The sequence below is a fragment of the Manis pentadactyla genome, chromosome X (genome assembly GCF_030020395.1).
Source record: "Manis pentadactyla isolate mManPen7 chromosome X, mManPen7.hap1, whole genome shotgun sequence".
NCBI classification, from domain to species: Eukaryota; Metazoa; Chordata; class Mammalia; order Pholidota; family Manidae; genus Manis; species Manis pentadactyla.
Window position 1 is genome coordinate 40,207,023 of NC_080038.1, and position 144,179 is coordinate 40,351,201.

Genomic DNA, 144,179 nt, shown 5'->3' on the forward strand with positions numbered 1-144,179 from the left:
CTTTCAATTTTTCATTTTCTTTCTCTTCCTTTCTATTTTCCTTCCTTCCTCTCATCCTTCCTTACTTCTATCTTTTCTTCTTTATACTTGTCAACTAAAGGCTGAATACATGCACATAATGCATCTAAAAAAATAAAACCTTTGATGCTTGGTGAGTTAGTGTCAAATTAAGTATAGATTTAACCAAAATATATTTAGACAAGAGCTGTACATTCTCCACTAGATAAATTTAAATGTACTAAAAAAGCAAGGCAAATGATAATAAGTCAAATACTATGTACATACTCTGGTGAAATGGAATTTTCCTCCATTGGCAGCTGACTTAATTTATAATCCTAGCTGTGGTAATAAGAGAATAGCCTGAATCCTGTGGTCCTTTGCCACTTGGGACCAGTTAAGCATTCCTGCTTCATGACCATTTTCCAAATGATTTGGGGAAACTGAACCAGGCTGTGGCAGTGTGAAGGCCAGGGGTCCTCTGGGGTGGCTAAGGCTGTTACTGCCCACAGACCAGCTTAAACCTAGCTCCAGGTCCATACATGCCACTCCCAAAATTGACTATTTGAGGTCCAAAAAGAGGGCTTAAGGAAGTGGAGTAGGGATGTATGGTTAGCCTCAGGCTCTGGCTCCAAGATAAATTGCAGCCTGGAATGTTACCCAAGTTCTGAGCATGTCTAAAAAGCTTTCATCTTCACTATAATTCTAGGAGAGAGAGCCAGGATAAAGGAAAGGCACAACCACAGTGGGAACGGGGTTATTTAGAATTCAAATATTTCATGTTTATAGAAAGAGGAGGCTATTTTGTGTCCCTGTTAAATGGTCTTTAAAGATGTTGATTTGGTTAATATATTTTATTTGGTTGAAATACTATTTGTCTGCCAAATGATTGCCTAATCATATGTTATTTTGCCTTCTAAAATGGCCAAAAAGTTTTGCTTTGTTGCTTCTGTATTTGCTTTATATACCTGATCCTCAGCGGAGTGGGGGTTGTTTCAGGAACTAACATGAACAAGAAAAATGAGGAATTAACCCTTTGTTTCTTATTGCACTTTTCTCTCAGCTTTTTTTTTTTCATACGTCTTTTCATTTGATTATTTTTAAAGCAGAAACCTTTACTTTTTCGGTAATCAAGTTTATCAATGTTTAATATTACAGTTTCTGAACTTTGAAATTTAAAAGATCCTCTCCACTTTGAGGCTATCAGATAATTTCTCTATGTTTTGTTCTGGCACATATAGGGTTTCATCTGCATCTTTGCTCTATCTAGATTTACGCTGCTTGATGGTGTGAGATATAGATCCAAAGTTGTTGTTTTCCAGGCAGTTACCTAGTTTTTCCAAAACAATTTGCCAAATATCTATCTTTTCAGAACTGATCTGAGAGGCTACCTATATCATATATTAAGCTATTGTGTGTATTTAGGTCTACTTCTGTATTTTCTCTTCTGTTTCATTTGTCTGTTTTCATATTTATGCACTAACATCACATTGTTGAAGTTCTATAACATGTTTCTATGATTAGTAGAGATAGTTTTCCCCACTTCACCCTTCTTCTAAATTTTCCTGGTTTTTCTTGTTTCTTTTTCCCTATGAGCTTTAGAGTGACCTTGTCTTATTCCTACTCACATCACCAAAACTAAACAAGTAAACAAAATCTGCTGTGATTCATAATGCCACTGCACTGAATTTATGAATAAGCTTTTATGTCTTTTGCAAATGGAGTCTGTCCATCCAAGAATATGAGCTGCTTTTCCATTTGTCTCTCTTATGAATTTTAAAAGTGATTTAAATTATTCTTCTAAGCTTTTGATATTTCTTGGTAAAAATATCCTATGCTTTTTCAATGTTACTGTCCCTATTGTAAAGTTGGTCCTTTCCTTCATTATAAATTCTAACTAGTTTTTATCTAAGTAAAAAAAAATTTATGTGATAAGACCTTATGGCTTTCTCCAGATGGAAATTTCAGAGATATTGCAGGAGCTTGACTGTGATTGATACTTCAATTAACAAATTCCCAATAATGAAGTTTAATTTTAATATAGTATATTACACTAAAACAATTTTCTAGCAATATGGAAGTCTGTAAATGAAGTCAGAGCCCTTGGATTTATATATGCTTATGGGCTATAAAAATAGATATGATGGTATCAAGATTGGCTGGCTCTAGGTAGAAGAGATTGTGGAAAGGTTTACTTTTCCTTGTGTTCTCTTTCTTTGCATGTTTCTATTTTTTAAATATCAGACATGCATTAATTTTATAAAATAAATTTTATTTTTCAATAAAAATTCATCTTCATAAATCATAGAAAATATTCACACATGCACAGCCACATCACCAAAATCCCCTCATCCACTGCTTGGGTAGTAAATCCTGCACACAGGTAGCTCTGTTGAGTAGGAAAGAGAGGAGACTTTGGGAGCGAGCTGGGCCTGAGCTCTAATTCCAACTCTGCCACCTGCTAGCTTAGTGTCCCTGACAGGTTAATTAACCTCTTTGGACTTTGATATTGTTATCTATATGTTAAGTTATAGAAAATGTAAGTAACAAAATGTGAAGTACACATGGCTATTCAATACATACATTTTTGCTTCTCATTTCTTCTCCTCCCTTTATTAGAACCCCCTTCCTGCTATCAAAACAGGAAATTATATATTTACAACTCTTGATTAATTAGCTGAATGCAAACAGCATTCTCAAGTAAATATTTTTTTAAACATTTGTGTCATATTTGAGTCTGGTTCTGATAATTGCTTTCTTTCTGGATTGTGTTTTTCTTGATTTTTATTTTAATAATATAAACATTTATGTAAATATAAAATACTATTTTAATATTCAAGAAAATATTTTATCTTTTGTGTAAAATGAAAAAACTGTTCTCAGTGAAGGGAATTTCAGGCTAGAGTGATTTTGCCCCTCCACCATCCAGGATCAATATTTTATATTTTCCAGGACAATTTACATTGTATTAATTGGGTTTGAGTCACCTATGCATCATTTTTAATTTATTTTACTTTGATATGAATTATAGTCCTCACTGACACTATTAAGTCCATCTTCGTGCCTCCTGTATTAGTTCTCCCAAGAGTGGTAAAGTTTCTGTACAAAATATTTTCTGTCAGAATATTTTTTTTCTTAAATGTTAGAATATACTTTTTAAAAAATAAACATGTTGGAAAATACTTATGTTTAAAATTTACAGTGGAATGAAAGTAGTGCTTTAGTGGCACATTCTTATTTTTAATGTCCATAATTCAGGCTCACTTAGGTCTGTGTTATCCGGATATGTTATTAAGCCTCAACAAAAATACAGTGCAGGATCCCTAAATAGAAAGAAAATCAATCAATAAATAAAGGCAATTTAAGTGATATTTCAGCACAGTTAGGAGTTGGTTGCAGAGGCCCAATAATAAGGTCTCAGAAACCAGAAAAAAACAAGATTAAGGACGTAAAAAGACTGCTCCCTTCTAAGTGGGAAGACCAAAAAAGAAGGGAACATACTGTGCTAAATAAAGTTAATTTCAAAGATCTGGAGTCCTGTGGTCCTGGTATTGAGAGTGGTGATGCGAGTCACGCAGAAACATACAGTTCCAGGGTAAAGGCAGGGCGGGGCTGTCAGGAGAGCTAAGGCTGCTACAGGGAAAGACAGGTGCAGGCAGCTTTGTGCACAAGAAGCAGGTAGGCATGCGCAGATGGGAGGAAATGCCTACATGGCTGACGCCAAAGGCGAACCCACCCACGTTTACGTGGTAGGGGACGGATTTTAGGAGACAGGCATACCAAGGTTTTGCAGGTCAGGAAAGCCAGCTTTAGGAAGTGAATCAGTGGAGAGTGAGGCAAACACCCATAAACAAACCAAATTACCTTCTTTAAGGACATATCTGAGGCTTATGGGGCCTAGTGCAGCACTAGTGAGCAGTCAGCTTGTAAAAACTGCAGTATCAGCCTTTGTGCCTCAGTTTCCTCATAAGATGGAGATAATAAAATGACATGTATCTCATAGAGTCATAAACATGATTACAATGAGATAATCTATGAAAAATGCTCAGAAGAGAGCCTAGCATGTAGTAAATGTTGTAAGTGTTTGCTGTTATTATTCTGCCACTAACCCTGAGTTAAGTATAATGTGAGCCTTGTAAGGGTAGCCCCAGGGGCCTCTGTGGAGAACAAGACTGTGATCCAGCAGCAGGGCAGTGAGAGAGCCAGATTCCAGGACCACATAATACACAATTACTTCATTGCTTTGCGCCACATGAAGGAAGCTTCCAGCTTTCTGGTAAGTTTAGAATATTTGTGATGCTAGTGGTGGATGTTAGGAAGGGAAAACAGAGAAAGAAGGTGGTGGGAGGCAAATTGAGTTTTGTAAACCCAGTCTCATATAAACCCTATGTTAACTAAACTCTGTTAAAATTCAGTTTTCACAATTTTCTTCTTGCATGCAGTTTTCCCTTTTATTTCATTTCCCCATCATATGTAAAATTTAAAAAACAACATGTGGGTTTGACCACTTTCATGTTCTATTGGACATAGGTCATATAACAAGATGTACAGGTGCCAAGATGGATTCATGGGGCACTTACCGACCCCTTCAAAACAATTAAGAAGAAGGCACATGGCCTCCATGGACCAACAAGTCAATACTACTTTTCTTTTTTGAGATTGCTGAAACTCCCAGTGGAAGTTATTAACAATGAATATTTTTGCATCTCATTGAGCTGTAAATTGTAAATGCCTCTCCAAATCCCTACTGCTTTCCCACATTTACCTCCTTTGAGCACTATATCTAAAAGATCCAACTAGAACAAAGTCTGTGAGCATTATTAGTAACACTGTGCTTGCTAGAAAAATAAAGCAGTGTAATTTTAATCCATAATCCATAGCTAAGTATGTCTAAAATACTTAGCATTATAGCAATTAGCACTTACTCAAGATCATGAAATGTTTCCAGCCCTTCCTTCCTTCCTCCCTTCAGAAATAGCTTCTATGGGAATAGGTAGGATTAACATACTCTTATAAAATAAACTTTTTATTACAGCACTAAATTATGTTTTCTACCTTTATCTTGCATCTACCTACCACTTCAGCATTTTATTTTAAAAAAAAAAATAATAATAATAATAAGGGAGAAATGTGGGATTCACATATAAATCAAGTATAAAAATCAAACGAATAATCATATCTGACTTGATTGTTTATAGTTCATGATGCGTGATCAAAACCGAAAGTTTCTGTGATATGACTGCTCTTGCACTGTTCACCATGTAAGAACTTACTCACTATGTAAGAACTTGTTCACCATGTAAGAACTTGTTCGTTATGCTTCAGAAGATTGGAGACTGTTGAGAATTAGGCTTGGGGTTGATTAATGATTGTGCATTGAGTCCCCTATAAAGAATTTTATTGTTGTTATCAACCATTTGATCAATAAATATGAGAGATGCCCTCTCAAAAAAAAATAAAAATAAACTTTTTATTTTAGAATAGTTTTAGATTTACAGAATTATTGCAAACCCAGTTGTCCATATTATCAATATTTTACATTAGTATCATGCATTTGTCACAATAATGAAAGAATATATACATTAGAATTAAAGTCCATGCTTTATTCAGAGTATCTTAGCTTTTCACTAGTGTCCTTTTCCTATTCCAGAATCTATCCACGATGCTACATTACACTTAATTATCAGGTCTCCTTAGGCTCCCACTGGCTGTGACAATTCTCAGACTTTCCTTGTTTTCCATGACCTTGACAGTTGTGAGGAGGACTGGTCAGATATTTCATACATTGCCTATCAAATGGAATTTGTCTGATGTTTTGTTCCTGATTAGACTGGGGTTATGGGTTTTGAAAAGGAAGACCACAGAGGGGAAGAACCTTTCTCATCACATCATATCAAGGGTCCATACTGTCAACATGATTGATCACTGTTAATGTTGACCTTATCATCTGGATGAGGCAATGTTTATCAGGCTTCTCCGCTCTGAAGCTACTCTTTTATTCCTCCCTCTCCATACTGCACTCGTTGGAAGCAAGTCACTAGACTAGGTACAGCCCATACTCATGAGTTGTAGAGTTAAGCACCACCTCCATGAAGGAGAGTATCTATATAAACAATTTGGAATTCTTTTGTACAGGAACTTTGCCTTTTCTCCCCTATTGTTTATTCATTTATTTATATCACTATGCACTTATGGATGTTTATTTTATACTTTGGGTTATAATTCAATACTACTTCATTTATTTTGTTGCTCAAAATACCCTTTGGCCATTAATAATTCTTTCTGTCAGCTAGCTCCTGTATCCCTTTGACATATGCCAGTCATTATGCTTTGTCTGTTTGTTCTTCCTTACTTAGTGTACTATGAGATACTCCAGATTCATCTTGTATATTTCTTGCCCCCTTCCTAAAATCTGCCATTTCTCCAAAGGGTCTTGGCTCCTTTTTTTGGAGAAGAGTATTAGAAACCAAGATCTGGGTGCTAAGTAACCTCATTTCTACTGGGTATCATTGCTTCTAGGCCCTCTCAGTTGACAGAGCAAGATGATATGTGTGTATATACAAACCCATGTATATATACATATCCATAAACATTTCTACATGTAATTATTTATATCTGTATTACATTGATCATGAGTTTCTACTGATATCTCCAACTCTAATCCATTACCACATGGATCATTCTAGCATCTTCCCCTTGCTTATCTATAACATCTTACTCCTACAGTAAGAAACCTGGCTCCCACTACCCACCATCCATTATACTCAGTTATGTAATTACAGTGTACATGTATTCATACATGTATAGCAGTTTCAGAATTGTGACCTCATGCCACCATGGGAAAAAACTTTACTCATTGAAGTAGTGCTTATGTACAGTTCCTCTTGCCTTTAGTCTTACCAACTCTACTCACTTCCAAAATCACTGAGGTCAGCACCTTATGCCTCCACCCACTTCAGTGAGGTTATTGCATACATTTGTAATATAATTAGACTGTTTTGTCACATTCTGCACTCCACTCTGGGATGCCTCAACTTTCTAAATGATTTTTAAAATTTTGCTTATATTAAGGTTCACTCTTTGTATTGTAAAATTCGAAGGAGTTTGACAAATACTTAATGTCTTGTAATAACTATTACAGAATCATGCACAATGGATTTACTGACCTAAACAGTCCCCCATGCTTCACCTATACAGACCTCCCCCAACACCACAACCCTCAAGCAATTACTGATCTTTTTACTGTCTTTATTGCTTTTCCTTTTCCAAAGCATAATATAATTGAAATCATACAATATGTAACCTTTTCTGACTTCTTTCACTTAACAATTTGTATATAAGATTCATCCATTTTTTTATGGTTTTATAATTCATTTTGTTTTATCACTAAATAATAGTTTGTTATATAAATGTGTCATAGTTTGTTTATGCATTCACCTATTGAACGACATCTTGGTTGCTTCCAGTTTGGGTGATTATGAGTGAAGATGCCATCAGCACTGACATGCAAGTTTTTCTGTAACATAAGTTTTCAAATATGTTGGCTAAATACCTAGTAGCACAATTACTGATCACATGGAAATACTATGTTTACTTCTGTAAGAAACTGCCAAACTGTCTTCCAATGAGACTGTACCATTTTACAGCCCCATGAGCAATGAATGAAAGTTCCTGTTGCTTTTGCATCCTGGCCATAAATTAGTTTTGTCAGTTTTTGGATTTTAGCCTTTCTAATAGATATGTGGTTGCATTCCATTGTTGTTTTAATTTACAATTCCCTAATGGCAAATGATGTTGAGCATCTTTTTATAAGCTCATTTGCCTTTTGGATGAGGTGTCCATTCAGATCTTCTGCCCATTTTTAAATTGGGTTGTTCCTTTCCATATTGTTGAGTTTTCATAGTTCTTTATATATTTTGAATATACATCCTTTTTCATGTATGTGCTTTGCAAATATCTTCCCCCGTCTGTGACTTGCCTTTTCATTCTTTTAACATTGCCATTTGCAGAGCATAAAATTTTAATTTTAATAAAATCCAACATCAATTTTTTCTTTATTGGTGCATTTAAAAGCTCATCATCAAACCCAAGGTTATAATGGATTTTCTCCTATGCTTTCTTTAAGAAATTTTATAACTTTACATATTGCATTTAGATCTGTGATCCATTTTATCTTTTGTGTAAAGTCCATACATATGCTCATTTTTTTTGCATATGGATGTCCACTTGCTCCAATGCCATTTGTTGAAAAGACTATCCTTTCTCCTTTGAATTGTGTTTGCTCCTTCGTCGAAGATAAGTTGACTGTATTTGTGTGGGTCCATTTATGGTCTCTCCAGTCTGTTACATTTATCTATGTCTCTATTCTTTTGCTAACTTGATTCTGTCTTGATTACTTAAGACTTGTAATAAGTCTTTAGTAGGGTACTATGAGTTTTCCAACTTTGTTCTTCCTTTTCAGTGTTGCGCTGGCTATTGCTGGTTATTTGTCTTTCCATACAAACTTTAGAATTAGTATGTTGATATCTGCAAAACAGCTTGCTGGGGTTGTATTGGGACTATGTTAAATCTATTGATCAAGATGTAAAGTATTCACATCTTAATAACTGAGTCCTCTAATCCATGAACATTAGCTATTTATCTGTTTATTTAGATCTTCTTTGATTTTTTTTTATCAGTGTCTTGTAGTTATCTGCTACGAGTCCTGTACCTTCATTATATTTATCCCTAAGTGTTTAATTTTTTTTTTAATTGAAGGATAATTGACAACAGTATTACATTACATTAGTTTCAGGTGTACAACACAGCGATTCAACATTTATATACATGATAATTCTAGGTACCAGCTATCACCATACCAAGTTGTTACAATATTTTGACTATATTCCTTATGCTATACATTACATCCCGGTTACTTATTTATTTTACAATTGGAAGTGTGTTTATATATATATATATATATATATATTTTGTGAGGGCATCTCTCATATTTATTGATCAAATAGTTGTTAACCACAATAAATTTCTGTATAGGGGGGTCAATACTCAATGCACAATCATTAATCCACCCCAAGCCTAATTTTCGTCAGTCTCCAATCTTCTGATGCATAACGAACAAATTCTTACATGGAGTACAAATTCTTACATAGTGAATAAGTTACATGGTGAGCAGTGCAAGGGCAGTCATCACAGAAGCTTTCGGTTTTGTTCATGCATTATGAACTATACACAGTCAGTTCAAATATGAATATTCATTTGATTTTTAAACTTGATTTATATGTGGATACCACATTTCTCTATTATTATTATTTTTAATAAAATGCTGAAGTGGTAGGTAGATACGAGATAAAGGTAGAAAACAGAGTTTAGTGTTGTAAGAGAGCAAATGTAGATGATCAGGTGTGTGCCTGTAGACTATGTGTTAATCCGAGCTAGATGAGGGCAGTAAACATCCACGTATGCAGAAGATTTCTCTCAGAACATGAGGGGGGAGGTTCTAAGCCTCACCTCTGCTGATCCCCATTTTCTCACCAGCTGGCCCCCTGCGACTGTACCTGTCTTAGGTTGTTCCTCCCTTGAGGAATCTTACCCATCTCTGGCTAACCAGTCCTCTTCCGGGGCCATACAGGGAAATGTTAAGTTGGTAAGTGAGAGAGAAGCCTTATTGTTTGAAAAGGTTAGCTTTTTACTTCTTTGGATATTTATGCCCTGTGGCTTCTATGCCCAGCATTTGTCTTGAGGTGTCTTTACCACTTGGAAGAATTATGATACTCGGTAAATTCGACATGAGGCACGAGTTCTATTTAAAGGTTGTGATTAGGTAGGAAGAAGAAAAGCTATAGAAGTAGCAGGCAGAAGAAAACCTGGGAACATTGATTATTTCTTTGACATATCTTCTTGTAGAGTAACTTCAGCATGGATAGGTTTTAAACTACTAATTAAATTGTGCACACACATTAACATAATAGGAATATAGTTACCTACCAAAGCATACCTGTAATTACCAGCCATCTCCAGTGAAGCCAAGAAAACCAGTTAGGCACCTTAGGCATTTGTGAAAACTTATCTATGATATGGCGGATATTGTCCAACTGAACTTAAACAGTCTGAGAGAATTCAGATAAACTAGAACAACCCATTCCTGGGGACTGTTCATATCCCATATGTTCTTTTAACGATAAATAGTCTGTGGTTGTAAGATTTTGGAGTGCTACAATTTGCACTTCTCCTAATTCTTGGTTGAGTTCCAACAGTATAGATCCAGTCCAATTTTTTGTTTTACTGTATGCACAGGCCAGCTTAGATATCTCCTTCCTCATTCCCATGGCAAGTCGAGGAACTGGTGGGATGAGTGCATCTAAACCTGTGACAGTGCGTGGATCTTTGTTGGAGTTTTTTTTTTTTTTTTTCTGATCATCTTCTGTCATGAGTCTTCCCGAGAGTGCTGATGTTGGAAGTTCTTTTTCATATCGTATCTTAGTTCATTTTCGGGGTAGCCAAATTAGGCTTTGATCCTCTGTATAAACACAAACAGACCCTTTGCCTACACTTTTATATGCCCTTTATATCATTGTGTAGAACTCATTAGAGGTCACCACATAGGAACTGCTTTTTTTTTTTTAATCATTAATCTACACTTACATGACGAATACTTTGTTTACTAGGCTCTCCCCTATACCAGGTACCCCCTATATACTCCTTTACAGTCACTGTCCATCAGCGTAGCAAACTGTTGTAGAATCACTACTTGTCTTCTCTGTGTTGTACAGCCCTCCCCTTTCTCCCACCCCGCTATGGATGCTAATCTTAATACCCCTCTTTTTCTGCCCCCCCTTATCCCTCCCTACCCACCCATCCTCCCCAGTCCCTTTCCCTTTGGTACCTGTTAGTCCATTCTTGAGTTCTGTGATTCTGTTGCTGTTTTGTTCCTTCAGTTTTTCCTTTGTTCTTATATTCCACAGATGAGTGAAATAATTTGGTATTTCTCTTTCTCTGCTTGGCTTGTTTCACTGAGCATAATACCCTCCAACTCCATCCATGTTGCTGCAAATGGTTGGATTTGCCCTTTTCTTATGGCTGAGTAGTATTCCATTGTGTATATGTACCACCTCTTCTTTATCCATTCATCTATCGATGGACATTTAGGTTGCTTGCAATTCTTGGCTATTGTAAATAGTGCTGCGATAAACATAGGGGTACATTGGTCTTTCTCATACTTGATTGCTGCATTCTTAGGGTAAATTCCTATGAGTGCAATTCCTAGGTCAAATGGTATGTCTGTTTTGAGCATTTTGATGTACCTCCATACTGCTTTCCACACTGGTTGAACAAGTTTACATTCCCACCAGCAGTGTAGGAGGGTTCCCCTTTCTCCACAGCCTCGCCAACATTTGTTGTTGTTTGTCTTTTGGATGGCAGCCATCCTTACTGGTGTGAGGTGATACCTCATTGTAGTTTTAATTTGCATTTCTCTGATAATTAGCGATGTGGAGCATCTTTTCATGTGTCTGTTGGCCATCTGTATTTCTTTTTTGGAGAACCGTCTGTTCAGTTCCTTTGCCCATTTTTTAATTGGGTTATTTGTTTTTTGTTTGTTGAGGCGTGTGAGCTCTTTATATATTCTGGACGTCAAGCCTTTATTGGATGTGTCATTTTCAAATATATTCTCCCATACTGTAGGGTTCCTTTTTGTTCTATTGATGGTGTCTTTTGCTGTACAGAAGCTTTTCAGCTTAATATAGTCCCACTTGTTCATTTTTGCTGTTGTTTTCCTTGCCCAGGGAGATATGTTCAAGAAGAGGTCACTCATGTTTATGTCTAAGAGGTTTGTGCCTATGTTTTCTTCCAAGAGTTTAATGGTTTCGTGACTTACATTCAGGTCTTTGATCCATTTTGAGTTTACTTTTGTATATGGGGTTAGACAATGGTCCAGTTTCATTCTCCTACATGGAGCTGTCCAGTTTTGCCAGCACCATCTGTTGAAGAGACTGTCATTTCTCCATTGTATGTCCATGGCTCCTTTATCAAATATTAATTGACCATATATGTCTGGGTTAATGTCTGGATTGTCTAGTCTGTTCCATTGGTCTGTGGCTCTGTTCTTGTGCCAGTACCAAATTGTCTTGATTACTATGGCTTTATAATAGAGCTTGAAGTTGGGGAGTGAGATCCCCCCTACTTTATTCTTCTTTCTCAGGATTGCTTTGGCTATTCGGGGTCTTTGGTGTTTCCATATGAATTTTTGAATTATTTGTTCCAGTTCATTGAAGAATGTTGCTGGTAGTTTCATAGGGATTGCATCAAATCTGTATATTGCTTTGGGAAGGATGGCCATTTTGACGATATTAATTCTTCCTAGCCAGGGACATGGGATGCGTTTCCATCTGTTAGTGTCCCCTTTAATTTCTTTTAAGAGTGACTTGTAGTTTTCAGAATATAAGTCTTTCACTTCTTTGGTTAGGTTTATTCCTAGGTATTTTATTTTTTTTGATGCAATTGTGAATGGAGTTGTTTTCCTGATTTCTCTTTCTGTTGGTTCATTGTTGGTATATAGGAAAGCCACAGATTTCTGTGTGTTGATTTTGTATCCTGCAACTTTGCTGTATTCCAATATCAGTTCTAGTAGTTCTGGGGTGGAGTCTTTAGGGTTTTTTATGTACAGTATCATGTCATCTGCAAATAGTGACAGTTTGACTTCTTCTTTGCCAATCTGGATTCCTTGTATTTTTTTGTTTTGTCTGATTTCTGTGGCTAGGACCTCCAGTACTATGTTAAATAATAGTGGGGAGAGTGGGCATCCCTGTCTAGTTCCCGATCTCAGCGGAAATGCTTTCAGCTTCTCGCTATTCAATATAATGTTGGCTGTGGGTTTTTCATAGATGGCCTTTATCATGTTGAGGTACTTGCCCTCTATTCCCATTTTGCTGAGAGTTTTTATCATGAATGGATGTTGAACTTTGTCAAATGCTTTTTCAGCATCTATGTAGATGATCATGTGGTTTTTGTCTTTCTTTTTGTTGATGTGGTGGATGATATTGATGGACTTTCGAATGTTGTGCCATCCTTGCATCCCTGGGATGAATCCCACTTGGTCATGGTGTACGATGGTTTTGATGTATTTTTGAATTCGGTTTGCTAATATTTTGTTGAGTATTTTTGCGTCTACGTTCATCAGGGATATATTGGTCTGTAGTTTTCTTTTTTGGTGGTGTCTTTGCCTGGTTTTGGTATTAGGGTGATGTTAGCTTCATAGAATGAGTTTGGGAGTATCCCCTCCTCCTCTATTTTTTGGAAAACTCTAAGGAGAATGGGTATTATGTCTTCCCTGTATGTCTGATAAAATTCCGAGGTAAATCCGTCTGGCCTGGGGGTTTTATTCTTTGGTAGTTTTTTGATTACCGCTTCAATTTTGTTGCTGGTAATTGGTCTGTTTAGATTTTCTGTTTCTTTTTGGGTCAGTCTTGGACGGTTGTATTTTTCTAGGAAGTTGTCCATTTCTCCTAGGTTTCCCAGCTTGTTAGCATACAGGTTTTCATAATAGTCTCTAATAATTCTTTGTATTTCTGCGGGGTCCGTCGTGATTTTTCCTTTCTCGTTTCTGATACTGTTGATTTGTGTTGACTCTCTTTTCCTCTTAATAAGTCTGGCTAGAGGCTTATCTATTTTGTTAATTTTCTCGAAGAACCAGCTCTTGGTTTCATTGATTTTTACTATTGTTTTATTCTTCTCAATTTTATTTATTTCTTCTCTGATCTTTATTATGTCCCTCCTTCTGCTGACCTTAGGCCTCATTTGTTCTTCTTTTTCCAATTTCGATAGTTGTGACATTAGACCGTTCATTTGGGATTGCTCTTCCTTTTTTAAATATGCTTGGATTGCTATATACTTTCCTCTTAAGACTGCTTTTGCTGTGTCCCACAGAAGTTGGGGCTTAGTGTTGTTGTTGTCATTTGTTTCCATATATTGCTGGATCTCCATTTTGATTTCGTCATTGATCCATTGATTATTTCGGAGCGTGTTGTTTAGCCTCCATGTGTTTGTGAGCCTTTTTTGCTTTCTTTGAACAGTTTATTTCTAGTTTAATGCCTTTGTGGTCTGAAAAGTTGGTTGGTAGGGTTTCAATCTTTTGGAATTTACTGAGGCTCTTTTTGTGTCCTAGTATGTGGTCTATTCTGGAGAATGTTCCATGTGCACTTGAGAAGAATGTGTATCCTGTTGCTTTTGGATGTAGAGTTCTGTAGATGTCTATTAGGTTCATCTGTTCTAGTGTGTTGTTCAGTGCCTCTGTGTCCTTACTTATTTTCTGTCTGGTGGATCTGTCCTTTGGAATGAGTGGTGTGTTGAAGTCTCCTAGAATGAATGCGTTGCATTCTATTTCCTCCTTTAGTTCTATTAATATTTGTTTCAGGTATGTTGGTGCTCCTGTATTGGGTGCATATATATTTATAATGGTTATATCCTCTTGATGGACTGAGCCTTTTATTATTATGTAATGTCCTTCTTTGTCTTTTGTTACTTTCTTTATTTTGAAGTCTGTTTTGTCTGATACCAGAATTGCAACACCTGCTTTCTTCTCTCTGTTGTTTGCTTGAAATATCTTTTTCCATCCCTTGACTTTAAGTCTGTGCGCATCTTTGGGTTTGAGGTGAGTCTCTTGTAAGCAGCATATGGATGGATCTTGCTTTTTTATCCATTCTATTACTCTGTGTCTTTTGATTGGTGCATTCAGTCCATTTACATTTAGGGTGATTATTGAAAGGTATGAATTTATTGCCATTGCAGGCTTTAAGTTTGTGGTTACCAAAGGTTTAGGGTTAGCTTCTTTACTATCTTACTGTCTAACTTAACTCGCTTGTTGAGCTATTATAAACACTGTCTGATGATTCTTTATTTCTCTCCCTTCTTATTCCTCCTCCTCCCTTCTTCATATGTTGGATGTTTTGTTGTGTGCTCTTTTTAGGAGTGCTCCCATCTAGAGCAGTCCCTGTAGGATGCCCTATAGAGGTGGTTTGTGGGAGGCAAATTCCCTCAACTTTTGCTTGTCTGGGAATTGTTTAATCCCTCCTTCATATTTAAATGATATTCGTGCTGGATACAGTAGTCTTGGTTCGAGGCCCTTCTGTTTCATTGCATTAAGTATATCATGCCATTCTCTTCTGGCCTGTAGGGTTTCTGTTGAGATGTCTGATGATAGCCTGATGGGTTTTCCTTTGTAGGTAACCTTTTTTTTCTCTCTGGCTGCCTGTAATACTTTGTCCTTGTCTTTGATCTTTGCCATTTTAATTATTATGTGTCTTGGTGTTGCCCTCCTTGGATCCCTTGTCATGGGAGTTCTGTGTACCTCTGTGGTCTGAGAGGCCATTTCTTCCCCTAGTTTGGGGAAATTTTCAGCAATTATTTCTTCAAAGACATTTTCTATCCTCTTTTCTCTCTCTACTTCTTCTGGAATACCTATAATTCTTATATTGTTCCTTTTCGAATGGTCACTCAGCTCTCTTAAAATTCTTTCATTCCTGGAGATCCTTTTATCTCTCTCTGCATCAGCTTCTCTGCGTTCCTGTTCTCTGTTTTCTAGTCCATTAATGGTCTCTTGCATCTTGTCCATTCTGTTTTGAAGTCCTTCCAGAGCTTGTTTTATTTCTGAATTCTCCTTCCTTAGTTCTTGCATATTTCTCTGCAAGTCCATCAGCATGGTTATGACTTTTGTTTTGAATTCTTTTTCAGGAAGACTGGCTAAATCTATCTCCCCAGATTCCTTCTCAGGGGAAGATGTAGCAGATGCCGAAGCTGTCTGGGTTAGTCTTGTCTGGATCATATTTTTTTGCCTTTTCATGTTGACAGGTGCTATTGACTGTCAGCTGGGAGGGCCAAAATTTTCACTTGCTACTGGCCTTTCTTTACTGGGACAACTGTGACCCCTAGTGGCTTGTGTTGGGTAATTGCGTGTAGAGTGGGTCTTTGTGTCTTGCCCGGCCGGAAGGGATAAATTTCCCTTTCTGTGGGCAGAATTTGTCTCAGGCTGCTTCTCTGCTTTCGCAGCGCCCGGTGGGGTAATGGATAGGGGGGCTGCTTGACTGTTTGCCTCCGTGAGGGGTCTCAGAGCTGTTGCCCAGGGGGTTAGTGCACCCGGTTTTCCCTGTAATTTCCAGTTGCTGTACTATGACCTGGGTTGTTTCCGTCAAGCTGTTAAGTCCCTGTCCCTTTAAGACTTTCAAAAAGCCCCTGCTTTTCTTTGTCACAGGGGCATCAGCTTCGGCACCCACTCAGAGGTCTTACTCCCTGTTCCCCCAGTATCCAGGGCCCCCTGGGCACGTACTGTGTCTGCTCTCTGGCCCGGATGGCTGGGGCTGGGTGTTCGGCAGTCCTGGGCTCCGTCTCCCTCCCGCTCTGCCTATTCTTCTCCCGCCGGGAGCTGGGGGGAGGGGCGCTCGGGTCCCGCTGGGCCGGGGCTTGTATCTCACCCCTTTCACCAGTCGCTGTGTTCTCGCTGGTGTAGCTGCAGTCTGGCCACTGTCCTGCGTCTTCTGGTCTCTCTTTTAGGGCTAGTTGTGTTTGTTGTATTTTCAAAAGTATATATGTTTTTGGGAGGAGATTCCCACTGTCCTACTCACGCCGCCATGTTGGCTCCCCCTAAGTGTTTAATTTTTAGGTGCTATTATAAATGGTGTTTTTTTATATTCCAAATTCCATTTGTACATTGCTGGTATATAAGGAAAGCAATTGACTTTTGTATACTGCAAACTTGTGCTCATTTATTAGTTACAGGTGGTTTTTGTCAAATCTTTGGGTTTTTCTATATAGACAATTATGTCATCTGTGAGAAGAGAGTTTTATTTCCTCCTTTCTAGTCTGTATAGCTTTTATTTCCTTATCTTATTGCATTAGAATTGTGTTGAATAGGAGATGTGAGAGAGGACACTCTTGCTTTGTTCCCAATCTTTGGGGAAAGTGCCCAGTTTCTCACCATGTATGATATCAACAGCCACATGTAGATGTTCTTTAATTCCACTCTATTTCTAATTTGCTGAGACTTTTTATCATGAATTGGTATTGGATTTTGCCAACTGGTTTTTCTACATCAGTTGATATGATCGTATGATTTTTCTTCTTTAGACCAATGATGTAGATTATATTGATTGTGTTTTGAATGTTGAACCAGTCTTGCATACTTGTTATAAAATCTCACTTGATTGTGGTATACAATTCTTTATATATATTGCTGAATTTCATTTGTTAATATTTTGTTGAGGATATTTATTTCTTTGTTCATGAGGAATATCAGTACACAATTTTCCTTTCTTGTAATGTCTTTATCTGGTTTTACTATTAGGGTAATTCTGGTTTCATAGAAGAATGTATTAGGAAGTGTTTTTCTCTTCAAGAGATTGTAGAGAACTGGTTTCATTTCTTCTTTAAATATTTAGTATAACTCACTGGTAAAACCATCTGGGCCTATAGATTTCCATTTTGGAAGGTTATTAATGAAAAATTTCTTGTCACATTTTAAAAAGTAAAAAGAAACAAGTGAACTTAACTAGAGTAATATATTTATTTAATCTAATATTCCCAATTGTTATCATTTCAACATATAGTTAATATAAAAATATCAATGAGGTATTTTGTATTATTTTCTTATGCTAAGTCTTTGAAATATGATATGTATTTTATACTTAGTGCACATCTCAGTTTGAACTAGCCACATATCAAGTGCTCAACAGCCACATGTAGCTAATGGCTACCATATCAGACAGCATGCATCTAAAGTCTAACCCAAAGCTGTGGTTACTGTTGAATTTTAATAAAATGTATTTTATCTTTTCTCAGGGTATTAATGATGGAATATAGACTTATTATTTCTAGGAGGAAACATTTTAGTACTCTCCCTTAAGAGAGAATCATATTGACCACTATCATAAAATAAGCCTTGCAATGAAATGATAATATGTGTAATATTATTTCTCATGTAGTAAATTTAAATTAGATGGAATGTCACAAAATTTTCAAAGGGTAAATAAACCAGGCTGCAAACTGGTCACTGGAAAATTACCCTTTTCTGTGATAAAGTCCCTGTTAACAGTTTTAAATTGAGTTAGTATGTTCAGAGAATTAAAAAACCAAAGCCATCCAATAGCAAAGTGACTTAACCTTTTTTGCACTAAGCCATGCATTATGAGCATAAACTCACAATGCAGATATCTCACCTGAGGGGGGATTGCCCCCAAACAAGTTCACTCTGGATTCAGTAAGACCGAATAACAACAATGGAACATTCGGGGTTTATACCAAGCTTTACTCTCATGGTGGAAGGTCAAGTGCTGGAATCACCTCTGCCTCAGGCAAGTTCACAATCTGTATCTCTGCCTCTGGGCAGAACACTGGGTGGAGCTCTTTATATAGTAACACCAACAATAATGGTTCATTGCCAACAGGTGTGTAAGCATTGGCCTACACATTAGGCCAATTACATCATCAAGTAGATGAGGGTCAGGTGAGGATCCTGGCCATAGAAACTTTCATTTTCCCTACAGCTGACTAGTCATCAAATACTACAGATCAATTAGCTCTATTGAATATACATATATTGCTGTCTGATGTTGGTTGAGTGAGGCTTTTGCTCCTTCATTATATCAGCAGCTTTCCTCTTCCATGCCTGTCTCTATTGGTTCTCAGAAAGCTGAAATATTATGGGACCAATAGAGAGTTGACCAGTGGCTCCAATGTGCTGCCTTGGATTCAGCCAGTGTGGATAAAATGAAAGTTCCTGTGGCCAGGATTCTCACCTGGCACTGGTTGATAGCTCACTACACACTTGTGGGCAGCACATTGCTATTGACTCTATATAAAGCACTCTACCCAGTGTTCTGGGTGACACAGTGGCATGGCTGCAAGGCTGTAGGAGAGCAGAACAGAGGTTGGAGTCATGGCAGCACCAAGGACAGAGGCCCAGAGGATGGCTACGTGGGCAGAGGCCGAGACTGGATTGCTGCGTGCAGACTCACTCTAAGTGAATGGGATTTTAGTGAATGACCTGCCACCATAGAAATAAAGTTGGATATAACCCTTTCACCCCAAGAACGTTCTATTCTCATTTCTCTGGTCACATTGAGTCCATAGTGAACTTGCCCAGGGCTGAAACCCACTGGCAAGATAGCCAGGAAGGCAAAAAATGCAGGCAAGAGTAGCAGGAATCTGTTATTTCTGGCTCAGATGTCCTGCAGCTAAAAGGTGTCTTAGTATCCCAGAGGTTCCCAAAATCCTGGCAGCAATCAGGCAAAATCAGGAATGAGCTTCTAACCTTAAATCTAGAAGACTAGAGCACAGTATAAGTGGTTACTAACTAACAGTTGGCTAGATGCACAATGAACAAATGCATGCATGAATGAATGAAAATAAACTTCTGCCTTCTCAGAGAGATCTGCAGTCCTCCTACCTGCTTGAAGGGCAGGCTCCTGGCCAAATTCTGAAGTCAGAAGGTTTTGTCTTTAATTTCCTCTCATCTCCTTTCCTTGGTGCCATTATGTCCTCATAAATTCTAGCCTTAGTCCCACTCTCACATCATCTCTGTCTTGCCAGTGGGTTTCAGCCCAAGGCAAGTTCACTATGGATTCAGTGACCAAAGAGACAGTAGAATGTTCTTGGGGTGAAAGGGTTTATACCCAATTTTATTTCCACAGTGGCTGGTCAATCACTAGAATCCAGTTCACTCAGAGCAAGTCTGCATGCAGCAAGCCAGTCTCTGCCTCTGGGCCTCTCTGCCCACACAGCCATCCTCTGGGCCTCTGTCCTCGGCACTGCCACCACTCCAGCCTCTTCTCTGCTCTCCTGCAACCTTGAAGCCATGCCACCATGTCACCCAGAGCACTGGGCAGAGCTCTTTATATAGAGTCAGTAACAATGTATTGCCCACATGTGTGTAGTGAGCTAGCCAACCAGGGGCAGGTGAGAATCCTGGCCACAGAAACCTTCACTTTATCCACAATCTCCTAATCCTTTGTGATAGGATTGTTATCCCCATTTGGCAAATAGAAAAACAGGGGCACAGAGAGAAACAAGGTGAAGCTCTGAATGCTAATTTTGACTCTGACTTTATCCAACAAGGATGATCTTGAACATCTCTCTTCAATTGTGGGACTCATATTAAAGCTTTCTACTCCTACACAGCTTGGATAACTGCTATTCACCAGCTGTGTGAATTTGGGCAAATTACTTACCTTCTATTTGCCTCAGCTGCTTTATCTGTATGGTCTGAGTAAATACCTGATGGGTTGATTTACCTGATGGGCTGTTATAAAAAAAAGTAAATAGATCAAATGAGGCTCATAAACCACTTAGTATAATACCTAGCATGTAACAAATACTCAGCAAACATTAGCCATTATCATTTTTATTATCTCCCATCTGTCAAATGGTTGTCCTACCTATGCTTAAAAATAATAATACTGAAATAATAAATAATTAACATTTATTGAGCCAGGAAATGTGAAAAGTTATTTGCATATGTTATCACACTTAATTCTTTCATAATAACATCCTCATTTTACATGTGAAGAAACTAAAGCTCAAAAGTGTAAGTAACTTGCCTAAAGTCACAATTGCTAAGTGATAGAGCTAGGATCTGAAAGTGTATTTTTCTAATTTCAAAGCTTGTTCTCTTTCCATTATATTACAAGAACTCTTCTAGTTCCAAAAGTGTATGACTTCCAACTACTGTTTGATTTAGAAAAACTTGGTGAGTCAAAATAGTCTGTCAAAGGATTTTTAACATGTGCATGGCTGTATGTTAGGTGCTATGAAGGGCACAAAATGAATAGGACATGATCCATAGCCTCCCATATCATCTCATTTTGGCCAGTTTTCCTTAGGCCTCTTTTCTGATACAATTCTAGAATTGAGTAGTCATTTCTACAACTCTCTCACCTTTATAAACTGTCAGTTTAGAAAATGTGTTTCTAAAGAACCGCATTTGCTAAGTTAACAGTGCTAACAAAGGCTGATTATCTCATCACAGTAGATTGTCAGCATCTATGCTTAGGCTTTTTAATTAGCTTGAAATTATTATTACTAAGTGACCATTTATGTAACACAATAACAAACCATTTCAAAAACATTTGCTGCAATCTATAAGTTAGATGGTATAAAAAAAAAACCCCACAACACACCCTCAAAAGCCCACCCATGTTTAAGGATTTTTTTTGAAAAAACATTAACATTTATAGGGGATTCTCCTACTTTCCCATCTTTAAAAAGGTCTGTTCTGTGGAATGCCTGCTGTGATACATGGTGCTTGTTATATAAGTCAATATAAAGTATAGGGTGTGTGGTAGGAAGCTTTTTTTTCATTCTAAATCAATTGAGGTCATTGGTTTATAGCTTGGGGGATAAAAAGTCTGAGAAACTAAGCTAATTGACCCACAAATCCCTACTTTTTGTTTAGATGGAACACAATTTTTAAAAATCGCTTTTTATGCTAACAAATTTACTGCAGCGCTTCCTCTGTATATACCCTAAAACTGAAGACACACTGGCATAATAAAAAATAATTAGGCAATTTCTATTTAACTTATTCTCATTTCTTATGCTTCTGGCTCTTGTGGTTTCAGGTATCAGAAAATGAAAGGTTTAACATTGTTTTCACATTGATGAGGACAATAAGCTTTTATGTAGAAACTGCACCTGTCTACTTTCCTGCTCAGAGTAACTCCAAAATTTATATTTGAAGTCAGGGCAGAAGGTTTATTAATAAAAAGTGTTTTTCCATCTCAGAATCTTTCAAACACCAGGTCTTTCTAACTTGACCAAAACTTCTGCTCTTCACCTCCTCTCCCCATTATAACTTGCCATACCTCTCTCCACCAGGCAAATAAGTATTTCCCTGTTGCTTAGGTTATTTGAAGCCAAACATTCTCCTTAACAGAAAAGCACTAAATTGTTCAAAGATCAGTTAGGAGATGGATGAATGAAAGTTTCAGTTATGGCTGATACTCTGCTCAAACCAATTGTTGATATACTTGTAATGTAAAGTAAACTGCCTTTGTTAATAGCTGAGGACTCACAAATATTAATAAGCAGGGATCATGGCCACCACCTCAGTTTTCATCAACATTTCCACATCCAATTATTCTGAGATTGTAAAGTAACATCAAAGTTATGGGGGTTGGGGAGAGAGGGATCCCACTGACCTAATTCTGTGGGCTATCCTCTGTGGAAAACCAGGCCACCCTTTCTATATCTTCTTAGCTCTCATAGTAATTAATATCTTTGCAGTACAGCGATTTATAGTTCACAGACTAGACCATCCCATAGAGCACCCTACCCCTCTCCCTGGACCAAACTCTGCCCTTTTCCTACCTTATCCAACATTTTTCTCCATTCTTACTACATTTCAGGGTGACCAGATGGATAACTGGCATCCTAGGTAACAGAAGAATTGCAAGATCTTGAAAAGTTGGGTGATTGAGCTGAGTTGGAGGGAATAAAATGCAACAAGAATAAATGTAAGGGTCTCCAATCTGGTCTGAATAACCCAACTGCGCAGGCTTTGGGTGGAGGTGCCATGGGTTTGTAAGAATATGTGTAGCCGAAGATGTAGGGGTTAAGAGAAGGAGAGGGTCTAGTTTCTTTTCTTTTGCCTCTGATGCTCTGATGCTATTACTCTAGATTTATGCTGCTTTTGCAGTAGGTAGGTCTCTGTCTTGCTAGTGGGTTTCAGCCCTGTGCAAGTTCACTATGGATTCAGTGAGACCGAGGAATAACAATGGAACATTCTTGGGGTAAAAGGGTTTATCACCTGGCTTGTTCTCGCAGTGATAGGTTGAGCACTAGAATTACATCTGCATCCAACAGTCTGCAGGTCTGTAATCCCTCTTTGTCTCTGCCTCCACCCAGAGCACTGGGCAGAGCTCTTTATATAGTGATTCAGTCAATAATAGCTTATTGCCTATGGGTGTGGAAGCAGTAGCCTAGCAGCAGGCCAGTTCTAGTTCATGAAGTAGTTCAGGGTCAGGCAAGGATCCTGGCCATAAGAACTTCAATTTTCCTCACTGTCTCAGTTCCATATCTTAAAGTAGTCAAGAGAAGACAGAATAAGTTGAAAACTGAAGTTTATTACAATCTGGACATCAAGAAATGTAAGTATTTCATTTCTTATCCCTGAACTGAGATTTCATTTTGTGGGTCTCTGTGGATAAAGTGAAGTTTCCTGTGGCCAGGATTCTCACCTGGCCCTGTTGGCTAGCTCACTACACACGTGTGGGCAATGCGTTGTTATTGACTCTATGTAAAGAGCTCTGCCCTATGCTCTGGGCGACACAGTGGCACAGCTGCTGCATGGCTGCAGGGCTGTGTGGTGCAGGAGGGCAGAGACTGAAGTGGTGGCAGTACCAAGGACAGAGACTGAGATGGCTGTGGGGGTAGAGAGGCCCAGAGGCAGAGACCGGCTTGCTGCACGCAGACTCACTCTGAGTGGATGGGATTCTAGTGATTGACCTGCCACCGTGGGAATAAATTCGGGTATAAACCCTTTCACCCCAGGAACATTCCACTGTCATATTTTTCGGTCTCATTGAATCCGTAGTGAACTTGTCTGGGGCTGAAACCCATTGGCAAGGCAGTCTCATTAAATTATGTGATTCAAATCATTCATAGCAAATACTAGAGACCCTTAGCACATTTTAATGTCAATTTTAATGTCAAGATGTACTTGGCATTTGCTGAAGGACAGGGCAATTTTTCTGTTTTCAGAGAGGTTGGTTGTAGAGATTTGAGGCCTTATTGCTTTTATACAATGTTAGATTGAGAGGCAGCAGTTAGAAATTGTGGGAAAACACTGCCTTTCCCGAATGAGGCAAGTTTGGTGCTTTTTGAAGGATAGCCATACCTTCTTAGTTTTATGTTTTGTTTTAGATTTCATTTTTCCTACAAACGTTGTTGGCTATAAGAAAGATAATTTCTGTGTTTCTTAGGCATATGATACATTTACATATTAAGAGGTTTAAACAGCAAGATCGCTATCCATTACTTTTTGGGTGGCACCATGGCTCTCAGAAAGCTATCTTGAGTTAATGTAACCAGAAGCTTTATATTTCATACCATTTTTCCATAAAAATAAAAGACTCTTACCTATAGAAAGGCATTGAGGCTTTTCAGCTTTTCAAAATCATCCTATTGTTGAGCCAGTGGCTTTGTCCCTTAAGAGTAATGGATTGTTTGTTTCCTGGCATTTTCCAGGAAAAGCAAGGGGATAGCTTAAGATGTAGAGTTTAGAACCTTGTGGCCTCCCATTAGAATGCAAATTTCTTGCCAAGCATTTGCTCACTTCTGGAGAGTGTTAGCTACCTCCCCAGAGAAGAGCAGTTCAGCATCCCCTACCTAGAAACTAAAGGAAGGCTAAGAGTTTAGCAGAAGCAATGTACATTATCGGAGAAGTAAAGGACATTATCAGCTAGCTATGCTTCTATTATATGTAAAAACCTTGGACATCTAATACCCAGGAAATCAGCAAGACTTTTTTTACCTGTGCTAAATAAACCAACCTGCTGAATGTAGGGAAGTTGCTTGTATTAGAAAACTCAGCCCTTAATTTGGCTCTTTTATTTTCCTTCCACAGTAGAGAAACATTTCCAAAATGTGACGTGTACAAGACAGGAGGTATGGGAGGAAGGGACGGGTCTCACTGGAGGAACCCGATTCTAGCCATATAAGGAAGAGAATGGCCAATCTCACTCAAATGATTCAACCGAAGGTCCCTAGCTGCAGGTCTCGCCTAGAACACGCGTCGCAGTACTCTCTCCCCAGCAACCCAGCATGACCAATCATCAGTGATCATGACACCCACACTGGCCAATTAGTTCTGTCCACAATACCCTCAGAGCTCTCCCAGCCCCCTTGATAAGCCTGTCGCCCCTCCTGCTGGGGGTGACTTCCCCGGCCTGTGGATATGTGGACCGGTGAATCTCGCCTGGGATTGCGCTAATAAATTTTTTTGGCTCCTTTGTTCTGCTTGCCTGGTCTGGTTTCATGTACCTTACAAAGTGGTTCTGATTAGTGGTGAAATCAAAAAGCCTTCAGCTCCAATTAAAATGTGCTTCAAGTCATTTTGTGTAGTAATGGCTGCAGCATAAAAACAAGTTAAATTCTCTTGATGTTTGATCATAGGTTTGGCTCTTGAAAAATTCTTTTCACTACCAAATCCTGGCACAGATTTCTGGGCTGCCTGTAGAGGAGGTGTTCACAGGCTTCCCCATTAAGCTGCATGCCTATGGTGGAGTGACCCTCAGATCACAACATTGGAGCTTTGAATCCCAAGATACCTATATTATTGTCCTGAAAGTCAAACTTAAAATGATATAAAATGATTCCTGCTGTCTTTGAAAAGGCGATTTTTTTTCTTGTGAAGCAGTCCAGGGTAGATGTATATGTGGGGGAGTCATTGTGAAGCAATTTATTTATTAACAACTTTATAGAGGTATACTCTACATATCATAATATTCACGCACTTTAAATGTACAATTTGATGATTTTTAGTACAGTTAAAGAGTTGCGGTGGAGCCAAGATGGCGGCGTGAGTAGAGCAGCGGAAATCTCCTCGCAAAACCACATATATCTATGAAAATATAACAAAGACAACTCTTCCTAGAATAAAGACCAGAGGACACAGGACAACATCCAGACCACATACACACCTGCGAGAACCCAGCACCTCATGAAGGGGGGAGCACGGAGGCCCCTCACGGAGATAAATAGCCTCCTGGCCGCTCCCGCTCCAACGCAATTTCACCATTTTGGAGCAGCTGCCCGAGCCAGGCCACACACACAGCAACAGTGGAGATAAACTCCATAGCAGCTGGGCAGGAAGTAGAAGCCCTGTCTGCGTGTAGATACCCAGCACAAGCCACTACAGGTCGCTGATCTCCCAGGAGAGGAAGGCCACAAACCAACAAGAAGGGAAGTTCTTCCAGCCATCACTTGTCCCAGCTCTGCAAACTATTCCTATCACCATGAAAAGACAAAATTACAGGCAAACCAAGATCACAGAGACACCAGAGAAGGAGACAGACCTAACCAGTCTCCCTGACAAAGAATTCAAAATGAAAATCATAAACATGCTGACAGAGATGCAGAGAAATATGCAAGAGAAATGGGATGAAGTCTGGAGGGAGATCACAGATGCCAGGAAGGAGATTACAGAAATGAAACAAACTCTGGAAGGATTTATAAGCAGAATGGATAAGATGCAAGAGGCCATTGATGGAATAGAAACCAGAGAACAGGAACGCATAGAAGCTGACATAGAGAGAGAGAAAAGGATCTCCAGAAATAAATCAATATTAAGAGAACCGTGTGACCAATCCAAAAGGAACAATATCCATATTTTAGGGGTACCAGAAGAGGAAGAGAGAGGAAAAGGGATGGAAAGTATCTTGGAAGAAATAATTGCTGAAAACTTCCCCAAACTGGGGGAGGAAATAATCGAACAGACCACGGAAATACACAGAACCCCCAACAGAAAGGATCCAAGGAGGACAACACCAAGACACATAATAATTAAAATGGCAAAGATCAAGGACAAGGAAAGAGTTTTAAAGGTAGCTAGAGAGAAAAAGGCCAACTATAAAGGAAAACCCATCAGGCTAACATCAGACTTCTCGACAGAAACCCTACAGGCCAGAAGAGAATGGCATGATATATTTAATGCAATGAAACAGAAGGGCCTTGAACCAAGGATACTGTATCCAGCATGACTATCATTTAAATGTGATGGCGGGATTAAACAATTCCCAGACAAGCAAAAGCTGAGGGAATTTGCTTCCCACAAACCACCTCTACAGGGCATCCTACAGGGACTGCTCTAGATGGGAGCACTCCTAAAAAGATCACAGAACAAAACACCCAATATACGAAGAATGGACGAGGAGGAATAAGAAGGGAGAGAAGAAAAGAATCTCCAGACAGTGTATATAACAGCTCAATAAGCAAGCTAAGTTAGGCAGTAAGACACTAAAGAGGCTAACCATGAACCTTTGGTAAACACGAATCTAAAGCCTGCAATGGCAAAAAGTACATATCCTTCGATAGTCACCCTAAATGTAAATGGACTTAATGCACCAATCAAAAGACACAGAGTAATAGAATGGATAAAAAAAGCAAGACCCATCTATATGCTGCTTACAAGAAACTCACCTCAAACCCAAAGACATGCACAGACTAAAAGTCAAGGGATGGAAAAACATATTTCAGGCAAACAACAGCGAGGACAAAGCAGGGGTTGCAGTACTAATATCAGACAAAATAGACTTCAAAACAAAAAAAGTAACAAGTGATAAAGAAGGACACTACATAATGATAAAGGGCTCAGTCCAACAAGAGGATATAACCATTATTAATATATATGCACCCAACACAGGAGCAGCAGCATATGTGAAACAAATACTAACAGAACTAAAGGGGGAAATAGACTGCAATGCATTCATTTTAGGAGACTTCAACACACCACTCACCCCAAAGGATAGATCCACCGGGCAGAAAATAAGTAAGGACACAGAAGCTCTGAGCAACACAGTAGAGCAGATGGACCTAATAGACATCTATAGAACTCTACATCCAAAAGCAACAGGATACACATTCTTCTCAAGTGCACATGGAACATTCTCCAGAATAGACCACATACTAGCCCACAAAAAGAGCCTCAGCAAAATCCAAAATACAGAAATTCTACCAACCAATATTTCAGACCACAAAGGTATAAAACTAGAAATAAATTCTACAAAGAAAACAAAAAGGCTCACAAACACATGGAGGCTTAACAACATGCTCCTAAATAATCAATGGATCAACGAACAAATTAAAATAGAGATCAAGGAATATATAGAAACAAATGACAACAACAACACAAAGCCCCAACTTCTGTGGGACGCAGCAAAAGCAGTCTTAAGAGGAAAGTATATAGCAATCCAAGCATATTTAAAAAAGGAAGAGCAATCCCAAATGAATGGTCTAATGTCACAATTATCGAAATTGGAAAAAGAAGAACAAATGAGGCCTAAAGTCATCAGAAGGAGGGACATAATAAAGATCAGAGAAGAAATAAACAAAATTGAGAAGAATAAAACAATAGCAAAAATCAATGAAACCAAGAGCTGGTTCTTCGAGAAAATTAACAAAATAGATAAGCCTCTAGCCAGACTTATTAAGAGGAAAAGAGAATCAACACACATCAACAGAAACAGAAATGAGAAAGGAAAAATCAGGAAAGACTCCACAGAAATACAAAGAATTATTAAAGACTACTATGAAAACCTATACGCCAACAAGCTGGAAAACCTTGAAGAAATGGACAACTTCCTAGAAAAATACAACCTTCCAAGACTGACCAAGGAAGAAACACAAAAGTTAAACAAACCAATTACGAGCAAAGAAATTGAAACGGTAATCAAAAAACTACCCAAGAACAAAACCCCCGGGCCGGACAGATTTACCTCGGAATTTTATCAGACACACAGAGAAGACATAATACCCATTCTCCTTAAAGTTTTCCAACAAACAGAAGAGGAGGGAATATTCCCAAACTCATTCTATGAAGCCAACATCACCCTAATACCAAAACCAGGAAAAGACCCCACCAAAAAAGAAAATTACAAACCAATATCCCTGATGAATGTAGATGCAAAAATACTTAATAAAATATGAACAAACTGAATTCAAAAGTATATCAAAAGGATCATAGACCATAACCAAGTGGGATTCGTCCCAGGGATGCAAGGATGGTACAACATAAAAAAATCCATCAACATCATCCACCACATCAACAAAAAGAAAGACAAAAACCACACGATCATCTCCATAGATGCTGAAAAAGCATTTGACAAAATTCACCATCCATTCATGATAAAAACTCTCAGCAAAATGGGTATAGAGGGCAAGTACCTCAACATAATAAAGGCCATATATGACAAACCCACAGCCAACATCATACTGAAGAGCGAGAAGCTGAAAGCTTTTCCTCTGAGATCGGGAACTAGACAGGGATGCCCACTCTCCTCACTGCTATTTAACATAGTACTGGAGGTCCTAGCCACGGCAATCAGACAAAACAAAGAAATACAAGGAATCCAGATTGGTAAAGAGGAAGTTAAACTGTCACTATTTGCAGATGACATGATATTGTACATAAAAAACCCTAAAGACTCCACCCCAAAACTACTAGAACTGATATCGGAATACAGCAAAGTTGCAGGATACAAAATTAACACACAGAAATCTGTAGCTTTCCTATACACTGACAATGAGCCAATAGAAAGAGAAATCAGGAAAACAATTCCATTCACAATTGCATCAAAAAGAATAAAATACCTAGGAATAAATCTAACCAAAGAAGTGAATGACCTATACTCTGAAAACTACAAGTCATTCTTAAGAGAAATTAAAGGGGACACTAACAAATGGAAACTCACCCCATGCTCGTGGCTAGGAAGAATTAATATAGTCAAAATCGCCATCCTGCCCAAAGCAATATACGGATTTGATGCAATCCCTATCAAATTACCAGCAACAGTCTTCAATGAACTGGAACAAATAATTCAAAAATTCATATGGAACCACCAAAGACCCCGAATAGCCAAAGCAATCCTGAGAAAGAAGAATAAAGCAGGGGGGATCTCACTCCCCAACTTCAAGCTCTACTATAAAGCCATAGTAATCAAAAAAATTTGGTACTGGCACAAGAACAGAGCCACAGACCAGTGGAAAAGACTAGAGACTCCAGACATTAACCCAAACATATATGGTCAATTAATATTTGATAAAGGAGCCATGGACATACAATGGAGAAATGACAGTCTCTTCAACAGATGGTGCTGGCAAAACTGGACAGCTACATGTAGGAGAATGAAACTGGACCATTGTCTAACCCCATGTACAAAAGTAAATTCAAAATGGATCAAAGACCTGATTGTAAGTCATGAAACCATTAAACTGGTGGAAAAAAACATAGGCAAAAACCTCTTAGACATAAACATGAGTGACCTCTTCTTGAACATATCTCCCCGGGCAAGGAAAACAACAGCAAAAAAGAACAAGTGGGACTATATTAAGCTGAAAAGCTTCTGTACAGCAAAAGACACCATCAATAGAACAAAAAGGTACCCTACAGTATGGGAGAATATATTTGTAAGTGACAGATCTGATAAAGTCTTGACGTCCAAAATATATAAAAAGATCACATGCCTCAACAAACAAAAAACAAATAATGCAATTTAAAAATGGGCAGAGGAACTGAACAGACAGTTCTCCAAAAAAGAAATACAGATGGCCAACAGACACATGAAAAGATGCTCCACATCACTAATTATCAGAGAAATGCAAATTAAAAGTACATTGAGGTATCACCTCACACCAGTAAGGATGGCTGCCATCCAAAAGGCAAGCAACAACAAATGTTGGTGAGGCTGTGGAGAAAGGGGAACCCTCCTACACTGCTGGTGGGAATGTAAATTACTTCAACCATTGTGGAAAGCAGTATGGAGGTTCATCAAAATGCTCAAAACAGACTTACCATTTGACCCAGGAATTGCACTCCTAGGAATTTACCCTAAGAATGCAGCAATCAAGTTTGAGAAAGACAGATGCACCCTTGTGTTTATTGCAGCACTATTTACAATAGCCAAGAATTGGAAGCAACCTAAATGTCCATCAGTAGATGAATGGATACAGAAGATGTGGTACATATACACAATGGAATACTACTCAGCCATAAGAAGAGGGAAAATCCTACCATTTGCAGCAACATGGATGGAGCTGGAGGGTTTTATGCTCAGTGAAATAAGCCAGGCGGAGAAAGAGAAATACCAAATGATTTCACTCATCTGTGGAATATAAGAACAAAGGAAAAACTGAAGGAACAAAACAGCAGCGGAATCACAGAACCCAAGAATGGACTAACAGGTACCAAAGGGAAAGGGACTGGGGAGGATGGGATGGTAGGGAGGGATAAGGTGAGGGGAGAAGAAGGGGGGTATTAAGATTAGCATGCATGGGGGGGTGGGAGAAAGGGGAGGGCTGTACAACACAGAGAAGGCAAGTAGTGATTCTACAACATTTTGCTATGCTGATGGACAGTGACTGTAAAGGGGTTTATGGGGGGGACCTGGTATAGGGGAGAGCCTAGTAAACATAATATTCTTCATGTAAGTGTAGATTAAAGATAACAAAAAAAAGGAAGAAAAGGAGGATTACTCCCTGATAGGATAAAACTAACTGTAAATCAATGATTAATGTGTTCTTTAAATATCCTTAATTTTTATCACTTAAAGGGTGTCAGATGATTGGCTATGGATGTACACTTTTCAGATAATATTCCTTTCTCTTAAAAAAAAATGCAGTTTCTGTGTGGTGACCTCCAATGAGTTCTGCACAATTGTATAAAGGGCATATCAAAGTGTGGGCAAAGGGTCTGTTTGTGTTTATACAGAGGATCAAAGCCTAATTTGGCTACCCAGAAAATGAACTAAGATACGATATGAAGAAGAACTTCCAACATCAGCACTCTCTGGAAGAGTCATACCAGAAGATGATCATCAAAAAACCTCAACAAAGATCCAGGCGATGCTGCAGTTGTAGCTGCATTCATCCCGCCAGCTCCTGGACTTGCCATGGGAATGAAGAAGGAGATATCTAAGCTGGCCTGTGCATACAGTAAAACAACAAATTTGACTGGATCTACTGTTGGAACTCAACCAAGAATTAGGAGAAGTGCAAGTTGTAGCACTCCAAAATCTTGCGACTACAGACTATCTACTGTTAAAAGAACATATGGGATGTGAACAGTCCCCAAGAATGGGTTGTTTTAATTTGTCTGTTTTCTCTCAAACTGTTCAAGTTCAGTTGGACAATATCTACCATATCATAGATAAGTTTTCACAAATGCCTACAGTGCCTAACTGGTTTTTTTGCTTTCACTGGAGATGGCTGGTAATTATAGATCTGCTTTGGTTATGTAACTCTATTCCTATTATGTTAATGCGTGTACGCAATTTAATTAGTAGTTTAAAACCTATACATGCTGAAGTTACTCTACAAGAACATATGTCAAAGAAATAATCAATCTTCCCATGTTTCCTTCCATCTGCTACTCCTATAGCTTTTCTTCTTCCTTCCTAATTACAACCCTTAAATAGAACTAGTGCCTCAAATCTAATTTACCGAGTATCATAATTCTTCCAAGTGATAAAGATACCTCAAGATAAATGTTGGGCATAAAACCCACAGGGCATAAATCTGCAAAGAAGTAAAAAGCCAACCTTTTCAAACATTATTGCCTCTCTCTCACTTACCAACTTTACATTTCCCTGTATGGCCCTGGAAGATGACTGGTTAGCCAGAGACGGGTAAGATTCCTCAAGGGAGGAACAACCTAAGACACGCACAGTCGCAGGGGGGCCATCAGGTGAGAAATTGGGGATCAGCAGAGGTGAGGCTTAGAACCTCACCCCCCCTGTTTTGAAAGAAATCTTCTGCATCCGTGGATGTTTTGTTGCCCTTGTCTAGCTTGGATTAACACTTAGTCTACAGGCACACACCTGATCATCTACATTTGCTCTCTTACTGCACTAAACTATGTCTTCTACCTTTATCTTGCATCTACCTACCACTTCAGCATTTTATTAAAAAAATAATGATAATAATAATAAGGGAGAAATGTGGGATTCACATATAAATCAAGTATAAAAATCAAACAAATATTCATATTTGACCAGATTGTTTATAGTTCATAATGCGTGATCAAAACCGAAAGTTTCTGTGATGACTGCCCTTGTACTGTTCACCATGTAAGAACTTATTCACTATGTAAGAATTTGTTCACCATGTAAGAACTTGTTCGTTATGCTTCAGAAGATTGGAGACTGACGAGAATTAGGCTTGGGGTGGATTAATGATGGTGCTTTGAGCATTGAGTCCCCTATACAGAATTTTATTGTTGTTAACAACCATCTGATCAATAAATATGAGAGATGCCCTCTCAAAAAAAAAAAAAAAGAGTTGTGTGACCATCATAGCAATCCAATTTTGGAGCATTTCCATCACCCTAAAAAGAAACCAGTATCCATTAGCCATCACTCCCTACTCCCACACCCAGCCCTAGGCAACCACCAGTCTACTTTCTGTCCCTGTAGATTTGCCTTTTCTGGACATTTCATATAAATGGAATTGTGCAGTTCTGTGGGCCTATGTATCTGGCTTCTTTCACTTAGCATGTTTTCAAGGTTCATCCATGTCATAGCATATGTCAGTACTTCATTCCTTTTTAGGACTTGTGGGTAAAATTGTAACATTTCCAGAATATCTCACCTGGCTTTAGTGCATTTGTATATCCTCAGGGGTGGAGAGAAGTTCATCTCCATGTCAATCGGTAATTACCTGGGCAACTGAGGGCGTGTTTGAACCTGAGAGGTTAAGGGGAGGGGCTGACTTGCTTGCTTGCTGGCTTCTTCCAGAACAAAGGAGAAAGATGGCCCGGCACTGCAGTTTGTGAGCAATAAAAGGGTTTTAAACTTTATTTCTCCCTTTGACTGATTTCGGTTTTTAGAGGTATTTTGCACTGGGATTTCCTCTCCCCAGACTTACAGGACTAATATCCATTGTATGGGTACACCACAATTTTGTTTATCCACCCATCAATTTATGGACATGTGGGTTGTTTCCACATATAAGCTATTACAAATAATGCTGATGTAAACATTAACATACAATACTTTGTGTGGGCATCACAGTTCATATTAAACACCAAAAGCAGATTAAAACTCAATTCAGACCCTCATCTTTAGCCAGACCATTATTATTAGTGGAACTATGGGGGGCTGTGACATTTTCAGAGTAAATGGCAGTTACACAGAAGTTCTGATAGTCAGATACTAGTTAATATAAAAAATGTGTATAAATTTCCAAGGATTTTTTGAAAATGTGGAGTTTTATGAGAAGTTTTAGGTCATGCCTTTTCCATGTCCATTAGCAACAAGCTTACCTCTTTCCAGTGGCTATAGAGAATGTCAAGGATTTGAGTAGTTGCTGGCATGAATTGAGAGGTCTGGTCTAGGACTTAAGAATTCTGTCTGCCTTTTCTATAACCCTCTCTGTGCCCTGGGAAAATCTTACAATCACACTCCTCAGTTTCTTTATCTTTAAAATGGGGATAAATGATTCCCATACAGATTCCAAGGTGTTGATGAGTTTAAACATTTTCCAGGCATTAAAACACCTCAAATGAAAGGTAATACACCATATAAACATAAGATGAAAGGAAGGTTTAGTCAGTCTTTTGTTCTTTCTGGAAATCCTAGAAAATAGATAAAACCACAAGGTTTAATTTTGTGCATTTGAGCTGGCAAGAATGTGATATTCATTTCCTCAAGGGCAAAAATGTTCATGGTTCCAGTAATGTTAAGCCCTTGGTTGGAGGAAAGCTTTTCTGGGTTCCCAAAAGCTTATCCATCTATATTCTAAAATGAAATTCTTTTACCTTCTCATTTCAACACAGCAACTATTTGATTTAGAGCAGAAAAAGAAAAAAGTTCTATAGAAGGAAATTAATCCAAAAAGCAATTAACCAGCAAGTCCTCATTGAAGGAGACACAAGGTGTTTCTGGCCTTAAGGATTTTACTCTTCTGATGAAGTTCAAAGAGAATTAACAATACAGAAACTATGCCTTATTTTTATTTTGGTAGTGTATGTCTATTTCCATACTAAAGTGGTATCTGGCCTGTTGAAGATAATATTTTTTAAATGGTATAGTTTTGACTGTCATAGAGATATAAAAATGAACATATGTTAAAGATTTTATTTAACTCGTAATGAGAACCAGGCAGATGTTATAACCAATTCAAAAGGAATACAAAGAACAGACAAATGTATAGATCAGGATTATTCAAATGAATGTTCAAATGGAGGCTAAATGTGGCTTCTTCCACAGTGGCAAAGCGAAGCCAGTTAAACCTCTACCAGACAGCTCTCTAGAGTGTTCAGGAAATATTTTAAAAGTTAATGGACAAAAATCACACAATAAGGGCTATAAAATTCAGAGGTGGAAATTGATAAAGATCTGTAAGATTTTATGGAAGAGGAGGGCAGGAATTAAGCATTGAAGATATTTGGATAAGGTCAGGGTGTAGGGGAGGAGGGATAGGGCAGAGATAGGAGGTCTGTTGAAGGTCCAGGACAGTTGGAAGTGAAGACTTAGAATGACTCCAGGATAGGGATTAGAGGTAGGTCATTTATACACAAGGTACCAAAGAGCTGGCTGTGTCCCCAGTTGATTTGTAAGTATAGAATCAGCCCCTGAGAACTCCAAGTTACATAGTATTGTTTGAGGAGTCCTAAACTCTCCCCACAAAATATTTCATAGATTCACCAGATTGCACCAGTGTCTGAACTTCCCAACTCTAGTCACTCCTCTAGTTGCACAGTATAAAGGCAGCTGTTTAAATGCCAGTGGCATCTTTTTGGAAGATTAAGTTAGATAGTCATACTGGTCATCAACACCTCAGTTCCTATTAGCTGATCAATTTCCCCCAAACAGGAAATACTCCACCTAGAGGGAGCCCCCAGTCACCTTATATTTTGTCCAGTTTTGTTCTTGGCCACAAGATGCTTTGGGATATGGGGAAAGGATTTTTTTCACAGCATTCCCCATGCATAGACCTGTAGATGGTGGGCAGTACATGACGAGCTTTTGGATAGGACTCTACCTGACTTGGCTCTAGAAACTTAAAACCTTTTTCTTGAAATCATACCTCTATGAGTTCCTTTAAGTTTCTCTGTCCTTGGGCATATTTTTGTTTTGACTGGCTCTCAGGAAAGGCAAGGAGAAATCATGAGACCCTGTTTAACAGAAAGAACTGGTAGAGGCTATCCTACCAGGGTGGGGTCTCTTTTGCCAAATGGCTGTTCAAAGAAGAGAAAGGAATTGGTAGAGGAAAGAGCAACTTCCTGCAATACTGCTTCTCCCATTTCACTCCTCTTTCTACTCACTTCCACAGTCTGTAGTGCTCAGCACTCCGAGTTGATTCATATGTTTGGTGTACAGTTTGGGGTTACACTCTAGATGAATATTAAATTAGTTTACCAATAAGCACTGTGCTGGGCACTGCAGATGACAAATGGGTATGAGACTGGTCCCTGCCCTCAAGGTATGTACATGAGGAAGCAAGATACAAATACATGAAGATATCACTAAGAAGCATAACCAAGGTTTCCATCAACATTATGGGATGCCTGTATTTCAGAATTCACCAGAGAATTGAATCTTGAATAAAGATCATTTCAAAAGGTAAGAAAATAACATTTGAGAATGTTTAGTCATCCAAAGTTTTTGTACCAATTTATAGTCTCGCCAGCATTAAAAGTTACTTCTGTTCCACATTCTCACTAATATTTGGCACTGTCAACCTTTCTTCCTTTTAGGCATTCTGGGGGACTAAATTTTAAACACAAAGGTATCTTACTGTGGTTTTAATTTGTGTTTCCCTGATTAGTAATGACGTTGAATACTTTCCCATGAACTTATTGGCCATACGAATTTCCTCTTGTTAAGTATGCACTTAAATCTTTGCCCATTTTTCTATTGGGTTGTCTGTCCTCTTCCTATTGATTTGTGGGAGTTTTTCATTTATTCTGAATTCAAGCCCATCATCAGATATATATTTTGCAAACATCTCTTCTTTCACTATGGTTTGCCTTTATACTCTCTTAATGGTGTCTTTTGATGAATAAAGCTTAATGTAATCAGAATTATCCGGCTTTTTAGTGTCAATGTGATTCCACCATAGTAAAGAGAAGGTCATAAAGTGATATTCGCCAAGGACTATATGAATCAGAGTTATATTTAGTTATAGATAAAAAGAGCCCACATGATATTGGCATGTTTTTTAATCAAATGGGGTATAACACAAAGTTCTGATGAGAAAACTTTAATGGAACTCATTACACAGATGCACAGGCCACTGTTGATAAGGCACCAAGACCTGGAAATTAACCAACTATCTTGTCAATGGGTTTCGGCCCTGGGCAAGTTCACTATGGATTCAATATGATAAAAGAAATTGACAGCAGAACTGCAACTGGATTCCACAATAGCAAGAGAGGATAACAACAACTTAGAGATAATAAAAAATTAAGATACAGGTAACAACAATTATAATAATCCTCAATCCAGAGGAAGTTCCCAATCCACAAAGAATTTAGGGGCGATAAGACACATGTATAATGCCACCAACATAGGCAAATCTTGTCCAGCAGGTAGGATGCAAGCAAGAGAGTGGTCCTGTGATAGGACTGTAGCAGGAAGGGAGCCCTTCCAGGTCTAGTATGCCATACTTTTACTTCTTTATCCATGGGAGTTACTGAAGGGTCTGTATATAGTGCTACTGGAGGTGCATGCACTGGCCATAATGATAAAACAAAACTCCCTGGTAAGATGCTTCTACCTTCTGGCCATTCAGGATATACTACTGTGAATGTTGGGAGCCACTCTGCTGTTATTCCAGGAATACACAGGAGGCCAGCTTCCAGGCCTTGTGCCCAAGGTGCCAGGAGAGCCAGCCATTGGTGGTCCATGTGTCAAAAGACCCAAGGCCATGTCAACTCAATGGAATCTCTGGGGTTCAGTGCAGTTAGTGTGGGCAGCAAGAAGTTATTCTAGTGGAATAACTATCACTAGTTTCAGTGATTCTTCCTTGGTTTGCACTTGCAGTTGTATAGGGAAGGCAGCCATATGTGTTAACATGTCTATGGGGCTCAGGGCTCCCTTTTGGGGTCTCCTGTTCAAATTCCATAGCACGGTCCATAAACGGACTGACCATCCCCACAGATTATTGGTATCTGACTTTAGTCCGGATTTTAACAAGCCATTGTGCCTCTCTATCATGCCTGTTGTGGTAGGATTGCATGGCACATGAAGCTTCCACTTGATTCCCAGCTGTTGCACCAATTCTTGCAGTGTATGTCCAGTAAAATGGGTGCACTGATCATTCTCAATCACATGTGGTCAGCCATAGGCAGCAAAGAGATGCTCCAGGCCTCTTTTACTCCTCTGCTTGTCTGCACAACAGGTAGGAAAAGCCACCAGAAGTCCAGTAGCTGTGTCCACAAAAGTCATCGCATACCGATACCCTTCTGACACAGGTAGAGGCCCAATATAGTCTTTCTGCCCCCTGATGAGGGGTATAGGCCCCTTAGCTATTGCCCCATGATGCTGTGGAACTTGGTGTAAGTTCCTTTTGGAGCACACGACATACTCTTGCCGGGCTCTACTAACTTCTTCGAAGGTCAAAGGCAAGCCCCACCAATGGGCTACAGCCCACATTGTCTTTTGCCCTGCATGCAACAAACACTGCTGTAGAGATTGGGCTATATCAGAGGCAAGTTTTCCTTCTAAGCAATGTATCTGGGCCAATTTAACTGCCTCATCATTTCCTGGGGATACAAGTGGTAAATTACCTGCTACATGGTATACTGTAATTATTTTGGTCTGACCACAGGCCCATAAGTCTTGCCATAACTCTTACCCCCAAAGGGGTTGGTCACCAACCAGCCAGTTGGCATAGTACCAGGTTGGAAGCCACAGGATCAAGCCCCGATAGACAGCCCAGCTGTCAGTGCAGACAACTAAAGGGGAGGGTTCCTGGCTGATCAAAAGCCCCACAGCCCGCAACTCTGCCCTTCTCTTCCCCTTACCATCTTCCATCCATATTGTGTCAGTCTTAGGATGGAAAGCTATGGCTCTCCATTTTTGGGGCTGCCCACAGCTGGAGCCATCTGTGCACCATGCATCTTCAGGTACAGGGGCTCTTCTTTCCCGATAGGGACTCTCTGCTACTAATGGTTTAAAAGAGAGTTCTTCCTGCTTTTCACTAGTATATGTCACCAGCCACAACAAGTGTTGGAGTTCTTCACTCAGTGGGCTACTAGAGAGGGCACTACACTGCTGTTGGTAAGCACCCCACTTGGCTAGTGTGGGTGTTTGTGCCACACCACTCCTTGGTTTTTGGGTCCAGTCTCGTACCCACCCCAAGATGGGATAGGTGCTTTTTACGTTTACCGGGGTCATTCCAGTGATGGTTTCTGTAGTCAGCAAGGCATGATACACAGTAGCCAGTTGTTTCTCTATCAAAGTTAATCGAACCTCTGCTCCTTTCCAGAGTTGTGACCATAATCCAATGGTTTGGTGAGTTCATTCAAGCCACTGCCATAGACTCCAGCCATAACCATCTTCAGTCACATGAACTTCCATCTCACAGGGCCTTGATGGGTTGGTCTATCACACTGGTTTTGCTGTAGTAAAGGCAGATGCACATGTCTCATTCCAGTCCCACCTGACGCCTTTTCATACCAACTGGTATAAGGGCTTCAGAATTTGTGCCAAGTGTGGGATAAAAACTCTCCAGTAGTCTAAAAGACCCAAAAACTCCCGTAACAATGCTACAGTTGTAGGGGTAGGAAAGGCCTGGACTTAATCTATGACTGCTTCTGGTATCACTTTGGTCTTACCTGACAAGACGACCCCCAAGAATTTGACAGACTGACCAGGTCCCTGAACTTTGGTGCTGTTCACAGCCCATCCTTTCTTCTGTAAATGTTGCAGTAGTCTAGGTGCTGCATCTTCTAGATCTGAAAGAGAATCAGACGTGAGCATGACATCATCAATATAATGGTACAGCCGCACCGTTGGCAGTTTCTCCCATGTAGCTAAGTCCTGGGCTACAAGTCCTTGACAGATGGTGGGGCTGTGGAGGTATCCCTATGGGAGGACAATGAAAGTCCATTGCCATCCTTCCCATGTGAAGGCAAACTGTTCCTGACTTTCCTGCTAAGTCAATGGAAAAGAAGGCATTAGCAAGATCTACTACATAATGATATGTTCCCAGTTCATGGCTGAGAGTATCCATCAAGCCTACAATAGAGGGGACATCAGCATGCATAGGGGGTATGACCTTATTCAGTTCTCTATAATCCGCAGTCATACGCCAGGAGCCATCTGGCTTTTTTATTGGCCACACCAGGGAATTGGAAGGACTATGGGTGGGCTTTATAATACCCACCTTTTCCAGCTCCTGGAGAGTTTCTCCAATCTCTTTATGCCCTCCAGGCAGTTTGCATTGTTTGGTATTAGTCACCCGCCGAGGCACAGGCAAAGCTATGGGCAGGTGCATAGCTTGTCCCCTCAGAACTGCCTTCACCACACACACTCTCAGTCTGACCTCACCTGCAGTGGTCTGCAACCATAGACCCTGCAGGATATCAATCCCCAAAATATACTCAGGGATAGGAGATATATACATGGTACACACTTTTGGGGGTAGATGCCCTATTCCCAAAGGGATTTGGGCTTTTTCCACTCTGATAGCCTTCCCCCCATACCCATCTATGATAGTGGGTGTCCTGGGGAACCACTCAGGATTACCATGAATCAGTGAACATTCAGACCCAGTGTACACCAGAGCCAGGACACACTGTATGTTCACTGGGGACCAATGGATAGCTATTTCAACATGTGGCCGCCAGTGCCCTCCTGGTCCCTCAGGGCACATACCTTGACCTTTCCCTCAGTCAAACCATGTTCCCCAATCACCTTCCTGTGTGGGCTCAAGTGAGACTGGCTCGCTTTCTCAGTGTGGCCTGTAAAAAAGGCAGATGGCTCCTGGCGTATGACTGTGGATTATAGAGAACTGAATAAGGTCATACCCCCTATGCATGCTGCTGTCCCCTCTATTGCAGGCTTGATGGATACTCTCAGCCATGAACTAGAAACAGACCATTAAGTGGTAGATCTTGCTAATGCCTTCTTTTCCATTGACATTGAGCAGGAAAGTCAAGAACACTTTGCCTTCATGTGGGAAGGACAGCAATGGACTTTCACTGTCCTCCCACAGGGATACCTCCACAGCCCCACCATCTGTCAAGGACTTGTAGCCCAGGACTTAGCTACATGGGAGAAACTGCCAACGGTGCGGCTGTACCATTATATTGATGATGTCATGCTCACGTCTGATTCTCTTTCAGATCTAGAAGATGCAGCACCTAGACTGCTGCAACGTTTACAGGAGAAAGGATGGGCTGTGAACAGTACCAAGGTTCAGGGACCTGGTCTGTCTGTCAAATTCTTGGGGGTCATTTGGTCCGGTAAGACCAAAGTTATACCAGAAGCAGTCATAGGTAAAGTCCAGGTCTTTCCTACCCCCACAACTGTGGCATTGCTACAGGAGTTTCTGGGTATTCTAGGCTACTGGAGAGTGTTCATACTGCACTTGGTGCAAATTCTGAAGCCCTTATACCAGTTGGTATGAAAGGGTGTCAGGTGGGACTGGGATGAGACATGTGCATCTGCCTTTACTACAACAAAACCAGTGTGATAGACCCATCAAGGCCCTGTGAGCTGGATGGTAATGTCACTGAAGATGGTTATGGCTGGGGTCTCTGGAAGTGGCTTGAATGAACCGCCAACCCATTGGATACTGGTCACCACTCTGAAAAAGGGCAGAGATATGATACACTTTGATAGTAAAACAACTGGCTGCCGTGTATCATGCCTTGCTGGCTACAGGACCCATCACTGGAATGACCCCAATAAATGTAATAACCACCCATCACATCTTGGGGTGGGCACGAGACTGGACCCAAAAGCCAAGGAGTGGCGTGCACAAACACCCACACTAGCCAAGTGGGGTGCTTTCCTACAGCAGCATAGTACCCTCTCTAGTAGCCCATTGAGTGAAGAACTCCAACGCTTGTTGTGGCTGGTGACATATACTAGTGAAAAGCAGGAAGAACATGCTTTTGAATCATTAGTAGCAGAGAGTCCCTATCGGGAAAGAAGAGCCCCTATACCCGAAGATGCCTGGTACACAGATGGCTCCAGCCATGGGCAGCCCCATAAATGGAGAGCCATAGCTTTCCATCCTAAGACTGACACAATATGGATGGAAGATGGTGAGGGGAAGAGCAGCCAGTGGGTAGAGTTGCGGGCTGTTTGGCTTGTGATCAGCCAGGAGCCCTCCCCTATAGTTGTCTGCACTGACAGCTGGGCTGTCACGACTTGACCCTGTGGCTACCAACCTGGTACCATGCCAACTGGCTGGTTGTTCACCTACCCCATTGTGGGAAAGAATTGTGGCAAGACTTATGGACCTGTGGTCAGACCAAAGTAATTACAGTATACCATGTGACAGGTAATTTGCTAATTGCATCCCCAGGAAATGATCAGGCAGATAAATTGACCTAGATACATTGCTTAGAAGGAAAGCCTGCCGCTTATGTAGCCCAGTGTCTACAGCAGTGTTTGTTGCATGCAGGGCAAAAGACAATGTGGGCTGTAGCTCGTCGGTGGGGCTTGCCTTTGACCTTCGAAGAAGTTAGTAGAGCCTGGCAGGAGTGTCATGTGCTCCAAAAGGGACTTACACCGAGTTCCACAGCAACATGGGGCAATAGCTAAGAGTCCTATACCCCTCGTCGGGTGGTAGAAAGACTATATTGGACCTCTACCTGTGTCAGAAGGATTTCGGTATGCGATGACTTTTGTGGACACAGCTACTGGACTTCTGGTGGCTTTTCCTACCCATTGTGCAGACCAGCAGATGACCAAAGGAGTCCTGGAGCATCTCTTTGCTGCCTGTGGCCGACCACAGGTGATTGAGAATGATCAGTGCACCCATTTTACTGGACATACACTGCAAGAATGGGTGCAACAGCTGGGAATCAAGTGGAAGTTTCATGTGCCATGCAATCCTACCGCAACAGGCATGATAGAGAGGCACAACGGCTTGTTAAGATCTGAACTAAGGTCAGATACCAATAATTTGTGGGGATGGCCCATCAGCTTATGGACTGTGCTACGGCCTTTGAATGAGAGACCCTGAAAGGGAGCTCTGAGCCCTGTAGACATGTTACCACATTTGGCTGCCTCCCCTATACAACTGCAAGTAAAAACCAAGGAAGAATCACTGAAGTTGAGGTTTGGCCACCAGAATAACATCTTTCTGCCAGTACCAACTGCACTGAAACCTGGAGACTCCATTGAGTGGGTGTAGGCTTGGACCTTTTGACACATGGACCACCGATGGCTGACTCTCCTGGCACCTTGGGGGCAAGGCCTGGAAGATAGCCTCCTGTGTATTCCTGGAATAACAGCAGAGTGGCCACCAAAGTTTATAGTAGTATGTCCTGAATGGTCAGAAGGTAAGAGCATCTTACCAGGGAGTTTTGTTTTATCATTATGGCCAGTGCATGTACTTCCAGTAGCACTATATACAGACCCTTCAGTAACCCCCACAGGGAAAGGAGTAAAAGTATGGTATACTAGACCTGGAAGGGACCTCCTTCCTGCTACAGTCCTATCACAGGACCACTCTCTTGCATGCATCCTACCTGATGGACAAGATTTGCCTATGTTGGTGGCATTAAAACATGTGTCTTATTGCCCCTAAAGTCTTTGTGGATTGGGAACTTCCTCTGGCTTGAGGATTATTATAATTTTTTATCAGTATCTTGCTGTATCCTAATTTTATTATCTCTAAGTTGTTGTTATCCTCTTTTGCTATTGTGGAATCTGGTTACAGTGCTCCAGCTTTCTCACCCAGGGACCATGGCAGAAGTTTGAAAGTGTGTAGATTTTGAGGCAAGAATCCTGGAGGGGTGGAGTGTGGGGAAGTTGGGGTTCCTATGGCCAGGATCCTCACTGAACTTAAACCATGTGATGATGTAACTGGCCTGTTGCTGGGCTACCGCTTCCACACCTTTAGGCAATAAGCTATTATTGCACTATATAGAGAGCTCAGCCGAGTTCTCTGGGTGGAGGCAGAGACGCTAGTGCTCAACCTACCACTGGGAGAACAAGCTGCGTAATAAACCCTTTCACCCCAAAGAACATTTTGCTGTCAATTTCTTTTGTCACACTGAATCCATAGTGAACTTGCTTGGGGCTGAAACCCATTGGCAAGACAGGAGGTTATGATTCTCTGTATTTACCTGTGTATCTTTCAAATTTCAGGGGCAGTGGTTTGCCCATTAACCTCATTTCTCTTATGTATCTAAGGGGAATTGTTGATTTTTTCAATTCAGCTTTTTACTTGTTGTTAGGTTGGGATGGTGAGTTTCAAGCTTCTTACATGCTGGACCAGAAACATTTTCTATAAATTTTGATAGATGCTTTCATTAGGTTGGTGAAGTTAATTTCTGTGGATAAAAATGAGAGTTCTTGTGGCCAGGATTCTCACCTGGCCCTGGTTGACTAACTCACTGCACACCTGTGGGCAATACATGGCTGTTGACTCTATAAAAAGAGCTCCTCCCAGTGCTCTGGCACGACACAGTGGCAGGGCTCCAAGGCTGCAGGAGAGCAGAGCAGAGGCTGGAGTGGTGGCAGCACTGAGGACAGAGGCCCAGAGGGTGGCTGTGTGGGACTACTGTACAGAGAGGCCCGGAGGACAGCTGTATGGACAGAGAGGCCCAGAGGCAGAGACTGCCTTGATGCATGCAGACTCACTCTGAGTGAACAGGATTTTAGTGACTGACCTGCCACCTGGAAATAACCAGGTGTATATCCCTTTCACCCCAAGAACATCTTGCTGTCAATTTCTTTGGTCACACTGAATCCATAGCAAAATTGCCTGGGGCTGAAACCCATTGGCAGGACACCTTCTTTTCTGAATTTTCTGATTGATCATTTTTCCTGAATGACTGTTGAATTTTATTGAATGTGTTTTCAATATTTCTCTTTAAAATCAAATATTTCTTTTTTATCTGTTAATATAGCATATTTATTACATTGATAGATTTCTTTTTTCTATGTTAAATCAACTTTTCCTTCCTGGGATAAACTCTACTTGGTTGTGGTAGGCAGAATTCTAAGATGTTCTCTGTGACTCCTGCCCTCTGGTATCCATACCTTTTCTGATGTGTGTGGAACCTGAAACTTGCTTCTAGCCAACAGAACATTCAAGTACAATTAAAGTCCGTAGTCAGTTGACTTTAAGTTAATCAAAAGAGGGAGATCATCTTGGCTGGATCTGACCTAATCAAGTTGTCCCTTTAAAAGAGGTCTAGAGGTTAGAGAGATTCTCCAGCTGGCCTTGACGAAACAAGCCATTATAAGTTTCACAACTGCAAGGAAATTAATTCTGTCAACAATCATGTGAGCTTGGAAGAGGACCCCAATACTCAAAGAGACTAGCCTGGGCTGACAACTTGATTGCAGCCTTCTGGGGCTCTACATGAGGAATTCATTTAAGCTGTGTCTGAACTTCTGACCCACAGAAACTGAGATAATGAAAGGGTGTTTTTTCAAACCAGTAAGTTCTGTGGTTATTTGTTACACAGCAATAGAAAACTAATACTTTGATATAATATCTTTTTAATATGCACTGTCACTAAGTTAATAACTTAGTTAATAAGTTTTTAGAACTTTAATATGTATGTTTATAAGAGAGAATGACCTGTAAGTTTAATTCTTTGCACTACCCTTATCCAATTTTGGAATCAAGGGTTTATTAGTTTAATAAATGAGTCCAATAGCTTTTAGTCTTATGTTGTCCAAAACAGTTTGTATGAGATAGGGAGAATATGTTCCTTGGGAGTTGATAAAAACCTGCCTTTAAAATTAAGTAGGCATATCTTTTGAATAGGACATCTGATTACCAGTTCAATTCTTTAAAATTTGTATTGGTTAATTCAAATCCTCTACTTCTTGAGTCAATTTTTATAGTTTATATTTTCCTAGAAATTATGAGTTTCATCTGTTTCCAAATATTTCTGCATATTTTTCCTAATGTTAGGAAATTCTATTTGTAGTATCATATCTCCTTATTGTTCCTAATATTGTTTATTTGTGCCTTTCCCCTTTTTTGTTCATTACCAGATATGTCCAATTTATAGACTTTTTAAAAAAATGAGTTTTTAGTTTTGTTGATGCTATGTATTTCTTTGTTTTCCTCTTTTACTGTTCTTGTCCCTTTTATTCCAACTTATTTTATAGTGCTAATCCTTTTATTTTTTGTATTTAGTGTTTTTATCAAAGTTATATATGCATACATTGGACAAGTCATCTCTATTGCACATATATATACTTGTGCAAATACATGGTTTTATAACAAATACATCTGTCACATCTCCCCATTCCTGCTCCCCAGAAGGAACCATTTTCAAGTCTTTTAGCTAATTCTTATGATTGGTATGTGTTAAAAACATAGTTATATTGCTCTTCCTTACTTATGAAGTTTTAAATATTTTCCACTAATTTCTCAGCACTGAATATTGATATCTGCATTATCATTCACCATTACTTTATTGCCACCATACATATCTACATTTCCTGTGCCTTTCCTTCTAGAACAGTTATCTGGTTTCTTTGGTTAAGTCATAATCATTTAACCATAATCATAAACTGTTACTGGACCCACATAAATGCTATTTATCTTGGAGTATTCTTCCTTGCCTTATGTTTTGCTTTCCTGGAGTTAATCTGTTTGTTTTGTTTGTTTGCAGGTGCATCAGTCAAATTCTCCATTGTGTAAATAGCTTCATGATATATTAATTAATATATATTACAATCCATCGATTTCATCTTCTTGAAGAAATCTCTTCTGAAAATTACTGGTTGTTCTCTTCCTGCTCTGCAGCTGTCGTGAGATTTCACTCCACCAATCATATTGGGGATTTCCTTCTCCCTTCCGTGTGTCAGGCCCCCATTGCCTAAATCCCATGTCTTCTTCTTTCTTGGTTTGCTGCCTCAAAATAGTTGAGATCTTTCATATCTGGGAAACAATGTCTTTATTCTACACTCACATTTATTTGACAGTTTAGCTGCTTGTTAAATCCTAGGTTGTAATTATTTTCCCAGAATGATGCTGCTTCCTTGGTTTTTGGCTTTCATTATTACTGGTAAGAAAATCAGTACTATTCTGATTCTTTTCCATTCCTGTTAAACCTTTTCCTTTTCTCCTCTCTGGAGGGTGTAGGATCTCCAGTGTTCTGAAATTTTATGAAGACATGACTAGATTTGAGCCCTTCCATTGGTGGATCCATTTAATTGAAAGACTTGGGCCATTCAGATATGGGAAACATTCTTGAATTTCCTTGCATTGATGATTTCCTCTCTATTTTCTTGGTTCTCTTTGCCTCTTTATTTTTCCTTATGTATTCTTATTTAGATGTTAGACCTCCTGAATAGGTTCTCTAATTCTCTTATTTTTTATCTCTTATTTTCTTAAATATGCCTTTATGCTCTGTTTTGTGGGAGATTTTTCTCAACATTGTATTCTAACCATTTTGTTGAGGTTTTTCCATGCTTTTCTTACTGTTATTTCCTGAATATATCTTTTTTATAGCTTCCTGTCTTATTTCAAGGAAGCATTTTTGTTTTGTAGTCCCGTAAGGTCTCAGTTTCTTCCATATTAACTTCTATAGTCAATCATTCCATTTCTAACTTCTGAAAGATAACTTAACTCCTTTATTAAAATTAACTTCATTTTTAAATACACTTTAGACTATAAATTTCCTTCTAAATGCTAATTTAGCTGCATATTACAAGTTTTGAAATGTAGCACTTTCATTATCATCCAGCTCTAAATTTCTATTTTGTGATTTCCATTGCAGTTTTCTTGTTAATCATGAATTCTGAGAGCACTTTTAAGTTTGCAAACATTGTTTTTAATCAGTTTTTTTTTGGTGCTTGATTTCTAATTCAATTTATTGTGATCAGAGAAGAATATGGTCAGTATGACAACAGATCTTTTATACTTTTTTAGGCTTCCTTTGAGTTTTAGTAACTAATATCTGCAAACATTCCTTGTGTGTTTGGAAATAATAGTTTATTTTTATTGGCTGCTTATTTTGTTCAAAGATTCTATATCCTTCAAGTATTTTTGTCTGCTTGTGCTATCAGTTCATGATAGAAATGTTTTTTAATCTCCTATTGTGATTATAGATTTTTGTAGTTTATGTCTTTTCTACACGTTGTCAGTTGCATACAAGTTGAAGACTGTTATCTTTCTTGTAGAGTTTGCCTTGTATTATTGCAAATTCTCTATTCCAATTAGTTCTTTTTACTTCAGATTCTAATTTGATATATATTAATATGTTTTAATATCTTTTTTATGGTTAATATTTGCATGCATGGTATATACTTTTCCATTCCTTTATTACCAACATTCCTGTAAGGTGTCTTTTGATGTATGTCTTATATAGTTGAACTTTTTAATCTACTCTTTAAATAAAAGAATGTAATCTGTTTCATTTACTTTGATTACTAATGTGTTTGGACTTATTTTATATTTTCTGCTAATCATTTATTCTTTGATTGCTTTTTATGCCTTCTGTTCAATAGATAACATTTCCCATTTGCTCATTGGAAGCTAAATGCTATATTTTTCTATTCCTTTATTAGTTATCTTCAAATTTTAAAACACATATTCTTTTTCTAACAAAGATTAAAATTATTCAATATCTGTATCTTTTTCCCAATGTTAGCAAGTTCTTTAGCCTGTTTTTCCTACCCAATGAATACATTTTCCTGATCTTATTTGTTTAGTGTTTCAATTTTATATCCACTTGAAATACAAGAAAAGTAACTATAGTTATTTAAAATTAAGTTAAACTTACTCACATATCTTATCATAAATGGTACAGTGTGGTTCTATTAGGAAGCACATAATGTCTGGTTGTCTTTACGCTGTTTTCAACTACTGCTGAGCATTACCTACATCCATTAACTAAATAAGGGTTACAAAATGGGAATATTTTACTTTTTTAATTCCTTTTTCACTTATTAGTTGGAATACGTCTATAGATAGAAACTTGTACTTATCAATTATTTACCCTGAGGTACAGTTTATATAAGAAAGGCATAATTAATGTTTGAGTCCCTTCCTTTATTTATCAATTCAAAATAATTGGTTCTCTAGCATCCTCTAAGGATGACCAAAGAACTTTTTAAAAGAAATCCTTATAAACTCATGATTTAAATCCATTCCATGTTTTTATTCTTCATGACATTTAGGGAGACACATATTTGATTAGTGAGAGCCTATTCACCTTGGTTCCTGAGTCCTAAAGACATAACCCTAAAATACATATATTTTTTAGACAAGACCGATGGGTTATTTTTTTTTTTTTGCTTATACAATTTTTTCTTGAAAGAACATTATGTTTACTAGGTTCCCCCCTTCACCAAGTCCCCCCCACAAACCCCATTACAGTCACTGTCCATCTGCGTAGTAAGATGCTGTAAAATCACTACTTGTCTTCTCTGTGTTGCGCAGCCCTCCCCGTGTCCCACACACACTATACATGCTAATCGTAAGGCCCTCTTTCTTTTGCCCCGCCCTTAGCCCTCCCTTCCCACCCATCGTCCCCAGTCCCTTTCCCTTTGGTAACTATTAGTCCATTCTTGGGTTCTCTAATTCTGCTGCTGTTTTGTTCCTTCAGTTTTCCTTTGTTCTTATACTCCACAAATGAGTGAAATCATTTGGTACTTGTCCTTCGCCACTTGGCTTATTTCAGTGAGCATAATAGCCTCTAGCTCCATCCATGTTGTTGCGAATGCTAGGATCTGCTTTTTTCTTATGGCTGCATAATATTCCATTGTGTATATGTACCTCATCTTCTTTATCCATTCATCTACTGATGGACCTAAGTAGGTTGCTTCCATTTCTTGGCTATTGTAAATAGTGCTGTGATAAACATAGGGGTGCATCTGTCTTTTTCAAACTGGAGTGCTGCATTCTTAGGGTAAATTCCTAGAAGTGGAATTCCTGGGTCAAATGATAAATCTACTTTGAGCATTTAGAGGAACTTCCATACTGCTTTCCACAATGGTTGAACTAATTTACATTCCCACCAGCAGTGTAGGAGGGTTCCCCTTTCTCCACAACCTCGCCAACATTTGTTGTTGTTTATCTTTTCGATGGTGGCGATCCTTGCTGGTGTGAGGTGACATCTCATTGTGGTTTTAATTTGCATTTCTCTGATGATTGGCGATGTGGAGCATCTTTTCATGTGTCTGTTGGCCATCTGGATTTCTTCTTTAGAGAACTGTCTATTCAGCTCCTCTGCCCATTTTTAATTGGATTATTTGCTTTTTGTTTGTTGAGGCATGTGAGCTCTTTATAAATTTTGGATGTCAATCCTTTATCGGATCTGTCATTTATGAATATGTTCTCCCATACTGTAGAATACCTTTTTGTTCTATTGATGGTGTCCTTTGCTGTACAGAAGCTTTTTACCTTGATATAGTCCCACTTGTTTATTTTTGCCTTTGTTTCCCCTGCCTGGGGAGGTATGTTCATGAAGAAGTCACTCATGTTTATGTCCATGAGATTTTTGCCTATGTTTCTTTCTAAGAGTCTTATGGTTTCATGACTTACATTCAGGTCTTTGATCCATTTGAAGTTTACTTTTGTGTATGGGGTTAGACAGTGATCCAGTTTCATTCTCTTACATGTAGCTGTCCAGTTTTGCCAGCACCATCTATTGAAGAGACTGTCATTTCCCCATTGTATGTCATGGCTCCTTTATCAAATATTAATTAACCATATATGTTTGGGTTAGTGTCTGGAGATTCTATTCTGTTCCACTGGTCTGTGGCTCTGTTCTTGTGCCAGTATCAAATTTTCTTGATTACTGTGGCTTTGTAGTAGACCTTGAAGTTGGGGAGTGAGATTCCCCCCCACTTTATTCTTCCTTCTCAGGATTGCTTTAGCTATTCGGGGTCTTTGGTGTTTCCATATGAATTTTTGAACTATTTGTTCCAGTTCATTGAAGAATGCTGGTGGTAGTTTGATAGGGATTGCATCGAATCTGTATATTGCTTTGGGCAGAATGGCCATTTTGACCATATTAATTCTTCCTAGCCAGGAGCTTGGGATGAGTTTCCATTTGTTAGTGACCTCTTTAATTTCTCTTAAGACTGTCTTATAGTTTTCAGGGTATAGGTCTTTCACTTCTTGGTTAGGTTTATGCCTAGGTGTTTTATTCTTTTTGATGCAATTGTGAATGGAATTGTCTTCCTGATTTCTCTTGCTATTAGTTTATTGTTAGTGTATAGGAAAGCCACAGATTTCTGTGTGTTAATTTTGTATCCTACAACTTTGCTGAATTCCGATATTAGCTCTAGTGTTTAGGGTTTTTTATGTACAATATCATGTCATCCACAAATAGTGACAGTTTAACTTCTTCTTTACCAATCTGGATTCCTTGTATTTCACTGTTTTGTCTAATTGCCGTGGCTAGGACCTCCAGTACTATGTTGAATAACAGTGGGGATAGTGGGCATCCCTGTCTTGTTCCCAATCACAGAGGAAAAGGTTTCAGCCTCTAGCTGTTCAGTATGATGTTGGCTGTGGGTTTCTCATATATGGCCTTTATTATGTTGAGGTACTTGCCCTCTATACCCATTTTGCTGAGAGTTTTTGTCATGAAAGGATGTTGAATTTTATTGAATGCTTTTTCAGCATCTATGGAGATGATCATGTGGTTTCCGTCCTTCTTTTTGTTGATGCGGTGGATGATGTTGATGGCTTTTCGAATGTTGTACCATCCTTGCATCCCTGGGATGAATCCCACTTGGTCACGGTGTATGATCGTTTTGATGTATTTTTGAATTTGGTTTGCTAATATTTTGTTGAGTATTTTTGCATCTATGTTCATGAGGGATATTGGTCTGTAGTTTTCTTTTTTGGTGGGGTCTTTGCCTGGTTTTGGTATTAGGGTGATGTTGGCTTCATAGAATGAGTTTGGGAGTATTCCCTCCTCTTCTATTTTTTGGAAAACTTTAAGGAGAATGGGTATTATGTCTTCTCTGTGTGTCTGATAAAATTCCGAGGTAAATCCATCTGGGCCGGGGGTTTTGCTCTTTGGTAGTTTTTTGATTACCGCTTCAATTTCATTGCTGGTAACTGGTCTGTTTAGATTTTCTGTTTCTTTCTGGGTCAGTCTTGGAAGGTCGTATTTTTCCAGGAAGTTGTCCATTTCTCCTAGGTTTTCCAGCTTGTTAGCATATAGGTTTTCATAGTATTCTCTAATAATTCTTTCTATTTCTGTGGGGTCCGTCATGATATTTCCTTTCTCGTTTCTGATTCTGTTGATGTGTGTTGACTCTCCTTTCCTCTTAATAAGTCTGGCTAGAGGCTTATCTATTTTGTTTATTTTCTCGAAGAACCAGTTCTTGGTTTCATTGATTTTTTCTATTGTTTTATTCTCCTCAATTTTATTTATTTCTTTTCTGATCTTTATTATGTCCCTCCTTCTGCTGACCTTAGGCCTCATTTTTCTTCTTTTTCCAATTTCGATAATTGTGACATTAGACCATTCATTTGGGATTGTTCTTCCTTCTTTAAATAGGCCTGGATTGGTATATACTTTCCACTTAAGACTGCTTTTGCTGTATCCCACAGTAGTTGGGGCTTTGTGTTGTTGTCGTTTGTTTCCATACATTGCTGGATCTCCATTTTGATTTGGTCACTGATCCATTGATTATTTAGGAGTGTGTTGTCAAGCCTCCATGTGTTTGTGAGCCTTTTTGCTTTCTTTATACAATTTATTTGTAGTTTTATGCCTTTGTGGTCTGAAAAGTTGGTTGGTTGGATTTTAATCTTTTGGAATTTACTGAGGCTCTTTTTGTGTCCTAGTATGTGGTCTATTCTGGAGAATGTTCCATGTGCACTTGAGAAGAATGTGTATCCTGTTGCTTTTGGATATAGAGTTTTGTAGATGTCTATTAGGTCCATCTGTTCTAGTGTTGTTCAGTGCCTCTGTGTCCTTACTTATTTTCTGTCTGGTGGATCTGTCCTTTGGAGTGAGTGGTGTGTTGAAGTCTCCCAAAATGAATGCACTGCATTCTATTTCCTCCTTTAATTCTGTTAGTATTTGTTTCACACATTTTGGTGCTCCTGTATTGGGTGCATATATATTTATAATGGTTATATCCTCTTGTTGGACTGAGCCCTTTATCATTATGTAGTGTCCTTCTTTATCTTTTGTTACTTTCTTTGTTTTGAAGTCTATTTTGTCTGATACTAGTTTTGCAAGACCTGCTTTTTTCTCCCTGTTGCTTGCATGAAATATCTTTTTCCATCCCTTGACTTTAAGTCTGTGCATGTCTTTGGGTTTGAGGTGAATCTCTTGTAAGCAGCATATGGATGGGTCTTGCTTTTTTATCCATTCTATTACTCTGTGTCTTTTGATTGGTGCATTCAGTCCATTTACATTTAGGGTGATTATTGAAAGGTATGTACTTATTGCCATTGCAGGCTTTAAGTTTCTGGTTACCAAAGGTTCAAGGTTAGCTTCTTTACTATCTTACTCTCTAACTTAACTCGTTTATTGAGCTATTATAAATACTGTCTGATGATTCTTTATTTCTCTCCCTTCTTATTCCTCCTCCTCCCTTCTTCATATGTTGGGTGTTTTGTTCTGTGCTCTTTTTAGGAGTGCTCCCATCTAGAGCACTCCCTGTAAGATGCCCTATAGAGGTGGTTTATGGGAGGCAAATTCCCTCAACTTTTGCTTGTCTGGGAATTGTTTAATCCCTCCTTCATATTTAAATGATAATTGTGCTGGATACAGTATTCTTGGTTCAAGGCCCTTCTGTTTCATTGCATTAAGTATATCATGCCATTCTCTTCTGGCCTGTAAGGTTTCTTTTGAGAAGTCTGATGATAGCCTGATGGGTTTTCCTTTGTAGGTGACTTTTTTTTTTTCTCTCTGGCTGCCTTTTATACTTTGTCCTTGTCTTTGATCTTTGCCAGTTTAATTATTATGTGTCTTGGTGTTGCCCTCCTTGGATCCCTTGTCATGGGAGTTCTGTGTACCTCTGTGGTTTGAGAGGCCATTTCCTCCCCTAGTTTGGGGTAGTTTTCAGCAATTATTTCTTCAAAGACACTTTCTATCCCTTTTTCTCTCTCTTCTTCTTCTGGTGCCCCTATAATGTGGATATTGTTCCATTTTGATTGGTCACTCAGCTCTCTTAATATTCTTTCATTCCTGGAGATCCTTTTCTCTCTCTCTGCATCAGCTTCTCTGCATTCCTGTTCTCTGTTTTCTAGTCCATTAATGGTCTCTTGCATCTCGTCCACCCTGTTTTGAAGTCCTTCCAGAGCTTGTTTTATTTCTGTATTCTCCCCTCCTTAGTTATTGCATATTTCTCTGCAAGTCCATCAGCATGGTTATGACTTTTGTTTTGAATTATTTTTCAGGAATACTGGTTAAATCTATCTCCCCATGTTCCTTCTCAGGGGAAGATGTAAAAGATGTCAAAGCTGTCTGGGTTAGTTTTGTCTGGATCAAATTTTTTTGCCTTTTCATGTTGATAGGTGCAGTGGTGACCTATTGACTCATCTGTCAGCTGGGAGAGCCAAGACTTTCCACTTGGTCCTGGCCTTTCTTTACTGGGACAACTGCGACCCCTAGTGGCTTGTGTTGGGCAATTGCGTGTAGACTGGGTCCCTGTGTCTTGCCCGGCCGGTGTGGAGGAAGTTCCCTTGCTGTGGGTGTGGCCAGCCTCAGGCTGCTTCTCTGCTATGGCGGGGCCCCGGAGGGGTAATGGATGGGGGGCTGTTTGGTTGTTTACCTCCGTGAGGGGTCTCAGAGCTGTTGCCCAGGGTGTTAGTGTGCCCGGAGTTCCCTGGAATTTCCAGCTGCTGGACTGTGACCCAGGCTGCTTCCATCCAGCTGTGAGGTCCCTGTCCCTTTAAGACTTTCAAAAAGCCCTCGCTTTACTTTGTCCCAGGGTCGCTGGCTTTGGGACCTGCTCAAAGGTCTTACTGTCCTGTTTCCCTAGTATCCAGGACCCCACGCATGCACTGTGTCTGCGCTCTGGTGCGGATGGCTGTGGCTGGGTGTTTAGCAGTCCTGGGTTCCCTCTCCCTTCCCGCTCCGACTCCTCTCCTCCCTCCAGGAGCTGGGGTGAGGGGCCTCGGGTCCCACCGGGCTTTGGCTTGTATCTTATCCCTTTCACCAGGCGCTGGGTTCTCGCAGGTGTGGATGTAGTCTGGCTGTTGTCCTGTGTCTTCTGGTATCTCCTTTAGGATTAGTTGTATTTGTTGTATTTTCAAAAATATATATGTTTTTGGGAGGAGATTCCCACTGTCCTACTCAAGCCATCATCTTGGCTCTGCCCCTTCTTTTTCTCTTCTGCTTTTAGAAGATCTATGTTTTTCTGTTTTTCTTTTTCTTTTTACTTTACTCATGGTGTTTTGCTTTGTTTTATTCTTTTTCAGTGTAATCCAATATATCAATCCTTTCCCTTATTACTACTGGATTTTAAAACATTATTTGAAAATTTTCCCCCTCTCACATTATAGAAGAATTCACCCATGTTTTCCTCTAATACTTATATGCTTATTTTCTATATTTAAATCTCTGATCTATTTAGGATTTATCCTAGTGTATAAAATGAGCAAGTTCCGTATTACCTTTTTTAACAAAGCTCTCTAGTAAACCTACACAACCTACATAAAAGTTCATCTCTTCTCCTATTGATTGAGACACCACTTTTATTATATACTGAAATTTCATATACAGTAGGTGTCTTCTAGTTTTTCTATTTTCCATTGATGTATCACTGTACCAATACCAATATGTTCTAATTTTTAAAGGTATTTAGTCTGTTTTAATGTCTGGTAGTCCTAGACTCTTTACCAGTATTTTTCAGTTTTTCCTGGTTGTTATACTTATTTGTGATTCTAAATGAATGCATAATCAACTTGTCAATCTCCAGAAAAATAGCTGTTGGTATTTTTTTCCTATTGGTGCAATGGACTGAATGTCTATTTTACTTCAAATTCATATGTTGACATCTTAACCCTCAAGGTGATGGTATTTGGAGGTGGAGACTTTTGAGATGTGATTTGGTCATGATGGTAGAGTCATGAATGAGATCAGTGCCTTTATAGAAGAGACCAGAGATTGATCCTTAGTCCCTCCCACCATTTAAGGAAACAGTGAGAAGATGGCCATCCAGGAAACAGGCTATATCTAGACACTGAATCTGACAGTACCTGGTCCATAGCTTTGAGAAATAAACTTATGTTGTTGTTAAGCCACCCAGTCTATGGTATTTTGTTACAGTAGCCCAAACAAAGATAGTTGGGATTGTGTTAAATTAATAAATAAATTTTAGGAGACCTGACACTTCTTTATGAATATTCTTATAATCAATATAAAAATATGGTATATATTTCTACTTATTCAAGTCTATCTTTAGTCTTTAATATTGTTGTAGAATGTTATCATACATGTATTTGAATATTTCTTGTTAAGTTTATGTCCAGGTTTTTTTAAATTTTGTTTTTACTGTTACAGAGAAACTCTTATCTCCCACTAAATCTTCTAATGAGTGTTTATATGTATGAAGGCTCTCAGTAATTTTAGGCCTTAAGTTCCTTCATCCCACCCCCAACTTAACTTGTAAATTTAGCTGCATAAAAATGGTAAATTGAGAGTTATCTTTCTCCTCTAAAGACGTTAGTCCTTTTTCTTTGTCATTAAGTGCTGCTGCTAAGTCTTCTCTGAATGGAATTGTTGTTAATATACAGATAATCTGTTTTGTAACTTTTACTATGATCTCTTCACTTTTGAAAATCTGCATCTTTACTATGAAATGTCTAGATGTCTGTGTCAATTTATTATATTATAATGACATTTTGGAGCTCCTGTCTCACAGTGATCTTGGGGAACCTGACAGATTTCAGTCAAGCAAATGGTTTAGCTCAACCCCAGGTTCCAGGGCTATGTGTCTGTCCTTTTACCCTCCTGGGCCTGCAGCTTCAGGCAACATTTAGGTTATTTCTTTAGTTTCTTTTCAAGGGAATGAGTTGGGGTCCACAACTTGGCCTCTGGTTTCACATTGCGAACAGCCTCTGTTTCCCTGACTTACCTGAATCAGTCTCCTTGGCCATGCAGGAGCTAAATTTCTAGCTACTACTGCCTGTTCTTGGGCCCTAAGTTTAATAAGTCTATATAGCATCAGCCCATGTCTAGTTTATTGGTGAATGTCTCTTGTATTTGAACTCAACTACATCTTTTTTATTTTTACTTATTATATCTTACGCATCATTGCTATATGTTTAGATCAGAGAGGATTTTCAAAGCAAGGAGTCACTGAGGAATTTTAATTGCAAGCCCACCTGATTCTGATTCTTTTCATCTTTTACCCTGGATTTAATAACCACTGTGGCTATATATGATTGTCTGAGCCCTGATCACATAACTGTATCAAAGCTTTAAGAGAACCTGAGAAATATCTGACATTTTCAGCTCTTACAAGGAAAGATAGCTCTGCTTTCCACCAAACCTCATAATTTGGTGATTTCGCAAATGTGCGGAGGGGATTCAAATTTAGGGTTGCCAAACAAAATAAGTACTATAGTGTGTACCCTAGAAACCTATGAAGAGATATTCTCTGTTTGAGCATTATATACAGTTCTTCCTTTTCATACAAAACCACATAACTACTCAAACATCAACAAACTAAAGTTTAATTTCCATGCAATGTACACCTGCAGGCCCAACAGATTAATACGACCACAAGAAGCAGACCTTTTTTTAAATTTTATTTTATTTTGGTATCATTAAATCTACAATTACATGAAAGACATTATGTTTACTAGTCTCCCCCCTTCACCAAGTCCCCCCCACATCCCCATTCACAGTCACTGTCGATCAACATAGTAAGATGCTGTAAAATCACCACTTGTCTTCTCTGTGTTGTGCAGCCCTCCCCATGCCCCCCCCACACTATACATGCTAATCATAATACCCCCTTTCTTTTTTCCCCACCCTTATCCCTCCCTTCCCACCCGTCCTCCCCAGTCCCTTTCCCTTTGGTAACTATTAGTCCATTCTTGGGTTCTGTGCTTCTGCTGCTGTTTTGTTCCTTCAGTTTTTTTCTGTTCTTATACTCCACATATGAGTGAAATCATTTGGTACTTGTCTTTCTCCGCCTGGCTTATTTCACTGAGCATAATACCTTCTAGCTCCATCCATGTTGTTGTGAATGGTAGGATTTATTTTTTTCTTATGGGTGAGTAATATTCCATTGTGTATATGTACCACATCTTCTTTATCCATTCATCTACTGATGGACATTTAGGTTGCTTCCATATCTTGGCTATTGTAAATAGAAGAAGCAGACCTTTTTATTAAAGTGCAGCTGAAATGCACAATGGCCTGATTTTATACTTTTAATAGCTTTTGATCTGCCTTGGTTGGAACTCATGCAAATTCATATTTGTATGGCACTACTGTAATTGCAGGTTCTTGTGATGTTTGTAGTGTTTGAGCTGAAAATAATGAGAAAAACAATCTATAAAAAGGTTTGGGATGCCATTGACTTTCTAGCAGTTACCATGCAATCACACATACTGGGGACATTTAATGATTTAATTGTGTGGAATTGGAGGTTATTTTCCAGTTTCAAAACTTGTAGGCTTTTAGTATCAAGGATAATTGGGAAAAGAAAAAAGAATGAAGTTTCCAGATTCCCTTTTCCCTCACATCAGAGAAAAGATTTCCCTTGCTTTATGTCCACTGCAAGAGATTACCAATCCTTCAGTCCTGGAAGAACCTCCTTTTGTAAGAAGTTACAAAAGTGTATTGAAAATGAAGGTGTCCTGGGAGACTTTTCTTGAACCTTTATTAGCGACTCTGTGCCATTTCTTCATATACTACGTGTGAATGAATATATTGACCTCTCTTCCCCAGACCTATCTCCCAGACCTGTACTTCCTGTACCAATCTCTGCAATAGTCAAAACCTGCAGGTTTTCTGAAAGATTTCAAATTCCAACACAATGTTGGGTTTGCTTCCCATATTGATTCTCATTAATGATTAAGGCAACATCTGACTCCATATAGGGACACTGACCATTTTAAACTATCTTCACCTTAGAAGACAACTTATCTGTAAAGATTGTCTATAATCTTTGTAATATGCCTGACTACTGCTTCAGCATATCTTTGGGGAGTCATCTTTGTCTTCTTGACTCTTGTTTTAGGAATACTATAGAACATGATCAAAATTTCTCTGTGCATTCACTAGATAGGAGGTTTGTCAGCTGACTGAAATTTAGTGATGAATCTGTAACCATCTTCTCTGAAGATTCACCTCATACTTTGAACCATCTAATGTCTCTACTTAAATATATTGTTATCACTTAAAGCTGGATATTGGTTAGGATTAAGTTCTCCTCACCCTGAATACAACTGGTAACTCTTTTATTGGAAGAAGTAAAGGTGGAGTAAGAGTCAAACAGGCCAGGAAGCCAAGCTTGGGAGTGAAATAATAACTCCAGGGAGGAGAAATCCTGGGGCAAAATACCTTTGAAACTGGAATCAGTCAAAGGGAGAAATAAAGTTTAAATCCCGTTTATTGCTTATAAGCAGTTGCCCTGCCTCTCTCTCTCTCTCCCACTGTGGCAGAAGCGAGGAAATACTCCCCCAGCCTCTCTAGTCCAGATAAGCCCCTGCTAACCCATGTAATTATCCATTGATATGGAGATGGACTACTTCTCTCCACCCCTGGGAAATACCTGTTTATATAGAGATGCACTAAAGCCAGGCAAGAGATTCTGGAAATATTGCAATTTCATCCACAGGCCACCCCTCCAGAAGTCTTTCCTTACAATCTACTCATTCCCCATCTTCTGCAAGGGTCCCTGGGCAAGAAAACTGGGGCATTGTAACCAGACTAAAGATATAACAATAGCAACAGCAAAAAAAGCATGATCATCCTCAAGCCAGACGATTCAGCTAGGTTCATCATCCTATGCAGATAAAGTCCATAGCTCTCCCATTCCACAGGCAGGCAGTAGCTGAAGAGGTAGAGAGTTCAGAGCAATTATTATGTGGCAGCTGCAGCCAGGGGGTCCATCCAGACCACATGGCCTGTAGAGAAAATAACCTTAAGGGCGATAAGATACATGTTTTTTGTTATTTATTTATTTGTTTGTTTGTTTGTTTGTATGTTTTATTTTATAATCATTAATCTACAATTACATGAAGAACATTATGTCTACTAGGCTCTCCCCTACCCCAAGTCCCCCCCACAAACCCCATTACAGTCACTGTCCATCAGCATAGTAAGATGTTGTAGAATCACTACTTGTCTTCTCTGTGTTGCACAGCCTTTCTTCTTCCCGACCCTTATCCCTCCCTACCCTCCCATTCTCCCCAGTCTCTTTCCCTTTGGTAACAGTTAGTCCATTCTTGGGTTCTGTGATTCTGCTGCTGTTTTGTTCCTTCAGTTTTTCCTTTGTTCTTATACTGCACAGATGAGTGAAATCATTTGGTATTTGTCTTTCTCTGCTTGGTTTATTTCACTGAGCATAATACCCTCTAGCTCCATCCATGTTGTTGCAAATGGTAGGATTTATTTTCTACTTATGGATGAATCATATTCCATTGTGTATATGTACCTCATCTTCTTTATCCATTCATCTACTGATGGACCTAAGTAGGTTGCTTCCATTTCTTGGCTATTGTAAATAGTGCTGCGATAAACATAGGGGTGCATCTGTCTTTTTCAAACTGGAGTGCTGCATTCTTAGGGTAAATTCCTAGAAGTGGAATTCCTGGGTCAAATGGTAAATCTATTTTGAGGAACCTCCATACTGCTTTCCACAATGGTTGAACTAATTTACATTCCCACCAGCAGTGTAGGAGGGTTCCCCTTTCTCCACAACCTCGCCAACATTTGTTGTTGTTTGTCTTTTGGATGGTAGCCATCCTTACTGGTGTGAGGTGATATCTCATTGTGGTTTTAATTTGCATTTCTCTGATAACTAGCGATGTGGAGCATCTTTTCATGTGTCTGTTGGCCATCTGAATTTCTTCTTTGGATAACTGTCTGTTCAGCTCCTCTTCCCATTTTTTAATTGGATTATTTGCTTTTTGTTTGTTGAGGTGCATGAGTTCTTTATATATTTTGGATGTCAAGTCTTTATCAGATCTGTCATTTACGAATATATTCTCCCATACTGTAGGATACCTTTTTGTTCTATTGATGGTGTCCTTTGTGATACATGTTTTAATGATACCAGCATAGGCAAATCTTGTCCATCAGGTAGGATATATGCAAGAGAATGGCCCTGTGATAGAACAGTGGGAGGAATGGTATCTCATCCTGGTCTAGTATACCAGACTTTCACCCACCTCCCTGTGGGAGTTACAGATGGGTCAATATACAGGGCTATGGGAGGTACATGCACTGGCCATAAAGATAAAACAAAACTTCCCCATAAGATGCTCTTTCCTCCCAGACATTTTGGGTACACTACTATGATCTTTGGAGTCCACTCTGCTGTTACTCTAGAAATAAACAAGGCCAGCTTCTAGGCCTTTTCCACGAGGTTTCAGAAGGGCTAGCCATTGCTGGTCCATGTGTTGAAATGACCAGGGCCATGTCCACTCAACAGTGTCTCCAGGGTTTAATGCAGTTGGAGCTGGCAGCAGGATGTTGCTCTACTGGCCATATCCTGGCTTCAATAACTCCTCTTTGGTTTACACATACAGTTGTATAGGAGAGGCAGTAATGTGTGTTAGCATATCCACAGGGCTCAAGGCTCCTTTTCAGAGCTTCTCATTCAAATACTGTAGCACTGTCCATATGCAAACTGACTAGCCCCCTAGACTATTGGTGTCTGACTTCAGGCTAGATTTCAACAAACGTTGTACCTCTCTATCATGCCTGCCCCAGTAGGGTTATATGGTACATGAAACTTCCACTTTATTCCTAATTGCTGTACCTATTCTTGTAATGCATGTCCAGTAAAGTGGGTGTCTTGATTGCTCTCAATGACCTGAGGCTGGCCATAGGCTGCAAAGAGATGCTCTGGGCCCCTCTTGGTGGTTCACTGATCTGCTGAATGTGCAGGAAAAGCAACCAATAGTCCAGTAGCTGTGTCTGCACAAGTCATGGCATACTGATATCCTTCTGATATAGGCAGAGGCCCAATATACTCTATGTGCCACCTGACAAGGGGTAGCAGCCCCTTTACTATTGTTCCATGTTGCTGTGGGACTTGGTGTTAGTCCCTCTTAGAGCACACAAGGTACTCCTTCCAGGCTCTGCTGACTTCCTCAAAGGTCAATGCCAAGCCCCACCAATGGGCTACAGCCCACATTGTCTTTTGCCCTGTGTGCAACAAATGCCAATGTAACTATTGGGCTACATGAAAGGCAGGTTTTCCTTTTAGCCAATGCACGTGGGCCGGTGTGTCTGCTTTATCATTCCCTGGGGATGCCAAAGGCATGTATATCACATGATATACATAACAGTCTTAGTCTGACCAGAGACCCATAGGTCTTGCCACAACTCTTGCCCCCCAAAGAGCCAATGACAAACCATCCAGTTGGCATGGCACCATTTTGGTAGCCACAGGATCAAGCCCCAATAGATGGTCCAGCTGTCAGTGCAGACAACTATAGGGGAAGGCTCCTGGGTGATCATGAACCATATTGCCCACAACTCAGCCCATTGGCTACTCTTCCCCTCTCAACCCTCCATCCATATTGTCTCAGTCTTAGGATGGAAAGCCACAGCCCTCCACTTTGGGGGCTGTCCACTACTGGAGCCGTCTGTGTACCAAGCATCTTCAAGTATAGGGGCTTTTCCCTCCTAATTAGGACTTTAGGCTACCAGTGGCTGAAAAGCAAGTTATTCCTGCTTTCCACTGGTATATGACACTGGCCCCAATAAGCCTCGGAGTCCTCCACTTAAGGAGCTAGTAGAGGAGGTGCTACACTGCTGTAAATATGCACCCCATTTGGCCAGTGTAGGCATCTGTGCCATGCCTCTCCATGGCCTTTGGGTCCAGTCTTGCACTCACCCCACGATTAGATAGGTGGTTATTATCTTGGTTGGAGTTGTTCTGGTGATGGGCTCCATAGCCAGCAAGGCGTGGTACACAGCAGCCAGTTGCTTCTCTATCAGGGTGTACTGGACCTCCCCTCCTTTCCATAGTTGTGATTAGAATCCAATAGGTTGGCATGTCTGTTCAAGCCACTGCCAAACACCACATCCATAACCATCTTTGGTTACATGAACATCTAGCTCACAGGGCCTTGATGAGTACATTACACTCAAGGTCTGCATGGACTTGACTGCTCACTTAGCAGCAGTAAAAGCAGCTGCACATGTCTCATCTCAGTCCCACCTGATGCCCTTTCATACCAGCCAGTATAAGGGTTTCAGAATCTGTGCCAATACAGGATAAACACTCTCCAGTAACCCAAAAGACCCAAAAACTCTTGTAATACTGCCACAGTGGTAGGGGTGGGGAAAGCCAGACCTTATCTATGACTGCTTCAGGAATAACTTTGGTCTTACCCGACCAGACAACCCCCAAGAATTTTACAGACACACCAGGTCCTTAAACCTTGGTGCTGTTCACAGCCCATCCTTTCTCCTGTAGATGTTGCAACAGTCTAGGAACTGCCCCTTCTAAATCTGAAAGAGAATCAGATGTGAGCATAATATCATCAATGTAGTGATACAACTGCACTGTTCATGGTTTCTTCCATGTGGCCAAATCCTGGGCTACAAGTCCGTGACAAATGGTGGGACTGTGGAGGTATCCCTGTGGAAGGACAGTCAATGTCCATTGTGGGCCTTCTCACTTAAAGGCAAACTGTTCCTGAATTTCCTGTGCTATATCAATAGACAAGAAAGCATTAGCAAGGTCTACAACATAATGATATGTTTCCAGTTCATGACTGAGTGTGTCCATAATAGCTGCTACAGAGGGGACAGCAGCATGCAAATGGGGTGACTGTATTCATTTCCCTGTAGTCCACGGTCATATGCCAGGTGCCATCTGGCTTTTTCACTGGCCACACTGGGGAATTAAAAGGACTATGAGTGGGCTTTATGATGCCCACTTTCTCCAACTCCTGTAGAGTTTCTCCAATTTCCTTGTGCCCCCCAGGCAATTTGTCACCCACCAAGGTAAAGGCAGAGCTACAGGTGGGTGCTTAGCATGTCCCATCAGAACTGCTTTTACCACACGTACCCTCAGTCTGAACTCACCTGCAGTGGTCTGTAACCATAGGCCCTGCAGGATATCTACCTCCAAAATATATTCAGGGATGAGAGAAATGTACACAGTATACTCCTTTGGGGATAAACGCCCTATCCCCAGTGGGATTTGAGCTTTCTTCACTCTAATAGCCTTACACCCATAGCCATCTATCACAGCAGGGGTTCCAGGAAAATGCTCAGGGTTGCCATGAATCAAGGAACACTCAGCTCCCATGCCCACCAGTGCCAGGAAATGCTGTACATTCACAAGGAACCAATGAATTTCTAATCCTATATGTGGCCTCCTGTCCCCACCACATCTCCCAAGGTGGGGACCTTGATCCCCCCTCAGTTGAACCATGATGCCCAATCATCCTCCTGTGGGGGTGAGGGCCCAGGTGCATCCTGAGTACTGTCCCCCAGGAAGTTTTGCAGGGACACAGGCTGGGCATGAGGCCTTGACTCTGAATTCTGTGTCCTGGACCTCAGTGGCTACAACTGCTGCTCTGGCTTTAATTGGTGCCAGAATTCTAATAAGATCCCATTGGGCTGCCCATCAAGTTTTTCTTTCACTACCTCGGTCTTTATCAAATCAGCCCACATCTAGGTTCTTGAGACCTTCATGGGGCCTTCTGTACCTCTCCTTTCATTTGTAGCCCATGCTTCCTTCTGTGCCTTTATTGTATCAACCTCCCTCATATCTGCTAAAGTACGAGTAGCCTCACTTATGGGTTGCACTAGGTGGGGGGCAAGAGTATTCACTAGGGGCCCAAAGAGAGATGTGGGAGCTGTATGCACACCAGGTTTCTCATTCCTACAGTGAACACCTCCTCATTGGGGCCCTGTGGGGGGTCCATATTATAGATGATATTTTTCATGCCCAACTCCCACAATACCTGTTGGAGCTCTACATATGTTTTCCAGCTAGTGGGTAAATATGGTAAATCTCCCTGATTAGGCCAAACTGCCCTGATGGCTGCTGTCAGCCAATCCAGAAGTGTCTGATTCCCTGAGGTGTGATGGGCACTTTGCAACCACTGCTGAAGGGAAGGGTAAGTTGTCAGGGAAGCCAGTTTAATCATTTCAGAACCCAACATGACAATGTTTTCCACCCCCATATCCCAGAGACGCAGAAGCTATGTAGGCAGAGATTCCAATGGCTTCTGCCTATACCATATGCTCATGTCCACCAGCTCATCCTGGGTATAGGGGCAAAGCATGGAATGCTCCACAACCTGGGGAGGGGGTGGCTCCTTCCACTGAGGAACCCATGGTTGTTTAGTTTCTATTTTTTTTAATTACAGCCGGGTGGGCCTTTCATACAGAAGAGGCTGGTGCCTCAGATGTGGGCCTCCGCAGCAGATCGGCCCTTGGCCCTGCCTCCTCATCTTCTCCCCCTGGCTTCTCCACCATCTTCGGGGCTGAAGGCATGACTTTTTCCTCCCCCGCTCCCATGGCCTCTTGCTAAGCTGCTTCTCCTGACACCTCCCCCCTCACAGCTGCAAAGGAATCTTCCAGGAGCGTGACCCATTTTCTCAATAACTGTCTTTCTTCCTTAAGGACATCTCATAGGTCATCGCCGAGCTCCTCCAAGTGATGCTGAAATGTGTCTCTCTCCTGCCAAAGTTCCTCTCTCTCCTCAATAATTCTCTTGATAATCCCCTCTCTCCTCAATAACATTTTCTACTATCTCCAGGAAAAGATACACAGCCACTCAGGGCCTCTAAGCAGTCTTCTATCTCATGAAGGGCTAATCCTGCAGCTTCTGGTGTCTCTACCCTTCCCCAGTTCTGGGGAAACACCTGTTATGGAGATGCACTAAAGCCAGGCAAGAGATACTGGAAATATTGCAATTTTACCCACAAGTAAGAAATTAAAATAATTAAACACACACCTATTTGCTGGTTTTGTTTCCTCAAAGAAAGGGCCCTTGAATTAGCTACTATCTTCTGATCATCTTTATGGTACATGTAAATGCTCAGAAAAGGTTGAACTCAATCTCTCTTTTATATTCTATGGTGTTAGATTCAAGGTTAAAATGAAAATACAACAAATAAAACACAGTAAGCCTATAGTAGACTATTGATTGTGATCAAGTGATAAAAACCGTTTTGAAAGTAAATAGCTAGAGAAAAACATCAGACTTTTAAGTCAGTTAAACAGAAATATTTTAGAATTTTCTAAATAGTTGTATATTTATAATGGAATAAATACTTAAAATAACTTAGTTAAGCTCCCGTATCTTTATGGATATGTTACTTTTGATAATAATAGGAACAGAAATGAGTGTTCTTTATCTAAGAAAGGTGCCATTGTCATCTGGCAACAACAAAGTCAAAAAGAACACTATGTACAACTAAAATCTTACTTGGGTTCTAGTCTTTGAAGCAGTGATTACTGCATGTTCACATCAGACTTAGATCAAAGCAAATAATCTACATGGTACACTTGTTTTACCCAGTGTTCTCAGAATTTAAATTAAGCTGTTTTCTTTGGGAGGAAAGAAACAGTTTTGCATTATGAGATTTATCCTTCTCTCAGGTTCAAGAGAAGGCCCTGGTCGCATTAAAGGAGCCTTAAATGAAGGAAACAGGGTGGTCTCAAAATCAAGTTAACATTAATAAAAAAGTAATGGGCAGGCAAAGGTAAAATTGCAAAGTAACTTTCAGCACAATATAGAATGAAATCAAATGGTTGAACACTTATGTCATACTGCTGCTACCTGCCGCAAACCAGAGATAAGCTTGGGAAAGAACACTTTTTCTTGAGCTAAACTGGGAAGGAGATCTAGAAAAGGCTGGGTGAAAAGCTGTTCCCTAAGGAACCCATAGGAAGAGTGAAGTAAGAAGTGGTGGAGGAGGAAGAGTGGAATGAAGAATAAAATTCTGCAATTTAACAACTCCCTCGTGTAATCCCTTTATAGTCATACCTCAGCTTCCCTAACCCTCAATTCCTGGCAACCACTGATGTGTTCCCCATCCCTGTAGTTTCCTCTATTTCAAAATGACATCTGAATTAAATCATAAAGTATGTATCCTTTGAGTCTGGCTTCTTTCACTCAGCATGGTTCCCTGGAGATTCATTCAATTTGTTGCATGTATCAATAGCTATTCCTTTCTACTGTTGAGTAGTATTCAGTGTATGGATATACCACTGTTTATTTTACCATGAACCTCTTTGAAGGGCATCTGGGTTGTTTCCAGTTTGGAGCAATTATAAATAAAGCTGCTATTTATGTACAGGATTCTGTGTGGGGGTATGTTTTCACTTTTCTATGATAAATGACCAAAAGTAGAATTTCAGGGTGGTATAGCAAATATGTTTGGCTTTACAAGAAACCTTCAGAATGGTTGTATTATTTTGCATTCCCACCAGTAATATATGAAAGATCCGGTTGCCCCACATCCTCAACAGCATTTGTTATTAACAGTATTTTTTATTTTCACCATTGTAATTAGACACATAATGGTATCATACTGTGATTTTAATTGGTCAAATATTTTTATGCATCAATTGATAAAATTATGTGAATTTTTTCTCATTAGTCTGTTAATATGCTAGGTTGATATGTCTCTTAATATTGATGGGTTTTTTTGAGGGGGCCACTTTTTTTAAAAAAGACTTTTTTAAAGCAGTTTTACAGCAAAATTGAACAGAAAGTACAGAGTTCTTGTATACCTACCATCCTTCCCCACAGAAAACATCCCCCACTACCAATATTCCACAACAGAGTGGTACATTTGTTGCAATTGATGAACCTACTTTGACACATCATAGTCACCCCAAGTTCATAGTTTCCCTTAGGTTCACTCTTGATGTTGTACATTCTATGGGTTTGCACAAATTCATGACACATATCCACCAGTATAGTATAATAGAGAGTATTTTTACTGCCTTAAAAATCACACGTGCTCTGCCTATTCATCCCTCCATTCACTCCCAACCTCTAACAACCACTGATATGTTCGCTGTCTCCATAGCTTGGCCTTTCTCAGAATGTCATATAGCTGGAATCATATAGTATGTAGCCTTTTCTTATTAGGTCCTTTCACTTAGCAATATGTATTTAAGGTCCTCTATATCTTAGGTGGCTTGATAGCTCATTTCATTTTACTGCCAAATAATATCCCATTGTACCAATGGACTACAGTTTATGTATTCACCTACTGAAGGACGTGTTGGGTGCTTCCAAGTTTGGCAGTTATGAACTAAGCTGCTGTACACATCTGTGTAAACATCTGTGTACAGATTTTTGTGTGTACATAAGTTTTCAACTCATTTTAGTAAATACCAAGGAGAGTGATTACTGGATTATATGGCAAGAGTATGTTTAGTTTGTAAGAAGCTACCAAACCACCTTTCAAAATGGCTGTGTTATTTTGTCTTCTTACCAGCAATTAATGATAATTCCTATTGTTCCACATCCTTGCCAGTGTTTGGTGTTGTCAGTGTTCTGGAGTTTGGCCATTCTGTAAGGCTATTTCATTGCTTGGATTTGCAATTCCTGAATGATGTATGATGTTGAGCTTCTTTTCACATGGTTCATTTATCAAATGTATATCTTCTTTGGTGAGGTGTCTGTTCAGATATTTTGCCCATTTTTTAACCAGATTGTTTTCTTGTGGAGTTTTCAGAGTTCTTTGTATATTTTGGATGAGTTCTTTACCGTATATGTCTTTTGCAAAGCTTTTATCCCATTCTGTATCTGGTCTTCTCAGTCCATTGACATTGATGGATATTTGAATCTAGAACCAGCCTTACATTCCTAGGATAAAGTCTACTTAAATGGTATATAAATTAAAAAACATATCACTCAGTACAATATATCACACTTGCTATAATTTGCAGCTATTTTTGTGAGGAATATTGATCTATAGTTTCTTTCCTTTTACTTATTTTGTCTGGTTTTGGTATCAGGTTAACACTGACTTCATAAAATGAATATAGAAATTAATTGTAATCCCCAGGCAATCAATAAAAATAACTTAAAAATATATTATAAAAGAAACAAAAATGAAATCAAAATGATACACCATGAAATGCCTACCTAACAAAAAGAAGGCAGTACTGGAGAAACTGACTAACAAAAAGACATAAAACACAGAGGAAATACATAGCAAAATGACAGAAATAACTTCTTCTTTATCAATAATTACTTTCAGTGTAAAAAATTGAACTGTCCAATTTAAAGGAAAATATCAGCAGAGTGGATCAAAAAACATAATCTGACTTCTGATTTCAGGTTCAACATGTAAAGAACTTCAAAGTTGTCATTCCCATTTTCAAAACAAGAAAATAGCTGAAAAAAAACCCTAAAAATTGACAGCTCTCCTTAGACCCATCAAAGAATTCATGTCAAAGGGGAAACTACTGCCCGCAAAACTGTACAGACAGAGTATTACTGGTGAATACAGAGAATTACAGCTTATGCGGAGCAAAAGCTCCTGCTCAAGCCTCATAGGAAAGTGTAATTGACTAATTAATAAAGACTCAGTATGAACTGACATTAGAGATAAAAACTTCTGAAACACAGCCTTAGGGTCTACCTACACCTTCATGAGTTTTACTCCATAAACTACACCAGGTTCTCAGGATGAAGATTGAAGAAGAATCCTCTCATTCTTCTATCAGGGGTAAGGGGAAAGTAATCATTGTTAAATAGAAAGGACTGCCCTCACAGCAAACTATTTTGCTAGAGCCTAACTTATCTGGAAAAAGAGAAGTACCTAACTCTAGTTCCTTTTATCCTGTAATGTGGAGGAAGGAAAATATCCAATTCCAGACCTAAAGAGCCGTCTCATCTAAGGTGGAAGGAAGGAAAGCTGAGAAGCACTTTGTGATGGTCACATCCCAGGAAAATAGGCTCAGTAAAAGACTGAAGCCTAATTGTAAGATTAGAGAATATTTCCCCAACCCCTACAACTAACCACCACATCAGTAAGCCTCCTGTATAATAACATGGGATTGCAGCTGAAAGAACTGCAAGCTCCGGACCCTATTTAAGAAGCAGTCTCTAGGGAAACACAGAGACAACAGGGGAGACAACAAAAGGATACTAGAGGAAGTTTTAACTTCTGACATCAAAGCTACAATAAACAGTAAAAATAATTTAACTCCTAGCCAGATAAACATTAAACCTCACACAAAAGTTACTTTAACTCATTATTTCATATCTAGCTTACAACAAAAATTTATAAACGTGCTAGAAGGCAAAACATCTGAAGAGAAAAAACAAGCATGAAACCAGACTCAGATATGCCAGAGAGTTCAGAATTATCAAATTTCAATTTTAAAATAACTCTGCTAAGGAATACAATGGACAAAGTGGAAAACATGCAAGAACATATGGATAATGTAACCATAGAGATAAAATCCCTAACAAAGATAAAAGAATAAATTTTGGGAATCAAAAACACTATAGCAGAGATGAAGAATGTGTTTGTTGGGCTTATCAACATACTAGACACAACTGAGGAAAAAAACAGTGAGCTTGAGGATATGTCAACAGAAACTTCCTAAACTGAAAAGCAAAGAAAAATAAAAATGAGAAAAATCAGATCAAAACATCCAAGAACTCTGAGACAATTACAATAGGTATAACATACAATATAGGAATACCAGAAGGAGAAGGAAGGAACAGAGGAAACATTTGAAGTAATAAGGGCTGGGAATTTTTCAAAATTAATGACAGACAACAAATAACAGATCAAGGAAGCTGAGAAAACACCAAGAAGGATAAATACTGAAAAGTCAACATTTAGGCATATCATATTCAAATTGTAGGAAATTAGGACAGATGGAAAATATTGAAGCCAGCAAAAAAGACACCTTACCTATAGATGAACAAGGATAAAACTATACCTATCTCCTCTTCAGAAAACATATGATCAAGAAGAGAATGGAGTGAAATATTTAAAGTATTGAAAGAATAAAACCACTGACCTAGAATTCTGTAACCATCAAAATTATCCTCCAAAATTGAAGAACACCTAAACAGTTTCTCAAAAAAAAAAAAAGGTGGGTGAGGGGGATGTGTTACAAGTAGAACTGCCTTGCAAGAATTATTAAAGGAAATTAGAGAAAGAAAATTATATAGGTCATAAATTCAGATCTATGTAAGGAAAGATAGTTAAGAAAGGAATAAGTGAAGGTAAAATAAAATTTTTCTTTTTCTTAGTATTAATTCATCTAACAAATCAGTTTGCTTAATAACAGCAATGTAGTCAGTTATTATAGCTTATGAATAAATGAAATGAATGGCAGCAATGAATTATTGGATGGGAGGGAGAAATTGGGAATATTCTGTTATAAGGTACCTGCACTTAGGGTAAAATGTTAGTGTTCTTTGAAAGTGAACTTAGAATAGTTGTGAATTTATATTGCAAACTGCAGAGCAACTACTAAAAAATGGTTAAAAACAACTACAATTGATATGCTAACAGGAGAGAGAACAATCATATACAATACTCAGCACCAGAGACGCAAGAAAAAGAGAAGAAAAAAAACACAAACACTAATATGGTAGATATTATTCCAACTATATCAATAATCACTTCAAATGTGAATGACCAAAATATGCCAATTAAAAGATTCTGTGAGAGTAGATAAAAAGACTCAAGAGGGGATGGGTGAGATAGGTGAAGGGATAAAGAGGTACAAACTTCAAATTAGAAAATAATTTAGTCACAGAGATGGAAGTATGGCATAGAGAATGTACTCATAATATTGTAATATCTTCATATGATGACAGATGGTAACTACACTTATCATAGTGAGCATTTAGTAATGTATATAATTGACCAATCACTAAGTTGTTCATCTGAAACCAATACAATATTTTGTATAACCTATATTTCAATAAAAAACAATGAAAAAAGAAAAGAAGGACCCAACTATATGTTGTGTGCATGAAACCCACTAAAATGTAAAGGAAGAAATAGCTAAAAAGGACAGGGATGTGAGATAATACATTTGCTGTTTAAGCCAATAAAGGGAGATAAGGGGATGTACAAAGATACTAATCAAAAGAAAGCTAGAGTCACTGTAATGATTTCAAACAAAGCGGACTTCAGAACAAGGAAAATTATCAGATAATGAGGGGCATTATATAATAAAGAAAGTAATCTTTAATGTATATGTACCTAATAAAAGAGCATCAAAATATGTGAGGCAAAAAATGATAGAAACTGCAAGGGAAAATAAATAAATGCACTTACACTTGAAGATGTCAGCATCCTTCTATTTGTAATTGGCAGATTCAGCAGGCAGAAAATCAGTAATGAGAGAGTTGAATAATACCATCAACTAACTGCATCTAATTGACATTCATAGAATAATTCATCTGACAACAATAGAATTCATATTCTTAAGCTCACATGGAACATTCAACAAGACAGAACACATTCTGGACCATAAAATATACCCTAACAAATTAATGGAATACAAATTGTGCTTTCAGACCTCAGTGGAATTAAAATAGATATCAATAACAAAAATGTAGCTGGAAAATCCAAAAATAATTAGAGATTAAGCAATAAACTTCTAAATAAGTCAAAGAAGTCCCAAGAGAAATTTTTTAATATTTTGAAATAAATGAAGGAGACAATGATAATCTGAGGAGACCTATATTGATTTTTAAAATTGAATCACAAATTAGTAACTGTCCAAAGAGAAAGGACCACACCCAGACAGTTTCACTGGTGAATTCTATCAAACATGTAAAGAAGAAATGATACCAATTCTGTACAACCACTTTCAGGTAATAGAAGCAGAAGAAACACTTCCTAACTCTGAGACCAGCCTTACTACCCTCATCCTCATACCAAAATGAGACAGACATTATAATAAAGGAAAGCTACACACAAGTACCTCTCATGAACATAGATATAAAAATCCCCAACAAAATATTAGCAAATTGAATCATGAAATCCATAAAAAGAGTTAAATACCACAACTAAGTGGGATTTATTCCAGGTATGCAAGACTGGTTTGATACTTGAAAATTAATTAATCCATCACATCAACAGTCTAAAGAAAATAATCATATCATCATCTCAATAGATAAAAATGTCATTTGACAGAATCCAACATTCATTCATGATAAAACTCTCAGAAAATTAGGGATAGAAGGAAACTTCCTCAACTTGATAACATCTATAAAAAGCTACAGCAAAGATCATACTTAATAATGAGAAACTAGATGCTTTCCTCCTGAGATCAGGAACAAGACAAGGATATCCCCTTTCACCACTCTTAATAAACATTGTACTGGACATCCTAGCTAATTCCATAAGACAAGAAAATGAAATAAAAGGTGTGCAGATTGGGAATGTAGAAATAAAGCTACCTTTGTTTTTGCAGGTGACATGATTGTCTATGTAGAAAATCCCAAAGAATCAACCAAAAACAACCCTGTAATTAATAAGCAAATATAACATGGTTTCAGGAAAAAGGTTTATAATTTTAAATGCTTTTCTATGTATCAGTAATGAACAATTGGAGTTTAAAATTACAAACATAATACCATTTACATTAGCACCAAATCCCCCCCAAACCAGAAATACTTCGGCATAAATCTAAAAAACTATGTATAAGATCTATATGAGGAAAGCTACAAAATTCTTATGAAAGAATTAAAAGAATATCTAAACAATTGGAGATATATCCTCTTATCATAGATAGGAAGACTAGAATTGTTAAGATAACAGTTTTTTGCAAATTTATCTTCAGTGCAATCCCAACAAGTTACTTGGTCAACACTGACAAACTAGTTCTAAGGTTTACGTGAAAAAGCAAATGACTCAGAATACCCAATACAATATTGAAGAAAAAGAGCTAAGTCAGAGAACTGATATTACTCAACTTAAGACTTATTATAGGAGACCAAAATGGTGACCTAGGAGACCTTAGCCTCTCCAACGTCTCAACAAAGATCAACAGTTAAACAGCTATCCATGAACAAAAACAGCTCTGGGAGAGCTCTAGAGTTCACTTAAGAAATTTTAGCAATGCAGTGAAACAAAAAACCTGGAAATAATTGCATTAGAAAAAAAGGAAGACAACTTCATTTTGCGTGCATCATCCCATCCTCCAGGCCAGCATTGTTCGAGCACCAAGTGGGAACTTCCCAGCTAAGAAGAGTTCTCCTCAACAGAAAAGGAAGAATGGGGTAAGTGACCAGCTCCCCACAGTTTTGAAGCACTGCACAAAAGTTCCACATTGGTTTCTCCATTCTAAAATCATAGAGTGGCTTGATGGATGAAAAAAAAGAAGAAAAAAGACCCAACTATATGTTGCCTACAAGAGACTCACTTCAGCTTAAAGGACATACATAGGCTCAAGTGAAGGAATGAGAAAAAGATATGCTGTGCAAGTTGAAACTGAAAGAGAATAGAGATAACTATGCTTATATCAGACAAAACTGACTGTAAACCAAAAATGGTAACAAAAGACAAAGATGAGCATTGTATCATAAGAGTATTTCATGAAGAAAATATAACATTAGTAAACATGTACGGACTCAGAATCAGAGGACCTGAAATATTATGCAAAAAATAACATATCTGAAAGAAGACACAGACAGCAATATTATAGTAGTATATTGTCCCACTTTCAACAATGGGTAGATCATCCAGACAGAAAATCAACACGGGAACATTGGGTTTGAACCATATTTTAGACCAAAATGACTTAGACATATACAGAACATTCCACTCAACAGCAGGTGAAAATGAAAGCAAGATCTCAAAGATATATCTGCACTCCCATGTTCATTGCAGCGTTTTAACAAGAGCCAAGAGATTAACAACTTAAGTTGTCAGTAGACCAATGGATAAAAAGATGTGGTATATATACAATCGAATATTATTCAGTCATAAGAAAGAAGGAAATCCTGCCATTTGTGACAACTTGGATGAACCTGAAGGGCATTATGCTAAGTGAGATAAGTCAGAAAAGAGTAAGACAAATATCATATGATTTCACTTATATATTGAATCTAAGAAAGCTGAACTCATAGAAACAGAGTATAAGGGTGGTTACCAGGGACCAAGAGGTGTGGGTGATGGGGGGATATTGGTCAAAGGTACAAACTTTCAGTTATAAAATGAGTAAGTTCTGGGGATCTAATGCACTGCATAGTGATTATAGCTAATAATACTGTATTATATACTTGAAAGTTGCTACCAGCATAGATATTAAATGTTCTCACCACAGAAAAGAAATAGTAATTATGTGACATGTTGGAGGCATTAGCTAATGCTATGGTGGTAATCATTTTGGAATATGTAAGTGAATCAAATCAACACAATATACACCTTAAACTTACACAGTGTTATATGTCAATTATATCTCAATAAATCTGCAGAAAAAGACTTATTATGAAGCCATGGTAATCCAGACAGTGTGGTACCATCAAAAGGATGTACAAATAGATAAAAGAAAAGGCCACCCATCCATAGACCCATATAGATCTATTCTGTTTATTTTTGACAAAGGAGCAAAGGAAATTCGGTACAGTAAAGACAGTTTTTTCAGCAAATGGTGCTGAAACAAATGGACACACACAAGAAAAAAGTGAATCTAGACATTTTCCTTTACAACTCTCAAAAAATTGTCAAAATGGGTAGTTGACCTATATGTAAATACAAAACTTTAAAATTTCTGGAACATAAGAGTAGAAAATCTAGGTGACCTTGAGTTTAGCAATGAATTGTTAGATTCAACAGTAAAAGCATGATCCATGAAAGAGAAAATTGGTAAGTTGGATTTCATTAAAATAAAAAACTTCAGCTCTACAAAACACATCAATGAGGGAAAAAAAACACAAGCCACAGACAGGGAGAAAATCTTTGCAAAATGCTTATCTATTAAAGGACTTATATCTCAAATGTACAAAGAACTCTGAAAATTCCACAATAAGAAATAAAAAAAATCTGATTGAAAAATGGTAAAAGATCTGAACAGATACCTCACTGAAGAAAAGATGCTCAACATCATATGTCATTAGTGAATTGTAAATTCAACCGAGATTCCTCTACACACCTATTAGAATGGCCAAAATCAAGAACACTGTCAATATCAAATACTGGCAAGGATGTAGAGCAACATGAATCCTCATTCATCGTTGGTGGGAATGCAAAATATTATAGTTACCTTGGAAGGCAGTTTGTTAGTTTCTTACAAAATTAAACTTACTCTTATTTTATGATGCAGAAATTGTGCTCCTATTATTTACCAAAATGAGTTGAAAATTTACATCCACACAAAATCCTGAACACAGATGTTTATAGTAGCTTTATTCATAACGGCCAAAACTTGAAAGCAACCAAGATGTCTTTCTATAGGTGAGTATATAAGCAAACTTATGGTGGTGCATTGGTACAGTGGAATATTATTCAGCACTAAAAAATGATCTATCAAGCCACCAATGACATGGAGAAACCTTGAAAGCATATTACTACCAAGTGAAAGAAGCCAATCTGAAAAGGCTATATACTGTATGATTCCAACTATATGACATTCTGGAAAAGGCAAAACTACAGAGACAGTAAATAGATGAGGGGTTGCCAGGGTTGCAGGAGGAATGAGTAGGTGGAACACGGGATATTTAGGGCAGTGTAACTCTCATGTATGCAAAATGGTACTTTGGAAGACAGTTTGACAGTTTCTTTAAAAGTTAAACATAGTCTTACCCTATGATCCAACAATTGTACTCCTAGTTATTTATCCTAATGAGCGGAAAACATGTCCACACTGAAACCTGCACATGAATGCTTATAAATTTATTCATAATTGCCAAAGTTGGAAGTAACAAAGATGTCCTTCAATGAGTTGAATGCATCAACAAGCTGTACATCAGTACAATGGAATTTTACTCAGTGGTAAAAAGAAAGGAGCTATCTAGGAACTAAAGACATGGAAGAAACATGCATATTGCTAAATAAAAGAAGCCAGTCTGAAAAGGCTACATACTGTATAATCCCATTATACTTAATAACATTCTGGAAAAGATAAAAACTACAGAGACAGTAAAAAGTATCAGTTTTTGATAGGGATCAAGGTTGGGGGAAGGGTGAGTAGGTGAACATAAGGAATATTTATAACAGCTGTAAATATTGTGTATGTGTGGGTAAAATTGCAATATTTCCAGAATCTCTCACCTGGCCTTAGTGCATCTCCATATCAATAGGTGTTTCCAAGGGGTAGAGAGAAGTACGCCATCTCCATATCAATCAGTAATTACAAGGGGGAGCTGGGCATATCTGCACCAGAGAGGTTGGGTGGGGCTCCTATTTACAGCCGAGTCGTGAGAGACACAGGTGAGAGGAAGTGGATGACTGCTTGTAAGAAATAAATGGATTTCTCCCACTTTATTTCTCCTTTTGACTGATTTCGGTTTCAAAGGTATTTTGCCCCCCGCTTGGAAAATATTTCCCTTCCCCCAGAGTTACAGTATGATATTGTAATGGTGGGTACATAACATGATGCATTTGTTAAAACCCATAGAACTGTACAACACAAGGACTGAAACAAAATATAAACTATGGACTTTAGTTAGTAATAATGTTGCCATATTGGTTCTTCAATTTTAACAAATGTACCACATCCTCCCAAGATGTCAATATTAGGGGAAAATTCAATTGGGGAGAAGAATGGGGGTTTATGGGAACTGTGTTCTTTCTGGTCAATTTTTCTGTAAACCTAAAGTGCTCTAAAAATCTATTATTTAAAAAGAATACACTTACTACAAATACACTTATCATATGACCCTATAATCCCATTCCTAAATATTTACTGTTTACTCTAGAGAAATGACATTTTACATTCCCACACAGAACCTGTACATGGATGTTTACAGCAGCTTCATTCACTATAGCACCAAACTAAAAACAATCCAAATGCCCTTCAATAGATAAGTGGATAAACCAACTGTGGTACAAACATAAAATGGAATCCTACTCAGCAATCAAATGGGCAAACTATACATACATGCAACTACATGTGTGATTCTCATATGCATTTTTCTAAGTGAAGGAAACCAGATTCAGAAAGTTTCATTTGGTGTGGCATTCTGGAAAAGGTAGAACTATAGGGAGGGAGAATAGATAAATGGTTTCCAGGGGCTACGGGAGGAGGATTGTTTGTAAAGAGGTCAGATGAGTCAATATTTTGGGGTGAGGGAGCTGTTCAGTATCCTGATTGTTATGGTAGTTACACAACTCTATGCATTTTGTCAAAACTCATAGAACCATACACTAAAAAAAGAGATTACCTTACCATATGTAAATAACAAAGGTACACAATACCAGATGCTTCTCCTTCATGCACCAAAAGAAATAAGGTTTAACATTATTAAATACCCAGGTTAGAGTGACCTTGGAAACCTAAGTCTTTGCTTTCAAAAGAAAGCTAAATAGTACTGCATTCTTTCTTACCAGTCAGCAACCCAGGAACAAATGAATCGTTTCAGAAGCATTCTTTTCAAGTAGTCCTAAGTATAAGTATTAAGGCATAAATGATAATTGTCAGAGAAATCTCCACAGATTCCTCCATAGCATTTCCTGTATTTTATTACAATGATCTATAAGACATTTGGAACTGCACCATTTGAAAGATAATGGCTCAAGGAAGCCCCACTATTCTATTTTGTAAATAAAGAGGCCACTTGGACAAAATGCAATGGTTTGTACTAACATACATGTGTCTGAAAAGATCATTACATTTAAAGTCTGGTGAATTTCTACATAGTACAGAAGTTTTAAATAAGTATCACATTATCATTTAGTCAGCTTTGCAGTGATTCTACAAGTCACTGTAGAACTACTAATGAAGACTGATATCCTCATGGAAGCTACACACCACACAGGCACACACACAGAGGCACATATCCATCTACATGCATTTGCACACACATTCATACACATGCATGCACACATGTGTGCAATGCACATACACATAAGGTACACACGTACAAAACAGTGACAGATACGTGTATGTGCACACACAAACATACAAATGCATAAACACAGCTCCCCCATCTACATGCTTTTTTTCTCTAAAAAATTTAGACTATTGTGGTGGTTTGGTAATAGACTGGCTCCCACAAATCTTGTCTTGCAGGCCCTCATGTGTAGGAAGGCATCACTGCCTCATTGTTGGGTAGCATGTTAGTCATGCTCTGCTCTTGTACAAAGAGTCTCTAGACCCCTGTCAGATGACAGTGAAGTGGCATGACCAGGGCCAATACAGCAGACAGATTCAACTCTCAGGCACAGCCTCAGCAGATACTCACCATCCAGGAAACAGACATACTTTGTTGTTTGATGAGGTGGTCAATAGCCTCCATCTTTACAGTAGGTCTCCCTAGATGCCCGCAGGCCAAGAGAGAGCCACCTCATTGCTAGAGCCAGTAGATAGTGTTAGTTCTTATACACAAGGTTCACAGACCTCCCCTCCAGTGGAGAAGCAGAGTTGTCTCATTACTGGGGCAGAATGGTAGTCAGGCTCGGCTCTCAGGCCCAGCCTCTAGATTCTCAGCAGCCGAGAGGCAGAGCCATCTCACTTCCATGGGGGAATGATAACCAGGTTCGGCATTCAGGCACAGCGTCTCCGCACCCTTGCCAACCAAGATGTGGGGCCTCCTTGTTAAAGGAAGGGTGGTCAAACAAGCCGTTTTCTCATACAGTCTCTAGAGATGCCTACCAGCCAGCTCATTATTGTCCTGACTGGATGGTAGATCTCTGCTCACAGAATCCTGGTGCTGGCAGCAGGGAGGCATGTTTTTTTCTGCGGGGTTTAGCTATAGTAGAGCTAGTGTTGTCAAAAAGGTACTCTCATTCAGGGCTGAGCCCTTCCCAGGACCTGGCCAGGGAGGCTCAGGCTTTTCCTTTCTCTCTCTCTCTCTCTCTTTCTCTCTTTTTTTTTTTTTTTTGCTGTGCAAATTGGTGTTTCTAGGGTGAGATCTTCCGTGCTCAGGAGGCAAACAAAAATCTAGGAAACTCATCAATAGGTCTTTCCTTGAATCCTAAATTCCCTAGAAAGTCTCTCTTCTTTTCTCCACTGTTCAGAGTCTTCTGCTATCCATTTCATTTATTTTATCAGAGTATTTAGGACAAAGAAGAGAGAAAGACTAAGATGAAATATACTTATACTGTGTTTTTTGGTTTCTCCATTAATTTTGGCAAGTTTTCATTTTCAGTCCATTAAAAATATTTTCTAGTTTCCCCTGTGATTTCTTCTTTAGCTCATGCATTCTTTAGATTATTGTCTAATTTTCAAATATTTTGGATTTCCCAAATTCTCTGGTGTTGATTTCTGATTTAATTCTTTGGTGGTCAAAGACCATTCTTAGTAAGATTTTCATCCTTTTAAATTTATTGATATTGTTTTATGGCCTAACATATGGTCTATCCTTGAGAATGTTCTATTTACATTTTATAAGAATGTATATTCTGCTCATATTGGCTCAAGTGCCCTATAGATGCCAGTTAGGTCAAATTGGATTATATTGTTGTTAATGTATTGTTTATTAAATAGATATAGTCTAGTGTACTATATCAATTTTTTTGTTGGTTCTTTTGCTATATTTTCAGGTATTTTCTTAATGGTTGTTCTAGGGATTACAATATAGATTTTTACTTCTCACGCTCTTTCAATTAAACCTAATTCAAATAAAATATAAAAACTTTGCTCTAGTGGAGGTCCATTCACCACCACCCCCACTCAGTGCTATAGCCAGTGTATATATATATAATATGCTTTAATCCTAAAAATATTATTTTGTAATATTGTTTTTGAATTGTGTTTTAAATTAAGAGAAGAAAGGTCACACTTTTTCTTTTCATGTGCCATAATTTTTTTGTTGTAAAGCTTTTTAAAATAGTATATTTTAGTAAACCTGAATTCTGAGTCTTCTTCCTCCCACCTCCACCAAGGGTGGGTGCTACTATTTTGTTGTTTATTTGTTTAGTTTCTTACAAGGACTCATTCTGTGGAGTTTGTTCTCCCCATAGTGTGTAGCTGTTGGTTTCTCTGCTGCATTTTTTGTTTCATTTCATTTTGTTTTTTTAAGCCTGGCCTCCTGGGAGTCATCCCTGGGGCAGCATAGAAGCATAGATTAGTTGTCATCCAATTACTGTACTTAAACACATGGCAGATGAAATGTTTCTACACTTTGCTGATTGATCTGTGTGCTGTTTGGGGAAAGCATTCAAAATTCAGAGAGTTTATAGGCCTATGCTACTGTTGCATCTATGTACTTGTGAAATGTCACATTCACGCAGGGATAAGTAGCTCACTAAGACTTTCTCCAACATCCCCTGAGTATGAGTACCATGCTGTACATTCACATACTCTCCCAGACCCCCAGGGATATGTGACCATTTAACAAGGGCCACTATGGCTGCTGTTCTTTGGATATCACTGTTACATTTCTTGCTGCTGTGCTGCCCTGTTGCTTATCTGAACCAGTATTAAGACCTCAGCTAGTTGTGATATTGGCCTTTTTTGATTATTTACCACTGAAATTGGTATTGTTTTTCAAAATGCCCCTCAGTGTGGGTTTTTCTGTGCTTTGACGCAACTCAAATACCATTACCTCATGGAACTGGGAAGAATGGGAGCAGCCTCAGGCTAAAATGACACAGATTCACACTGTTCTTCCTAAGGTTCAATAGTTTTTCTTGAATAAATGTTTCTAAATTTGATGTCTGACTGTGGTCAGTTTCCAGAGTCCTGATATGATTGTTTTAGTTAATTTTACCCAGTTTTCAGATTGTTTTTGATGGAGAGGATTTACCTCATTTCACCATTCTGGAAGTCCTGACCCCTGGGTCAATACAATTATATCTCTAATCAGGAAATTAATATGTTGAACATTCACTGTAGCACAAGTTTCTGATTCTATCATTCTTTCCTGTTTTATATATTTGGTAATATGGAAACAAATGGCTTAATATAAGCTACATGGGAGCATGGAGCCAGAAGCTCAGTTGAGGCTGTATCACAAGACTCAACAGTATACGAGCAAGCAGAGAAAGTATATTTATGCTCATATCCAGCTAAGAGTACTTAAAAAGTCTTCCAGGTGTTAAATAATAAAAATTCAACTAAGTAAATTTAAAGATCAAATTGCCTTTCTTCAGTGACTCATGAATTAGGCAGGAGTCCATCTAGCAAATAGAAAGGAGCTCCATAAAGCTGTAGAAAGGGGAAGGTTTTTAAAAGCAAAAAGGCAGTGGGAAAAAGAAAATTATTAGCAAAGAATGCATGGTTTTAGTAAGGTCATCCTCCTAAAGTGAACTAAAGGGGTCTATCAGTGGATTACCATCTAGTGCTAACCAGGAAATTCCAAGTTGACTGTTTAAAAGTCATATTTTTGGGAGAAGCTGAAACTGCAGTTAGGTTAGGTATTAATACTTGGTGGGGTTTAGCATAGTGACTCCACTTTGGGTCTGGTGTCTCCTTTTTAACACTGGTATTTTTCAGTAATGTGGGTCCAATTTCTTCAGTTATAAAGTTTGTACTAGTGAGTTTCTTGATTACTAGGTATATTATCAATCATTTTGAATAGAATTTATTCATAATTAATACTTAGATGTGGGTAAGACAGTATTCTCCATAAAGAATCAAAGTTCAAAGTGGTTTCCAGTACTATATTTTGTCCTTCCTCTGGTAATTTCATAGAATTAGATCTTAATTCAGGATTGTTACTTTAGGGTTAATGTGAATTTAACATAATTATATAATATTGTCAGTGTGAAGTTGATTGTCTTGTAAATTGATCATGGCAATCTTTCTGTAAATGACATTGTATTATTGTGGCTATTTTAAGTAAAGGAGTGATTCCAGGGACCAGCCCATTTTATCTAAACCTTTGTTGATATGAACTGTAATTTAGGACTTGACAATTAGTTGGTTCAGATGTGGGCCAGGTGCATAAGGAATTAGCAAGCCTTTGTTTCTGATATCTTTCTGCTTAGAAAGGTCTCTTCCCACCAGCCTTTAAACTCAGCCAGAATGAAAATGCCATTTCAAAGAAGATACGCTGGATCTTCGTTGTTCATTCCACTATATTACCATGAGAGTTTGCTGATGAACTTTATTAGAGGGGAATTGCTTTTTTCCTTCTCTTTGGGCTCTTTCCTCCGCAGATTTACTCCTTTAGAAAACAAGTTTCCTTAATATGATTGGTAAGTTTGGCGAAAATAAACCAGACGTTCTCAGCTCAACTCTGCTTTTTTTTTCTCCTTGAGAACAATACTGCTTGCAAGGTAGAGGTTATCCTCTGAAACTCAGTGCAGAGCCTGTTCCACCCCATTCTACCTGCAACGGAGTGATTTAGTCTGCCTAATTAGTTCACTATATCCTTCAATCTAGCCTTTATTAGTAATTAAGTTAGTAATTTGGCCTCTAAACCATTCTTTTTGTTTTTTCCAAATCATTCAAAACCTCCTGGGTGTGGAGAGGAATAGGAGTTATCTCTTTGGTCTCCTTGCTGACCCGAGCAAAGGTTTTAATAGCTCATATCTCAGGGGGCCTTTTATTATGACTAGGGTTGTTGTTATTGCAGGATTACTTTCCTCTAGAACTTTGCTACTCAGAGTTGTATAGGGGTGAGGTGCATTGGTATCACCTATGAACTTCTTAGAAATGCAGAATATTAGACCTGATCCCAGACCTAATGAAAAAGAGTCTGCATTGTAACAAGATATACATGCAGAACAAGTGCACATTAACACTCAAGAAGCACTAACCTAAATGTCTCATCCCTAGAGAACAGTTGCATACACTGGTCATATATTTTGTATCTCTCCTAGGACTTAACACTCTTCTTGTACCATAAAGTTCTGACAACTTGGTTAACTGAATTTCTGGAAACAAATTCTAAAAATTAAGAAATTCTCATACCTTTTTTCAACTTTATTGAGCAATAATTGATAAATATAACTGTATATATTTAAAGTACAAAATATGATTATTTGATATATATATATATTGTGGAATGATTACCAAGTTCAAGATAACACATCTAACACCTCATATATTTAAATCTTCTGTGTGTGTGGTGAGAATGCTTAAGATCTACTCTCAGGCAACTTTAAGGTATACAATACCATATTATTAACTACAGTCACCATGCTGTATATTAGATATTCTGAACTCATTCATCTTATAACTGAAGTTTGTACCCTTTGACCAATATCTCGCCATTTCCCCCTCCCTTGAGTCTCTGGCAACTACTTTAATTTTTAGATTCCACATAAAAGTGATACTATACAGTATTTCTCTTTGTCTTATTTTACTTAGCATAACATCCTCCAGTTTCCTCTGTGTTGGCACAAATGGCAGAATTTCCTTCTTTTTTATGTCTCAATAATATTACATTACATATATACATATATTATGCATTTATTATTATTCATCAGAGGATATTTAGGATGTTCACACATCTTGGTTATTGTGAATAATGCTGCAATAAACATGGATGTCCAGATATTTCTTCAAGATACTGATTTCATTTCTTTCAGGTATACAGTGAGAGTCAGAGAGCTAGATCATATGACAGTTCTATTTTTAATCTTCTTAGGAACTGCCATACAGTTTTCCATAGTGGCCATATCAGTTTACATTCCTGCCAACAGTGTATAAGGGTTCCATTTTCTCCACATCTTTACCAGCATTTATTATCTCTTGTCTTTTTTATAATAAACACTCTAACAGGTGTGAGGTGATACATCACTGTGGTTTTGATTTGCATTTCCCTGATGATTAGCAATGTTGAGCATCTTTTCATATGCCTATATGCCACTTGTATGTCTTCTTTGGAAAGATGTCTACTCAGGTCTTTTGCCCTTTTTTAAACTGGATTATATGCTTTTGGATATGAGTTATATGAGTCCTTTATAGATTCTGGATATTAATCCCTTATCGGATATATGGTTTGTGAATATTTTCTCCTGTACTATAGGTTGCCTTTTCAATTTATTGTTTCTTTGCTGTGCAGAGGCTCTTTTGTTGTATGTAGTTTCACTTGTTTATTTTCGCTTTTGATGCCTGTGCTCATCCAAGAAATCATTGCGCTAAGACCAATGTCAAGGATCTTTTCTCCTTATTTTTCTACTAGGAGTTTTATGGTTTCAGGTCTTGCATTTACCTCTTGGATCCATTTCAAGTTAATTTTTGTAATTGATATAAAATAAGGACCCAATTACATTCTTTTACATGTGGATAACCAGTTTTCCCAATTGTATGTTCTTAGCTCCCTTGCCAAAAATTCACTGTATATGTATGGGTTTATGTCTAGGATTTCTACTCTGTTACACGGGTATATGAACCTGTTTTTATGCCAGTAGCATCCTATTTTGATTACTATAGCTTTGTAATACAGTTCAAAATAAGGAAATATGATGCCTCTACCCTTGCTGATCTTTCTCAAGATGCCTTTGACTGTATCGGTGGTTTTATGGTTCCATATAAATTTTAGGATGTTTTTTCTTTTTCTGTGAAAATACACCAATAAATTTTTCCATTTTTTATTTTTATTTTTATTTTGCTATCATTAATGTACAATTACATGAACAACATTATGGTTACTAGACTCCCCCTATTATTAAGTCCCCCCCACATACCCCATTACAGTCACTGTCCATCAGCGTAGTAAGACCCTATAGAATCACTACTTGTCTTCTCTCTGTTATACAGCCTTCCCATGTCCCCTCCCACCCCATATATTATATGTGCTAACTGTGATGCCCCTTTATCCCCCTTATCCCTCCATTCCCACCCATCCTCCCCAATTCCTGTCCCTTTGGTAACTGTTAGTCCATACTTGGGTTCTGTGAGTCTGCTGCTGTTTTGTTCCTTCAATTTTTGCTTTGTTCTTATAATCCACAGATGAGTGAAATCATTTGATACTTGTCTTTCACCACCTGCCTTATTTCACTGAGTATAATACCTCTAGCTCCATCCATGTTGTTGCAAATGGTAGAATTTGTTTTCTTCTTAGGACTGAATAGCATTCCATTGTGTAAATGTACCACATTTTCTTTATCCATTCATCTACTGATGGACACTTAGGTTGTTTCCATTTCTTGGCTATTGTAAATAGTGCTGTGATAAACATAGGGGTGCAGCTGTCTTTTTCAAACTGGGCTGCTGCATTCTTAGGGTAAATTTCAAGGAGTTGAATTCCTGGGTCAAATGGTATTTCTATTCTTAGTTTTTTGAGGAACCTCCATAATGCTTTCCACAATGGTTGAACTAATTTATATTCCCACCAGCAGTGTAGGAGGGTTCCCCTTTCTCCACAACCTCGCCAACATGTGTTGTTGTTTGTCTCTTGGATGTTGGCCATCCTAACTGGTGTAAAGTGATATCTCATTGTGGCTTGAATTTGCATTTCTCTGATGATTAGTGATGTAGAGTATCTTTTCATGAGCCTGTTGGCCATCTGAATTTCTTCTTTGGAGAAGTGTCTGTTCTGCTCCTCTGCCAATTTTTTTTTTAGATAACTATTTTTTTTTGAAGGGTAGTTGACACACAGTATTACATTAGTTTCAGGTGTACAACACAGTGATTCAACATTTATATACATGATAATTCTAGGTACCAGCTATCACCATACCAAGTTGTTACAATATTTTGACTATATTCTTTATGCTATACATTACATTACATCCTGGTTACTTATTTATTTTACAATTGGAAGTGTGTGTGTATATATATATATATATATATATATATATATATATATATATATTTTTTTTGTGAGGGCATCTCTCATATTTATTGATCAAATGGTTGTTAACAACAATAAAATTCTGTATAGGGGAGTCAATGCTCAATGTACAATCATTAATCCACCCCAAGCCTAATTTTTGTCAGTCTTCAATCTTCTGAAGCATAACGAACAAGATCTTACATGGAGAACAAATTCTTACATAGTGAATAAGTTACATGGTGAACAGTACAAGGGCAGTCAGCACAGAAACATTCGGTTTTGCTCATGCATTATGAACTATAAACAGTCAGTTCAAACATGAATACACATTTGATTTTTATACTTGATTTATATGTGGATACCACATTTCTCTCTTTATTATTATTATTTTTAATAAAATGCTGAAGTGGTAGGTAGATACAAATAAAGGTAGAAAACATAGTTTAGTGTTGTAAGAGAGCAAATGTAGATGATCAGGTGTGTGCCTGTAGACTATGTGTTAATCCAAGCTGGACAAGGGCAATAAAACATCCACGTACGCAGAAGATTTCTCTCAGAACAGGCGGGGTGAGGTTCTAAGCCTCACCTCTGTTGATCCCCAATTTCTCACCTGATGGCCCCCCTACGACTGTGCCTGTCTTAGGTTGTTCCTCCCTTGAGGAATCTTACCTGTCTCTGGCTAACCAGTCATCTTCTGGGGCCATACAGGGAAATGTAAAGTTGGTAAGTGAGAGAGAAGCCTTATTGTTTGAAAAGGTTAGCTTTTTACTTCTTTGCATATTTATGCCCTGTGGCTTCTATGCCCAGCATTTGTCTTGGGGTGTCTTTACCACTTGGAAGAATTATGATACTCGGTAAATTCGATATGAGGCACGAATTCTATTTAAGGGTTGTAATTAGGAAGGAAGAAGAAAAGCTATAGAAGTAGCAGGTGGAAGAAAACATGGGAAGATTGATTATTTCTATGACATATCTTCTTGTAGAGTAACTTCAGCATGTATAGGTTTTCAACTACTAATTAAATTGCACACACACATTAACATAATAGGAGTACAGTTACGTAAACAAAGCATACATGTAATTACAAGTCATCTCCAGTGAAGCCAAGAAAACCAGTTAGGCACCTTAGGCATTTGTGAAAACTTATCTATGATATGGTGGATATTGTCCAACTGAACTTGAACAGTCTGAGAGAAATCAGACAAATTAAAACAACCCATTCCTGGGGACTGTTCACATCCCATATGTTCTTTTAACAGTGAATAGCCTGTAGTTGTAAGATTTTAGAGCGCTACAACTTGCACTTCTCCTAATTCTTGGTTGAGTACCAACAGTATAGATCCACTCAAATTTGTTGTTTTACTGTATGCACAGGCCAGCTTAGATATCTCCTCTTCATTCCCATGACAAGTCCAGGAACTGGTGGGATAAGTGCGTCTACACCTGTAGCAGTGCGTGGATCTTTGTTGGGGTTTTTTGATGATCATCTTCTGGCCTGAGTCTTCCCGAGGGTGCTGATGTTGGAAGTTCTTTTTCATATCGTATCTTAATTCATTTTCGGGGTAGCCAAATTAGGCTTTGATCCTCTGTATAAACACAAACAGACCCTTTGCTACACTTTTATATGCCCTTTATATCATTGTGTAGAACTCATTGGAGGTCACCACACTGGAACTGCTTTTTTTTTTTATCATTAATCTACACTTACATGATGAATATTTTGTTTACTAGGCTCTCCCCTATACCAGGTCACCCCTATATACCCCTTTACAGTCACTATCCATCAGCGTAGCAAAATGTTGTAGGATCACTACTTGTCTTCTCTGTGTTGTACAGCCCTCCCCTTTCTCCCACCACACCATGCATGCTAATCTTAATACCCCCCTTTTTCTCCCCTCCCCCTTATCCCTCCCTACCCACCCATCCTCCCCAGTCCCTTTCCCTTTGCTACCGGTTAGTCCATTCTTGAGTTCTGTGATTCTGCTGCTGTTTTGTTTCTTCAGTTTTTCCTTTGTTCTTATATTCCACAGATAAGTGAAATCATTTGGTAGTTCTATTTCTCCGCTTGGCTTGTTTCACTGAGCATAATACCCTCCAGCTCCATCCATGTTGCTGCAAATGGTAGGATTTGCCCTTTTCTTATGGCTGAGTAGTATTCCATTGTGTATATGTATCACGTCTTCTTTATCCATTCATCTATCGATGCACATTTAGGTTGCTTCCAATTCTTGGCTATTGTAAATAGTGCTGTGATAAACATAGGGGTTCACTGGTCTTTCACATACTTGATTGCTGCATTCTTAGGGTAAATTCCTAGGAGTGGAATTCCTGGGTAAAATGGTATGTCTGTTTTGAGCATTTTGATGAACCTCCATACTGCTTTCCACAATGGTTGAACTAATTTACATTCCCACCAGCAATGTAGGAGGGTTCCCCTTTCTCCACAGCCTCGCCAACATTTGTTGTTGTTTGTCTTTTGGATGGTAGCCATCCTTACTGGTGTGAGGTGAAACCTTATTGTAGTTTTAATTTGCATTTCTCTGATAATTTGCGATGTGGAGCATCTTCTCATGTGTCTGTTGGCCATCTGTATTTCTTTTTTGGAGAACCGTCTGTTCAGTTCATCTGCCCATTTTTTAATAGGGTTATTTGTTTTTTGTTTGTTGAGGCGTGTGAGCTCTTTATATATTCTGGACGTCAAGCCTTTATTGGATGTGCCATTTTCAAATATATTCTCCCATACTGTACGGTTCCTTTTTGTTCTATTGATGGTGTCTTTTGCTGTACAGAAGCTTTTCAGCTTAATATAGTCCCACTTGTTCATTTTTGCTGTTGTTTTCCTTGCCCGGGGCGATATGTTCAAGAAGAGGTCACTCATGTTTATGTCTAAGAGGTTTTTGCCTATGTTTTTTTCCACTAGTTTAATGGTTTCATGACTTACATTCAGGTCTTTGATCCATTTTGAGTTTACTTTTGTATATGGGATTAGACAATGTTCCAGTTTCATTCTCCTACATATAGCTGTCCAGTTTTGCCAGCACCATCTGTTGAAGGACTGTCATTTCGCCATTGTATGTCCATTGCTCCTTTATCAAATATTAATTGACCATATATGTCTGGGTTAATGTCTGGATTCTCTAATCTGTTCCATTGGTCTGTGGCTCTGTTCTTGTGCAAGTACCAAATTGTCTTGATTACTATGGCTTTATAATAGAGCTTGAAGTTGGGGAGTGAGATCCCCCCTACTTTATTCTTCTTTCTCAGGATTGCTTTGGCTATTCGGGGTCTTTGGTGTTTCCATATGAATTTTTGAACTATTTGTTCCAGTCCATTGAAGAATGTTGCTGGTAGTTTCATAGGGATTGCATCAAATCTGTATATTGCTTTGGGCAGGATGGCCATTTTGACGATATTAATTCTTCCTAGGCACGAACATGGGATGCGTTTCCATCTGTTAGTTTCCCCTTTAATTTCTCTTAAGAGTGACTTGTAGTTTTCAGAGTATAAGTCTTTCACTTCTTTGGTTAGGTTTATTCCTAGGTATTTTATTTTTTTGAATGCAATTGTGAATGGAGTTGTTTTCCTGATTTCTCTTTCTGTTGGTTCATTGTTAGTGTATAGGAAAGCCACAGATTTCTGTGTGTTGATTTTGTATCCTGCAACTTTGCTATATTCCTATATCAGTTCTAGTAGTTTTGGGGTGGGGTCTTTTGGGTTTTTTATGTACAGTATCATGTCATCTGCAAACAGTCGCAGTTTAACTTCTTTACCAATCTGGATTCTTTGTATTTTTTTGTTTTGTCTGATTGCCGTGGCTGGGACCTCCAGTACTATGTCAAATAACAGTGGGGAGAGTGGGCATCCCTGTCTAGTTCCCTATCTCAGAGGAAAAGCTTTCAGCTTCTCGCTGTTCAATATAATGTTGGCTGTGGGTTTTTCATAGATGGCCTTTATTATGTTGAGGTACTTCCCCTCTATTCCCATTTTGCTGATAGTTTTTATCATGAATGGATGTTGAACTTTGTCAAATGCTTTTTCTGCATCTATGGAGATGATCGTGTGGTTTTTGTCTTTCTTTTTGTTGATGTGGTGGATGATGATGATGGACTTTCGAATGTTGTGCCAACCTTGTCCCTGGGATGAATCCCACTTGGTCATGGTGTACGATCCTTTTGGTGTATTTTTAAATTCGGTTTGCTAATATTTTGTTGAGTATTTTTGCATCTATGTTCATGAGGGATATTGGTCTGTAGTTTTCTTTTCTGGTGGGGTCTTTGCCTGGTTTTGGTATTAGGGTGATGTTAGCTTCATAGAATGAGTTTGGGAGTATCCCCTCCTCTTCTATTTTTTTGGGAACTTTAAGGAGAATGGGTATTATGTCTTCCCAGTATGTCTGATAAATTCCGAGTTAAATCCATCTGGCCCAGTGGTTTTGTTCTTTGGTAGTTTTTTGATTACCGCTTCAATTTCATTGCTGGTAATTGGTATGTTTAGATTTTCTGTTTCTTTCTAGGTCAATCTTGGAAGGTTGTATTTTTCTAGGAAGTTGTCCATTTCTTCTAGGTTTCCCAGCTTGTTAGCATATAGGTTTTCATAGTATTCTCTAATAATTCTTTGTATTTCTGTGGGGTCCGTCGCAATTTTTCCTTTCTCGTTTCTGATACTGTTGATTTGTTTTGACTCTCTTTTCCTCTTAATAAGTCTGGCTAGAGGCTTATCTATTTTGTTTATTTTCTCACAGAACCAGGTCTTGGTTTCATTGATTTTTTCTATTGTTTTATTCTTCTCAATTTTATTTATTTCTTCTCTGATCTTAATTATGTCCCTCCTTCTGCTGACCTTAGGCCTCATCTGTTCTTCTTTTTCCAATTTCGATAATTGTGACATTAGACCATTCATTTGGGATTGTTCTTCCTTTTTTAAATATGCTTGGATTGCTATATACTTTCCTCTTAAGACTGCTTTTGCTGTGTCCCACAGAAGTTGCGGCTTAGTGTTGTTGTTGTCGTTTGTTTCCATTTATTGCTGGATCTCCATTTTGATTTGGTCATTGATCCATTGATTATTTAGGAGCGTGTTGTTAATCCTCCATGTGTTTGTGAGCCTTTTTGATTTCTTTGTACAGTTTATTTCTAGTTTTAAGCCTTTGTGGTCTGAAAAGTGGGTTGGTAGGATTTCAATCTTTTGGAATTTACTGAGGCTCTTTTTGTAGCCTAGTATGTGGTCTATTCTGGAGAATGTTCCATGTGCACTTGAGAAGAATGTGTATCCTGTTGCTTTTGGATGTAGAGTTCTGTAGATGTCTATTAGGCCCATCTGTTCTAGTGTGTTGTTCTGTGCCTCTGTGTCCTTACTTATTTTCTGTCTGGTGAATCTGTCCTTTGGAGTGAGTGGTGTGTTGAAGTCTACTAGAATGAATGCATTGCATTCTATTTCCTCCTTTAATTCTATTAATATTTGTTTTAGGTATGTTGGTGCTCTTGTATTGGGTGCATATATATTTTTAATGGTTATATCCTTTTGTTGGACTGACCCCTTTATCATTATGTAATGTCCTTCTTTGTCTTTTGTTACTTTCTTTATTTTAAAGTCTGTTTTTTCTGATACCAGAATTGCAACACTGCTTTCTTCTCTTTGTTGTTTTCATGAAATATCTTTTTCCATCCCTTGACTTTAAGTCTGTGTGTGTCTTTGGATTTGAGGTGAGTCTCTTGTAAGCAGCGTATGGATGGATCTTACTTTTTTATCCATTCTGTTACTCTGTGTCTTTTGATTGGTACATTCAGTCCATTTACATTTAGGGTGATTATTGAAAGATACGTACTTGTTGCCATTGCAGGCTTTAAGTTTGTGGTTACCAAAGGTTCAGGGTTAGCTTCTTTACTATCTTACTGTCTAACTTAACTCGCTTATTGAGCTATTATAAATGCAGTCTGATGATTCTTTATTTCTCTCCCTTCTTATTCCTCCTCCTCCCTTCTTCATATGTTGGGTGTTTTGTTCTGTGCTCTTTTTAGGAGTGCTCCCATCTAGAGCAGTCCCTGTAGGATGCCCTGAAGAGGTGGTTTGTGGGAGGCAAATTCCCTCAACTTTTGCTTGTCTGGGAATTGTTTAATCCCTCCTTCATATTTAAATGATATTCGTGCTGGATACAGTAGTCTTGGTTCGAGGCCCTTCTGTTTCATTGCATTAAGTATATCATGCCATTCTCTTCTGGCCTGTAAGGTTTCTGTTGAGAAGTCTGATGATAGCCTGATGGATTTTCCTTTGTAGGTAACCTTTTTTTTTCTCTCTGACTGCCTTTAATACTTTGTCCTTGTCTTTGATCTTTGCCATTTTAATTATTATGTGTCTTGGTGTTGCCCTCCTTGGATCCCTTGTCATGGGAGTTCTGTGTACCTCTGTCGTCTGAGAGGCCATTTCTTCCCCTAGTTTGGGGAAGTTTTCGGCAATTATTTCTTCAAAGACACTTTCTATCCCTTTTTCTCTCTTCTTCTTCTGGTATCCCTATAATGCGTATATTGTTCCATTTTGATTGGTCACTCAGCTCTCTTAAAATTCTTTCATTCCTGGAGATCCTTTTATCTCTCTCTGCATCGGCTTCTCTGCGTTTCTGTTCTCTGTTTTCTAGTCCACTAATGGTCTCTTGCATCTCGTCCATTCTGTTTTGAACTCCTTCCAGAGCTTGTTTTATTTCTGTATTCTCCTTTCTTAGTTCTTTCATATTTCTCTGCAAATCCATCAGCATGGTTATGACTTTTGTTTTGAATTCTTTTTCAGGAAGGCTGGCTAAATCTATCTCCCCAGGTTCCTTCTCAGGGGAAGATGTAGCAGATGCCGAAGCTGTCTGGGTTAGTCTTGTCTGGTTCAAATTTTTTTGCCTTTTCATGTTGACAGGTTCTATTGACTGTCAGCTGGGAGGGCCAAACTTTTCACTTGCTACTGGCCTTTCTTTACTGGGACAACTGCGACCCCTAGTGGCTTGTGTTGGGTAATTGCGTGTAGGCTGGGTCTTTGTGTCTTGCCCAGCCAATATGGAGTGATCTCCCTGTCTGTGGGCGTGGTTTGCCTTAGGCTGTTTCTCTGCTTTCACAGCGCCGGGAGGGGTAATGGACGGCGGGTTGGTGGTGGCTGTTTGGCTGTTTACCTCCATGAGGGGTCTCAGAGCTGTTGCCCAGGGTGTTAGTGCACCCAGTTTTCCCTGTAATTTCCAGCCACTGGGCTGTGACCTGTGTTGTTTCCGTCTTGCTGTTAAGTCCCTGTCCCTTTAAGACTTTCAAAAAGCACTCGCTTTTCTTTGTCACAGGGGCATCAACCTCAGCACCTGCTCAGAGTTCTTGCTGCCCTATTTCCCTAGTTTCCAGCCCTCCACACATGCACTGTGTCTGTGCTCTGGTGCGGGTGGCTGGGGCTGGGTGTTTAGCAGTCCTGGTCTCCGTCTCCCTCCCGCCGGGAGCTGTGGGGAGGTGTGCTCAGGTCCCGCCGGGCCGGGGCTTGTATCTTACCCCTTTCACCAGGCGCTGGGCTCTCACACGTGTGAATGTAGTCAGGCTGTTGTTCTGTGTCTTCTGGTCTCTCTTTTAGGATTAGTTGTATTTGTTGTATTTTCAAAAATATATTTGTTTTTTGGAGGAGATTCCCACTGTCCTACTCATGCTTCCATGTTGGCTCCGCCTCCTAGCTCCTCTGCCCATTTTTTAATTGGCTTATTTGCTTTTTGTTTGTTGAGGTGCATTAGCTCTTTATATAATTTGAATGTTAACCCCTTATCAGATACATCATTTATGAATATATTCTCCCATACTGTAGGATATCTTTTCGTTCTACTGATGGTGTCCTTTGCTGTACAGAAGCTTTTTAGTTTGATATAGTCCCACTTGTTCATTTTTGCTTTTGTTTCCCTTGCCCAGTGAGATATGTTCATGAAGAAGTCACTCATGTTTATGTCCAAGAGATTTTTGCCTATGATTTTTTCTAAGAGTCTTATGGTTTCATGACTTATATTCAGGTCTTTGATCCATTTTGAGTTTACTTTTGTGTATGGGGTTAGACAATGATCCAGTTTCAGTCTCTTACATGTAGCTGTCCAGTTTTGCCAACACCAGCTGTTGAAGAGGCTGTCATTTCCCCATTGTATATCTATGACTCCTTTATTGTGTATTAATTGACCATATATGCTTGGGCTTATATCTGGGCACTCTAGTCTGTTCCATTGGTCTATGGGTCTGTTCTTGTGCCAGTACCAAATTGTCTTGATTACTGTGGCTTTGTACTAGAGCTTGAAGTCAGGGAGCTTAATTCCCCGTGCGTTATTCTTCCTTCTCAGGATTGCTTTGTCTATTTGGGGCCTTTTGTGGTTCCTTATGAATTTTAGAACTATTTTTCCTAGTTCATTGAAGAATGCTATTGGTATTTTGATAGGGATTGCATTGAAATTGTAGATTTCTTTAGGCAGCATGGCCATTTTGACAATATTAATTCTTCCTATCCATGAGCACAGGATGTGTTCCCATTTATTGGTATCTTCTTTAATTTCTCTTATGAGTGTCTTGTAGTTTTCAGAGTATAGGTATTTCACTTCCTTGGTTTGGTTTATTCCCAGGTATTTTATTCTTTTTGATGCAATTGTGAATGGAATTGTTTTCCTGATTTCTCTTTCTGCTAATACATCCCGAGTGTATAGGAATGCAACAGATTTCTGTGTATTAATTTTCTATCCCACAAGTTTGCTGAATTCAGATATTAGATCTAGTAGTTTAGGAGTGGATTTTTTAGGGTTTTTATATACGATATCATGTCATCTGCAAACAGGGACAGTTTGACATCTTCCTTACCAATCTGGATGCCCTTCATTTCTTTGTGTTATCTGATTGCTGTGGCTAGGACTTCCAGAACTATGTTGAATAAAAGTGGGGAGAGTGGGCATCCCTGTTTTGTTCCCGATCTTAAAGGAAAAGCTTTCAGCTTCTCGCCGTTAACTATAATGTTGGCTGTGGGTTTGTCATATATGGCCTTTATTACGTTAAGGTACTTGCCCTCTATACCCATTTTGTTGAGAGTTTTTATCATGAATGGATGTTGAATTTTGTTGAATGCTTTTTCAGCATCTATGGAAATGATCCTATGGTTTTTGTCCTTTTTGTTGATTTGGTCGATGATGTTGATGGATTTTCGAATGTTGTACCATCCTTCCATTCCTGGGATGAATCCCACTTGATCATGATGGATGGTCTTTTTGATGTACTTTTGAATCTGTTTGCTAATATTTTGTTGAGTATTTTTGCATATATGTTCATCAGGGATATTGGTCTGTAATTTTCTTTTTTTGTGGTGTCTTTGCTTGGTTTTGGTATTAGAGTGATGTTGGCCTCATAGAATGAGTTTGGGAGTATTCCCTCCTCTTCTACTTCTTGGAAAACTTTAAGGAGGATGGGTAATAGGTATTCACTAAATGCTTGATAAAATCCAGCAGTGAAACCACATGGTCCAGGAGTTTTGTTCTTAGGTAGATTTTGATTACCAATTCAATTTTCTTGCTGGTAATTTGTCTGTTCAGATTTTCTGTTTTCTTCCTGGGTCATCCTTGGAAGGTTGTATTTTTCTAGAAAGTTGTCCATTTATTCTAGGTTATCCAGTTTGTCACCATATAACTTTTCATACTATTCTCTCATAGTTCTTTGTATTTCTGTGGTGTCTGTAGTGATATTTCCTTTCTCATTTCTTATTCTGCTTATGTGTGTAGACTGTCTTTTTTCCTTGATAAGTCTGGCTAGGGGTTTATCTATTTTGTTACTTTCTCAAAGAACCAGCTCTTGCTTTCATTGATTCTTTTTATTATTTTATTCTTCTCAATTTTATTTATTTATGCTCTAATCTTTATTATGTCCCTCCTTCTACTGACTTTGGGCCTCATTGGTTCTTCCTTTTCTAGTTTCATTAATTGTGAGTTTAGACTGTTCATTTGGGATTGTTCTTCTTTCCTGATGTAGGCCTGTATTGCAATATACTTCCCTCTTAGCACGGCTTTTGTAGCATCCCACAGATTTTGAAGTGTTGAATTATTGTTGTCATTTGTCTCCATATATTGCTTGATCTCTATTTTTATTTGGTCATTGATCCATTGGTTATTTAGGAGCATGTTATTAAGCCTCCATGTGTTTGTGTGCTTTTTCATTTTCTTTGCATAATTTATTTCTGGTTTCATACCTTTTTGATCTGAGAAGCTGGTTGGTACAATTTCAATCTTTTTGAATTTACTGAAGCTCTTTTTGTGGCCTAGTATATGATCTGTTCTTGACAATGTTCCATGTGCACTTGAGAAGAATGTGTATCCTGCTGCTTTGGGATGAAGTGTTCTGTAGATGTCTGTTAGGTAAACTTGTTCTAATACGTTGTTCAGTGCCCCTGTCTCTTTACTTATTTTCTGTGTGGTTGATTTGTCCTTAGGAGTGAGTGGTGTGTTGAAGTCTCCTAAAATGAATGCCTTGCATGCTCTTTCCCCCTTTAATTCTCTTAGTATTCATTTCATATATGTAGGTGATCCTGTGTTGGGTGCATAGATATTTATAATAGTTCTATCCTCTTGTTGGACTGACCCCTTTATCATTATGTAATGTCCTTCTTTGTCTCTTGTGACTTTCTTTGTTTTGTAGTCTAATTTGTCTGATACAGGTACTGCAGCTCCTGCATTTCTCTCCCTATTAGTTGCATGAAATATGTTTTACCATCCCTTTAATTTCAGTCTGTGTATGTCTTTGGGTTCAAAGTGAGTCTCTTGTAGGCAGCATATAGATGGGTCTTGTTTTTTATCCATTCAGTGACTCTATGTCTTTTGATTGGTGCATTCAGACCATTTATGTTTAGGGTGATTACCGATAGGTATGTACTTATTGCCATTGCAGGCTTTAGATTCATAGTTACCAAAGGCTCAAGGTTAATTACCTTACTATCTAGGAGATTAATTTAACTCACTTTGTATGCTACTACAAACACAACCTAAAGGTTCTTTTTTTCCCTCCTTTTTCTTCCTCCTCCATTCTTTGTATATTAGGTATCATATTCTGTACTCTTTGTCTATCCCTTGATTGACTTTGGGGGTAGTCGATTTGATTTTGCATCTGCTTAGTAATTAATTGTTCTACTTTTCTGTGGTTATATTTCCCCTGGTGACATCTATTTAGCCTTAGGAATACTTCCATCTATAAAAATCCCTCCAAAACAGACTCCTGAGGTAGTTTGTGGGAGGTAAATTCTCTCAGCTTTTGCATATCTCAAAATTGTTTAATCCCTCCTTCAAATTTAAATGATAACCTTGCCAGATAGAGTATTCTTGGTTCAAGGCACTTCTGCTTCATTGCATTAAATATATCATTCCACTCCCTTCTGGCCTGTAATGTTTCTGTTGAGAAATCTGATGATAGCCTGATGGATTTTCCTTTGTATGTGATCTCTTTTCTTTCTCTAGCTGCTTTTAAAAGGCTGTCTTTATCCTTGATATTTGCCATTTTAATTATTATATGTCTTGAAGTTGTCTTCCTTGGGTCCCTTGTGTTGGGAGATCTGTGCACCTCCATGGCCTGAGACACCTTCCCCTTCCAGAGATTGGGGAAGTTTTCAGCAATTACCTCCTCAAAGACACTTTCTATCCCTTTTTCTCTCTTCTTCTTCTTCTGGTATCCCTATAATGCGAATATTGTTCTGTTTGGATTGGTCACACAGTTCTCTCAATATTCTTTCATTCTTAGAGATTCTTTTTTCTCTCTGTGCCTCAGCTTCTTTGTATTCCTCTTCTATAATTTCTATTCCACTTCCCATCTTTTCTACTACATCTAATCTGCTTTTAAATCCTTTCATTTTATGTTACATTTCAGACATTGAATTTCTTGATGATTGAATCATCTTAAATTCATCCCTGAGTTATCAAATATTTTTTTGTACCTCCATGGTTTATGATTTTTATTTTAAAATATCTTTCAGGAAGATTGGTGAGTTCAGTTCCATTTGGTGCTTTTTCTGGGGTTTGTGAGATTTTTATCTGAACCAAGTTCCTTTGATGTTTCACAATCGAGTGCCCTCTAGTGTCCAGAAGCTCCAGTCTCTGGAGCTGCTTAGCCCCTAGACTGAGTTTGGGGGTTGTAGGGGAGCAGTGCTGGTGCCTGGGGGCAGGAAAGAGTTGTTTCCTGATTCCCAGTTGCAGTGCCTGTCTCCAGTATCAGAGCCAGTAGGCTGAGCACACTGGTGTAAGCCTCTGTGCTTGGTGTCTCTAGCTGTTGTAGGCAGAGCCTCCCTCTGGCTGGCCTGATGCCAGTGCAGTGACTGCCAGTTTGCAAGCAGGTGCCAGCAGGCCAGGAGGAAATCACAGTAGGCTGCATGTCACAGTGGGGGACCTCGGAGCTGAGTAGGCAGCCTGGGGCATGGAGCACCTGAAGCTCCTCAAAGTTCCCAACCTGCTTGTCAGAGTGTGCCCAGACAACCTTGTCCACCTATCCCTTCTCCTGCATAGGAAGCTCCATGCAAACTCTACCCCTTCAGCAGCCCTCTCGCTGCTAGGGAGCCTCTCAGACTGCCTGTCTTTCCTTTGTCCCAGAGGGGCCAGATGTAGATCCCATCCTCCACAAACTGTGGAAATCTGTCTCTCAAGCACTCAAGCAATCTGTCCCAGCTCCCCATCCTCCAGAGCACCACACAATGTAGGTTTCTGTTCACAAAGCAGATCTCCAGGGTCAGGTGTTCAGCAGTCCCAGGCTTCTACCCCCTCCCTACTCCATTTCTCTTCCTCCTGCTGGTGAGCTGGAGTGGGGGAAGGGCCTGAGTCTTGCCAGATCAAGGCTTTTGTACATTACCCTGTTTCGTGAGGTCTACTATGTTCATGAGGTCTGTATGCAGTCTGGTGCAGCCTTCTTTCCTGTTGCTGTTTTAGGGCTAGTTGTATTAAGTACATTTTCACACTACATGTGGTTTTGGGAGGAATTCTCTGTCTCACCTCTCTCCGCCATCTTGAATCTCTCGCCAATCAAATTTTGATAGGGACTGCATTGAATCTGTAGATTGCTTTGTGTAGTATGGACATTTTCACCATATTAACATTTCCAATCTAAGAACACAGAATATCTTTCCATTTATTTGTGTTTTCTTCACCTTTTTAACCAATGTCTTATGGTTTTCAGTGTACAGGTCTTTTACCTCCTTTATTGAATTTATTGCTAAATATTTTTTCTTTGATGATTTTTATGCTATTGTAAATAGAACTGCTTTCTTACTTTCTCTTTCAGATAGTTAATTTTACTGTATAGAAATGCAACTGATTTTTATATGTTGATTTGCTATCCTGCAACTTTACTGAATTTGTTTATTAGTTCTAACAGTTTTGGGTGGACTCTTTTAAGACATTCCACATGAAAGATCAATGAAAGATCATGTCATCTTCAAACAAAGATAATTTTACTTCATGTATGATTTGAATGCCTTTTATTTCTTTTTCTTGCTTGACTGCTCTGGCTAGGACTTCCAGTACTGTGTTGCTAGAATTGGTAACTGTGGGTGTTCTTGCCTTGTTCTTGATCTTAGAGGAAAGGATTTTAATTTTTCACTGTTGAATGTGGTGTCATCTGTGGGCTTGTCATGTATAACAATTATTATGTGGAGGTACATTCCTTCTGTACCTAATTTGTTGAGGGTTTTTGTCATGACAGAAGGTTGAATTTTGTGAAATACTTTTTCTGCATCTATTGAGCTGATCACATGGTTTGTATCCTTCATTCTGTTAATGCGGTTAAACACCACATTTATTGATTGCAGATGTTGAAGCATTCTCATCCCAGGAAGGAATCCCACTTCATCATGGTGCACTATCTTTTTAAAGTGCTCTTGAATTCTGTTTACTAGAATTTTGTTGAGGATTTTTGAGTCTATGTTCATCAGAACTATTGGTTTGTAAATTTTCTTTCCTTGTAGTGTCCTTGTCTGGCTCCAGTATCAGGATAATGTTGGCCTTGTGAAATGAGCTTGGAAGTGTTCTTTCACCTTTAAAATTATAGAGTTGAGAAGGATTGGTGTTAATTCTTCTGTAAATGGCTTATAGAATTCATCTGTGAAGCCTTCTTGTCCTGGGATTTTCTGTGTTGGGAGATTATTGATTACTGATTCAATCTCCTTGCTCATTTTTGGTCTGTTCAGATTCTCTATTTATTCATGATTCATTTTTATAAATTGTATGTTTTTTGGAATTTATCCCTTTCTTCTAGTTTACCCAATTTTTGATGTATAATTGTTCACAGTAGTCTCTTATGACCCTTTATATTTCTGTGATATCAATTGTAATGTCTCCTCTTTCATTATAATTTTATTAATTTGAGTCCCTCTTTTTTCTTAGTCTAAGTGAAGGTTTATCAATTTTATCTTTTCAGAAAAACAACTCTTAGTTTTGTTGATCTTTTCTATTATCTTTTTCATCTCTATTTCACTTACTTCTGCTCTAATCTTTATTATTTCCTCCATTCTGCTAACTTTGGACTTAGTTTGCCCTTCTGTTTCTAATCTCTTGAGTTGTAAGGCTAGGTTGTTTATTTGAGATTTTTTTTTCTTAACATAAGCATTTATCAGTATAATCATCCTCTTAGAACTGCTTTTGCTACATCCTATAAGTTCTGTTATACTGTGATGGTTGTTCAGGAGTGTGTTAATTTCCACATATTTGTGAATTTTTTGGTTTCCGTCTGTTATTGATTGTGAGTTTAATACTGCTGTAGTCAGAAAATAACATGATATTATTTCAATCTTCTTAAGTTTGTTAATACTTGTTTTGTAACCTAGCATATGATCTGTCTCAGAGAATATTCTGTGTGTACTTGAGAAGAATGTGTATTCAGTTCCTGTTGGATGGAATGGTCTGCATGTGTCTCTTAGGTCCATTTTGTCCAAAGGATACTTCAAGTCCATTATTTCATTACTGGTTTTCTGTATAGTTGATCTATCCATTGCTGACAGTGGGCTTTTGAGGTCTCCTACTATTATTGCATTATTGTCTAGTTTTGCCTTGAAGTCTATTAATGACTGTTTAATATATTTAGGTGCTCCAATATTGGATGCATATATATTCACAATTGTTATATCCTCTTGATGAATTGACCCCTTTATCACTATATAATGAACTTTGTCTCTGTCTCCCCAATGAGTTTCAGCCACGAGCAAGTTCACTATGGATTCAATGTGACCAAAGAAATTGACAGCAAAACGTTCTTTAAGGTGAAAGTGTTTATTACCCAGCTTGTTCTCCCAGTGGTAGGTCGAGCACTAGCATCTCTGCCTCTGCCCAGAGCACTGGGCCGAACTCTCTATATAGTGCAATAATAGCTTATTGCCTAAAGGTGTGGAATCAGTAGCCCAGCAACAGGCCAGTTATATCTCATGTGGTTTAAGTTCAGTGAGGATCCTGGCCACAGGAACCCCAACTTCCCCACAGTCTCTTTTTACTGTTTATGCCTTAAACTCTGCCTTTTCTAATATAAACATAGCTATCCCTGATAACTTTTTGTTTTCATTCCAATGTAATATCTTTTTCCTTCCCTTCACTTTCAGCCCCTTGGTGTCCTTAAAGCTCAAGTGAGTTTTTGCAGTCAGCATGTAGGCAAGTCTAATTTTTTCATCCATTCAGCTACTCTGTTTTCTAATTGGAGAATTTAAATATTTACATTTAGAGTAATTATTGATAGGGAAGGACTTAAGTATCACCACTTTGTTAATTACTAGCTGATTGCTTTGTACTTTTGTGAGATATAGAAAATATATTTATTGGTCACTGCCTTCAGTTCCTAGCACAGAATTACTGAAACACTTGTAACTTCCTAAGTGATAAGAGCACTAGGAATATCTTTTGTTCTAATATTTGTTGTGTGGGGAAGTTGGGGACAGCCCTTGGTATGGTAAGTAGGTCTTTTGAGAGACAGAGTGCCCATGAGGCAGGGGGGCTGTGGATTAGCGGCTTCTCACAATATTAACAAAGTCTACAGAAGAGAAGGACATGCTCCTGAAAAGGACCCAAGAAATGGTGGCACGAGAACATGAGCTACAAACTTCTGTGGATTCCCTGAAGGAAATGGCATTGATGTGAGAGGAGGCAGCATAAGAATGGTGGCAGCGAGGTGCCATTAAAGAGGTAAAAGATTCCTTACAGAACAAGATGGCAGTGCTGCTGGGTGCTCTGAAGGAGGAAAAGGCCATCAAGGAAAAAGAAGAACTCCTGAGGGAAGCACAGGCAGAGGTGGCATGAGAACACCAGCTACAAAGCATTGAGGTGAAGGTAAGAGAGCTGCTGAAGACTGAGGTAGCATTGTGTGAGGCATGGTAGAAAAGGTAAAGGTTGTAGCAGAGGAGGCACTCAGGAGAGGGGAAAGGAGCCATCAGCCCCAGAAATGGAGGAGCTGGGGAAGGATGAAGGGTGGTGCCAGAGGTACTGACCCCTCCTGTATTGAAGGTATGCCCAGTGGTTGTAAAGAAAATAAAGACGTAGCAGCTGAAAGTTCCCCAAGGAGAGGAGCAGCCCCCTCCCCAGGTCGTGGAGCACTCTATGGTCTGCCCCTATACTCAGGCTGAGCTGGTGGATTTGGGCTCCCAGTTCAGGCAGAAGCCCTCAGAGTCAATATCAGCTTGGCTCCTCTGTCTGTGGGACTTAGGGGTGGATGGAATTGTTCTGTCAGGATCAGAGATGGGAAAGCTGGCTTCCCTGACAGTGCAGCCAGCCTTGAGGCAGCGATTACAAAATGCACATCAGACCCCAAAAGGGAGCCCTGAGTCCCACAGACATGTTAACACATATTGCTGCCTCCCCTATATAATTGCAAGTACAAACCAAGGAAAAAATCCCTGAAGCTGAGGTTTGGCAACCAGAATAACATCTTGCTGCCAGCACCAACTGAACTGAACCCCAGAGACTCCATTGAGTGGACATGACCTTGGACCTTTTGACACATGGACCAATGAGGCTGGCTCTCCTGGCACCTTGGGGACAAGGCCTGGAAGCTGGCCTCTTGTGTATTCCTGGAATAACAGCAGAGTGGCTCCCAAAGGTCACAGTAGTATATCCTGAAAGGCCAGAAGGTAGGAGCATCTTACCAGGGAGTTGTGTTCTGTCATCATGGCTAATGCCTGCACAGCCAGTAACACTATATATAGACCCTTCAGTAACTCCCACAGGTAAAGGAGTAAAAGTATGGTATAGTAGACATGGAAGGGAACCACTTTCTGCTACAGTCCTATCACAGGACTACTCTCTTGCATGCATCCTACATGATGGACAAGATTTGCCTATGTTGGTGTCATTAAACCATGTCTTATCGCCCCTAAGGTCTTTGTGGATTGGGAACTTCCTCTGGCTTGAGAATTATTATAATTTTTGTTAGGAACCTCCCCTGGCTTGAGGATTATTATAATTTTTTTTACCTGTATCAAAATCTTGTTGTACCTTAATTTTTGTTATTATCTCTAAGTTGTTATTATCCTCTATTGCTGTTGTGGAATATGGTTACAGTGCTCCAGCTTTCTCACACAGGGACCATCGTGTAAGATTGAAAGCATGTAGATTGTAAGGTGAGAATCCTGGAGGGATGGAGTGTGGGGAAGTTGGGGTTCCTATGGCCAGGATCCTCACTGAACTTAAACCACATGAGATGTAACTGGTCTGTTGCTAGACTACTGCTTCCACACCTTTAGGCAATAAGCTACTATTGCACTATATAGAGAGCTCAGCCCAGTGCTCTGGGCAGAGGCAGAGACGCTAGTGCTTGACCTACCACTGGGAGAACAAACCAGGAAATAAACCCTTTCATCCCAAAGAATGTTTTGCTGTCAATTTCTTTGGTCACATTGAAACCATAGCAAACTTGCCAAGGGCTGAAACCCATTTGCAAGACAGGTATTTCATCCTGATTCTTGCAAAGAGCTCCTGAAATCACTATAATTTCCTGGGTGATGGTAGTGTCTTTTTTCTAATGAGGTGACTCTGGGTGGGATCCCAGAGGACTCCTGGATGAAGGCTGGTCACCAGAAAGACCAAGCCATGATTAGCAGTATGGAATTTTCAGCCCTGTCCCCCATTTTCTTGAGAAGGGAGAAGGGCTGAAAATGGAGTTCATGATCAATCACAGTGTTGGGAAAATGAAAGTTCCTATGACTAGGCTCCTCACCTGACCCTAAACTACTTGATGATGTAATTGGCCTACTGCATAGGCTAAAGCATAAACACCTGTTGGCAATGAGCCATAATTGTCAGTGTTACTATATAAAGAGCACAACACATGCTCTGCCAGGAGGCAGAGATGGAGATGGATTGCAAATGCCACAGAAGCAGACGTGATTCCAGCACTAGACCTGCCACCATGAGAATAAAGCTTGGCATAAACTCTTTTACCTTTAATGTTCCATTGTTGTTATTTGGTCTCACCTAATCCAGAGTGAACTTGCCCAGGGGAAATCCCCCTCAGGTGAGACAATTGGTATAGTCGGTAGGATTCACTGCAAACTGCAAAAAGAAAAGAATGGAATACGCTACCCTCATAGGAGGGGTACTTCAGTGGGCTGCCCTTGTGGATGGGGAGACACTTGGGTATCCCCCAATGGGCATGTGGTCTGAGGTGGCTTGCCTCCTAGAGGATTGGGCCCCTCCCCATGACTGGGGGGAGGTAGAGATGATACCTGAGGCAGTAGAGGAGGCCCTTTGCAAAATAGGGAATTCCTTAAAGAAACAGTGCCCACAAGGCAGTGGGAACTGTGAGTTGGCTATTCCTCAGTGTTAAGAAGGCCCATAAAGGAGAAGAACACACTCCTGCAAGAAGCACAAGAAGAGGTAAAGATCATGAGGGAAGAAAAAAATTCATTCATTGATGATTGATATGGTGTCTCTGAGATGTGCTACAGAGATTGTAAAGGATGTAATGATAACACAAGAAGAGACAACAGACAAACGAAGGCTGTGAGGTGCTGTAGAGGAAGTAAAATATTTGTTGAAGAATGAGATGGCATCACTGCAAGGCACTGTGGAAGAGGTAAAGGCCATGAAGGAGAAGGACATACCCCTGTGAGAAGCATGAGAAGAGGCAGCACAAGAATGTGAGCTGTGAGGTGCTATGGAGGAGGTAAAAGAATCTTTGCAGAATGAGTCTGTGGGGCTACAAGGTGTTGTGGAAGAGGCAAAGGTAATGGAGAGAAGGATGTACTAGTGTGAGAAGGACAAGAAGAGGCAACATGAGAATGCCAGCTGCAAGGTATTGAGGTGAATATAAAAGAGTTGTTGAAGACTGAGATAGTGTTGCTCTTAGGCACTGTGGAGAGAGTAAAGGATGTAGCAGAGGAGGCACTCTGGAGTGGTAAGAGGGTTGCCATCAGCCCAGAAGTGATGAAGGAGTCAGAAGAGTATGAGGAGGAAGAGGTGGTGCCAGAGGCACCAAAGCCTCCACTATTGAAATCCCACCTGGTTATAGTCAAGAAAATAAAGATGTAGCAACCACGGTTCTTCTGGGAGAGATGCAGCCCCCTCTGTAGGTCATGGTTCACTCTATGTGGTGCCCCTATACACAGGTGAAGCTGGTGGACTTGGGGTCCCAATTTCAGCAGAAATCCTTGGAGTCCATATCAGCCTAGCCCCTACACTTTTGGGATGTACAGGTAGATGGGGTCATTCTGTCTGAATTAGACATGGGAAAGCTGGCTCCCCTGACAGCACATCCTGCCTTGCAGCTGTGACTGCAGAATGCACTCCAGACCCCAGGAAATCATTTACTTCTTGAGTGGGTAATGCCCACACTTCACACTGTATGGCCCAATCAGGGTGACTTACCATTTTCCCCTGCTAGACAGAAGATGTATACCGAGCTTCCACAGGTGTTACAGGAGTAAGGCATTAAAATGCCATTTATAATCCAGTAAATCATGGCTTGGATAAGAAGCTGTTTATGGCAGGGATGAGGAATATGGTACTGCAAACAGCTCCCTTGTCCCTCTTTGGGCCTTTAGTGGCCATTCTTGCCCCCCACTTAGGGCTGCCAATAAATTCAGTTACCTGTAAAGTAGCAGATTTCAGGGAGGTGGAAGCAATGCAGGCATGGGGGAAAGTATGGTCTACTACCGAAAGGCAGGGTCTAAAGAGCCCCTTGAAGATTATAAGGACCCATATGTGGGTTGATTTAACAGAGGCAGACAGAGAGAAATTGGATGGGAAGTCAAATAGAATCTTACTGGAGCTGTGACAACAACTGAAACCAGAGTGGTGGTTCTGGCCACTGAGGACCAAGAAGCCCAGAGACAGAGCCACAAGTCTAGACTGTGTGTTTGCAAGACTTCCTGCTAGAGAGTGAGCTGACCTTGCCTGGACCTGCAAAGGAAGATGATTGGGGGATACAGTTTGACTAAGGGGAGGGTCAAGGTACCTGTTCTGAGGGACCTGGGGGAGCTGAAGGCCATATGTTGAAATATCAGTTCATTGGTCCCCAGTGAACATGCAACATGTCCTGGCTCTGGTAGACACAGGAACTGAATGTTTACTGTTTTATGGCAACCCTGAGAAGTTTCCCAGAACCCCTGCTGTTATAGATGTATATGGAGGTAAGGATATCAGAGTGAAACAAGCCTGAATCTTTCTGGGAATAGGGTGTCTACTCCCAAAGGAGTATACTGTGTATATCTCTCCCATCGCCAAATATACTTTGGGGATACTGATCCTGAAGAGCCTATGGTTGCAGACCACTGCAGGTGAGTTCAGACTGAGGATATGTGTGGTGATGGCAGTTCTGAGGGGACATGCTTAACACCCACTAATAGCTTCACCTGTGCCTTGGTGAGTGACTAATACAAAGCAATACAAATTGCTTGGAGGGCATAAAGAAATTGGAGAAACCCTCCAGGAACTGGAGAAGGTGGGTATTATAAAGCCCACTTATAGCCCTCTCAATTCCCCATTGTGGCCAGTAAAAAAGCCAGATGGCTCCTGGCATATGACTGTGGATTAAAGAGAAATGAATTATATTATACCCCCTCTGCATGGTGCCATCACCTCTATTGCAGGCCTTATGGACACCCTCAGTCATGAACTAGGGATTTATCATTATGTTGTAGATCTTGCTAATGCCTTCTTTCCCATTGAGATAGAAAAGGAAAGTCAGGAACAGTTTGCCTTCATGTGGGAAGAATAGCAATGGACTTTTACTGTCCACACAAGGGTACCTCCACAGTCCCACCATCTGTCACAGACTTGTAGCTCTGGACTTGGCAGTATGGGAGAAACCACCAAAAGTGTGCCTGTACCATTACATTGATGATATCATGCTCACATCTGATTTTGTTACAGATCTAGAAGGTGCAGCACCTAGACTGCTGCAACATCTACAGGAGAAAGGATGGGCCATGAATAGCACCAAGGTTCAGGGACCTGATCTGTCAGTCAAATTCTTGGAGGTCATCTGGTTGGGTTAAGCTATTTTGGGGTGTTCTAGTCTACTGGAGAGTGTTTATCCTGCACTTGGCTCAAATTCTGAAGCCCTTATACCATTTGGTATGAAAGAACGTCAGGTGCAACAGAGATGAGACATGTGCATCTGCTTTTACCACTACAAAATGGGCAGTCAAGGCTGTGTAGGCCTTGAGTGTGATAAACCCATCAAGGCCTTGTGAGCTGGATGTTCACGTAACTGAAGATGGTTATGGCTGGGGTCTCTGGCAGCTGCTTGAACAATCTTGCCAACCTATTGGATTCTGGTTGCAACTCTAGAAAGGAGCAGAGGTACAGTACACTTTAATAGAGAATGTAAGACACATGCCCATGTGATGAAGCCTCCATAAAAATCCCAACAGTGAAGGGTTTGGAGAGCTTCCAGAGGGGCAAACACATCCATACCAGGCAAACACATCCCAACTCCACAAGGATAGGAGCTTTGTCAGTTGAGATCCTCACAGACATTTTCTTATGTATCTCTTCATCTGGCTATTCATCTATATCCTTAATCATATCCTTTAATAAACTGGTAAATGTAAGTATTTCCCTGAGTTCTGTGAACTGCTCTAGAAAATTAATCAAACTCAAGAAGGGGGTCACTGGAACCTTCACTCTATAGTCAGTTAGCCAGAAGCACAGGTGACAAGCTGGGCTTGCAAATGGCTTCTGAATCAGGGGAGGTGCAATGTGGTGTCACTGAGCCCTTAACATATAAGATATGACACTATCTCCAGGTAGACAGTGTTAAGCTGTAGGGCACCAAGCTGGTGTCACAGAAAATTGCTTGTTGTGGGGACGGGCATGTTCAGAGGTAAAATATTCTATGTGAGTATTTTGTATGATGGGTAAAGGAGATACACAGTTGGAAGAACTGAGTTTCTCCCTACACAGGTGGAGGGCTGAAGTCTTTCCTATTTAGTTGGTTTCAGAAAAATGAGATTTGCCAAAATAGCCCTGGCTCATGGAAACATGTGGTTTGAGAAAAGAAAGGGTGAAATGGCAGAGAATAAGGAACCTTTGATTCCTGGGTAACCAAGTGATCACCCATGGTATGGAGAAGCAGCTGTACTGCAATCAGTTACTATATGTAAAAGTTACCAATGGAATTTAAAGTCTGACCTAACTGCTGGGGAGTGGGTTCACTGGATGCATGCAAAAGGCAAACTGTTCAATCCCTTAGTTATTGTTCAATCCCTTAGTTATTGCTATATATAATAGCTAAACTAAAAATAAAAGAAAATGCTGGCTTGGATCTTGATGCTGTACCAAATACTTATTTCAGTAAGTCTGAGCTATAGAGTCTCCCTCTATAAATGCCAAATGGAATACTCCAGATAAAGGAGCTGATATGTTTCACATGTAATGTGCAATTGGCTTCATGACGACCAGGCTATTCACCCATTGAATATGCCCATTACCCAGGTTATGGTCAGTGCTATGGTTAAGGGGACCCCTTTCACATAGGCACCCCATTTTGCAAACTTATTGTTGCAAATCCAAGGGACAGTTTAGGAAGCCTTATTGAATTTCCTGTCTCATATTTCCCTCATGGGTATTTCAGATTCTAATAAAAATATTATGTTAATTAATAAGAGAATGGGGAAAGGCAGGGAAAGAATCAGGAGAGTGGTCTTAGCAGGGTGAAAATTTATAAATGTTTATTAAGGAACAAGGTGAATAAAGCAAATATTGATAGGGGAAAAACAAAGAGGAAACAGGAGAGTCACAGGCCTTGTTCCAGAACTGTGGAAGTCTTTAGATGGTTATTAAAAATGAGATGAATAAAACACACAATGATGAGGTTAAAACAAAGATTTTAGTATAGCACTGCCAATGGTTGGGTGGGTCAAGGGATGCCCTGCAAGTTTCCCAGCATTAAAGGGTCCCAAAAAAGGCCAGTCTATTTCTCCTAGTATGGAAAACTTTTAAAAGCCTGAAGGCAGAAACTACAATGAGAAGCCTGACTAGCAATATCTTGTGCTCTTGGCAGTGGTTAAACAGATCAAGTTAAAGATTGACATATGAAACAGGATCCCTTGCCTTGGACCCCTCACTGGGGACCCAAAGGCTTTTGCATAATGGTGGATAAAATGGTTAGGGGATATAAAAGAGAAGTTTCCAGTACTCCTTGATAAAGGAGCCCTACACACAATGGGACAAAAATCTATTGGTGAAGCCCTGGTGCAGGCTACAGCTAGATTGAAAGAATCTAAAAATATGAGAGCTGACAAGATTATGAAAGTTGGCATATTGAAATAGGCTTTATGTGAAGTAGTTCAGTCTCCTTCACCTAAATGTATTATGGGAATGGATATTAGTCATATTGAGGAATACTTTCCCTACTTAGTACTGTAAAACCAAGACCTGTTCATGAAGTCTTAATGGGGGCTACAGTTAAGAATGTAAAGGTCCACAAGAACAGAGTCACAGACCAGTGGAACAGAATAGAGACTCCAGACATTAACCCAAACATATATGGTCAATTAATATACGATAAAGGAGCCATGGACATACAATGGGGAAATGAGAGTCTCTTCAGCAGATGGTGCTGGCAAAACTGGACAGCTACATGTAAGAGAATGAAAGTGGATCACTGTCTAACCCCATACACAAAAGCAAATTTGAAATGGATCAAACACCTGAATGTAAGTCATGAAACCATAAAACTTCTAGAAAAAAATATAGGCAAAAATCTCTTGGACATAAACATGAGTGACTTCTTCATGAACATATCTCCCCAGGCAAAGGAAGTAAAAGCAAAAATGAACAAGTGGGACTATATCAAGCTGAAAAGCTTCTGTACAGCAAAGGACACCATCAATAGAACAAAAAAGTACCCTACAGTATGGGAGAATAAATTCATAAATGACAGATCCAATAAAGGGTTGAAATCCAAAATATATAAAGAGCTCATGCACCTCAATGAACAAAAAGCAAATGATCCAATTAAAAAATGGGTAGAGGAGCTGAACAGACAGTTCTCCAAAGAAGAAATTCAGATGTCCAACAAGCACATGAAAAGGTGCTCCACATTGCTAGTCATCAGAGAAATGAAAATTAAAACCACAATGAAATATCACCTCACACCAGTAAGGATCGTCACCATCCAAAAGACAAACAACAAGACATGTTGGCGAGGTTGTGGAGAAAGGGGAACCCTCCTACACTGCTAGTGGGAATGTAAATTAGTTCAACCATTGTGGAAAGCACTATGGACGTTCCTCAAAAAACTCAAAATAGACATACCATTTGACCCAGGAATTCCACTCCTAGGAATTTACCCTAAGAATACAGCATCCCAGTTTGAAAAAGACAGCTGCACCCCTATGTTTATCGCAGCACTATTTACAATAGCCAAGAAATGGAAGCAACCTAAATGTCCATCAGTAGATGAATGGATAAAGAAGATGTGGGTACATATACACAATGGAATATTATTCAGCCATAAGAAGAAAACAAATTCTACCATTTACAACAACATGGATGGAGCTAGAGGGAACTATGCTAAGTGAAATAAGCCAGATGAAGAAAGACAAGTATAAAATGATTTCACACATATTTGGAGTATAAGAATAAAGAAAAACTGGGGAGCCAACATGGCGGCGTGAGTAGGACAGTGGGAATCTCCTCCCAAAAACATATATATTTTTGAAAATACAACAAATACAACTAATCTTAAAGAGAGACCAGAAGACACAGGACAACAGCCAGACTACATCCACACATGCGAGAGCCCAGCGCCTGGTGTAAGGGCAACATGGATGGAGCTGGAGGGTATTATGCTCAGTGAAACAAGCCAAGCAGAGAAAGAGAAATACCAAATGATTTCACTCATCTGTGTAGTATAAGAACAAAGGGAAAACTGAATGAACAAAACAGCAGCGGAATCACACAACCCAAGAATGGACTAACAGGTACCAAAGGGAAAGGGACTGGGGAGGATGGGTGGGTAGGGAGGGATGGGAGGGGAGAAGAAGGGGGTTATTAAGATTAGCATGCATGGTGGGGTGGGAGAAAGGGGAGGGCTGTACAACACAGAGAAGACAAGTAGTGATTCTACAACATTTTGCTATGCTGATGGACAGTGACTGTAAAGTGGTTTATAGGGGGGACCTGGTATAGGGGAGAGCCTAGTAAACATAATATTCACCATGTAAGTGTAGATTAATGATACCAAAAAAAAAAAGGCAGGTCCTGTGTGGTGACCTCCAATGAGTTCTACACAATGGTATAAAGGGCATATAAAAGTGTAGGCAAAGGGTCTGTTTGTGTTTATACAGAGGATCAAAGCCTAATTTGGCTACCCCGAAAATGAACTAAGATACGATATGAAAAAGAACTTCCAACATCAGCACTCTCTGGAAGACTCATGCCAGAGGATGATTATCCAAAAAACCCCAACAAAGATCCACACACTGCTACAGGTGTAGATGCACTCATCCCACCAGTTCCTGGACTTGCCATGGGAATTAAGAAGGAGATATCTAAGCTGGCCTGTGCATACAGTAAAACAACAAATTTGACTGGATCTATACTGTTGAAACTCAACCAAGAATTAGGAGAAGTGCAAATTGTAGTGCTCCAAAATCTTACAACTACAGGCTATTCACTGTTAAAAGAACATATGGGATGTGAACAGTCCCCAGGAATGGGTTGTTTTAATTTGTCTGATTTTTCTCAGACTGTTCAAGTTCAGTTGGACAATATCCACCATATCATAGATAAGTTTTCACAAATGCCTAAGGTGCCTAACTGGTTTTCTTGGCTTCACTGGAGATGGCTGGTAATTACAGGTATGCTTTGTTTACGTAACTGTACTCCTATTATGTTAATGTGTGTGTGCAATTTAATTAGTAGTTGAAAACCTATACATGCTGAAGTTACTCTACAAGAAGATAAGTCAAAGAAATAATCAATCTTCCCATGTTTTCTTCCGTCTGCTACTTCTATAGCTTTTCTTCTTCCTTCCTAATTACAACCCTTAAATAGAATTCGTGCCTCATATCAAATTTACCGAGTATCATAATTCTTCCAAGTGGTAAACATACCTCAAGACAAATGCTGGGCATAGGAGCCACAGGGCATAAATATGCAAAGAAGTAAAAAGCTAACCTTTTCAAACAATAAGGCTTCTCTCTCACTTACCAACTTTACATTTCCCAGTATGGCTCCAGAAGATGACTAGTTAGCCAGAGATGGGTAAGATTCCTCAAGGGAGGAACAACCTAAGACAGGCACAGTCGCAGGGGGGCCATCAGGTGAGAAATTGGGGATCAACAGAGGTGAGGCTTAGAACCTCACCCCCCCTGTTCTGAGAGAAATCTTATGCATATGTGGATGTTTTATTGCCCTTGTCTAGCTTGGATTAACACATAGTCTACAGGCACACACCTGATCATCTACATTTGCTCTCTTACAACACTAAACTATGTTTTCTACCTTTATTTGTATCTACCTACCACTTCAGCATTTTATTAAAAATAATAATAATAAAGAGAGAAATGTGGTATCCACATATAAATCAAGTATAAAAATCAAATGTGTATTCATATTTGAACTGTTTATAGTTCATAATGCATGAGCAAAACCGAAAGTTTCTGTGATGACTGCCCTTGTACTGTTCACTATGTAACTTATTCACTATGTAAGAATTTGTTCTCCATGTAAGAACTTGTTCGTTATGCTTCAGAAGATTGAAGACTGACAAAAATTAGGCTTGGGGTGGATTAATGATTGTGCATTGAGCATTGACTCCCCTATACAGAATTTTATTGTTGTTAACAACCATTTGATCAATAAATATGAGAGATGCCCTCACAAATATATATATATATATATATATATACACACACTTCCAATTGTAAAATAAATAAGTAACCGGGATGTAATGTATAGCATAAGGAATATAGTCAAAATATTGTAACAACTTGGTATGGTGATAGCTGGTACCTAGAATTATCATGTATATAAATGTTGAATCACTGTGTTGTACACCTGAAACTAATGTAATACTGTGTGTCAACTACCCTTCAATAAAAAATAATTATCAAAAAAAAAAAAAGAATAAAGAAAGACTGAAGGAACAAAACAGCAGCAGAATCACAGAACCCAAGAATGGACTAACAGTTACCAAAGGGAAAGGGACTAGGGAGAATGGGTGGGAAGGGAGGGATAAGGGTGGGGGAACAAGAAAGGGGGTATTATGATTAGCATGTATAATTAGCATTTGGGGGGGCATGGGGTGGGCTTTTCAACACAGTGAAGACAAGTAGTGATTCTACAGCATCTTACTATGCTGATGGACAGTGACTGTAATAGAGTGTGAGGGCGGGACTTGGTGAAGGGGGGAGCCTAGTAAACACAATGTTCTTCATGTTATTGTAGATTAATGATAAAAAAATTAAAAAATTAAAATAAAAAAGAAATAAATAAAATTAAAAATTGTAAAGGTTGATGGAATTAAGGTAAAATTTTGTAGGAAAATTGATATGCTTGGACAAACTTTATATGAAGTGGTTGCCTCTCTTTTACCTGATTGTGTTATGGGGATGGATATTATATCTGACTGGGAAATGTGTCTTCTTCCTAGTATTGTAAAACAGAAAGCCCACCTTTCAAGCAATGTTAATTGGATGTTAAATGAAAATCAGAAAGACTGCTTAATTTACATAATGGACTAGAAGCTGTGGTGCAGATAGGGACAAATTCACAGTGTCTCTTCAAATTCTGTTATCTTTACAAGAAAACATTCTCCAAGTTTTTAAGAAAATAAGCTGTAATTCACATTGTATGAATTATGTTGCAAACCTGCATACAGGCGAACACATCTCTGAGTATATCCAGTAAGCACTAGAGCTGCTCCGTTACCAAGAAGAAATGAGACTGCTCAGCCAGGATGAAAAGAAACTAGTCATGAATGAGAAAAAAGATAGGTGCTGAGCGCTCATCCACATTAATGTTTGAGCAGTGTAATAGGTAGAATCAGCCCAAGTAAATTAAACTTGGACAGTCCTGTCACTTTTTGCCACCTCAAAGTGAGCATAGACCAGTAAAGTCAATTTAAGAACCCACATTTACCTCATGGAGAAGTGAAATCATTTCTGTGTTACTTTAAAACACAGAAGATGGAAACGAAGTCCAGATGCTTCCTTCTTACTGAGCCAGAACTTATAGTAGAACCACCCTTTGACTGGGTATGTGAAAAGAAATGTATTTAATGATTTTACTGACTCTCTTATTCTTAGATTAGTGAGTGCCCTGTTTACTTTTGCTAATCTTCTTAGGAAGCCATGACACATTTAAAGTGTTTGTTGAGCAAAGAAAAAGATACATTGTGATACACTTATATTTATCCCTCTTTGATGTGCCAACAGACCAAAAGATGAGAATTTAAATAAATTAATCATTAGGAAGAGCCAATTTGCTCATTTCATGATCCCTGAGAGAAATTGGCCTCCATATTTATAAGTGGTTAAATCAATTTCTCTTATTTGTAGGAAATCTTCACAATAACCAGGTCTAATGTTTTCCCTGAAAAATTGTTATTGTTAATTATTCTAAACATAACATGAACAGAAAATATCATAATGAGCCATATAGCACCATCCTTCTTCATAAATATTAACATCAAGTACTGCTTTAATTACATCTCATTATTTTCATAATATTTTCATTATTGTTTATTTCTAAATATTATATAATTCTCAAAATGATCTGTAAGTCATCTGGGCATATATTTAAAATTTTCAGATGTGTATGTTGTTAATGTGCATGTCTTTTTGTATTTATGGTCTTTTTACAGTTGATGTCTGATTTAAATTTCATTATGACTAGCGAACTTTATACCATATTAGTTCTTGGAAGTACCTGAGACTGCTTTACAACCTCACAAGAAGTAATCTTCATAAATGTTTCATGTGAACTCGAAAAAAATGTATAATCACTATCTGTTCTGTATATACCCATTAGATACAGGTTATTCTGTCAAAAGCTTTAAAATTCTTACCAACATGTTTTTCCTCCTTGTCTAATAGAGGTATATTAAATTCTTTCCCCATGATTGTAGATGTCTCATTTGCCTTTATCATCCTAATATTTAAATTTTTATACATTTTAAGAATATGTTGCCAGGTGGCTACAAGTTTGCAATTATTGTTATCTGTATTTTAATGGTTCTTGGTGTGATGTGTATTATATCACAATAGGCTGTGTAATTCTGTAGTAATAAATAAACCCCAAATCAAAGTCTTAACTATAAAGCTTCATTGTTTTGCTAAACATCACACAGTATATATTCAACATGGATTGTCCTCATAGAAGTTTTTTTTTTCTGGCTCTCACACTGAAGGGATTCTATTTATTTATTTGTTTGTTTGTTTTTATTTTGGTAGCATTAGTGTACAATTATATGAGCAACATTATGGTTACTAGACTCCCCCCATTACCAAGTCCCCACCACATACCCCATTACAGTCACTGTACATCAGCATAGTAAGATGATACAGAGTCACCACTTGTCTTCTCTTTGCCATACTGCCTTCCCCGTGCCCCCATCCTACGTTATGTGTGCTAATCATAATGCCCCTTTTTCCCCTTATCCCTCCCTTCACACCCATCCTCCCCAGTCCCTGTCCCTTTGGTACTGTTCGGTCATTCGTGGGTTCTGTGAGTCTGCTTCTGTTTTGTTCCTTTAGTTTTTTATTTGTTCTTATACTCCACAGAAGAGTGAAGTCATTTGATACTTGTCTTTCCCCACCTGGCTTATTTCACTGAGCATAATACCCTCTAGCTCCATCCATGTTGTTGCAAATGGTAGGATTTGTTTTCTTCTTATGGCTGAATAATATTCCATTCTGTATATGTACTACCTCTTTGTTATCCATTCATCTACTGATGGACACTTAGGTTGCTTTCATTTATTGGCTATTGTAAATAGTGCTGCGATAAACATCGGGATGCAGCTGTCTTTTTCAAACTGGGATGCTGTATTCTTAGGGTAAATTCCTAGGAGTGGAATTCCTGGGTCAAATGGTATTTCTATTTTGAGCATTTTGAGGAACCTCCATACTGCTTTCCACAATGGTTGAACTAATTTACATTCCCACCAGCAGTGTAGGAGGGTTCCCCTTTCTTCACATCCTCGCCAACATTTGTTGTTGTCTTTTGGATGTTGGCCATCCTAACTGGTGTGAAGTGATATCTCATTGTGGTTTTAATATGCATTTATTTGATGATTAGCAATGTGGAGCACCTTTTTATGTGATTGTTGGCCATCTGAATTTCTTCTTTGGAGAAGTGTCTGTTCAGATCCTCTGCCCATTTTTTAATTGGATTATTTGCTTTTTGTTTGTTGAGGTGCATGAGCTCTTTATATATTCTGGATGTCAACCCCTTATCAGATATGTCATTTATGAACATATTCTCCCATACTATAGGATGTCTTTTTGTTCTACTGATGATGTCCTTTGCTATACAGAAGCTTTCTAGTTTGATATAGTCCCACTTGTTCATTTATGCTTTTGCTTCCCTTGCCCAGGGAGATACACTCATCAAGAAGTTGCTCATGTTTGTGTCCAAGAGATTTTTGCCTATCTTTTTTTCTGAGTTTTATGGTTTCATGACTTATATTCAGGACTTTGATCCATTTTGAGTTTACTTTTGTGTATGGGGTTAGACAATAATCTATTTTCATTCTCTTACATATAGCTGTCAAGTTTTGCCAACTCCAGCTGTTGAAGAGGCTGTCATTTCCCCATTGTATATCCATGGCTCCTTTATCGTATATTAATTGACCATATATGCTTGGGTTAATATCTGAACTCTCTATTCTGTTCCATTGGTCTATGGGTCTGTTCTTGTGCCAGTACCAAATTGTCTTGATTACTGTGGCTTTGTAATAGTGTTTGAAGTTGGGAAGCAAGATTCCCCCTGCTTTTTTCTTCCTTTTCACAATTGCCTTGGCTATTCAGGGTCTTTTGTGGTTCCATATAAATTTTAGAACTATTTGTTCCATTTTGTTGAAGAATGCTGTTGGTATTTTGATAGGGATTGCATTGAATCTGTAGATTGCTTTGGCCATTTTGACAATATTAATTCTTCCTAGCCAAGAGCATGGGATGAGTTTCCATTTGTTAGTGTCTTCGTTAATTTCTCTTAAGAGTATCTTGTAGTATTCAGGGTATAGGTCTTTCACTTCCTTGGTTAGGTTTACTCCTAGGTATTTTATTCTTTTTGATACAATTGTGAATGGAATTGTTTTCCTGAATTCTCATTCTCCTAGTTCGTTGTTTGTGTATAGGAATGCCACAGATTTCTGTGTATTAATTTTGTGTCCTGCAACTTTGCTGAATTCAGATATTAGTTCTAGTAGCTTTGCAGTGGAGTCTTTAGGGTTTTTTATTTACAACATCATGTCATCTGCAAATAGTGACAGTTTGACTTCTACTTTACCAATCTGGATGCCTTGTATTTCTTTGTTTTGTCTAATTGCCATGGCTAGGACTTCCAGTACTATGTTGAATAACAGTGGGGAGAGTGAGCATCCCTGTCTTGTTCCCGATTTTAGAGGAAAAGCTTTCAGCCTCTCACTGTTCAGTATGATGTTTGCTGTGGGTTTGTCAAATATGGCCTTTATTATGTTGAGGTGCTTGACCTCTATACCCATTTTGTTGAGAGTTTTTATCATGAATGGATGTTGAATTTTGCCAAATGCTTTTTCAGCATCTATGGAGATGATCCTGTGGTTTTTGTCCTTCTTATTGTTGATGTGGTGGATGATGTTGATGGATTTTCTAATGTTGTACCTTGCTTGCATCCCTGGAATAAATTGTACTTGATCATGATGGATCACCTTGTTGATGTATTTTTTAATTCAGTTTGCTAATATTTGTTGAGTATTTTTGCATCAATGTTCATCAGGGATATTGGTCTGTAATTTTCTTTTTTTGTGGTGTCTTTGCCGGTTTTGGTATTAGAGTGATGGTGGCCTCATAGAATGAGTTTGGAAGTATTCCCTCTTCTTCTACTCTTTGGAAAACATTAAGGAGGATGGGTATTAGGTCTCTACTAAATGTTTGACAAAATTCAGCGATGAAGCTATCTGGTCCATGGTTTTGTTCTTAGGTAGTTCTTTGATTACCAGTTCAATTTCATTGCTGGTAATTAGTCTGTTCAGATCTTCTGTTTCTTCCTTGGTCAGCCTTGGAATGTTGTATTTTTCTAGAAAGTTGTCCATTTCATCTAGGTTATCCAGTTTGTTAGCATATAATTTTTCATAGTATTCCCTAATAACTCTTTGTATTTCTGTGGTGTCCATAGTGATTTTTCCTTTCTCATTCCTGATTCTGTTTATGTGTGTAGACTCTCTTCTTTTCTTGATACGTCTGGCTAGGGCTTTATCTATTTTGTTTTTTTCTCAAAGAACCAGCTCTTGCTTTCATTGATTCTTTCTATTGTTTTATTCTTATTGATTTTATTTATTTGTGCTTTAATCTTTACATGTCCCTCCTTCTACTGACTTTGGGCCAAATTTATTCTTCTTTTTCTAATTTCATTAATTGTGAGTTTGGACTGCTTACATGGGATTGTTCTTCTTTCCTGAGGTAGGCCTGTACTGCAATATACTTCCTCTTAGCATGGACTTCACTGTATCCCACAGATTTTTGTGGTGTTGAATTATTGTTGTCATTTGTCTCCATATATTGCTTGATCTCTGCTTTTATTTGTTCATTGATCCATTTGTGAAGCCTCCATGTGTTTGTGGGGTTTTTCATTTTCTTTGCATAATTTATTTCTATTTTCATACCTTTGTGGTCTGAGAAACTGGTTGGTACAATTTCAATCTTTTTAAATTTACTGAGGCTCTTTTTGTGGCCTCGTGTATGATCTATTCTTGAAAATATTCCATGTGCACTTGAGAAGAATGTGTATTCTGTTGCTTTTGGGTGTAGAGTTCTGTAGATGTCTGTTAGGTTCATATGTTCTATTGTGTTGTTCAGTGCCTCTGTCTCCTTACTTATCTTCTGTCTGCTTGATCTGTCCTTCAGGGTGAGTGGAGTGTTGAAGTCTCCTTGAATGAATGCATTGCATTCTATTTCCCCTTTTAATTCCATTTGTATTTGTTTCACATATGTAGGTGCTCCTCTGTTGGGAGCATAGATAACTATAATGTTTATATCTTCTTGTTGGATTGACCCCTTTATCGTTATGCAATGTCTTTCTTTGTCTCTTGTGACTTTCTTTGTTTTGAAGTCTATTTTGTCTGATACAAGTACTGCAACTCCTGCTTTTTTCTCTCTATTAGTTGCATGAAATATCTTTTTCCATCCCTTCAGTTTTAGTCTGTATATATCTTTGAGTTTGAAGTGAGTCTTTTGTGGGCAGCATATACATGGGTCTTGTTTTTTTATCCATTCAGTGACTCTGTGTCTTTTGATTGGTGCATTCAGTCCTTTTACATGTAGGGTGATTATCGATAGATATGTACTTATTGCCATTGCAGGCTTTAGATTCGTGGTTACCCAAGGTTCAATGGTATCTTCTTTACTATCTGTCTAACTTAACTCACTTATTAGGCTATTACAAACACAATCTAAAGGTTCTTTGCTTTTTCTCCTCTTTCTTCTTCCTTCTCCATTCTTTATATATTAGGTATCATATTCTGTATTCTTTATCCCTTGATTGACTTTGGGCACAGTTAATTTAATTTTGCATTTGCTTAGTAATTAGCTGTTCTACTTTCTTTATTGTGGTTTTATTACCTCTGGTGAAAGCTATTCAACCTTAGGAACACTTTCATCTATAGCAGTCCCTCCAAAATAGACTGTAGAGATGGTTTTTGGGAGGTAAATTCTCTCAGCTTTTGCTTATCTGGAAATTGTTTAATCCCTCCTTCAAATTTAAATGATAATCTTGCCAGATGAAGGAATCTTCTTCATTCCAGGCCCTTCTGCTTCATGGCATTAAATACATCATGCCACTCCCTTATGTCCTATAAGGTTTCTTCTGAGACACCTGATGATAACCTGATGGGCTTTCCTTTGTATGTGATATCATTTCTCTCTCTGGCTGCTTTTATTAGTCTTTCTTTATCCTTGATCTTTGAAATTTTAATTACTGTATGCCTTGGTGTTGTCTTCCTTAGGTCCCTTGTGTTGGGAGATCTGTGGATCTCCATGGCCTGAGGGACTATCTCTTTACACAGATTGGGGAAGTTTTCAGCAATTACCTCCTCAAAGGCACTTTCTATCCCTTTTTCTCTCTTCTTCTTCCACTATAATGCAAATATTTTTCGGTTTGTATTGGTCACACAGTTCTCTCAATATTCTTTCATTCTTAGAGATTCTTTTTTCTCTCTGTGCCTCAGTTTCTTTGTATTCCTCTTCTCTAGTTTCTATTTCATTTATTGTCTCCGCCACCATATCTAGTCTGCTTTTAATACCATTCATTGTGCTTTTCAATGATTGGATCTCTGACCGGAATTCATTCCTGAGTTCTTGAATATCTTTCCGTACCTCCATGAGCATGTTAATGATTTTTACTTTGAACTGTCTTTCAGGAAGATTCATGAGGTCAATATCATCTTTCTCAGGAGTTGTATTAATTTTACTTTGAACCAGGTTCCTTTGGTGTTTCATATTTGTATAAGGTGCCCTCTAATGTCCAGAAACTCTTCTCTCTGGAGCTGCTCAGCCTCTAAAGCAATGTTGGGGATCACAGGGGAGTGGTATTGGTGCCTGGGGGGAGGAAAGAGCTGTTTCCTGCTTCCAGGCTGCTATGCCGGTCTCCAGTGCCTGAACCAGTGAGCCAAGCACACAGGTATAAGCCTCTATGCTTTGCGTTTGTACTTGCTTAGACAGATATTTCCTCTGACTGGCCTAATGCCAGGGTAGGGTTTGCCAGTTTGCGAGCCAGGTGTGACTGGCTGGGAGAAAGGCGTAGTAGGCTGTGTATCACGGAGGGGGTCCTCAGAGCTGTGTAGCCAGCCAGTGAGCTGGAGCACCTCAAAATCGTGAAAGCTCCCAACCTGCTAGGCTGAGTGCACCTGGACCATTTTGTCTACCTGTTCTTTCTCCTGAGCAACAAGCTCTGTGCTATCTTTGCCCCTTTAGCAGCCCTCTTGCTAAAGGCTTCCTTGTTACAAAGTCTCTCAGACTTCCTGCCTTTCTTTTGTCCCAGAGCAGCTGGATGTGGATCCCTGCTTTCCACATGTGGCTGGAATCTCAGTGTCTCCAGGAATTCTGCTTGTCTTAGCTTTCCAATCCCCTAATCATAAGAGTATCATGAAAGCACCATGAAATGTAGGTTTGTGCTCCCAGAGCAGATCTCCAGAGTTAGGTATTCAGCAATCACAGGCCTCCACTCCCTCTGCACTCTGTTTCTCTTCTTCCCGCTGGTGAACTGGGGTAGGGAAAGGGCTTGGGTCCTTCCGGGCCACAGCTTTGGTATGTTGCCCTGTTCTGTGAAGTCTCCTCTTTTCTCCAGGTGTATGCAGCCTGGCACAGTCCTCTTTCCTGTTGCTCTTTCAGGATTAGTTGTATTAATTATATTTTCATATTATATGTGGTTTTAGGAGGAAGCCTCTGTCTCACCTCTCACCCACCATCTTTAATCCTCTAACTCATTTCTCTGCCTTCTTATTCTTCCTCCTCCACTCTTTATATGTTAGGTGTTTCATTCTATACTTCTTTGTGTTTCCCTTGACTGATTTTGTGGATAGCTTATTTTATTTTGCATTTATTTAGTAGTTGGTTGGTCTACTTTCTTTGCTATGGTTTTATTTTCTCTGGTGACATATGTTTAGCCTTAGGAGCACTTCCATCTAGAGCAGTCCTTTTAACATACCCTGTAGAGATGGTTTGTGGGAGGTAAATTCCCTCAACTTTTGCTTTTCTGGGAATTCTTTAATCCCTTCTTCAAATTTAATGATAATCTTGCTGAATACAGTTTTCTTGGTTCGAGGCCCCTCTGTTTCATTGCATTAAATATATCATGCCATTCTCTTCTGGCCTGTAATGTTTCTACTGAAACGTCTGATGATAGCCTAATGGGTTTTCCTTTGTAGGTGATCCTTTTTCTCTCTCTGGCTGCTTTTAATGCTCTTTCCTTGTCTTTTTTCTTTGCCATTTCAATTATTATATATCTTGGTATTGTCCTCCTTGGGTCCCTTGTCTTGGGAGATCTGTGGGCTTCCATGGTCTGGGAGTCTATATCCTTCCCCAGTTTGGGGAAGTTTTCATCAATTATTTCTTCAAAGAGACTTTCTATCCCTTTTTCTCTCTTCTTCTTCTTCTGGTACCCCTATAATGTGAATATTGTTCCGTTTGGATTGGTCACACAGTTCTCTTAATATTCTTTCATTCCTAGAGATTGTTTTATCTCTCTTCCTCAGCTTTTCTGTATTCCTGTTCTCTGATTTCTATTCCATTAACAGCCTCTTCCACCTCATCCAGTCTGCTCTTAAATCCTTCCATTGTTTGTTTCATTTCTGTTGTCTCCCTCCAGAATTCATCCCTCTGCTCTTGCATATTTCTCTGTAGCTTCATCACATGCTTATGACTTTTATTTTGAATTCTTTTTCAGGAAAATTGGTGATTTTGGTCTCACCATGCCCTCTCTCTGGTGTTTGAGGAATTTTGGACTGAACAAGGTTCTTCCACCTTTTCATGGTGATGGAAACGATCGCCGGTGAGTGGCGGGTGTATCAACTGGGAGAACAAAGTCCCTCCCTACCTGCTGTCCACCTTGCCCATCTCTGGTGCCTGTTCCAGTCAACTGCACACAGGGAGCAGCCTCTGGGTTAATCCCCTGAGCTGCTGTGGGCGGGGCGGCCCTTGAAATGGCCCAAGGCAGTGGCAGTGGTTGCAGGTGTTCAGCGCATGTTTGCCATGGGAACAGAGGTCCTACATGCTCTCCAGACTCTGTGCCAGCTTCTTCTGCCTGTGCCAGTTGGCTGTGCACAGGGGGCAGCCTCTGGGTTGATCCCCTGAGCTGCCATGGGTGGGGTGATCCTTGGGATGGCCTAAGGCACTGGCAGGGGCTGCAGGCAAACAGCATGTGTTCACCACAAGAATAATGGCCTTTTGTGCATTCTGGACTCTGTGCCAATCTCCGCTGTCTCTGCCGGTCAACTGTGAGCAGGGGGCAGCGTCTGGGTCTGGCCTGGTTAGCTGTGTGCTGGGGGAAGCCTCCGTGTGGTTGCTGTGGGTGTGGCCACTCCACAGTTGATCAGCAATGGCAAATCAGCCAGCTCGTTTGTAGTGTCAGTGGGGGGGATTGAATGCAGCCTTCTTATCGCAATGAGGGGCTTCAATGCTTTGTTGCCACCCAGGGGATTAGGGCGCCTGAAGGTCTGGTTATTTAGCAGTCCTGTGCTTCCACTCTCTCCCCACTCTGATTCTTTTCCTCTTGCCAGTGAGGTGAGGTGGGGGGATTGCTCAGGTCCTGCCGGGTCACAGCTTTGTATCTTAACCTTTTCGTTGAGTTCTCACAGATGCAGATGCAGCCTGGCTGGTGTACCACATCCTGTGTTCACCTTCCCAGCAATAGTTGCATTTGCTGCATTTTCAAAGTATACATGGTTCTGGGAGGAGATTTCCGCCACCCTACTCATGTCACCATCTTGAGAATCCCTGACCTCACTGCAGTTTTATCTCAGCATCTCACCTGCATCTATGATGACCACAGCAGTGAGAAAGGAATGTAGTGACTCGTGTACTGGCCTTTAAAGTTTCCATACATCTCTTCTGCTCACATTTCATTTGTCAAGAACAATCGCATGGCCACACCTATTGTTACCCTCTGCCTGAAAGGAGAAAGAACTTAGAACATTAATGAGAAAATATCTAATGTCCCACATAATTCTTAGAGAAACCAAAAGCAGTAGCTGGTGAATAGGAAAGGATAAAGAATAAGGAGGAGAAAAAAGTAATAACATCACTCCTCCATTGCATGCTTCTGAGCCTGAGGTAGGCCTGAGCTGTGAGGATGGGAAGACTCCTTGAATTCATTAGACAGTGAAGTTTCAATTTATAGACGTTTTAATGCCTAAAAATGTGGCTTTCCTGATGTCAGAGAGTGTTTGAAAAAATTATTGGGTCTTCTAGAAATATCATCTAGTTAGGAAAGAAGAGGTGAAATCGAATAGTCCTGAATAACAGTGGTGAAAGAATAATAGATTTTTTTCCCCATTAACACATCCAATTCAATATATTCAGTATACATGTCCAACTGTATATTTTTCTAATAAAATCTAAACATTTTCATTATTTCTATTCTGCTCCAGTCTAGAATTCAAACACTCTTCATTGAATATAATAGGGTTCAGGACGTACTACCACAAAATATAGCACCTTGATACATTGAATACTTTTAAGCTGAAAGAGTATGAGTATGGCAGAAGCAAGAAGGTCACTCTGACCTTCCCCCTACTTCTCCCTGAAACAGGTCATAAAACCCTCATGTGAGGGGTACCTTTCTCTTCCTCAGAGGAAAGAAGCATCCTTATCTCCAAGGACAGAGGGATGCCAAGATGAATTCGAGTGAAAAGACCTTGCTAAGCTCCCCCCAAATTTTCACACTTACCTCATATTCCTTGACCTTCATATTTCTCCATGACTGCCTATAGTTCATTAAACTCAGAAAAAATATTCTGGTTTAACCATTTCTTTGGGTCTTCATTAGCTTATGAAGGTTTTCCATGTCACATAAAACATATTAAATAAATGTGTATGCTTTTCTCCTATTCGTCTCTTTCTCAGTATAATTTTCAGACCCAGCCAGAGACCCTAAGAAGGTCAAGGAAAACTTTCCCCCTATATACAGCAGCCCAATCTGGTTGTTGTTTAGAGTTTTGGCTTTACCCTAAGAAATAAAAGCAAGTAGGATACAAACAAAATAATTTATTTCACTACTCCCTTTTAAACTTGTTTGCTGAATAATTTTTTCCTTACCCCCAAATGAAATCCTAGATTGGCCCCTAGCCTTTCTAATTAATATTATATAATTAAAAGTCTTCTGTCACATTCACTCACAAGAATACTTTCACCTTAGTACAGCACTGATCATGGTACTCGTTTAGTAATGTATATAATCAATGAATCAGTATGTTGTACATCTGAAACCAATGTACTGTATATCAACTATACTTCAATTTAAAAATGAAAAGCCCCTAATCAGTATAAGAATCAAAACTCTGGTCTTGTCTAGCATTAGAAAGCACCCCAGTTCATGGCCCCTTGAGTTTGGGATGCCCCTGGTTTGGAAGGGGGCATGATCACCTGCCTCTAGCTTCCTTGATCATCTCTTCCCATCATTAGTTGTCTGGTTCCTGGGGACAAGAAGGACTGGGGAAAAGGGTAGAGTCTTCAGTTTTTGATCCAGGAGCCCTCTAAATGTGGCATATGTATGATTGCCAGCCTTTTCCCTGCTGGAGTCACATGGGCTTTTCAGAGACTGTACCCCTGAACCCACTGACTGCAGTTCCCTTGGCAAATGTTTCAACCACCAGTGGTTAGCACCCATAAAAGGTTCTTATGAGTAATTATTATAATTGAACAAATATTGCTTGCAATTAGTACTCTTCATTGAATGAATAAAATAAATTAGGCAAATTGGTGATACAACTCTTGACAACCTGTAGTTACTTAACATTTATCTGCCATTTGATTTTTTAATTACACATTCACTTCAGCAGCTCATATTCTCAGAAATTAATCCACACACCATAGCTGGAAATAACCAAACTTTATCTTTTTCAATATTTCTTATGAAGACCTTTACATAGGTTAAAAAATGTTTCTGCTATGTAGCTATAGAGTAAAAAAGGACACTATTGAGATACCAGCTCTATTTATATGTTATTAATATCATCAGTTATGTGTTCAGTGCCTTGGGTCATATTTCTAACTTTCTCTAAGAAAATCCCTTAAGTGATATGCACAGAATTATAAAAAGGAGCAAGAGTCCTAGTTTTTAATCCATGTGAGATCGTGTAGTCAGAGGTTGACAAACTACAGCCCACAGGCCAAATCCAGCCTGTTTCTGTATGGCCTGTAAGCTAAAGATACTTTTAAATATTTTTAGATAGTTGAAAAATATCAGAAGAAAAAGAACACTTAGTGATGTGGAATTTATATGAAATTCACATTTCAGTGTCTACAAATAAAGTGTCATTGGGCCACAGCCACACCCATTTGTTTAATATGGTCCATGGCTACTTTTGTGTAACAGTGGCAGAGACCAGTAGTTGTGACAGAGAGTATGACCCTCAAAGCCTAAAATATTTACTATCTGGTCCTTTATAGAAAAGTTTTGGCCTTTGGTGTAGGTTGTCAGTTTTGTTTAATTGAAATGAATATTGTTCAAATAATGCATTGATTCAAAACGATTCAGAACTATCTGCAGAGCTAATTGAAGTAAATCCCTAAGTATAAATTTATTCCTGCCTGATTAGTTTTCCTGACTGTGATACCAATCTCTAATGACTATATGTTAAGCCAACCCTATTAGTTGCCCACCCAGATCCCTCAGATCTTCCTAGTTCAGTATGTTCTGTTTGACTTAAATGGTTGGTATGTGTATCACTGTGTCCAAGGGCTTTTTGCCAGAACTTTGAGAGACTGCTCTCTCTACCTACTCATGTATGACAGGACACAAGTGTCAAACAAATAACACCTTCCCTGCCCCAGCAGCCCTCAAACAAAGACCTAAAGGATTTGGTGTATAAATCCCTTAATTCTGTTGTTCATAGAGTAAGCTAATCAAGGTGTGCTTTTTTTACACCATTTCTCAGTTTCCTCTCTGAGGTTAAGCTCCAGTTGCCCACTGTAGCAGCTAGCTTAATAATGCATCCTATCTTTTTGGCTGTCCTTCCTTCTCAGTATCATTTTTCCACTTCCATACCAGTGTTCTCTGCACCCCCATCCACCCTTGAATAAACTACTTGCACTGGACTCCTTCTCTCAGTATCTGCTTTGAGAATCCAAACCAAGTCACCACACAATTAGGCAATTTTTAGCATCTAATTTTGGTTACATAAAGAACCTCATAATATCCTCATTCTCAGACAGCAAAGCTCTTCAGTTTGAATATCACTGCTATAGTTCTGAGTTGTCAGCATTATTTAATACTAGAGATTGAGTGAATGTGAAGAGTAGAGACCATGATATATATTAAAGAAGGCTTGAAACATTATAAAATCTGATGCTGGTATATTTCATATATCTGAGCTCTTTAGCCAGGCATCTTAAACACTCCCCAAGTTCTACCAAATTCTTCCAGTATATTTCTATTGGTTGCCATTTTTCACATTAGGATATTGATATTGAGGATGGTTAAAACAAGTGATTGGTATGCTGTACATTTACATGGAAGGTAGACCAGAGGGAAGAGGCTGTCTTCACCCTTTTTCATTCTTTTTTCTTTGTTCTCCTCTGACATTTTGATAATTTCAAATGACTTGCCCTTGAGTTCACAGATTCTTTCTTCTGCTCGATCAAGTCTGTTGTTAATGCTCTTTTTTGCATCTTTCATTTCATTCATTGTATTCTTCAGCTCCAGAGTTTCTGTTCTGTTCTTTTTTATGATTTCTATATGTCTGTTAAACTTCTTTTCTTCATGTATTGCTTTACTAATTTTGTTGAACTGTCCTTCTGCGTTCCTCAAGACAACTATTTTGAATTCTTTATCAGGCAAATTGCAGCTGTCCATTTCTTCAGGGTCAGTTACCGGAAAATTATTGTGCTTCTTGAGTGGTGTCATTTCCTTAATTTCTCTTGTCCCTGAAGTCTTGTATTGCTATCTTCACCTTTGCAGAAGCAGCGACATTCTCTAGTTTTTGCTGACTGGCTTTAAAAGAGAAATATCTTCTGCCAGTGTTTCTAGTGATTCTGAAGACCTCTCAGATCTCTTCTATAGTTATACCTGCTCCACACTTCTCTTGTGGTAGTATTCTGAACATTGCACACCTTCTCTTGATCTTACGAAGACAGACCAGGGACTGGACTAACAGCCCCTTGGTTGCTTTCCCTTGGGTGGTGCTTAATGCTCAACTCTGTGCTTTCTCTCAGTCCTGCAGAGTTGGGCCAGCTTTCTGTGTGTGCTAACTAGCCATTTGCAAAGGCTTACACTTGCTGTCTTTGGGGGCATGCACAGGGAACCAGGTATGGGGTGGGGGAATATGTGGGCAAGGTGTGTGGAGTGTTGGGGGCTGCCTGTGGACCAATTAAGGGGATCCACAGGCATGGCATCCCCAGCAACTTGTGAGTGTGGTCCTGATGGAGTATGTGAGGCAATAAATGGGATCTGTGTCCTTTTAATACCTTCTAAGCCCCGGATGCAGTGCTTCCAGCCTCTCTCTCTCCCTTAGTCATGCAGCACACCTCAGCACTCTGGATGGGGAGAGAAAGAAGTAGGCATTCTGGAGGGAGAGAGAAAGAAGTGGGTAGTGTTCTATGCAGTGGGGAAGCCAGGCACTTAGTCACACACTCTCACTTTCCCCTGTGGAAAAAATAGGCTGAAGGGGTCTCTCTTGGCACTGACCTGTGTTTCCTTGGAGAAGGAGCAATGCAGATAAAGTGAAACTGTTAGTCTTCCTCTCTTTAATGTGCCCAGTGTTGGATTTCTTTGCTCCAGTAGTATGCTGGAATATCTCCTCTGGACTTCTGGATTCCCACAGTTACTCTTGTCTGTTGGCAACTGTCAAAATTGGTGTCATTTGGGGAAAAGATAATAAAAGTCTCTTATTCTGCCATGTTGCTGATATCACTCCTAAGGCTTTATTTTTAAATAAGATGTTGTTTTTAATCAATATTCTGACATTTCCACAGTTATCCCACTCCCATGTGAAAGAGGAGCTGTCATTTCACTGGCAAAAGTACTGGTTCATATTCAGGATAAAATATCAAACCTCTTTGTACTGTCCCAGAGCTCACAAATCTATACTTAAGCATCAGAATGTCATGATTTTTGTTACTCATTAGGAATATAATTTAAACTGTCTGCTATTTTGTTGAAGAACACAGCAAAAATAAATGAAAGAAGTTGGGAGAGAGAAGTGGGCAGTGTTCTATACAGTGGAGAAGCCAGGCACTTGCTCACACACTCTCACTTTCCCCTGCAGAAGAAATAGCAGGCTGAAGGGGTTTCTCTTGGCACTGACCTGTGCTGCCTTAGAGAAGGAGCAGTGCAGATAAAGTGAAACTGTTAGTCTTCCTCTCTTTAATATACCTAGTGCTGGATTTCTTGTGAGGCAATTAGTAGGATCTGTGTCCTTTTAATGCCCTCTAAGCCCTGGCTGCTATGCTTCCAGCCTCTCTCTGTCCCTTAGTCATGCAGCACACCTCAGCACTCTGGATGGAGGGAGAAAGAAGTGGGAACTCTGGAAGGAGAGAGAAAGAAGTGGGGTAAGAAAGAAGTGGGCAGTGTTCTATGCAGCAAGGAAGGTAGTAATCTTTCTACTTTGGAATTAGGAAAAACTTGGGTTCCTCCAACTGACATCAATACTTTCTTCTGGTAAGAATAACCCTTTCTACCATTACCCTCTTTGCTTTGATTTCTGGGGATTTAGACTCAGATTCATACACACACACACACACATACACATACTATAGATACATAGAAAGGTAGATAAATAGATAAGAGATATAATTTTTTCTCTTTTCCTTAAATCAAGTTTCTACCCTTTATTTCTGTTTCTTTCAAATTATTTCTGTAATCTCAAAAAAGCTGGTTCAAAATTTGTTTATTTTGGGATTTTTTGTGAAAATGTGGCTAAGAAATAAATCCAGTAACCAAAGTAAACGAAAATTAGCCTTGTGTGTTTATTTCTAGGGTAAATTAAGTGCAATAAAGCTTGGCATTGGAAGCAAAGCCTTCTGTGGACTCACTTAGTAGATATATCCCTAGCAGCCATTCCTATAGGTAGCAGTAACAAGTTTACATGGAAGTAATTGTGGATGTAACCCAAACTAAATATATTCTCAACTTCCCTTTAGCTGGATCTCAGAATTGCCCAAGGCCACTCCAGCATCACTCAACTGAAGGGAAAATGTGATGGAGAGAAATTTGGAGTGGACAGAGTCAACAGTTTCAACTGTTTGCATTTAAAAATACCTAATTTTTACACATTTTACAAAACAGATTGGCTATGTGAACACACTGGTAGGGCTTTTGCTCAGTGCCTTGTAATGGGCTTATGCAAGTACAGGCCTCTGAATTTAAAGCCAATTAGCTTCACAGTAACTTTTCTTTTCTATATATGTAGAGTTCAGCGAGAAGAACAGGAATCAGTCTAGGAGACTGAAAATGAACTAACAATGCAAGAGGAAAACCAAAAGAGAAGTGTCACTTAGAAGACAGTTGAACACATTGGTTATAATATTGGTCAGATAATGACTAAAAATGAACAATGAATTTGGCAAACATGGAGGTTATCATGAACTTAAGAGGAGGTGTCTTATGGAAAACAGTGTGGCAAGGTGAATCCAACGTGTTCCAGAGAAACTGGAGGAAAGGAAGTGGAAATAGTAGGTAAGGACAATCCTCTTAACACCGTCTATTTACTGATTGTCCAGATGCCATCTTTTGTGAGTTATATGGGAGTTATTATATCAGGATTTCTTCCTGTAAAGAAATAATCTACCTTCCAGTAAGCCTACTTATTGTAACATATTTCATGTCCTATGTATTTCAATTCATATCCACCTCCTTAGCACATTGAAAGGATCATTGTATTGCTTTATCCTATGAATTGTAGTGGTCTCAATATTGAGAAAATTAAAGAGGCATTTATTTGAAATGTGGGAAATTTTGTATTCATTCCCATGTTAAGACAATTGTGTGAAAACCGTAAACCTTGAGGGGAGCCGTGTCCATGTGGTTAAACCCTGGTATTTAAAATATTATAAGAATTTTGGGAGAAATCCAGTATTATTGAGCTTAAGGGATACAGACTACAGGATAAAATGGGAAACACTACTTGTTGAGAAGAGTTATGGACTAAAAATAGCATTGCTACACCTATTGGGATTGAAGTGAAAAAAGGTCTTAAAATTGGGATAATAATGAACCACCCCCTAATATTGACAAAAACCTGTCCTAACAACTGCCATCAAGAACAAAGCAGTGAATCAGAAGAGAAACCATGCAGTGTGGTTTCACACGTGGCAATGTTATGAAAGTAGGTTAAAAACTAAAGAGAAAGAACAAAACAAGACATGCTCCACCATGATTCTGAAGAAGGAAAAGCCAGTGAAAACCTTTCCCTCTTGCCTTTATTCTGGGTATGTGCCTTTGGGCACTTTGAAAACAAAGGTTAGCTCCTTTCCAGCTTTATGAACATACCCATTGCTCTGAGGGCAGCTGTTTCTACATATTGCTGAGCTAAGATGGATGTGTATGGTCGGGAATGGGATAGAGGCAGAGTGGGGCAGTATGGAACAGACCTGAATATTTGGGCCACATGCTGACTTCTTAGTGAACTTCATAATTTGGAGTCAATCTCTTAAACTCTGACTTCAGCTTCCATATCTATAATTGCAAATATAGTCATGTCATTCCCTTGCCTAAAATCTCTCAGGTATGAAAGATCATGAGAAAATGGGTCTCAGACTCCTCACGGTGCACAAGATCCCTTGTGACTGGATCTGCCTCCTTAACCATGATCATCTCTCTCTACCCTCTACCAGGTCCTAATAGCCTGAATGATAAGGCACTGCTTGAGATTTCCTCATGAACTGTGTCACTCCAGAGGAGACACTAGTCCCTCCTTTCCTCACCAAACTAATTTACACTTAACCTTCACAACTCAGCTCAGCTGTCATCTCCTCCAAAAAGACTTCTGTGGACCCTCTAGTTGGACTGAGGTCCTCCCCCTGATATTTCCATAGCATTTCACATTAGGTTGAAAACCTCTGTGAACCTTGTTTATGAGGGCAGGTCCTGTGTCTTGGTTATCTTTATCCTAAGGGACAATGGTCACTCCATTTAAAAAATCTGTCAGAAGAATCATAAATTGAGGGAAAGATTACCTACTTTGACACCTCACAGGTTGCTGACAAGCAAAAATTGAATGTTAATATAAAGCATGCAAAGGTATGTGGATGAATGAGCATTTATTTAATGTTGAATACATTTATTTATGCATTCATTCCCCAAATACTTACTGCATATCAACTATGTGCTTGATGTGCTAGAGATATAACTTATAAGAGAATAAAGTAGACCAAGCTCATCTCTTCATGGAATCTACATTGCAGATGGGAAACATACAGATGAATAAGTATATATCACATTATGTGAAGAAGTAGTATAAAGAGAAATAGAACAATGTGAGCAAATAGAGATCGAGGTTACTATTTTAAATAGGGTGGCTAGCAAGGGCCTGTTGGATGAGGTGATATTTGGGCCTGAAAGAAATAAGGAAGCAAGGTATTTGGTGATCTTGGTGACAGTGTTCCTGACAAAGGCATATCAAATATGGACACCTGGAGACAGGACCATGTTGGGCATGTTCAAGGAACAGCAAGGAGCCAGTACGGATGCAGGACACTAAGTAAGGGAGAATGTCGTGGGAAAAGAAGTAAAAGACGTAGTGAGACCAGATGATGTAGGGTCTTGAAAACCATGGATAGGACTTGGCTTCTATTTTAAGTGAGGTACAAGTCATTGGCAGAAAAGAGCAAGGAACAGACATGACCTGATTTATGGTACCGAAGGCTTCCGAGGGCAAGCTGGACCATGTGGGGAGCAGGCGTGGAATCCAGCAAACAGATGATCATTGCATGGACTGAGGAGGTAAAGGTCATATTTGGGATTTAGTTTGAAGACAGGGCCACCAGGATTTGCAGATTGAATGTGTAAGAAAGCGAGTTAAAGATGACTAGGATTTTAAGCAGCCAGAAGATGGACTAACACACAGTTCCAAAGGGGCATTTCTGTGGTCACTTGGTCTCTCAATTCACTGAGTTCCCCTGCTTGTTTTCTTCAACATTCTTATCCTTGGCATAATAGAAAAAAGGCTTGTAGCCTTCTCTTAGGAAAGTGATTAATTATGGGGAGAAAGAACTAGCTTCTTGTCAGGATGCCAAAGATAGACCATTCCTCTCTTCTCCCAGGAAATAAAAACAAACCTGTTGTCATGGTTCTTTCCGATTTCCTGGCTTAATGCTCCAGGCTTTCACTTAGGAGATTTGAAGGGAATTGACTCTCCAGGCAGTTTAGACAAGGAGAGAAGCCTCCACAGGCTTATTTATGTGTTCTATTGCAGATTTCACCTTTCTTTTCTTCCTCTCTCTCCACTTCCTCTATTTTCCAAATACACTTAAAGGAAGTTGCAGAATTCATAGTATCAAACTTGGCAGAAGCAAATAGAGTAAGCAAAAAAGATGAAGGGAAAATAAACGAATGAGGATTAGATGATCCTGAAATAAGATTAGATGTAAAGGCCATAAAGCCCTACACTTATAAGGATAGCCTGCACACTTGGCTCTGAGCTTCTCAGCAGCCAAAGCAAAGGGGAAAACATGACAGATGCTCAGAGATATAGCCTTTTCTGATACTAAAATATAAGAGAAATTTCTCCCAAAGACCATTAAAAGAAGAAACTGGGAAGTAGAATAAAGTTTTCCTAACATCCTCACATTGAGTACATCATGTTTCCTAAGACTATTCTCAAAAAGGAAAGAAAAAGAAAAAATGTTCAATGGTATAAAGCCTTAGATGAACTCAATTCAGTAATAGTAACTCCATGAAGGAACATTGCAAATTGATCCAGGTGAAAAGCTTTGTTAGTCTGGCTTGATGCATTTCTCAAACGTTTTGGTCTCAGGACTACTGTATACTCTTAAAAATTATTGAGAACTCCAAAGAACCTTTGTTTATGTGGATTATATCTACTGATATTTACTCAATTGGATATTTAAATGAAAACTTTGAGAAACATAAACTTTTAGTTCATTTAAAATAATAAATCCATTACATGTTACCATAATAAGACATTTTCCAAAACAAAAAAATTTAGTATGAAAAGTAGAATTGTTTTACATCTTGACAAATCTCTTTAATGTCTGATTTAACAGAAGACAGCTAGGTTCTCGTATTTGCTTCTACATTCTAGCTATTAAGACACATTTTCTTTGAACTGTATGAAGAATCTGGCATTACACGAATATGTCACTGGGAAATGGAAAGTATTTTAAGAGCTTTTTCTGATGTGGATATTTTTTGATACTACAACAGAATTTGACAAATGGCTGTTTCTTAAAGGTTAGTTGCAATGTGGAATCTGAAAGTCTACCAATGAACTTCTCATATGCTGTTACATTAGAATCCTTTGCTGTCTGCATTTTAAGTGGATCTATTACCCATGCAAGATTTTGTAGCATCATGCATTGGTCATTTGGAAAATATTGGTTCAGTGAGTTATGTAGATCTTGTAAATGTTGATATACTTCATTGCACAATATCCAGAACTCACATTCATTAATATCACCACAGATCTCATTAGGGAGTCTTCAAGTACTGGGAAGCTGTCAAGCTCACAGTGGCAGACACAAGTTTCCCAAATTTCTAATTTTCAGTTGAATCTCAAATTTTATTATTGGCAACAAATACTGGCAATTGCTTTCCTGAAGTGACAGACTCCTTTTGTTTATTTTGAAGAAATGTCTGCCAAATACCCAAATCTAAATAACCATTGCTTGACTAGCAGTTGTTCTTTTAACTAAAAATGGTGTTTGAGGAAAAAAGAGACTAGCTTCCCTCACAACCAAAAAGCACAAGTGCTTTTCCTAGAGGAAACCATTATTCTTCTGTGTGCTGTGGGATTGCTTTACTCATGCTTTCCATTTCATCATGCAAAATATTATTCTGTCTATGCATAGGTTGAGATTGAATAAAATTAATCATCAAGTACACTCTTAAATAAAATTTGCTTTTTTATTTTGGCCTATGTTTCTTTTTGTTTTGTTTTGTTTTTTACCACGAGGGTGTGACACTGCAGAAGACGAAGGGGACCACTGCTAATGTAGCTTGTGCCACTGCTTTGATTTAGGCTAAGATGTGAGAGGTTTACCGTTCGTTACATTTGCACCATTCATACCAATGTCAAACGGTGAACAAGGCATTAGCAATCTTAGCATAATTATATATTTGTATACATCAGTATCTACTTAGAATAATTAGTCTGTGTATTAGTATGTAAATAGAACAGACCTTGTGAACCATCTGAAAAGGTCTCTCTGTAGGGCATCCTTTGAGAACTACCAGTTTAGAGAAAGGGAGTTGGAGTTTGCATATCTATCAGGTAATTAAATATGTAGAGAAATTTCATACAATTATACATTTTGTGCTATACATATTAAGATGGTAGAATAGAATCGATTTTTGAATTAATTTTTTTACTTTGAGATCATTGTAGATTCACATGCAGTTATAAGAAATAATAGGAAGAGACCCCATATACCATTTACCCATTTTCCCTCAGTGGTAACAGCTTCAAAAATTATAGTACAATGTTACAACCAGATTAATGATATTGATACCATCAAGATACAGATCATTTCATTACCATAAGGATCCCTCATGTTGCCCTTTTATAGTCATGCCCACTTTTCTCCTCCCCATTGCCTCCTATCTCCCATCCCTGACTGACAATCGTTAATCTGTTTTCATTCTATATTTTGTCATTTCAGTAAGGTTGTAAATGGAATCATATAATATGTAACCATTTGACTCAGCACAATTCCCTGGAGATTCATGTGTGTTGCTCCATGTATAAATACTTTATTCATTTTTATTGCTGAGCAGTATTCTATTGCATAGATATACACAGTTTGTTTATCCATTCACCCTCTAAAAGACATTTCAGTTGTTTCCAGATTTTGGTTATTACAAATAAAGCTACTATGAAGATTCATGTATAGGTTCATGTGAACATAAGCTGTTATTTCTCTGGGATAAGTGCTCCAGTGTACGATTACTAGGTCGTTTGGCAATTGAAAGTTTGTGTTTTAATAAATGGTCAAACTGTTTCCAGAGTAGCTGTGCCATTTTCCATTCCCACAAAGTATGAATGATCCACTTTGTCCACCTGTACATTTTTTCTGTTTTATATCTATGTATTTCATTTTATTTGGAGCAGTTGTAAATAGTATTGTGTTCTAATTCTGGCTTCTACATGTTCATTGATAACATGTAGATATGAGATAGCTTTCAGATTTGTGTTTCCATCCTGTATCCTATGACCTTGCTAAACTCACTTATTAGTTCTAGATTTTTGTAGATTCCTTGGGATTTTCTATTAAGATAATCATGTAATCAGCAAATAGGACAGTTTTTTCTTCCTATTCAATTGCTATTTCTTTTCCTGCCTTATTGTAATATCTAAAACTTACACTACTATGTCAAATAAGAATAGTGAGAATGGACATCTTTTCCTTGTTCCCAGTCTTTCAAGGAAAGCATCTAATCCTTCCCCATCAAGTATAATGTTATCTGTAAGTTTTTTGCAGATGCCCATTATCAAGTTGAAGAAATTCTCCTCCATTCTTAATTTGCTTAATTTGCTGAAAGTTTTTATCATGAATGGATATTGGATTTTGTTAAATAGTTTTTCTGCATCAATTGATATGAGCATACAGTTTTTCTTGTTTAGTTTTTTGATGTGATAGAGTGTATTGGCTGATTTTTGAATGTTGAACCAATTTTGTATAATTGTAATAAATCCCACTTGGTGATGGTGTTTAATTCTTTTTGTATATTGATGGATTCAACTTGCTAATATTTTGTTGAAGATTTTTGGCTCTAATTTCATGAGAGATATTTGTGTGTAGTTTTCTTTTTCCTATTGTTTTTTTTTCCAAATTTGTTATAAGTAATACTAACCTAATAAAATGAGTTGAGAAGTATTCTCTCCTCTGAGACTTTCTGGAAGGGATTGTGTAAAATTGGAGTTAATTGTTCCTTAAATGTTGGTAAGTCTCTCTAGTAAAGTCATCTGGGCCTGGAGATCCTTCTTTGGGAGCTTTTTAATTGTAAGTTCAATTTCTTCAATATGTTTGTAAGACTATTCAGATTGTCTATTACATCTTTCTTGAGTTTCAATAGTTTGCTGTTTTCAAGAATTAGCCCATTTCTTCTAAGTTGTCAAATTTATGAATGTAAAGTTGATTGTAGTATTCCCTTATTTTCTTTTTAATGGCTACAGGAACTGTATCCTTGTTTCATTCCGGATATTGGCAGTTTGTGTCTTCTTTCTTTTAATTTTTCTAGAGATGTGTCAGTGATACTGAATTTTCTCTGAAGAAAGAGATTTTTATCATATTGATTTTATTATTTTATTATTTTCAAGTTCATTAATTTATCCTCTTATCTTTGTTATTTCCTTCCTTATGCCTGCTTTGTGTTTATTTTGTGCTTCTTCTGCTAGTTTCTTGAGGTAAACACTTATATTATTGATTTAAGAATTTTTCTCTTTTATACTATAAGCATTTTATGCTGTAGACTTCCCTCTCTGCTGTAACTATATCCCAATTATTTTAATACGTTGTGTTTTTATTTTTATTTAGTTCTATGTACTTTTTATTAATTTCCTTTGAGCCTTCCTTTTTGGTCAAAGGAATATTGAGAAGTATGTTGTTTAGTTTCCAAGTGTTTGGGTGTTTTTCTGTTATTGATTTCTAGTTTGATATAGTTATGGTCAGAAAACATACTCTGTATGATTTAAATTCTTTTAAACTTATTGAGATTTGTTTTAAGGTCTACAATATGCTCTATCTTGGTGATTGTTCAATGGATACTTAGAAAAACTGTATATTATACTCTTGATGGGTGGAGAGTTCTAAATATGTCAATTATATTCTCTTAGTTGGTGATATTGTTCAGTTCTCCTGTATCCTTGCTGATCTTATGTCAACTAGTTCTGTCAACAGCTGAGAGCTGGGTATTGAAGTCCCCAGATATAATTGTGAATTTGTTCATTTGTCTTTTCATCTAAATCAGTTTTTATTTCATGTATAGTGAGGCTCAGTTGTTTGGTGCATACACATTTAGGATTGTTATGTCTTCCTTATGGATGGATTCTTCTACCATTATATAACCCTTTGTGTTTGGATTTATCTTAGTGCTGAAATCAGTATACCAGTTAATATGGCCACTTCTGCTTTTATTTTCAATTTATTATTATTACTTTAAATGACTGTTTTTTCCAACTTTACTGATGTATAATTGTCAATAAAAACTGTGTGTTTTTACAGTGTGTAATGTGAAGTTTTGTGTATATATAAATATGTATATGTGATTACCACAATCAAGCTAATTAACATAGCTTCATATTTACCACGTCATGTAGTTATTGTGTGTGTGTGTGTGTGTGTGTGTGTGTGTGTGGTGAGAATGTTTAAGATATCACTTGGCAAATTTCAAGGATATAATATAGTATTATTGACTATAGTCACCATGCTGTACATTAGATCTCAAAACTTATTCTTCCTATATAATTGAAACTTTGTACCTTTTGACCAAAATCTCCCTATTTCCCTACCTTCCCACAGCTCCTGGCACCCACCATTCCACTCTCTGCTTCTGTGAGTTCACCTTTTTTTGATACCACATATAAGTGATATCATGCAGTATTCGTCTTTCTGTGCCTGGCTTATTTCACTTAGCATAATGTCTTCCAGGTTCATCCATGTTGTTGCAAATGACAGGACCTCTTTCTCTTTTAAGCCTGAATAATATTCCATTCTGCATATATGCCACATTTTCTTTGTCCATTCATCTGTCAAAGGACAGATGATTCCATATCTTGGCTATTGTGAATAATGCTACAGTGAACATGGAGTGCAGACATCTCTTCAAGATACCGTTTTCATTTCTTTTGGATATATTTCCAGAAGTGGTATTGCTGGGTCATATGACAGTTTTAGTTTTAATTTTTTGAGGAACCTCCATACTGTTTTCAATAAAGACTGTACCAATTTACATTCCCACTGACAGTGCACAAGGGTTTTGTTTTCTCCACAGCCTCACCAACAACTTGTTATATTTTGTCTTTTTGATAACAGACATTCTAACAAATGTGAGGTGACCTCTTGTTATGATTTTGATTTGCAATTCCACGATAATTAGTGATGTTGAGCATTTTTTCATATACCTGTTGGCCATTTTTAAATCTTCTTTTGAGAATATCTATTCAGGTCCTTTGCCCATTTTTAAGTCAGGTTATTTGTTTTCTTGCTACTGAGTTTGCGTTCCTTATATGTTTTGGAAATTAATCCCTTATTGGATGTATGGTTTGCAAATATTTTCTCCCATTCTGTAGGTTGCCTTTTCATTTTGTTGATTGTTTCCTTTACTTTGAAGAAACATTTTAGTTTGATGTAATCCCATTTGTCAATTTTTACTTTTGTTACCTATGCTTGGTGTCTTATCAAAAAAATCATTGCGTAGACCAATGTCAAGAAGTTTTTCCCTCTGTTTTCTTCTAGCAGTTTTATAGTTACAGGACTTAATGTTTAAGTCTTTAATTCATTTTGAGATGATTTTTGTATATGGTGTGAGATAAGGATCCAATTTTGCACTGATACCACCCCAGCAAAAAAGAAGGGCTGATTCACAGTACCTTACTACAGATAGGCAAAGTGGATGTTCAGTTCCTGTTTGGGCCCTTCAGATATCTTCTCAGTGCAAGTAGGAGCCTGACTCACACTGTCTCATTGTCTCTAAATGGGGGTCTAAATTCAGCTCCTTGCTAGGCTCTATTGACATCAGGAGACCGGAGAGTAGGAAGTGAAGTGCCTACTAAACCCCCCCCCACTTCTGCCTAGTTGGACTGGATGGGAGCTCACCACTGAGCTCCACTGACACTATCCCGGCTGGAAAATCTAAACACTTCCTGGTTCTACCAGGCAGGGCATAGAATATCAGCTGCCTGCTTAGTTCTGCCAGCACTCTGTCAGCAAGGGAATTGAATCACTGCTACCTGCTTCTTCTGGGTAAGGGGTGGAAGATTAGCTCACTGGTTGGCTAATGAACACCTTCTAGCTGGGGAATCAGAGTGAGCTCCCTCTTTCTGCCAAGTTGGGAAATGGGGTGAGGTGGAATGTCAGCTTCCTGAATAGGATAAGCATTTCCTGAAAGGTTTTCTGTTGTTACGTCATTCTGCTCTAAGCACTTTGGCTACAGAGAATAGGACTTTCTTGGTGCTTATCTGTCTGAGCCCATTGGCAGTTCTGGGTTGGAGGCTTTTGCAGTGCCCTGTGTAGGATAAATGGAAGACAATAAGGAAACCCAGGGAACTCATCTCAGTGTTGTTTCTCAGATCCTGAGGTTTCTACCTGTCAGAGTCTTCCTATGCTTGTTTGTTTTGTTATATCCAGGGATTTTTAGTTGTTAATATATTAGAATTGAATCTCAAGTGTTCTTGGTCTCTACCAATTTAAATGCCCAGAAACAGTCATGTTAATAGGTTGTCCTCTAGTGCCCTTTCCTTATTAAGCAATTTTAGAGGGTATTCCCCAACAAAGAGCTTTAAATGTCTTATTGAAGTATAATATGCATGGAGAATAGTGTGCAAATCGTCAGTGAATTTTCACAAACTAAACACATTCACATAATTAGCACTTAGATTAAGAAATAGAACATGACCAGCATCCTCAAAGGCCCCAATTCCTACATGCTCCAATGATTAGCCTCCCTAGGGTAACCATTAAACTGTCTTCTAATAGTATAGACTAGTTTTGCCTATTCTCTTTTGTGTCTGGATTTGTTCAACACTATGTTCATGAGATCCATCTGTTCTATTGTGGGTAATTGTAAATTGTTCTTTCTCAATATTGTACACATAAAAAATACCACAATTAATTCATTCTACTCTCAACAGGCATTTGGTTGTTATATTAATCAGGGATTTCCAGAGAAACAGACCCAATAGGATGACATATACAGAAGAAGAGATTTATTTTAAGGAATTGGCTTATATGATTACAGAGGCTGGCAAATTCCAAGATCTGCATAGCAAGTCAGCAAGCTGGAGACCCAGGAGAGCCAATGATGTAATTTCAGGGCAAAGACTGGCAGCCTTAAGAGACACAGGAAGGGCCAATGTTTCAGTTTGAATCTGAAGGCAGGAAAAAAGCTGATGTCCTAGTTTAAAGGCTGTCAGGTGGGAAGAATTCTTTCTTACTTGGGAATTGGACCAGCCTTTTTGTTCTATTCAAGCCTTCAACTAATAGGATGAGGCCTAACCATCTTAGAGAGGGCAATCTGCTCTACTTGGTCTACTGATTTAAATGTCAATCTCATTCAAAAACACCCTCACAGAAACACCCAGAATAATGTTTGACCAAATATCCAGATACCCCGTAGCCCAGTCAAGATGACACATAAAATTAACCATTATAGGTGTTTTCTAGTTTGGGCTAGTATGAATATGCTGCTATGAACATTCTTAAATATGCCTTTGGGTGAATATATGTGTGCATTTTTACTGAATGTATATCTAGGAATGAATCACTGTGTCATAGTGTAAGCATATATTCAGCTTTAATAAACATAGCTAGAGTTTTCCAAGTGGATGTGTAAATTTACACTCCCATCAGCAGCATAAGAGATTTCTGGTTGTTCCACATACTTGTGATGCCATAACATTTGCATTTTTTTGTGTTTTGCATTTTAGTCATTCTGATGAGTGTGTATAGACATTGCATTGTAGCATCAGTTTGCATTTCTCTGACAAAGAAGTTGAGCTCCTTTTGATGTCTATTGGCCCTTTCATTATGCTCTCTTATAAAGTGTCTGTTTAAGTCTTCTGCCCATTTTTCTATTGCATTGTTTGCTCTTCCTTAGAGAGGTATAGGAATTCTTTACATAATCTGAATAGGAATCTTGTTGGATTATGTGCATCTTAAATATTATCTCCCAGGCTGTGTCTTGCCTTCCAGGCAATAGTGGCTTTTGATATACAGAAGTTCTTAATTTTTATATAGTTCAATTTATCATTTTTCCCTCTTTGGTTAGTGCTTTTTGTGCCTTGCTTAAGAAGTTTGGGGGCTCTTCTTTTTTTTTTGCAGTAAAACAATAACTGCCAGAAGGGTCATTTATTCAAAAATTAAGTGCCAAAGAGTAATGATGAATATACAAGTTTGGATCCCGGGGAATCTATTGTTATCCCATATCAGTCTTGAGAATTTTGTTTAATAATTAGAAACATAATAGTTTTATAAAGTTCTTGTTGGAGTATATGTCTTATGTTGGTGTTTGTAATTTAATTTATATATATTTTTGATATCATTAATGTACAATTACTTGAACAACATTATGGTTACTAGACTCCCCCTATTATCAAGTCCCCCCCACATACCCCATTACAGTCACTGTCCATCAGAATAGTAAGACCCTATAGAATCATTACTTGTCTTCTCTGTATATACTGCCTTCCCCATGTCCCCACCCCCTCTACATTATGTGTGCTAATCATAATGCTGGGGGCTCTTCTTTTAACATTTCCTTCTCTTCTTGGAAAAATGGTTGCTCAAGAAGGAGCAGGAGGCTGGGTCAGGTGATATCAAGCTCATCCTTGCCTATTCCTGAATCCACAACTATCTCTAGTACTGGGAGCTTTGTGCTAAATCAAGCCTTCCTTGCTCAACTTTGCCCCAACCCACGGTGATTTCTCCTTCTAGTGGCAGTGCTGCTGTTCCTCATGAATTGTATTATTCTCTTCCAACTCCATTTCATCAGATGTGTCTATACACATCTAAACCTCCAATTCTGTACAGAACTCAAGAATTTTTTCCCACTGAACTCTTGGGATGTAGGACATTTGTGTTTAGGTGTTCTTCAGCATGCTCTTAAAATTAGGCAAATGTTACCCAGTCCAGGTCATTGAGTGCTTTGGGGTGTGCTGTCTAATTGCACAAGCTACCATTCTTAAATATCAGCTC